This window comes from Kogia breviceps, chromosome 8 (assembly GCF_026419965.1).
Source record: "Kogia breviceps isolate mKogBre1 chromosome 8, mKogBre1 haplotype 1, whole genome shotgun sequence".
Taxonomy (NCBI): Eukaryota; Metazoa; Chordata; class Mammalia; order Artiodactyla; family Physeteridae; genus Kogia; species Kogia breviceps.
The window spans coordinates 52702974-52823857 of NC_081317.1; the positions used below are offsets into that span (position 1 = coordinate 52702974).

A 120884-nucleotide genomic window follows, 5' to 3' on the forward strand; every position below is an offset into this window, starting at 1 on the left:
TCAACTGGCAATTACTTCCGAGAGCCTAGTGATCAATAAAATTAATAATTCTAATAATTATAAAATAAACAATTTAATTATCCCCAGTGATTCATGTAGATTGCTCAATTATTTCTCACCATAAATTTATGAGATGCGTGATAGAGAAGACCCTTGAGAGTTATGGCCCCTACACCAGATAGTGATTGAATTACAAACATTTCAGGGAGTCCTCTGTGGAAAACACAGAGCTAATGGCTCTGTGGATTCAAGGTAACAAAAACCTATCTTATGCTACCAACTTACATGAATATGGGAAATGATTGGAGGAAGAAATTAAGACGACATTCACTAATGGGTAAAATGTGGGGAACAGAGCAGAGCATCACCAGTGCCATCAGCAGAGAAACCAGAAGTCCAGAAGTTCAGCACTTCACCTGGACCACAGTGAAACTAAGTGCATGCCCTCAACTCAGCAATGTGCCCAGAGCTTCAAAAGATGGGTTTTATTTACTGCCTGATTCACAGCACAGGCTCATTACTATGAGTCAATGAGCTTCTCCCATGTTTCCTTTCCTTCTAGAACATGTTCCTTCATGTCTATGTGGTTATGCTGCAGGGGACCACAAGGTCAGGACTATTATAAACATTGCCCTTTCTTTCCACCATTTTCTTACTGGAGACCTATAGTCCTCCACAGGCTGGGCCAGTACCCCCAGGAATACTGGTTCTTTTCAGGAGAATATGGGTGTGGAGATCCTAATTCCAAGAGAATTGTATTTTCTCAGCAACACCTCACTCACAAGGGAGAGATTACATCTAGTCACACCCTCTCCTCTAGAGTGACAGAGTCCCCTTCCTAACGTCCTGGACTCCCTCCCTGAGGACAGACTCACCACGTCCTGAGGACTTTACAGTCTCCTATCTGTGGAGGGCCTTATTTGGCAAATAATTTGTCTTCCAGAACCCTCACCCTTGCTCCTGGAGTGTTTGTGTGAAGGACCATAGTTCTCAATGGTGACCTTCTCTTTTCCTGACCTGTGTCCCCAGGTATCAGAAGTGCCAGCAGCTCTCAGATGCTGAGAGCAAAAGTGTGTTTTCTCTAAGGAGGTGGAGAAATTATCCAATTCTAATCATTTCACCCTGAGTAGACACATAATTGTTATTTTGCCAAGTATAACTTTTATTATTGAACGCTTTTACTTAAACTGTTGAACACTTGTTATACTCAAAGTTTCTGAGCTGGAGGAAGGAGATTCCTTGATGATGTTGTCTCTCATTAAAGCTTATTTCACAGAAACCAGTGACCTTTAGTTGTTCATTCAGTCAGTTGATGCCACTGGCCTTCTCCCTTCCTCTGTCTCTGTCTCCCTCTGAGAATGCAGGGCAGTAAGGCCCAGACTGTGTCAGGGAGAAATAGCCTTCTTTCCTTTACTTGTGTGTGATTCTTCATTTAAAGTTTTTATAAATTATATTGACTTAGTGACTTACTGGGCAAGATTTGTCTTGCTGCTCCTGCATTTATTCTAATTCATGATGAGTTAAGAAAAATAAAGGGAAGTAAAGAAATGCAGAGGGGCTGCAGTCTCTATCATTTTCAAACTTCAGATTTTTTGTTTTTCATTTCAACTCTCTTAGAAAGTAAAATTTGAGAGTTCTGTGGGCAAAAAGAAAACAAATGTAAGTCTGATTGTCACAAAAGTGAAAGAAGGAAAGTGATTTTCTGCTGACACATGACATATTCTAAGTTAGGAAACTTCACTGCAGCACAGCTGGAGATGAGGCTATGGCAGAGGGGAAGGATGAGGCCAATATGAATAGAAGAAAGTCAGGAACATCGCTGTTTCTGCCAGAAGCTCAAAGAAGACCAAGTCCTGGGTCTATTGACTGCCTTCAGTTTTACCAGACCAGACACCTGATTTTTCTTCCATTTAATCCACATGTGATCCGTTAGCAGGAGAGAAGGAAGAAGTCACACCCACCAGCTCACAAGACACTGGCAACCAGCACCCTAGTTGCTAAAACACTAACCCTCTCTGGCAGGATCATGGAGATCAGCCTTCTCTGAGCATCTATCAGGTGATAAATCCACTCAGGCAAAGAAAAGGATGTTCTGAGAAAACTAACATTAAAAGAAAGGGAATCAGATTCTAAGATTCTGATCTTAATCTGGATAATAGAATTGTGAGATTAAAATATAATAACTGAATTTTCTTACATGCTCATTATGGACTAGGCACTTTCAAACCTCTAGAAAATATTAACACAGCCCTTTCAGATACCCTGTTCAGAACATACTCACTTGTACAACAAGGGAAATACAAATCTGGATGGATGAACTATTCCAAATGTACCAAAGACCCAAGGGCATACCTTAAGGAGAGTCTTTACAATGGCTTGTCTGGAAGAGCCCATTAAAGAAAGTGAAGGATAGAAATGGATGTGGGATTTAGGGACCAACAAGATGCCATGGCATGAAGTCAGTAGAGGTAAGAGAGTGAGATGACAAAGGATCCTTTTTTTTCTTAATTTTTATTGGAGTATAGTTGATTTACAATGTTGTGTAGTTTCAGGTGTACAGCAAAGTGAATCAGTTGTACATATACATATATCCACCCTTTGTTAGGTTCTTTTCCCATATAGGCCATTACAGAGTACTGAGTAGAGTTCCCTGTGCTATACAGTAGGTTCTTATTAATTTTCTATTTTATATATAGTAGTGTGTATATGTCAATCCCAATCTCCCAATTTGTCCCCACCCTTACCCTAGTAACCATAAGTTTGTTTTCTACATCTGTAACTCTATATCTATTTTGTAGATAAGTTCATTTGTACCCTTTTTTTAGATTCCACATATAAACGATATCATATGATATTTTTCTTTCTCTGTTTGACTTTCTTCACTCAGTATGGCAATTTCTAGGTCCATCCATGTTGCTGCAAATGGCATTATTTCGTTCTTTTTTATGGCTAATATTCCATTGTATATATATACCACATCTTCTTTATCCATTCATCTGTCGAGGGACATTTAGGTTGCTTCCATGTCGTGACTGTTGTAAATAGTGCTGCAATGAACATTGGGGTGCATGTGTCTTTTCGAATTTTGGTTTTCTCTGGATATATGTCCAGCAGTGGGATCGCTGGATCATACAGTAGCTCTGTTTTTAGTTTTTTAGGAACCTCCATACTGTTCTCCATAGTGGCTGTACCAATTTACGTTCCCACCAACAGTATAGGAGGGTTCTCTTTCTCCACACCCTCTCCAGCATTTATTGTTTGTAGATTTTTTTCGATGGTGGCCATTGTAATTGGTATGAGATGATACCTCATTGTAGTTTTGATTTGCATTTCTCTAATAATTAGTGATTTTGAGTATCTTTTCATGTGCTTTTTAGCCATCTGTATGTCTTCTTTGGAGAAATGTCTATTTAGATCTTCCACCCATTTTTTGATTGGGTTGTTTTTTTGATATTGAGCTGCATGAGCTGTTTGTATATGTTGGAGATTAATCCCTTGCTTCGTTTGCAAATATTTTCTCTCATTCTGAGGGCTGTCTTTTCATTTTGTGTATGGCTTCCTTTGCTGTGTGAAAGATTTTAAGTTTAACGAGGTCCCATTTGTTTATTTTTGTTTTTATTTCCATTACTCTAGGAGGTGGATCAAAAAAGATCTTGCTGCGATTTATGTCAGAGAGTGTTCTGCCTATGTTTTCCCCTAAGAGTTTTATAGTATCTGGTCTTACATTTAGGTCTTTAATCCATTTTGAGTTTATTTTTGTGTATGGTGTTACAGAGTGTTCTAATTTCATTTGTTTACATGTAGCTGTCCAGTTTTCCGAGCACCACTTATTGAAGAGGCTGTCTTTTCTCCATTGTATATTCTTACCTCATTTGTCATAGAGTAGGTGACGAGGTCTGTGGGTTTATTGCTGGACTTTCTCTCCTGTTCCATTGATCTATATTTCTGTTGTTGTGCCAGTAACTGTTTTGATTACTGTAGCTTTGTAGACGAAGGATCCTTAATTCCACTTCAGATGCCAAAGGATTGCTGTCTGTTGTTTTGTAGGGCAACACAGGGTGTGGTCTGAGTTAACTGAATAGACTTTAAGTTCTGAGGAAAGGTAGACAAAATCACTACTGAATAGAAGGGAGTAGATTTTTTGCCAATTGAAAAAAAAGAAGTTTTATGAGTGACTTCATCAATGAAATACAGTAAAATATCTTCATTAACCCTAAACAACTACAGGTCCCTGGACCTATTCATTTTTGTCTTGAATTTTCTTGTGAGTTTAAGGAGGATGAAAAAGCACCTAAGAATCTCCAGCCATATGAGCTCTGACTTTTCTCCTTCAGGACCTCACTCTTCCCAGGAGACCACTTCAGGTCAGCCTCCTGTTCTCATTCTCAGTGAAGATACCTCCATCTCTCAGCTCCAGCCCAGACTGGACATCCTGTTGTCTACTGAGAGAGTCCAGTGAAGAACCTCTCCTCTCTATTGTTCCAACCACTGGTTAAAATGTGGGTACTGAAGAGGCCTTATATATGACCAAGATGGAAGAGCATATGTGATTCGTAGACAGAAACAGTGAAGGTTTCTAAAGGGCTCCTTAGCAGGGAGAGTTTGGCTTGAACTCCAAAGTCAGCCACACTGCCTTGTATATTGAATTTATTTAAATTGCTAGCCTCATCCAGTTAATTAATCCAATTAATTGTCTTTAAATTTCTCACCTTGGGCTTCCCTGGTGGCGCAGTGGTTGAGATTCCTCCTGCCAATGTAGGAAACACGGGTTCGTGCCCCGGTCTGGGAAGATCCCACATGCCGCGGAGCGGCTGGGCCCATGAGCCATGGCCGCTGAGCCTGCGCGTCCGGGGCCTGTGCTCCGCAACGGGAGAGGCCACAACAGTGAGAGGCCCGCGTACCACAACAACAACAACAAAAAAAATTTCTCACCTCATCCAATTAAAAAATCATTTAAAAAACTGTAGTATTGAAATGAACATTATTAAATAGGGATTAATTGATAAAATGACATTTTTAGCCATAATTTAGGGGTGATATTAGCTAATTTTTTTGGACGCTAATCCTCAGGAAGGTTTCAATACTCTGACTTTAATGTACCTACTCAGTGCAGTATGCACCAATTGGAAAGAACAGAAAGATGATCGATCCATCAATGTCCTCTTTCCCATATTCTAAATTAAATAAATGAATTTTCACAAAAGTCTGTTGCTTTTAGAAATTGAGATCTTCAGTATGCACATTATTGATATATGTCCTTCTGGGAAGACTCTACCCCACTTGTTGCTAAATATAATCAAATCCCTGCCTGTGTCCTTTCTATTAAGCATTATTTTATTTTGTTTATTTTTCAAGGAGGCTGCATCCTTATGGAATTTAAGATATTCTTAGGATTGCATTTGCCCAAGGAATAATTTTTCCTGCTCTTGGGTGACTTGCTGGGTCCTGGGGAGGCAACAGAAGTTTGCAACTGGCACCGGAGTAACACTTGTTCCTTCCAAGACTCTGCAGGCTGCTGTGGTATCAGTGTCACCTGTGCTGCGGGCACTGCTAGTGGGCAGACATTTGTGCGATAACTCTTGTGCTCTCAGCATCCAGTTCAAACTTCTCACTCTCTGAAAAGGAATGTTCTGGAGAAACACTTGCCTCAGTGCAGCTCATCTGAGTTGTTCCATGTCCTGAGGACCTGCTGCTATTCCAATGAATGCCTTAAACATCTCTTTTCTCCTTCCAAGTTCTCAAGATGCTGCTGACTTTCAATTCCATGTTTCATGTGGTTGGGTTTTTCGAGCAAATGAAAGTCCTGAGCCTGGTGAGCCCACTCCTAGTACAATCACCATGTGGAAGCGTCCAAATAGAGGCACAGATGAGCTCCCGGATTCTTTACCAACTCATCGGATGTGGACATGCGGGCAGTGCCAATAAAGAAGGTCACTCGCCGTCTGGCTCTACAAGGATTAGTTCATTAGCCACTGTAGTCACTGACCCCCAACACAATTTGAAAGGAATTCAGGGCAGAGATCAGGAATGAGGCACTCTGTGCTCTGGGATGAAACTGGCAGAACAGGCCTTCAGGTAGTTAGATATTTTCAGTAGCAAATTTTATGAATCCAAATTGTTGCATCTTCTCATACCTAGAAGTCCTAGAACAGCACTAAAATTGCTAACAGAGACATCTGCTCCTCCTGACTAGCAGCAATCTTTTACCGAGATACGTGTTCAATTGCACATACCCCTTTAGCCAAAATCATATGTATTTGCACCTCCCCCCTTACCTCTTTGGAGCAGTTCCACAGAGCTATCTGAGAGGCTATCTCCCAGGCTATAGTCCTCAGTAAGTACCCCCTACCCGCAAAAAAAAATGAACTCACAGCTCTCATGTTGTGTGTGTGTGTGTGTGTGTGTGTGTGTGTGTGTGTGTGTGTGTGTGTGTTTCTGTCCACAAAGGTTTCCCTGTATTTACTGTGTTTCTCTGGGAGGCTGGACGGTCTGGACCTGCAGTGCTTGGCAGGCAGAGAGGGTAGAGTCGTGGCCACCTTCACACCCTCACTCCTTGTGTGCTCACAGGATCCAGCTGCTTCAAGCTGGCGCTGCACTGAGATCTCCTGTCACAGCTCCAGGGGACCATGGATCCCTGAGCCCCTTCTCCAGTCATGCTGCCCAGGGACCTACCTGTGCTGGGCAGGTGTGTGATTAGCACCCCTACTCTTCCAGCTCGTCGATCCCCACCTCCTCATTCTTTCTTCCCCGCAGTTCTCCAGTACTTTCATATATAATCAGGATAGGGCTACAGAGGTCTTTCAAGGTAAGGTAAGAATATGGAGCCAGATCATACATTTTTTGCCCATGGAATATAAAAGACAGGAAGGAAACTTAAATGCATGTTACTAAGTGAATGAAGAACCAGTCTGAAAAGGCTACATAGCATATGATTCCAACTATATAACATTCTGGAAATGGAAAACTCTGAAGGTAGTGGACAGTTGCTTTCAGACTCTGTTGGAAGGGTTGGTGGGATGAATAGGTAGAGCACAGTGGATTTTTAGGGCAGTGACACTGTACTGGTGGATAATGTCACTGTACATCTGTCCAAACCCATAGACTATACAACACCAAGAGTGATCCTAAATATAAACTATGGACTCTGGATGAAAATGGTGGATAAATGTTTGTTCATCAGTTGTAACAAATGTTTTGCCTGGTGGGAGATGTTGACAGTGGGGAACGCTCTGACTATATATGTGTAGGGAGTCTTGGAAATCTCTATGCATTCAGCTTTCAATATGCTGTGAACCTAAAACTACTCTAAAATTTTTTAAAAATCTTTAAAATATACAAAAGCTAAGGAAACAGTCTTCTTCCAGTATAAGGCTCAGTTCTTCCAAAACAAAACCTTTTTCTTTTTTAACTCTGGAAAAAATCTCCTTCAAGGGGACAGAAGTCTGCATAGAATGGATGCTGGCTCTGCAGACTTGGTCTCTGTCTTTGTCCATCATGGCCAGTAGGCGGCACTCATATTTTATAAACATTTTAATAGTCACCAGAATAAAATGGATCATGCTTTCTACTTCCTTTTTGTAACAGCTATGTTATCATGGACATTATGTCGTTTCCAAAAGATACTCACAAGGAGGAAAAAAAAAAAAGGCCCGTCATATGAGAGTTTCTGACAAACCTAGAACTTTCACTTTTAAATGGTGTCTTTGTAGTCTTAAGGGGAAATGGACAGACAGAAACCATAATGAAAAAGGAAACAGCTGGATGAATGGACAGTACAGCTTAATGCAGAGTGAATGGGGAGCACGCTGGGGATTTCTATACTGAGGAGAAGGAAAGCATTGTGATATGGGAATGAAAGAATGGGATCCAGGAAAGCAGAGAGGAAAGGGGACGCGTGCCAGGTACCAGAATCGAAAAATAGATATATATTATATATGTAGTATATATTTATATACATATGTATCATATATATATGTACTATATTATTATGCATATAATTGCATACAATTGATAAGACACTTTTTCCCAATTCTGTTTTTTTTTTTTTTTTCTGTGGTACGCGGGCCTCTCACTGTCGTGGCCTCTCCCGTTGCGGAGCACAGGCTCCGGACGCGCAGGCTCAGCGGCCATGGCTCACGGGCCCAGTCGCTCCGCGGCATGTGGGATCTTCCCGGACCGGGGCACGAACCCGTGTCCCCTGCATCGGCAGGCGGATTCTCAACCACTGCGCCACCAGGGAAGCCCCCCAATTCTGTTTTTTAGGCTGTCAGTGTTTTGCAGTCAGTTATAGAGAGAGGGGTAGGAGAATTCATTATTCCCATTTAGATCTATACAAAAAAATAAGAAAACAGGCACTACCAGTTTAGCCTTCACTCAGTGGATGATACTCTGCTAAGTTCTATTAAATGTTCTAGTGTGTTTAATACAACAATTTCAGGAATATTTTCACCTTATCTTTGAGGAAACTGAGGCTCAGGGAAGTTAAGTGATTCTCCAGGATCACACATATGCCCTGGCAGAATCTAGATTCAATGCAGAATCCTATATCACATCATAAATAATTACTGAAGTTTCATCTTGTGCAATTCTCAAACCCTTTGTTCTCTTCTTCAGTGCTTTCTGAAGATCGTTCTTCCCTGGTTGACTCCTCAGTGCACTGACTACTCCATCTCTGTGCCCTTTCCAGGCTTTTCTTCTCTGTCTCAGTCATAAAAGTTGAAGGTTTCCAGAAGCTTTAGGTCATCTTCTCATTCTACCCGTCTACTCCTAAGGAAGGACATCTGTTACCATGTCCTGATTTCCAAATAGGCAACAAAAAATTGCAAATTAATATATCCAGGATATACATTGTAAATTCCAGATCCACATGTTCATCTATCAATGGGAAGTCTGCCTTTAGATGTTTCTTGGGCACTTTATAGACTACATCTGTTTTTCCCCTTCTTGACATCCCTCACTTCTGCTTCTGGTGAGAGAATCCCTTGTCCTCTACTTATCGTTGTAACATGAGACATAATTGAAATTCATTGATTATGATTACTATTTTTTCATCTCTTTCTTTTCCAAACTGAAAGCTCCAAAGGAAGAGGTTTTTTATTTTTTCAACTTTTGTATTCAACTTTGTATTCTTAGAACGATCACATAATCTGACATAGAAATATGAAGTTTTAAAATATAACTGACTGGAAAAAATGAATGAGTTAGGTGAATTCATCATGGTTTTTCAATATTGGTTGCATATTTAAGCTATTTCTTTTTTAAGAATAAACAAATCCAAGATGTCTTCTGGGGAAGAATTTCATCAACTAAAGAAGAAAGTAATTTGAGAAAAGATGAAGTTGAATATATTTTGTTACATTTGAATATATTATAAATGTGAACATGATATCATATGAACAAAACTATTTTAAATACCATACATAGTATGACTGAGATAAAGTAGATAACTACTACATGAATACATTAGACACCTTAGCATGTTAATCACTGTCACTTTAAATTTCTGTTCTGATAATTCCAAAATCTACTATATCTGAGTCTAGGTCTGATGCTTGCTCCTTCTCTTCAAACTGTGTTATTCACCTTTTAGTAAGACTTGTAAATTTCTATTGAAAGTTGGGCGTGATGTACTAGGTAAAAGTAACTGATGTAATCTGGCCTTTAGAATGAGGTTTTACTTTTTTCTTGCTAGGAGTTGGGATGTGTTTACTGTTTGCCATAGCTGTAGAACTCAGAAGCTAAAACTTCCTCTTTTGTAGATGATTTTTTTTCTCCCCTGTTGTCATGTGGTTTCCCTAGAGACTTCTTATATAAAATCATACACGTGCAGTTCTTTTCTGTTGTAATCCCCTGTTATACAGGAATCCTGTTGATGTGATGGTAGGTATGGGGAGGGGAAGTGTTCTCTAATCCTATGATTAGGTCTCAGTCTTTTAGTGAGCCTGTGCCCCTGGGCTGTGACCTTCAAAATTTCAGATGTTTCAAAAAGTGGATTCAGATCTTTCAAATGAGGAAAGTCTTTTTGTTAAAGTCAAACTTAATGTAAATAATGTTCTTTCTAAGAATGGCATTTTAATTCTGACCTGGTCTCTGGTTTTGCCTTCTTTGTTTTATATGTCAGCCACGCTGCCTTATCCTTCTGGATTGGTCTTCTTGAAAATCATTTCTTAGACCTACTCGATAAGTGACCACCATGGGAGAAAGGTCTACATCTTGTTCACTATTGTATCATTAGCACAGAGTACATAATAATTACAAAAGGTATAAATATTAACAAATAATATTCTCAGATCTTCCATCAGACCTCTCTTCAGAAGCTTCTGCTGACCTCCCCAAAGGACCTTATATTAAAGCAATTAATAGGCATCATTAGATTATTTAGTACATTTCTACTGCGCCTCTTGGTTCATTACTCTCCATCTCACAGTGAAGATGCCAAGCAGTGAAGATGTAGGGCATATGATACTAGGTAAAATTAGACTTCTTTGCTTTCCTGATTTGAGTCTTTATAATTGTATAAATTCTTTTTCATTTAGTATTATTCTGGGCAATGGTTGTCTTGCTGCTTCTGAATTATTTTATATTTCATCTTGAAACAGAAACTAAAATAGAGAAGTAAAAATGGAAACATAAAGGGGCCATACCATTATTTTCCATAATTTTTGTTACATATTTTTGATTTTCTTTCTCCATTCACCTTTCGTAGAAAGCTGTCATTGCATTGGATACACTGAGGCAAAAGGAAAACAAATGCAACTCTGACTATGATGAGAGTGAAAGAAGTAAAGTGACTCCCCAGGTGAAACAATGACAATGCGAGTTCTTCTCCTCTCTTATTACCCTCCACCTACTCCAGTGTGGTTTCTGCTGATTAATTCCACCAAATCAGCTCTCACTAAGGTCAGTGCCATCTGTTTCCCATGTAGTGGATGATTTCAATCTACAGAGCAGGTTAGTGACAGTCAACATCCTATTAATCAAACTGATGGTAAATCATTGTAAGTAAATATGTCATGATTTATAGTATATCAAATATTAAACATGTTGATGTGAATTATCAATACATCAAATCCATGGAATCTCTTCAGAGACAAAAATATTTCAAAAAAGGGAAAACCATGCCAAGAAAAAATAAGCCACTTACATTCTAGGTCCCACCCTATTTCTCTCCTCCACTTCCTAAGGAAAACCTCTCAAACCAATTTTCTATATAAACTGTCATTGCCTTCTCTTATTCACCCTTCCACCTTCTCCATGATGGTTTCTGCTGATTAATTCTACTAAACAGGCTCTCACTAAGGTCGCCAATGCCACATATTTTCCAATGTAAGGGACAACTTCCATCCATATTTTTTACAAATGCATTGAGTCTTCTAAGCTGTTTCAGTTTGTAAACATGGTCTTATCACCGTCCTCTCTCCTCTGTTATCATATGGCCACTCCACCTTTGCTTCCTTTGTGGTGTTCCCTCCCTTTTAAGGTTGGAAGTCATAGGACTCATTTTATTTCATTTTTAAAATTTATTTATTTATTTATTTAGGCTGCGTTGGGTCTTTGTTGCTGCATGCAGGGTTTTCTCTAGTTGCGGCGAGCAGGGGCTACTCTTTGTTGCGGTGCGCGGGCTTCTCATTGCGGTTGGCTTCTCATTGCAGAGCACGGGCTCTAGGCATGCAGGCTTCAGTAGTTGTGGCTCATGGTCTCTAGAGCGCAGGCTCAGTAGTTGTGGCGCATGGGCTTAGTTGCTCCGCAGCTTGTGGGATCTTCCCGGACCAGGGCTTGAACCCATGTCCCCTGCATTGGCAGACAGATTCTTAACTACTGTGCCACCAGGAAAGCCCCATAGGACTCATTTTAAGTCCTTTTCTCATTCTATACTCTCTTCTCATTTGACCACTTCTGCTCCCATGCCTTCCAATTCATGGAATTGCTTGTAAGTTGCAAACTCAAATATCCAACAGACATTTGTAGTTAGACGTCTACCAGCCAACTACAGAGAATATCTACAACTTTTGTGTTTATATCCTCACATGGACTGATGTACCTTCTACAGAGAGAATTCAATGTTTTACCTTCTCATTATAGCATTACATCTAACTGATATTAATTTCTAACATTAATTAGTATTAATTTAAAACATAATAAATATTATTTATCCATTAATATTACTGTCTTTAGGTTATTTTTCCCTACAAAAATCAAAGATACAAGAGAGCAGGAGCTGTATTTGTTGTGTTTACCTCTATATCTGGAGGAATACAACCTGGCTTGGGGGAAGTCAGTTTTACTTCTAACTTGAATATAATACTGATGGGTAAATGAATTGTACCATCAATTGTTTAATCAGATTGCACATTCAGCCTTGGTGTTTCTTTTTTAAAGACGAAACTAATACCAGAAGTTTTCTATAGAAAGAATTTAATGAACAAAGAAAATAATAAATTGACTAAATACAAAGACTGTATTTTTTCTCTGAAACTACAGTGTAAATGTGCACATAATATTATATGAACAAAAATAATTGTAATCTTTATAAATAGTTAAATAAATAAATATTTAAATAGATAAATAGATATATCAGCATGGGCATCTGTGAGGAACAAGTGCCTGTAGAGTAGAATATCATGTTGCTTAATATTCCTGAAAACATTTGACAATTAATTCAGGGCATGATGAGAGCAGAAATGAGAGTCGTTGACATGGCAGCACAGGTGGAAGTGTGGTCTCGTTAGTGAGAATCATTTCCATGTTGAACCAGGTGTGTGTCGTGTCACTCCTTCCTCCTGAGTCTTTCTTGCAAGTTTGTTGATGAAGAAAAGGATCTCATGACTTCTGCTCTGACAATCTCCCAGGCACAAGGGCTATATTTCTTCTCTTGCAGATAGACAGTGATTCTGTGGAAGTATTTCCTCACAGCCAGGATGGAGTCCTCCTTCAGCAGGGGAGTCCCTTCCAGCCCCGCCTCCTGCATCAGACAGGCTTGCAGGTCAGTGAGCTGCTGAAAAAGTGCAGTGCAGAACTTGTCCAGGAGGGTCTCATCCCAAGCGGCAGCCGAGCCCTCGGCGCTGAAGAGCTGGAAGGTCTGCTGGATCATCTCATGGACGACAGCGATGGCTTGAGCCTTCTGGAACTGGTTGCCACCAAATGCCTCCTGGGGGAATCCAAAGTCATTTCTGTCCTTGAGGCAGGAGAAGGGGGAGATTCTCCTCATTTGTTGCAGTAGCCTCAGGGCCCTCGTGTTAGCCAGGCTGTGGGTCTGAGGCAGGTCGCAGCCCAGAGAGCACGTGGAGTTGCAGCTGAGCAGCACCAGGGCCAAGAGTAAGGACACGGTTGGGGCCATCGGGGACCCTGCAGGTGCTGCCGGCGTGGCTGAGGTGGGGACTCTGAGAACCCTGCTCTCTAGGTTCTCTGAAGGCCTTCCTTCAGGCCTGGGTCTTAAATGGGAACACATTCGTCTCCATTTTCTGAATGTTAATTTCTACTTCTGTTTTTGCTTTTCACTTTGCTCTCCAAATGGGTTATGGCAAGATTTCTCAACCATTATTTTTTCCATTATTGCCTCCTCTTCCCCTTCCCACAGAGCCTTTTTAGATAGTTTTTTCCTAATTGCCCTCCCATGAAAGTTTGAAAACACATATGTACTGAATATCTTCTTATATACTCCATGAATATATGTATACATAGAAAAAGAAAGTGAAAATTTTACTGTTTTTATTTAATGCAGGGTTAAGAATGAAAAAAATTAAAGCTAAAAATTATATTTAAAAGTTATTGGGGCTTCCCTGGTGGCACAGTGGTTGGGAGTCCGACTGCCGATGCGGGGTCGTGGGTTCGTGCCCCGGTCCGGGAGGATCCCACGTGCCGCGGAGCGGCTGGGCCCGTGAGCCATGGCGCGTCCGGAGTCTGTGCTCCGCGGCGGGAGAGGCTACGGCAGTGAGAGGAAGTTATTGAGAACTAGGGACTTCCCTGGTGGTCCAGTGGTTAAGAATACATGCTTCCACTGCAGGGGGCATGGGTTTGATCCCTGGTCGGGGAACTAAGATCCCATATGCTACACAGTGTGGCCAAAAAGAAAAAATAAAAAGTTATTGACAACTAATTTAACTTTATAACAAAGTTTGCACAGTAACTATTTTTTTAGTCAAAAGATATATTTGAAGAAGCTTACTGATTTTCTAAATTAAGCTTTATATTATAAACATTTTCTCATGACATTAAAAATTACTCAGGGACTTCCCTGGTGGTACAGTGGTTAAGAATCTGCCTGCACGGGTTCGAGCCCCAGTCTGGGAAGATCCCACATGCCACAGAGCAGCTAAGCCTGTGTGCCACAACTACTGAGCCTGCGCTCCAGAGCCTACGAGCCACAACTACTGAACCCCGTGCACCTAGAACCCATGCTCCACAACGAGAGAAACCACTGCAGTGAGAAGCCCGGGCACCGCAACAAAGAGTAGCCCCCGCTCGCCGCAATTGGATAAAGCCCATGCACAGCAACAAAGACCCAATGCAGCCATACATAAATAAATAACTTTATTTTTTAAAAAAAGACAGATTTAGATAAAAGACAACTTAAAAAAAAAAAAAAAAAAAGAATCCGCCTGCCGATGCAGGGGACACGAGTTCGAGCCCTGGTCCAGGAAGATCCCACATGCTGCAGAACAACTAAGCCCGTGCACCACAACTACTGAGCCTGTGCTATAGAGCCTGTGAGCCACAACTACTGAGCCCGTGTGCCACAACTACTGAAGCCTGCGTGCCTAGAGCCCGTGCTCCACAACAAGAGAAGCCACTGCACCACAATGAAAAGTAGCCCCCGCTTGCCGCAACTAGAGAAAACCCGTGCACAGCAACGAAGACCCAACGCAACCAAAAATAAATAAATAAATAAAATTAAAAATATTACTCAAATAGAACATCTACAATGACTGTATAATGTTCTAGTCTATGAATGTAGCCTTGTTTAACATTTTACTTTTTTTAGATTAAGAATATTTCAAAATTTCACAATTACCAATCATGTTGGGAGAATGTCCTTGGGTATAAAATTGTACCCGATTTGACAAAGTATAATTACGAAATCAAAAGACATCATCTTGGGCTTCCCTGGTGGCGCAGTGGTTGAGAGTCTGCCTGCTAATGCAGGGGACACGGATTCGAGCCCTGGTCTGGGAGGATCCCACATGCCGCGGAGCAACTAGGCCCGTGAGCCATAACTACTGAGCCTGCGCATCTGGAGCCTGTGCTCCGCAACTAGAGAGGCCGCGATAGTGAGAGGCCCATGCACCGCGATGAAGAGTGGCCCCCGCTTGCCACAAATAGAGAAAGCCCTCACACAGAAACGAAGACCCAACACAGCAAAAATAAATTAATTAATTAATAAACTCCTACCCCCAACATCTTAAAAAAAAAAAAGAAAAAAGACATCACCTTTTTTAAAGTTCTTGAGACCTAAAACTAATTTGTTTTCCAGGGAGTTGGTGAAATTTATGCTAGGACTGTGGTAATGTCCACTTTATTGCTCACTTGCTAATTTTTTTTCCAGTTCGATAAAAAGCTCACTTGCTAATTTTTTTTCCAGTTCGATAAAAATCTGATACTGGTTTTATTTTGCATTTGTATAGGGTATTTGATATAGAGTGAAATTTACCTAAGTATGCAGAGTAACTTTTAATGTAATATATTTACTTATATAAATAGTAATGTATCAAACTATAATTTCAAGTAAAAATTTATATAAATATTTAGTAATAGTACCAATGTATGGATATATTTTAAATAAAATCATCAGAACTGATAAAACCACTGAAAATTTAAATTATTTACTTAGCATTTATTTTTAGGTAATTAACTATTAATTTTGATTCATATCATAAAATTTTTAACTTCACTAGCTGCTAGGTATTCATCTAGATATTGTCAACAGTTTTCTGTTTGGAACTAGGCATAATTAGTGATGTGCTAAATAACTTTAGTAGAATTAAATAATAAAATATAATCTATTCGTGCTTAATTCCCAAAGTCCAAATCACACCAAGGCTCAAACATAAGCAACATCTGCAAGACAGCCAATGGCAGCTCATAAGTAAGTAAAGGACACTTTTCACATTATGACTTTGAGATCAAGCAAATGTTGGCGAGAAAGTCCTGTAATGAACAGTTAAGTCACCATAGGTTGTAGCACTGATCCTGCATAACATTTGTTTATATTCCATGAACTCAGTGTCAATGTGAGTGTCACATCATATACAAGAAAAACTGAAGAGCAAAATGAATACAAAGGAATAAGACTTTGTTGGATAAGGTTGACCTTTGAACACCAAAGCCATTCTAATGGCTGAGATTTGTTCATACCCCAGAAAACTAATGTTTGCACTCATGGGAGCATCCCCAATGAGAATGCATAATTTAGGCAACATCAAAACTTGAATTGTCGCGATGTGGTTCGAGATTCTCCCTGGGATCGCAGTCATGGCCGCGTGCTTGTTCATCCTGGGAATGGCCACTGCACACATCCACAGGTTCACTAACGGAGGCAAGGAAAAAAGGGTTGCCTGTTGTTCATATCAGTGGAATTTGATGGAAAGAGATAGGTGCATCTCTGCAGTTAATCGTTACTATGTTTGGAGAACATTGATTAAGGAAGCATTTTCCTGATTGATGAAAAATAACTCAGTTATGCTTGTCTACCCCTGCTAGAAGGTTATGCAGTGTATTGTGTAGCATGCAGTGTATTTTGTAGTGTGTAATAAAAATTTTTTTAAAAAGTAAAAAAAAAAATTTGAATCATTCTCCATATTTTTGCATTAATGTTCAAATTTCCCTAAGGACCTCCAGAAGTTCCAATCCAAGTCTGTTCTTTTAAACGGAATGAATACATCTTTGTATTTGACTCATAACTGGATAAATATTGATTATTATCATGGAAAGAATTAACTTTCATCTCCCATCTTGAATTCTTTTATTTTGCCTAAGAAGTCATGTGGCCTCAGCCCTCCACATTCCTGCTCTTTACATGGTAGGTATGTGATAATCTTTGGCAAATTAGCTCATTAGTAACTGGACTCTATCCATTCCATGTATTATCCTTGGCAGCAAGCCCAGTGTAATCATACAAGTAATATTTTTTAATAGACTCATCTATGTATTTTATTTTATTTTAATTGAAGTATAGTTGATTCCAATGTTTGTTAGTTTTTCTGGTGTATAGCAAAGCGATTCATATATATATATATATATATATATATATATATATATATATATATTCTTTTTCAGATTCTTTTCCATTATAGTTTACTAGAAGATATTGAACATAATTTCCTGTGTTATACAGTAGGACCTTGTTGTTTTTCTATTTTATATATAGTAGTTTGTATCTGCTAATCTCAAACTCCATTTATCCATCTCCCCCCTTTCCCTTTGGTAACCATAAGTTTGTTTTCTATGTCTGTGAGTCAGTGTCTGTTTTGTAAATATCATTTGTATCATTTTTTGATTCCACATATAAGTGATATCATGTGATATTTGTCTTTGTCTTACTTCACTTAGTATGATAATCTCTAGGTCCATCCAAGTTGTTGCAAATGGCATTATTTCATTCTTTTATATGGCTGAGTAGTATTCCGTTGTATATTTATATACCACATCTTCTCTTTCCATTCATCTGTCGATGAACATTCAGGTTCATTCCATGTCTTGGCTATTGTGAATAGTTCTGCTATAAACATTGAAGTGCATGTATCTTTTCGAATTAGAGTTTTCTCCAGATATATGCCCAGGAGTGGGATTGCTGGATCATATGGTAACTCTAGTTTTCTTTTTTTTTTTTTTTTTTTTGTGGTACGCGGGCCTCTCACTGTTGTGGCCTCTCCCGTTGCGGGGCACAGGCTCCGGACGCGCAGGCTCAGCGGCCATGGCTCACGGGCCCAGCCGCTCCGCGGCATGTGGGATCTTCCCGGACCGGGGAACGAACCCGTATCCCCTGCATCGGCAGGCGGATTCTCAACCACTGCGCCACCAGGGAAGCCCTAGTTTTCTTTTTTTAAGGAACCTCCATCCTGTTTTCCATAGTGGCTGCACCAATTTACATTCCCACCAACAGTGTAGGAGGATTCCCTTTTCTCCAAATCCTCTCCAGCATTTATTGTTTGTAGACTTTTTGATGATGGCCATTGTGACCGGTGTGAGGTGATACTTTGTTGTAATTTTGATTTGCATTTCTCTAATAATCACCAATGTTGACATCTTTTCATGTGCTTATTGACCATCTGTATGTCTTCTTTGGAGAAATGTCTATTCAGGTCTTCAGCCCATTTTTTGATTGGGTTGTTTATTTCTATGTTATTGAACTGTATAAGTTGTTTATATATTTTGGGAATTAAGCCCTTGTCAGTTGCATAGCTAGCAAATATTTCCTGCCACTCCATAGCTTGTCTTTTCATTTTGTTAATGGTTTCCTTTGCTATGCAGAAGCTTATAAGTTTGATTAGGTCCCATTTGTTTATTTTTGCTTTTATTTCTATGCCTTGGGAAACTGACTTAAGAAAATATTGCTATGATTTATGTCAGAATATTTTGCCTATGTTTTCTTCTAGGAGTTTTATGGTGTCACGTCTTATATTTATAAGTCTTTAAGCCATTTTGAGTTTATGTTTGTGTATGGTGTGAGGAAGTGTTCTAACTTAATTTATTTAATTATGGCTGTCCAGTTTCCCCAAAACCACTTGCTGAAGAGACTGTCTTTTCTCCATTGTACATTCTTGCCCCTTTGTCGAAGATTCATTGACTGTAGGTGTGTGGGTTTATTTCTGGGCTCTGTATTCTGTTCCACTGATCCATATGTCTGGTTTTGTGCCAATAACATGCTGTTTTGATTTCTCTACCTTTGTAGCATTGTCTGAAGTCTGGAAGGGTTATACCTCCAGCTTTGTTCTTTCTCCTAAGGATTGCTTTGGCAATTCTGGGTTTTTTGTGGTTCCATGTAGATTTTAGGATTATTTGTTCTAGTTCTTTGAAAGATGTTATGGGTAATTTGATAGGGATCGCACTGAATCTGTAGATTGCTTTGTGTAGTATGGCCATTAATTCTTCCTATCCAGGCCCATAGGATAACTATCCATTCCTTTGAATCATCTTCAGTTTCCTTTATCAATGTTGTATAGTTCTTAGTTATAAGTCTTTCACTTCCTTGGTCAGGGTTATTCTTAAGTATTTTATTATTTTTTTGATGAGGTTTTAAAAGGGATTGTATTTTTACTTTTTCCTTTGATATTTCATCATTAGTGTAAAGAAATGCAACAGATTTCTGTATGTTAATCTTGTATTCTGTTACCTTGCTTAATTCGTTCATAAGTTCTAGTAGTTTTTGACTCAACAAGTAATTTTACTAAAGCACTTTCTGAGATTTTCTCCTCCTACTGGCAGACATTTATGAATGACCAATCTATTTTGCTTCCTCACAGCCATATTTACTGGGATTATAACAGACAATGGCTAACATTTCCAGTCTACTCTTGCTGATATCAATAATGCCTACTGAGTTTATTGCTAAAATCACTTGGATTCTCTTTCCTTTAAGGTGCACATGGCTGGGGATTCAAGTTGCAAGAGCAGCACAATTTTCAGCCTGTGCCCGGAACTATATTAAACACACAAGGATGGACTTGTCTCTAATTTGTCCACTAGTATGTCACAATAGAAAATAACTAGACTGGTGTCATATACAGAGCCAAGGATCTAAACTCAAACTCTCTCTTATCCTCATAGCTCACAGCAACCAGCCATTTCCTCATAGCTCACAGCAACCAGCCATTTACCACATTACTCTTTCATGGATCTTTACTAATGCAATAATTATTACCTTTATCCTAGATGTTTTGGAGACTCCTTACAAAAAATGATGAATATCATTTTCATCCTGTATTTTCATTCCATCTCATGAGACAGTGGGCTCCTTTTCAGTTTGATTTCCAATATTTGACATATAATAATTAAAGCATTATGGCAGGTTGTAAATCGAGAGTTTGGATTCGGAGTCCTTGGTCTACTCTTTTTGCCTGTTAACCTGCTCATTCTTTTTACTCAGTATGACTATATTCTTACTTCTAGATGCGTGTAACCTTTAAAGACCTTTAAATTCATATATTGATGTCCTGACCACCAAAGTGGTGATATCAGGTGGCGGACCCTTTGGGACATGATTATGCTGTGAAGATGGAGACCTCAAAAATGGAATTAGGGCTGTTATAAAACAGGTCAAGATAAATCCTTCCGTCTTCTGCCCTGTGCTGATACAAGGAGAACTCTGCAGTGTGAGACCTGAAGCAGCCTTTCACCAGAAATGGACCATGCTGACACCCAGATCTTGGATTTCCAGATTCTAGAACTGTGAGCAATACATTTCTGCTCTTTACAAACTACCCAGTCTATGCTCTTTTGTTGAGGAAGCCCAAATAGTAACGCCTGACCTGACCTATTGTGTCCTCAGAATACCTCCCAGAAGTCTGTAAAATACCTAAAGGGAGAGACACCATCTTACCCAACCCCGTTTCCTAGATGGCTAGTCCAGTCCCTGTCATTTCAGGAGCTCAGTCAATATTCATGTAACATCAATCCACAATGATGGTAATGATAGGAGAAAGAATTATACCAACATATATTAGATAGATATGATGTGAGAAGACAATAATCTAAAGATACTTTAAAGATTCTTCATGGTTATACAGGGCAAGTGATAATGGAATATTGTGTGTTTGTTTATTTTTTTTTTGGCTGCGTTGGGTCTTCATTGCTGCGCGTGGGCTTTCTCTAGTTGTAGCGAGCGGTAGCTACTCCTCACTGCAGTGCGCAGGCTTCTCATTGTGGTGGCTTCTCTTGTTGTGGAGCAGGGGCTCTAGATGCGTGGGCTTCAGTAGTTGTGGCACGTGGGCTCAGTAGTTGTGGCTCGTGAGCTCTAGAGCACAGGCTCAGTAGTTGTGGCGCATGGGCTTAGTTGCTCCATGGCATGTGGGATCTTCCCGGACCAGGGCTTGAACCTGTGTCCCCTGCATTGGCAGGCGGATTCTTAACCACTGCGCCACCAGGGAAGCCCGTGTGAGGTATTTTTTTAAAGATTGTTTGCAGGAATATTTTCTTCAAGTTTGCATTTCTAATATTTGGAAGATCTGGTGAGTGGAAGACTCACTCTCCACTCAGTGATTCTCAAGTACTTGCAAGGAACTGACTGATCATTTTTTTCTTGTCTCCCTCAGGAAATAAGGAAACAACTTGTAATGTGTCTACACTTGTGGATACTTTCCTCATAGGCTATGCCTTTAGGCATCAACTTGAATGTTTCTTTCAAATAGTCTATGATGCTGTGAATTCTGAGTCACATCCATATCATCTTCCCCAAGCTGAAACTGTGGAATAAGAATTTGTGTCAGATTGTTTTAAATGAAGTGTGTGCAAGCAAGAACATTAGTTGTTCCCTTCCACCCCACCCAGAACTTCACTAAGACAAATAGTGTAAAAATGAAAAGTGGTCTCATGCCCTGAACTTGTCTCCTCATCCATTAGTCGTCCAATAATTTCCCAACTTCTTTGCAATTAGATTACCATAAGGATAAATCCAGGCCATGTAATATGAGCAGAAGTGCTCTTACCCTGTATAGTGCTGGCCCTTGAAAACATCCATGTGGTCCACCAGACTTTTTCCCTTTACCACTGAGTGGAATAGATTCAAGTACTACAGACAAATTTGGAGTCACCTGTTGATGATGGAAAAATCCACACAACAGTGGGTACCCATGTCCTTGAATCACTCTTTGGAGCAGAGCCAACCAGAATATTCACCTGATCAGGAAGGCTTGTATTGTGCCCTTAAAAGAAGAAAAGATAAATTTCTATGATGATCAAATTCCTGACAGTTTGCTGTTTACCTTTTACAGCAGCCAGCATTAAGTTAACTGAAAAATACCTTTAACAACATACTATCCTAAAAACTTTTCCACAAAAAGAAAATAAACTTCATAGGTTGAAAATAGCAATACCCCCCAAAATCCTAAACAGATCTTTTATTATTTAAGAAAAGAGATTGTGTTCTTCTGTCTAAATATATTTTTGTAAAAGTATGATTTTCATTTCAGACATTTATCAGCTTGTGAGGAAATATGAGTCGTTATTGCTTTGGAACACTAAGCAAACACTAATCTGATTAGAGAGTGTCACAAATATAATTTTCACTTTATTTGTTGACATTTCTTTGAGGATTCTTACATGAAGGAAAGGAACTTTCGGTTTCCACTCTGACAATCTCCCAGGCACAGGGGCTGTATTTCTTTGCCTTCAGGTAGACATGGATTCCGTGGAAATACTCCCGGGCAGCAAGTCCCCAATCGCGACAATCCAGATTGTCTTTTTTCATCTGCTCCAGTCGGTGCAGCCTCAGATGAAGGCGAAAGAGAAGTTTATCGAGGAGGGTGTTGTTCCAGGCAGCACGGCTGTCCTCCGTGGTGAAGAGGTTGGAGTTCTGTTGGGGCATCAGTTGACAATAAACGGGTGCCTTGAGTCGTCTGGATTTGGGTGATATTCTCTCTTTTCCAAGGAAATTTGAAGTCGGTTCTGTCCTCTAGGCACGACTGAGAGGGGATCCTTTTCATCTGTCTTAAATGTATGAAGATTTCTTTGTTTCCAAGAGAGCAAGCAGGGATGGAGCAGAGCATCACTCCTGCCACTAGCAAATAGATCGGGGCCATTGAGAATTTCAGTGAGCCACAGGGCGGAGGGCGGGCCCCGCTAAACAATCAGCAAAAGGTTCCTTCCCTGGGTCCTGGGACAGCGCGCTTCTCTAGGCGGCCGCAAGAGAGCGCAGGATGTCTTTTTTATCGATTTTGTTAGGACAACGCAGATTTCTGAGAGTCTGCAGTTTTCAGCGGGTCTGGCAGCTCGAGAGAAAAGGCGTTGAAGCCTCAGAGACCAGCTTTAATAGTGCTGCTTTAATAGTGCGAGAAAAACTCATTTCGGAAGCCCAGAGGGCTGAGGAAGGAACATTGTCGCGGCCGCGCCAGCGACATTTTTGTCTGGTTGGAAGCTGGAACCTTGCATTTTCGGGGCTGCCCCTGAGTTTTGTGCTTTATTTTCGCACAGAAACTTGAGCGAGGCCATTTTGGAGAAAGAAGCCGTTTTCTGAGGGGTTTGAAGCTGGGAATCAGAGCGAGTTGGGGCCGATTTGACAGATTTGGGCTCGTTTGCGGCGCTGTGCTGTGACAGCCCAGAGAGAGGGGAACGCGGCGGCGGCGATGGGACGCCGGGACGGGGTGGGGACGCCCTGGGGGTGAGTCGGAGCGCGGCCACCACGGGGGCCGAGGACGCGGGAGCTGAGCGCCCTTGTAGATGCTCTGGGACTTCATGGTGTCTTTCAAGGATACAGCGTTAAAGTGGGGGAGGAAGTACTGAATAACTGAAAAGTGGGAATATTTAAAAACACAGCATTTTATTTTGAAAATTTTAAATTAAATTTATATTTAATTTAATTTAGATTATGTGTAACTTAAATATTTTTAAATTTTTTATATTTTGAAATATTTTTATGAAAATATTTTAAATATTAGATATAGGATATTAAAATATATATGAGTATCAAAACACAGCATTTTATTAAACTATTTAAACTATAGTTTATTTATACTAAAACAAGAATATAATTTTACTCTCTTAGGAAATGGAAGTAAACTCATTAATATATTCAAGATCACTTCTATACTTGACAATTTCTCGTGACTCTGTGACAGTCTTAAATAATTTTTATCTAACCTGGGTTTCTGAAACACCTCTCCCAGGACCCCATCTTGATTGCATTGTAGAAAGAAGAGGGCAGTGGTTAAGACTGTGCTTCTAATGCAAGGGGTGTGGGTTCGATCCCTGGTGGGGGAATTAAGATCCCGCATGGAGTGTGGTGCACCCAAAAAAGAAGAAAGAAAGAGAGAGAGAGAAAAAAAAAGAGAAAGAAAAAATGAAAGAAGGAAGGAAGGAAAGAAAGAAAGAGGGAGGAAGGAAGGAAGGAAGGAAGGAACAAAGAAGAATTAGTGTCCTGTACAAAGCGTTGAGGACATTTACCAGGTCTGATCTTTTCATTTTCTTTGGTAAGAATTTCATAGATTAAAGGAAAATTGCCCAGATTTCATTGGCAACTTGAAACCTTCCTTTGTAAGACACTCACAGTGGTGCAAATGCAGGGTCGTTTCTTGTCTTTATTTAAAATTTTGATGTTTTGTTCAGCAGGCATGTTTTGTGATTTCTATTTTTCAATATTGAATTAAAATATTATTTATCTTGACATCTTAGATTTGGTGCCTTCTTACATTCCATGCTTAAAGAAAGTCCTTTTCACTTAATCCTAAAGCTAACCTAGGAAATAGCTTTTGAAGTACTGTTGAGAAAGTACTTCCCTGGATGAAAGTATAAGAAAGTATAGGTGAAAGTCCTGTCACCCTCTCCCCCATCTACATTTTATAACCAATTTCCTGGTCTCTTTAACTTTTAAAACAATCTTTGTCTTAAAATAATATCACCAGAGGTGGTCTGAAACTAACTAAGGATGAGGTACTATTCATTTATACTATTCACAGAGCAGTCATTTTTTGTGTGTGTGAGACAATTTTCCTAGATGCTGGTTGTCTGCAAAATTATTCAAGGGCTGTTAAGATTTCTTTCCATAATGTACCAGGCACCGCTCTAAGACTGCTTCAGAGTCCTGTGGGCAATCCCTCTCCTAGAGTTTGCACTTGGGGGACTCAACATGCAGACCATATATATACATTTTAACCATTTTCCTTCTCTCTAAATCTTCTTTTTAAAAATCTGTGTCTCTTTATTTTTTAAGAAAAAAAAACCTTAGACTGCCTTCGTCTGATTTCCGATCTCCTCACCCCCTGCCCTTTGGTAACCACAAATCTGATTTCTTTTTCTATGAGTTTGTTTTAGAAGTATAATTTAATCTGTGTCTTAAAAATTAGCATCAGAGGTGGTCTGAAACTAACTCAGGATGAGGAAAGGGACTGCCTATCTCATTTACAGTATTCACAGAGCAGCTATGCTTTATCAGACAACTTTCCTAGATGCTGGTTCTCTGCAAAGAGTTTCAATTGCTGTAAGATTTCTCTCCATAATGTACCAGGTACTGCTCTAAGGGTGGAAACTTGGGCTGTGCTCCTTCACGGTCCTGCAGGCAATCCTTCTCCTAGAGTTTCCACTTGGGGCCTCAACATGCAGACCCCTGACACTGTTAAGGAACCTGCAGTCAGAGCTTCTCTTGGCTAGGCTGAGGGTGGACTATACATGTTACTATTTGTTGTATTAATACAAAAGCCTGCTATCATTCACTCTGTTCGGATTCTCAGCCTGTAACTTGCAAACTTTATTTTATTTGACCTATGCAATGTCCTGTGTGACCACTACTAAAGTTGACTCAATTTTTTAAAAGAGGAAGTGAAAGTCTGATGTCATGTAAATTCAGGAGCCCCAGAGTTTGTCAGAGTGGAGCTTTCTGCTGCTCCCAGGCCCTCCTCTTCAGCAGCTCTGAGCACTGTTCCTCAGCTGCACTGAGCACGCGGTGCTTCCCTCATCCTAATCCTGCCTCTGAAGTCTGTCCTCCCTGCTCCCTGGAGGGCACTCACCATCCCTGCCTTACTTTCCTGGAATTCATATTGCCAAGCGCATTGTCACATATATGTGCAGTCAGAACATTTCTGGTGACAGAATGAAGAGGACTGTATGAATTCACCCTTGTTGTTCAGTATTATGCCACTATTATCTGCAGACTATGTCAGAAAACGAGAGCTATAGTTCTGTAAATAATTGTGGAAGAATTCAAATCTTATGTATTAGACCCTTAAAAAAGAAATGCAGAGAGGTCTGGCTAGATATATTTTGGTGCAATTTAAGAAATGTCAAAATAGAGTACAGGGTCAAACCTCTAAGTTCTCTTATTAGACTTAAAAAACGGAGTTAGATTGAGCCTCAGGTCTTTATTTCAACCTGAGTTGACTCACTTAGATGACTACATCCCGTTGGATTGAGTCTTCTGTCATTTTCCATGAATATATTTAATTTCCAGTGTAATAATACAAAAAAAGCACTGAAGATGTGACATTCTCTGATGCCCAAAACAGAAGAGAATTTTTTTTTAAGTGAGGAAACAAAATTGAGATAAGTACAGAAAATGGCAATTCTGGCCTAATTAAGAATCTCATTTGCGGGAAGATTTTCAGCACAGCTGGATAAAGGCCGCCACAGCCAGACATCTGCAGCATCACCAAGCTCACCAGAGGCCTGCCAACCTCTTCGCTGATGACACCGAGGATGATGTTCTCCAGCCCTGTAAAATGTGATGGATGGAGCTGATCATCACCATTGCCATCCTCTGAGAGACCAGGAATCCGCAAATTCAGCGTTTCAGTGAAACAGCGCCGGGGCTACAGCTCAACAGCGCGCAAAGCTCCTTTCCCTTCGCTGCAGCGGCCAGGAACGGCGCTCGAACTCGCCGTAAGGGACCGACCGGCACCGCCCACCAGTGGGACCCGCCTCCGGGTCCAGTACCGCGGACTCGGGCGCTGCATACACTGGGAGAACCCGGCCGTTGCCGTGGGCAGGAGCCCAGGCCCGGGCGAGGCGCCGCCGGGGCCCAGGGAGCGAGTGGGGCCGCGAGAGCAGTGAGTAAACTTCCCCTGATGCTGCCCTCACTCTTTACGACACATTAATCCTGAATTGATTACTAATTAAATGTTACAGTGCTACTGTGAACATGATTACCAAGGACCTACCAGACAAATTACACAGACTTTCAGTCTTTATCAAAAATGATGATGACAGCAACTACAAATTCCGTAGCCTTTATAAGGGACTCACTTAATCTTTCCAACATAGTTGATGAGTGTTAATATTCTCATTTCCGAAGAGCCACCTGCTAAGGCTTTATGTGAACAAAACAATCTGATAAGTAAAAGGCAAATCCAGGTTTCAAAACCTAATATGTCAGATTCCAAACTCCACTTCCCTGTCCACACCATAGACACCTGTGCAAACTGCATGTGTTGAACCATCTCTTATTTTCTGGAAAGCCCTATACTTTTCTCGTAACATTGATATTCCTTTGTTGTCTCATACCTCGCTGTTACAAATTCTCTATATTTTCATTAATTTTTGTCCACCTACAAATTTCTGGATGAGTTGAACAAATTACAAAGTATCCTGATTATTTTACATAATAAGCAAAGTAAAATTATCAACTGGTAATTATTTCTGAGAACCTAAATATGATCAACAAAATTAATAATTCTAATAATTATAAAATAATATTTAATTGTCCAAGGATGATTCATATAGATTTTTCAATTAATTCTCACCATAAATTGATGAGCTGCGTGCTAGACAAGACCCTTGAGAGTTTTGGCCCCTGCACCAGATTGGATTACAAACATTTCAGGGAGTCCTCTGTAGACACCACCAAAGCTCTGGTGGATTCAGGCAACAAATACTTAATGCTACCAACTTACATGAATATGGGAAATGATTGGAAGAATATAAGACGATGTATACTAATGGGTAAAATGTGAGGGATGGAGCAGAGCATCCCCACGGCCATCAGCAGCGAAATCAGGAGTCCAGAAATTCAGCACTTCACCTGGACCACCGTGAAAGGAAGCTCAGGTCCTCCGCTAGGCAAAGCCCTCAAAGCTACCTTCGCTGCGCCCCAACGGCCGGGAGGGGGCGCCCGAACTCGCCCAACGGACCAACGGGCACCGCCCACCCAGCGGGACCCGCCTCGGGGTCCAGCTCCGCGAACTCGGGCGCAGCGCCCACGGGAAGAACCCGCGCGTCGCCGTCGGCGGGAGCCCGGGCCCAGGAAAGGCGCCGCCGGGGCCCAGGGAGCGCGTGGGGCCGCGAGAACAGAGAGGAAACTTCCTTTTCGGGCCTGACTACGGAGGGGAGCTTTGCCGCGGCTTCGCACAGAGCCTTTCATTTCTGCACCTGCCTCTGCATCCATCCTTCCCTTCCTGGTAGGAGTTTTTGCCAGACCGGTTGACGCTGGTGCCCATTTATGCAGGGATTGACGGCTGGAAATCAGAGCATGTCGTGGTATGTGTTCAGATTTCAGGGCTGTTTCTGTGAAGAAAGTCGAATTCGGGGAAAGGAGAAACGCATCTACAATATGGACACGAATTTTATTACGATGATTTTATTAAATTTTAATGGTTCATTTCTTATACAACATTATAGTAGTTTAAAAGTATTGAAAAGTGGGTGTATTAAAATTCAGATTATTGTAGCTGTAAACATTTTACTTATACCAAAACCACAATTTGTTAAAATGTACTGGGCTTTTAAAGCAAATTCAACAATAATTTTGTCAGAATTACTTCTTATCTCATTTTCAATTGAGAGAATTACCATCTTAATTTAATTTTAGCTTACTGAAACAGTTTTTGAGAAACAGCATATAAATTTCTGATTTATATTAATTCTTTTCTCCATCTCATCCCTAATGCATTTCCAAATTATAGGGGATATTCTTCCTGTCCCACAGTTTGAAAATATGATTCTGTGGCAGGCCAATATTTTGATATTTCTTCTTTGATTGACAACAATAACCACCTTGTTGGCACATTTTTATGGGGCTATCTTTTTCTCTTTTGACAGGATCAAAATTTTCATCAAGTGCTTCTGTATGTATTGAGACTGAAAAGTGACCAAAACTTTTCACTATAAAAGCTTCAGTATCACAGGTAAACACATCACACCCCTTTTTAGCAGTGTTGTGTGAAAGGTGTCCAGATATTTAGCAAGTAAGTACATTTAGGTATCTTTGGTGAGAAATGTATAGAATGCATGGAATTTGTCAAACTTTAACTTTGTGCTAGAAGCCCTCCTCCCTCCCCCACTTGTACAAGTCTTAGGCTTTTGTAATTGTGATGCCAGATTTTGTATTCATTTATAGTTTTTGTATGTTCATCAAGGGTTTTTTTATCATTAATTCTAATATTTTTAAAACATTGCAATAATATATTACTTTTCCATATTACTAAGTCACTTGGCACCCCTTCTCTATTTGTATCTGAGGCAAGTTTCTAGCTTGCCTAAATCTAATCCCTACACTGGAAAGAATTTTTTATATGAAGTGTTGTGATTTTCCTTGGGTGAAAATTATGTCTGAAAATCAGAGAACATCCCCTTCCCCAACCCTCACTTTATTGTTTTTTTTTAGAAGTTATCTTTGTCTTTATAACATTGTTTTACCTATACTTTTTTTTTTTTGTGGTATGCGGGCCTCACTGTTGTGGCCTCTCCCGTTGCGGAGCACAGGCTCCGGACGCGCAGGCTCAGCGGCCATGGCTCACGGGCCCAGCCGCTCCGCGGCATGTGGGATCTTCCCGGACTGGGGCATGAACCCGTGTCCCCTGCATCGGCAGGCGGATTCTCAACCACTGCGCCACCAGGGAAGCCCCCTCTTTTTTTTTTTTTTTTTTTTTTTTTTTGTTTACCTATACTTTAAACACTATCACCAGAGGTAGTCTGAAACTAAGTGAAAGAGAGTCGCAATTATTTATATCATTTATTTATACATTTCACAGAGTAGCTATGATCTGCCAAACAACTTGCTAAGATTCAGGTGCTCCAGAGAGAGCTTGAGGTGTTCTGTGTGATTTCTCCTCTGTGCTAGGCACAGCCTTAGCAACGTAGCCTGGGCTCTGCTCCTTCGCATTTCTGCAGACGACCCTTTGTCCAGGAGTTCCCATTTGGGAGGTGCTAACTTCTCTGATCCTTAAGTTTAAAAACACCTGAAAAAATTGTCAAGTAGTCAGTTAAACTATGTCACACCCCAAATACAAAATTAGATCAGTCTATGTGAACTGCCCTGGAAAGATTTCCATGATAAATATTATATAGAAATAAACTGTACAGTGATGTCTTTGGTATAATTATATAAAAGCATATCCAAAAAGAACATTGGTCCTGTAGAGAGTTTGAGATGCCAACCCCTCAACTTTAGTGGAAAGGGGCTACTTTGAGGTCTCGCTGAGGCAGTCTTGATATTTCTAAGGCACTGGGACTCTGGGGGGCTCTGGACAGTGTTATTTGCCAAGTCCATGTGGCAACTCTAACAAGGCCAGGCCTTAAATTTGTATAAAGTGCTTACCTGTTTATTCTGTTCTTCATGACTATGTTATTAAAATATATGAATATTCTCCAGTTAGTAGATGAGATTTGGGGATTAAATATGCAGCTTTCTGTATTAAATATCATAGTTGTTACTACCACTGTTATCTTCATGGAGCTGCAGCAGAGAAGGGAGGTCCTGACTCTAGCAGGCCCAGACCACAAGCAGCCCTTGGAAGACATTCTGAGGCCGAGGCTGTGCCTAGGGGATCTGAGGTTCCAAGCTTCTCCTGGCTGGAGCAGCCTCAGAGGTCCCCAGAGCTGAGCCCTGCCTGCTAACACTGATGGAGGAGCTGGCAGAAGAGTTCCTTTGGCAGGGGCACTGCAGGGTTCCCAACATGTCCAGAAAGCTGTGCCAGAACCTCATATGTGAGGCTAAATCTCCAGCTCTTGTCTTCCAGAAGCCACAGGGGCAGAGCAAGTTTCCTGAGGTGAAACCTGTGGTGGTTCCCAATAGACAGCCTGAGGGGAGCATCCCTCAGACTCCTGTCCCTTCTGGTGGCTCTGTCCTAGGACATGCTGTGGGTGCCCTCTCTCCAGCTAGCTCTCTCATTTCTCATTCATTTCCCAAATGGCTCTTGAGTACCAACTAAATCCTAAGCCCCTAAGGCTAGTTATAGAGCAGCAAATACCTGTTCTGGAAGAAAGCAGATAATTAAGCCAAAAGTCACAACATAGAATAAAATATATGCCTGGGGAAGTAAAGGCACCTTTCCCAGCTGTAAAAGTCAAAGAAGGATTACCCCCTGGGAAACTTTTTTCACTATAACAGGAAGGAAGGAGGAAGGGTGGTAAATATTTTTGAATTTGGTAACAAAAAGTTCTCTTCTAATGGCTTTTACATCCTCTGTGAAGTGGCATGCAGCATATCTGCTGAGGTTGGGGGACAGAAGTTTGTCAAAGTGGAGAATGTTTGAAATCGTTGCGTTAAGCATAAGAGAGTTGACAGTGGAACCAGTGATATAAGCTCCAAAAAACAGGGAGCTTTGTCACTTTTGTTCACTTATGTATCCTAAGTGCACATAGAAGGAACTTACCAAATATATAGGATGAATGAAAGTATGAATTCTATGCAATATTGGAGATGCCCATTAGTTGTAGACCATAGAACTACGGTAGCACAATATACTCGTTTGTGTGATTTTATCTAATGGGTCTCCACCACTTACCAGAGGTCAGGCGTGGAAGAGGCAGAGAGTTTGGACTTTAGCTGGACAGGAATGATGAAACAAGAATGACGTGAGGGTGTTTAGAATGTTGCTTAGCTGGTGAACCATGAAGACCACTCTGTTAGTTTGCTAGAACTGCCCTAACAAAATGCTGCAGATTGGGTGGCTTAAACAACAGAAATTTATTTTCTCATAGTTCTGGAGGCTAAAAGTCCAAGATCAAGGTGTAGGCAGATTTGGTTTCTCCTGAGGCCTCTCTTCTTGCCTTGCAGATGGCTGCCTTCTTGCTGTGTCCTCACATGACCTTTCTCCACGTGTGCCCATCCTGGTATCTCTTCCTTTTATAAGGACACCAGTGGGACTTCCCTGGTGATCCAGTGGTTAAGACTCCATGCTTCCACTGCAGGGGACATGGGTTCGATCCCTGGTCAGGGAACTAAGATTCCCTATGCCACGGCACGGCAAAAAATAAAAAAGACACCAGTCATACTGGATTAGGACCCCACCCTAAGGGCCTCATTTTAACTTAATCACCTCTTTAAAGACCTTACCTCCAAATACCATTACATTCTTAGGTACTGGGGGTCAGGACTTTCATATATGAATTTGTGCGGAGGACACAATTCACGATTCAGCCCATAACATCTGTGAGGAGAGAGAGAGAGAGAGAGAGAGAGAAAGAGAAAGAGAGAGAGAACAGAACAGAGGCTGTTGACAGAGAAGGAGAAACCATCAGGACCAATGAACTGTAATTCCTTGACTAATTGGCCAATGGAGGACAATTTGGAAACTGAAGGTGGAGGTCAGAGGGTGGAATGCTAGACTGTATTGCTTTATTACTTCAGAGTGCAGAGCAGCTCCTAATGAAAAGCGAAGATCTGTGAATCAGGTGTAACTTGTCATGTGACCCATGGCCAGTCATTGGCACTTCTAAGCCACTACCTCTCTGGATGAGTAGTCTTTGTCCATGGGAGCATAAGGAAGGTCACCATCTTTAGAGTCACCTCTAACTTTAGAGAAATAGACTTCTCTAGTCCTGGATTTTCTACTTGTATGGTTACTCATCCTATCTGAACTTCAAGTTAGGAGAATCACATTTTTTAAATGAGTGAGCAGTGTTATTAATTATATAATAAAAAGCAGATAGTAATTTTCTCCAGGCTTTACTTGCTCTGTAAGTGTGGACTTATCTGTAGGAGATAAAGGTTAATTCTCAGGGCCTGGATATGGGAGCCAAGGCAGCTGAAAGACTGGTGTGGCTACATTGACCCCAACCTCCTCTCCCCTCCAGGTGCAAATGGCACAACAGGTGGCTCAGTGGCTCCTTTCTCTATTTCATGAGGATTCCTCCTTTTGCGTGACTCCACTACTTTGTGGCTCTTCTTTTTCAGCCATCACTCCACTCTGACCTTTATTTATTTATTTTTAAAATTTATTTACTTTATTTATTTTTAGCTGTGTTGGGTCTTTGTTGCTGTGCGCAGGCTTTCTCTAGTTGTGGAGAGCTGGGGCTACTCTTCGTTGCGGTGCGCGGGCTTCTCATTGTGGTGGCTTCTCTTGTTGCAGAGCACGGGCTCTAGGCACGTGCGCCTCAGTAGTTGTGGCATGCGGGCTCAGTAGTTGTGGCTCGCGGGCTCTAGAGCACAGGCTCAGTAATTGTGGCACACGGGATTAGTTGCTCTGCGGCACGTGGGATCTTCCTGGACCAGGACTCGAACCCATATTCCCTGCGTTGGCAGGCAGATTCTTCACTGCGCCACGAGGGAAGCACCACAAGGGAAGCCCCATTCCGCCCTTTAATGGCGTTAACCAAAGCCATTTGGATGTGGAGGGATACGGAAAGTCTTTAGCATATTTGGCCACCTTGGCTTCAATGGGCTGAGTAGTGGTCCAAAGTGAGCCCAGAAAAACTACATCCTTGTCATAAATTGCAGAACCACCTGTGGTGCATGCGCTTTGTGTATCCTGAAGAAGATATCCCATGACTGTAACACGCATATAACTAACGACCACAGAGGACACCTCAACCCTGATAGGCCACCTGTTTGCATTGAGTACAAGATCCTGCACAATGTCAGAAAGAATGGCTGTAAGGAAGTCCAAAAAGGAGTTTGGCAGCCCTCAGAACATCCCTGAAGGCATCATTGTTTTTGTGCTCAAAGACAAGCTCTCCCCCTCCACTACTTGTCCCAAGGACACACATACACACACTCTTGCCAGGATGGCACCAAGTCCGTCTTACTTTGTCCGTGTTCTAGTCAGTCACCAGCAGGTGGCGCCCGAGTCAGGTAGTTGGAGAGTGAGGCAGGGAGTGGGAGTAGCTTGATGAGTGATTAGTGATAGACACTCCTGTTCCTTCCCACCCACTGGGTCATTCTTTCCCCCCTGTTAGTCTCCCTCCTTTCCACACATTCAATCCTGACCTTTTCCTCATTGTCTCCTCATTCTTCCGCAGGCCCTGTGTGGCCGCACTGTGAACATTCCCATCATTGAGGGCCATTTGACCCACTTGCCTTGCACTGATGTCATTGAATCAGGCAACATGCAGTCTCAGTGAGGCGTTAAATCCCTGTGCAGGGTGACCAGCCAGCAGGGAGAACTTATTTATTTTGAGTTCAATGTTTGTTTCAAAACAGTTGAATATCACAGCTATAGCAGATGTTGTAGCACCTACCATAGTATTAGGCCTTAGTATGTCCATCTCAGTATCCAAGCACAGCAACATCCCTGTCCTCCACCCAGTTCTGCATCCACTGTACAATGGATACTTTTCTAATACCTAAAAAAGCCACTTTTAAGAGGAAACTTATCCTGTTTCTGAAGCCCTTCAGAGCTGGACTGCATGGAGGGCAGAAGGTGGGGTGACCCAGCTCACGGATCCATTTTCAGGTTCCTAGCTTTGAATCCAGTTCCCCTCCAGCGGCTAGAGAGTGATGGGAGTGTTACTTGAACGTACATGGAGATTTCCTCCCCAAGCCTGGACACAGTGTATTCTCCTTCCCCCTCAGCTCTGCTGAGGCCTTTCACGGCTCTCCCTTCCCTTTAGCCGCCTCCTGTGGGGAGGGGCAAGAGCAGAGGACCCGTGTTGCTTTAGCAGCGCCACCAGACCCTGGGTCCACAGTGCCCCACAGAGAGTTGTGGTGACGACACACATCCGTGCCCTTGTACCACCCACTCAGGGCTTCCTACCGCCCCTCTGGGGTGGAGGTAGGAAAGAAAGGCAGGTAATCTGTGAACACTTTTCACAGGAGCACGGAGGTGAGTCAACACCCATGGCAGCCTTGCTGAGAGCTCCAATCCCTGCCAACACCACCTCCCAAAACACAGAGCCAGGGGTTCTGTGTCCCCTACTGGCATGTCCTCCTACATTCCATCCAGCGCAGGTCACATGGGGAGAGGAGAGGAGATGTGGTGTGATCAGCTGTATGTTTTTCTTAAGGTTGAGAAGGGAGTAAGAGCGCCCAGCACTGCAGCTTTCATCAGGAAGGGTGTAGGGTGTTTGGTGCAGATGGAAGCTATGGCCCACCATAGATTTATGGTCATAGATTTTTTTTTTTTTCCTCACACTTCTGAACTCAGGGGCTCACTGCTCCAAAATCTTGAGTTCTACTTTGGGGATTTGTGAAGTTTATTTTCTCTTACTATTCCTAGATGCTCAGTGGGGCATCTTTGGCCCCGTGAGGCATGTATAACCTGATTCACTCCATGCCATTACTACGTAATGCTCAGGGTAATGAGGAAGCAAAGGAGAGGACTGATGGGTCCAGATACTGTGCTGTGGTCTTTGTTACAATTTCTCACTTTTATAAGCATCGAATGATTGCTGAGTAGTTACTTGTTTTTCTAATAAGAGTATTATGGAAAAAGTAATGAATATTTAAAGTGGGCTATCTTCACAAATACAAACGAAGGAAACCAGGATGGTGATGTGTCAGCAACGCCATCATCAACTTCTTTCCCTAACCTTTGTCTCATTTTATAAGCCAAAGCCCACTCTCAACAAAAGCTGTAGGGACCCCTTCATTTCCCTAAATCCAAGCTCATAGGATATTCTGTTTCCCCCTAAACACAACAGAGACAGATGGCACCATTCTCCTTTAGGAAAAAAATAAGCATATATGGGGGAATAATAATTATCCTTGCTGATGAGAAATAGAGACCATCCTTACCAGAGGATGTGATATATGAGCTAATTGATGTTCTCTAAATGTAAGGAAACATCTTTGTGAGGGAAAATTTCCTCTAAGGAGATTTTTGAAGAGCTCTATTGGGCTAATTGGAAGTGTCACCCCCCCTCCCCCATAGACAAAGCCTAGGGCAGAGTTAAGGGCATCCAGGGACCTGGCATCCTGGCCCAGGCCAGGGGATACAGACTCCCTGGGAAGCATTCAAATGCAGATCAGTTAGAGGGCGTGAAGCATAGTACTCGCTTCCACATAGCACTTTGTGGATGGTTTCACTGTATTCTTTGAGTTTTATCCACTTTCTTGTAGCTCAGAAAGGTGTGAAGAGGCATGAGGGTCAAGAAGGGAGGGCACTTGCTCAAGGGCCACAACTGGTAAGGAGCAGAGTCAGATTTGAGCACAAGACAGATTGGGGACCATTATTTTCTTCTCCATTTCATAGATGGCAGGAGATACCTGAGGCGGGTGGGTTGTATAAGTTATTAGAGTCCCTTCCCTCCAGTGGGTCCTGCTCAACCCTTTGCAGGTGGTTGGCACTAAACCTGTATGAAGTCCTAGACTGGCCTTGACTCGACACTGAATATTTAGAGGCTACTTGAACCCTGAGACTCCTCAAGGGAACCTGAGATCTTACTGTACTCATGCTGGTGATAGATTAGCTACTTACCCAGGCAGATAATGTAATAGGATGAGAGGAGAATTAGGAGTGAGACATAGGGTGATCAGCGCGGAGGCTGTCTGAGAACCCAGGTTATAGAAGGGGTGACTTGCTGTTCCTGTGACCCAAACAAAACTCAACTTTCAACAAATATGTGGAATCCCAGAGACTGTCCACCCATGTTTTTAAGTGGAGTCTCCAGGATTATGGAGATATAGGTCCTCGGTATTTCACCTTCCACCCCGCTTGGAAAAAATGTTGAGCACACACCTCCAGTGTATTTATTTTATTGATAATATACCTAGGTACTACAGTTATAAAATACTGTGCATATTATACAATATACATTTGTAATAGAAATTTCTAAATGGATAATCTATGATAAAACATTTTAAAATTTTATCTTTTTATTATTAAAGGGACATCATGACGTCCTCAAAAAATACACACACACACTTCTTAGAAGATGTGACAATCTGCACTGATATGAACTGCAAGGTAATTATTCCAGGAATACTGTGATAGCTCCAGAATTCAAGTAGAAGTTAAACCATAAAGCCTGAGAAGAGGTAAGAACTGTATAAACTACAGCAACCTTAGAACATTCTCATTCATGTGACTCAGCTCCTGAGTCTCAGGTTCTGGCTTTCTTGAGTCAGATTCTTAAGATTAGCTTTCTGATTGGCTCACACTGGTTTTATTATTCATAGCTTTCAGGTCAGGATATCAGAGCTGGAGGGCAGTTCTTAGGGAAGGGCTGTGAAGACAGATAACATGTCCTCCTACATTCCATCCTTGGTTTCCCAGTATCTATATGTTTCCCATTCACAGGGAAGGTGCCCAATCCAGTTACCCCATCTGCTACTATAATGCCCTCAGGTAGAGACAATAAATATCACATCCATAAACTGCTTATAATAAACATCAGAGGGCCACTGTTTTCAGAGTATACTTTGTCCATCACAATCTTGTTAGACATTTTTGCAAATTATGGACCCAGCTGAAAGTTTGAGTGTGACCATACAAAAGAAGAAAGAGGAAGAGAGAAAACAACAAAGCAAACAAACAAAAAACCCCAAAACTTCTTTTTAAAAAAGACATTTATAATAGACATCTGATGCACCATTCACAGCTCCCTTTAAGAGCTGAGAACTTACTCCCTTTAGCTGCTGATAGAGCTTCATGCTGACAGCATGCAGGTCTTCTCTGGAAACTGCACTTGGCTAAAGTGACTCATTTAGCCCACAGTTATTTCCCACTCCTGGGTCAGCCTGCCTCCAATTACCTGTCAATGTGGGGATATAAAGGCCTGGCCCCTTCTCTACCTCCACAGGGTCATCCCAGAGTCAGAGCTCCCTTGGGATTGGCTAAAGCCCTGTTGTGACTGCACTGCAGCTCAACTTCTGCTCAAATTCTCTTTGCCACAATGACCGATCCACGCATTCTCCAGTAAACTCCTTTTGTGCTTATCTCTGTCTCAGAGTCTGCTTTCCCAGGTATCTGACTTACAATAGCATAATATATGAGATCTTCTATTTTAACCCCCCAGACATTAAAAATAATGAACCCTGCTCATAAGGCTCTGCTAAGAGATTAAGATATTTTTTAAATTTTTTAGCCTTTCCACTCTTCCCAGATGGACCATTTGGATCAGCTACTTCTTGGAGTAAAAAGTGAAGTATTTCTCTTTTTCTGATGAAAAGTTAGTTTATATCATTAGATAGTAAGGGCAAAATAACATAATGACCAGATAGATAGGGCAGAAGACCAGGTGGGGTTTCTCTCTCTCTCTTTTTTTTTTTTTTTTTGCGGAACACGGGCTTCTCACTGCTGCGGCCTCTCCCGTTGCAGAGCACAGGCTCCGGACGCACAGGCTCAGTGGCCGTGGCTCACGGGCCCAGCCGCTCCGCGGCATGTGGGATCTTCCCAGACCAGGGCACGAACCCGCGTCCCCTGCATTGGCAGGCGGACTCTCAACCACTGCGCCACCAGGGAAGCCCTGGGGTTTCTCTTCTTATTGATTGTTCTGGTCTACTTAGACAACCGTTTCTGAATACACCCTTTTTTTTGCCTTTGGTCCCAGTCAAGTTTGTGGGGCTGCTCGTGTCTTCAAGTGACGGATAATATAGGCACCACTGGCGCTACCTTAAGTGGCTACAAAATGGGACACATTTTAACTTATTAAAAACAGAATATCTTGAAAAGTATACAAAAGAAATACATGTATACGTTGTAAATGATTCAGTTTATGGTCTTATAAAGTGTAGCACTCTTTCCACTGGTCTAATCCAAGATCACTTGTCTTTTCATTGGGTAGCATGGAAGCTCACTGGACTAGTCTTTCTATGATGAACAGTTTAAATTTTTGTGGCAGTTTTCCTCATTTTTTTTGTATTGTGTACTTGAAACATTGCAGGTTGGCAGAAGACAGCCAGCATGTAGCAAGTGTATTTAAGGTTAAATATAACCAGTATGCAGGGAATCAGCAAAAAGGCAAAAACAGTTCATGAGTCTACCTTCAATACAAGAAGAATCCAGTTTCTTAGACATGTGGAAGTTTTTAGGCAGCAAAGATAAAGTTGTGTACCTCTTGGAAAGCATGTAGTGAAGTTTGGGTAGAACAAATGGCATGGATGATCGGTGCACTTGGGCCCTCACACCTGCTTGAAGGCTGCAGGATGTGACACTCAGCCCTTACCTTTCTTTGGGGGAGGAGGGGCCCTGCCATCACAGGAATTTCTATCTTTGGACTCTGTTGGTCCTTGAGTTCCTCCATGGGTGGACTGTCTTTTCTTTCCTTAATTCATGCATAAGCCTCAGTTTCTTCTCTAGTATCTGACCAGTATCTGACTTGTTCTTCTGAGTTTCACTACCCACTTTATCCATAAACACTGCTCTCATTTCTAGTAGGTTTAGGCTCTCAACAGAGGCTGACATCACTGTGGATTTGTGCTCTGGATCTTCCTGTACCTTCCCAGTTTTCTGTGGATGAAGCATCTGACACAAACATTTCATCTGGTTTTTAAAGTTATTCTTTCATGGAGCCTGTAGCACGAACTGGGGAGACTTGCTCGCAGAGATCTCTGCTAATTCCCTGTCCTGGGCAAGGTAACTAATCTGTTATGTGGAAGGACCCAAATTCCTGCATCCCCTCTTTAATAATCTCCTTCTAAGAGTCTCCTAGGGTATTCTCCGTCCTGAGTAGATTATAGATTCTTGTCCTGTTTGCAATCTTTCCCACTCTGAGGGACTAATTCTGCAAGCCTATGAGAAGAATTAGAGCAGGCCCCTCTCATGGTCATCTGGCCTTCCTTTGCCACAGGTGAAGGTGAAGGGAAAGAGCTATCCAGGCTGGGGACTGAATTTATTTTCCCTGATCTGCTTGAGGGTTTCTTCCAAGGAGCTTTGCAACCTTGGCCATGGAGTTAGTCTTTGAAACATGGGTGATGGAAGAGGGAAAGATGGACTTGTAGGTCAAGTGAGGAGGTGGTGTTGAAAGAAAAAGTGGGGAATAGGTTCGAGTATCTTTGCGTGCTCTGCGGGTTGAAAGTAAAAGGCAAGTGGTGAGGAAAAAATGATCCTTGAGTATTGTGGCATCCAGTGATAAAAAGGGATTTGGAGGCTGGCATGGAGCAGGACTGCGGCCTTTTACTACTGTGTCAGGGGTAGAAGGGGCTGTTGCAGTCCTTATGCAAAGTTACAATGAACGTATTTTTTCTAATGATAAAGTTAAAAGATCCGTTATAAAAAATGAATTTGGGAAACTGGGAATTTACTGTTAATAGAGAAATTTAGTGCACCCTCAAATATGAGATTGTACTCAGATATACTGTTGTGGTTTTTACCCTGAGATTTTCAGGGCCTACCCACCTCCCAGTGTCAGTATGTGGATCAGATCATTAATCAGGAGCCCTGGGTCTGCCCAGCAAGTTGGAGGAAGGAACCTCCTTTTGGCTCCTTTTTCTCTCACCATACTTGCTCCCAGATCAAAGGAGCCACTCCCTGCCTGAAGTTGAAGACTTGTTCTCTTTGTAACAAAGACTATGGCAAGAGGCTTATTCCAATATTAAGGTCAGTTCCTGCCAGGAAAGAACCTCTGATCAGCTCTGGAGGAAAATTCCCTAAAAGGAGCACATCTGCACAGACCAGAAGACTGCCAGACTTGATGTCTGGCCCTGTCACACTTGGCCAGCAGGGGCTTCTTTTCCTGGGAGGGCTTTGTAGCCCACCCAGTTACTGGACCCTGCTTCCTGCTTCCTTTGACTTATGTGGGCCCTCATGTTTCAAAAGTATTCAACATAAAAAAGGAAGACTTCTCTTATATGTGTTCCTACAAAATCTGAAAATATCATTCAACTTTTACTTTCTATTTGTGTCCATCTGGGAAAACTTAAACCAGAAATCACAACAGAACAGGAGGTAGCTGTGCAAGTAGGAGAGGGCAGTGCAAGGAAAGGGAGTTAAGGAGGAGGGCTCCCTGGAAATTTCAGCCCTGAAGGAGAAGTAAAGTACTGTGAACTGGAAGCCAAAGAATAGATCCAGGAAAGCAGGGAGAGGTGCCAGGCGCCAGAATCAGCAAAAGAATACAGTATATTTTTCCCATTCCAGCCTAGGAGATTCCCTTCAATTTCAGATATTGATTTAAGCCATTGTGATGACTGAATATAAATCAAACATGTCTTTGATATGATAATACCTATCTTTCACTCTTCTAGGTTTTCACCAATTCAGTTGACTTTGTCAGTCAGCTATCAAGAGTGAGATGGTACAGTTTCAAACCAGTTTATAGAAAAAGACACGTAATATTCTCATATAGGTTTATATGGAGAAAATGAAGAAAAGAGTTACCACTTATGGTTAACCCCGAGGAAGGAGCCATTCTAAAGAGCTTTTTATTTTTGGCTGCACTGCCTCGGCATGTGGGATCTTTGGATCCAACCTGCGCCCGCTATAGTGGAAGCTCAGTCTTAACCACCGGACCGCCATGGAAGTCCCTCTAAGAGCTTTAAAATGTATTTACATCAGCTCTACAAATATTTTTCATTCCATTTTCCATTTGAGAAAACCGAGACTCAGGGAAGTTGAGTTGCCTCCAAGAAGAATAAGGGTTCCATGCAGAACCTCACATAGTACATAGTGAGTTATGAGTGATTCTTTAAGCAATATGTTGGATTTCTGTGGGGTTATTTTAATCTAATTATTTTTACTTGCAGAATTATTCTTTTTCTTTTTCCCTGGGCTTCTCTTTTTGGTGGCTACATTTTTACTTTCTGATGATTTTAATCTATTTTTTGTTCGTTTTTGTGGAAGAGAAATTCTCCTATCCAGTTTCATTTTTCCATCTGATGATGGAAATTCCTCAGAATTTTATATCCACTGCAGTATGGTTATTATTTTTTTTAATTAATTAATTAATTAATTAATTTATTTATTTATGGTTGCGTTGGGTCTTCGTTGCCACGTGCGGGCTTTCTCTAGTTGCGGCGAGCAGGGCCTACTCTTCGTTGTGGTGCACGGGCTTCTCCTCGCGGTGGCTTCTTTTATTGCAGAGCATAGGTTCTAGGCACATGGGCTTCAGCAGCTGTGGTACATGGGCTCAGTAGTTGTGGCACATGGGCTCTAGAGCGCAGGCTCAGTAGTTGTGGCGCACGGACGGGCTTAGTTGGTCCATGGCATGCGAGATCTTCCCGGACCAGGGATCGAACCCGTGTCCCCTGCATTGGCAGGCAGATTCTTAAGTATGGTTATTTTTGAGTCCACAAAATTTCATGATTTTTATAAACCCAATGCTGACTTCTGTAGAACAGTTCAAAAGTTAATTAAGAAAGATCACCAAGCAAAACTATCAAAGTATAGAAGAGGAAAAATTCTTACATATATAGCTTTACCAGAAAATGAACTGTATTATAAAGCAGCAACAGTATAAATACAGTGACAGTAAGGAGTTAGGTGATCAGAGTAATAAAGAAAATAAATCCCAGGAGAGTTACCTGGTGGTCCAGTGGTTAGGACTCCAAGCTTTCACTCCTGTGGCCCGGGTTCAATCCCTGGTCAGGGAACTAAGATCCTGCAAGCCACATTGGTGCAGCAAAAAAAAAAAAAAAAAAAGTTTCAGTAAATGGTAACAGGATAAATGTCTGGCAACCTAGACGGAAATCAATTTAGATTCTCATCTCGTATTACAGATGAAAAAAAAAAATCCTAATGTACTATAAAAAATAAATGTGAAAGATTTAAAACATAAAAGGGAATTGATAATCCATAAGATCAATAGAGGAATGAAAATGGGAGAGGATTGGTTCTACATGTTCAACATTCTGGCATTAGGAGAAAATATAAAGAAAATGAGCTATTATTTGTAAACATAAAATTGACAAATAGTTGCATCATAGGACTATAGCTACCATCTGCATAAGTGGTTTATATGTACTTTTAAGACTTGAGGATGCATAAAAACAATTCACAAGGGCAGTAGGAAACTAGTTAATGTCATAAACCGAAACACAAATAAAAGAACTAAAAATAGCAAACAAAGCATATGAAAAGGCATTCCAGCCTACTAGTATTTAGGAATGATTTAACAATGATGCTTGACATTTTAGGCTGTTATGTAAGCAGTTTTTTGTTTTTTGTTTGTTTTTTTTTTTTTGGTGCTAGGCGGGCCTCTCATTGTTGTGGCCTCTCCCATTGCGGAGCACAAGCTCGGGACGAACAGGCTCAGCGGCCATGGCTCACGGGCCCAGCCGCTCCACGGCATGTGGGATCTTCCCAGACCGGGGCACGAACCTGTGTCCCCTGCATCGGCAGGCGGATTCTCAACCACTGCGCCACCAGGGAAGCCCTAAGCAGTTATTTTTTAAAAATATATTGATTTTTATGTGCTTTGTGCTACTACATACATTTCTTGAAATCTGTCCCCCAAAAATGTTTGTAAAAATTTTAAAAAATTATATCCAGTAATATAAACACACACTTTTATTCTCCAGGTGCTACCCTAGTTCTCTTCTTCCTTTCACAGATAAACTTCTCAAAAGAAGTTTCTATTCATTCTGTCTCCAAAACCTTTTCTCTTATTTAACCTTAGTCAGTATATTCCAATCCGGATTCTGTGGAATTAACTCTGCCAAACAAGCCCTCATTTTCCCTGAATATAAGATACCATATTTTAAATGTATTTCTTCCTTGAAACATCCTCTCATCACCACTGTCTCCTGGTTGTCCTGCTGTTGTGTTGCATACCATTCCAGTGTCCTTTTCAGGCTCCTTATTCTCTTCTCTTCATTAAAATATGAAGGTCCCTAAGGTTTAGTTTTTGGTCCTCCTATTCTCTATTTCTAAAAGACCTCATTCCTTCCTGGGCCTTCAGAGACCAGGATAACCCAGCTCCTAGGTTAACACTTCTAGCCATAGCACTCTGAAAGTTCTAGAACTATACATCCAGCATCAAGTCTTAGAATCTCTGCATCCTCCAGTTTCTGGTGACAGAAGCCGCTTTTCTTTCGCTTATGGTGTTAGTATATAATGTAGTTGAAATGAATTAATTGATTGGTTAATACTTTTATGTTTCCTTCTGGCAAAAAGGGAAGTTTCAAGAGGGCTGGCACTTCATTTTCTTTCTTCACTTTTTTAATCCTATGAAGGCAGTCATAGAACCTGTGATTTAGATACATAACTTTAATTAAATGAATGAATGAACTGCAGTTCCATCATTTAATTGAGGTTGCAAAATCAGTCTTGGTATTACTTTCTTAAAAATAAACAAATGCAAAACGATTTGAAAGTAAAACTTTAAATAACTTAAAAATATAAAGATGAACACTTGTGTAATTAGCACAAATACAAGCAAAAATACTGAAATATAATAAATATAGTAAAATAGATATTTAAGTACATAAGTACATTAATAAGGTTATTTGTGATGGTATGGTGCCCCCTATGAACTAGATGCTTTTACTTATAGTTGCTTAATACTACCAATAAATGTTTTGACAAATTTAATCCATTTATTTTTTGATGAAGGCAGAAAAAAAAAGTCTTTGAAATTACTAAACATGTGGGAGTACGATGAGTTGTATCTGTCCATAATTGTTTCTTTAAGAGCACACCTCTAGTTCCTTAGCTCTTAATTTTCTTGCAAGCTTGATAATAAAGAGAAGGATTTCATTTCTTGCTCTGGCAACTACCCAGGTGTAGCAGCTCTGTTCTTTCTTTTCCAGAGAAAAACCGTTTCCTTGGAAGTGCTTTTTCACAGCCATTATGGAGTCTTCACAGCTCAGGGGAGTCGTTCCATCCCCAACTACTGCACCAAGCCGGTCTCCAGGACTTGCCAATGCTGATGAAGTCCAGTGAAGAACTTCTCCAGGCCAGTCTCATTCCAACCAACCTCTTATGCTGAACAGTTTGAAGATTTGCTGAAGCATATGATGGAGGACAGCAGTGATTTGAGCCTTCTGGACCTTGCTGCCATCTACCAGAAACAAAAGAAGACCATTGGAACCAGCTAAATGTCTATCGGTAGGGGACTAATCAAATAATGTAGGACATACCCATTCAATGGGAGACAGTACAGCTATTTAAAAAGATAAAGCAGTTATCTATATATGAATGAGAAGATCTCCAAGTTAAAAAAGATAGGTGCAGGACAGTGAGTATAGTATGCTATCTTTTATATTAAAAAAGGGGGAGAGTGTAATAAAAGAATGTACCTATATTCTCATCAGTTGGCATATGCATAAAGAAACTGGAAGGATTTATAGACAGTAATAACTTCAAACTGGAAAATGTTGGAAGCAGTTGTGTCAAAGTATACACTTATTCATATGCTCAAATTCCAATTTACTAGTAATTTTTAAAAAGTAAGTTAGCAAAATATCCATAAAGGGAAAGATCAGCAGCAGGGAAAAACACACTCAAACGTTGCTGGTGACAGTATTTTGGAAAAAAAAAATTTGTCTTCAATCAGCATTCTGCCCTTAGGATTTATCCAAAAACAGGTAAAGCTTTGTGCTCAGATTCTATAAAACAGTGGAGAACAAGAAAGTATATATTCAGGAACAAATGATGGGCAAGGAAACTATAGTATGTGTAGTTATTAGACAATTGTGTATCCATTTAAAAATTTGTGAGTAGAAAACAAAAGCACAAAAAATTTACTGATGATGGAATTCCATTGCGTGGCAAAAATTCAGGCTAAATTACTTACATAGCATAGTCACAATTTGGTATTTTAAAAGAGGCAAATGACATGTTTTAAATGATTAAAATTTGAAACTATGAACCAAAGTTATAACTGAAGTGTCCATTAAATTGTGTGGGTTTTTTTTTTTTTTTTTGGCTGAGTGGCTCGTGGTATCTTGGTTCCCGAATCAGGGATTGAACCCGGGCCACAGCAGTGAAAGCGCCGAGTCCTAACCATTGCATCACCAGGGCATTCCCCTGTGGGATAAGAATTTTAGTTTTTTTTTTTTTTATTGAGGAAAAACTTTAAGCATTTTCCCCCATGCTGCCCTTCAATTTCTGCAAAAGCCGCATTTCATTGTCACTCAGAAGTAACAAAAGGAAGAAGCCAGGAAGTGTAAATCTCAAAGTATGCATTAAGGGGGACAGCTCAGCTGCCGTGAAAGGTTTAGGTCAAGCATAATACACATGCACCCACTCCAGCCCATTTAATGCCACAAACAAAGTACCCCAAGAGGCCCCGAGGGCCCATCCTGCACAGCCCCCGCCTTGCCCAAACCCCGCCCTTCCAGTCCCCCGCCCACTTCCTCCCATCCCCCACACGACCGCCCAATGGCGAGGTCAGGCGGCCGCGCAGCCGCAGTAGCTGCCACGGCCGCTCCTAGCCCGGGGGATCCTGGGAGCAGGCCTTTCAGGAAGGAGCGGTTCGGCGTCGGGGCCTCGGCCCGTGTTGCAGCCCCGTGTTCCAAGCCGTTGCTCCAGGACGGGCCCGTAGCCGCGGCGACGCTCTAAGGACATCGGAGGGCGCGACGGGCCGCTCGCTGAGGTGCCCTGCTTCGTCGCCGAGCGAGCCCGGGGCCGCAGGGCGTGGCGGCACCTCCCCCTTGGCCCGGAGCGGGACTGCGGGAGGAGCGGCAACGCAGGCCGGACGAGGTGAACCGGGTCACTAAACTGCCTTCAGGTGATGAATCATCTACGTAATAATCAGATTTGAGGTCCACAGCGCTCTGTGGTCTTGCTATAGAACAATTTTCAGAGAGTGACTGGTGTGTTCTGAGGTGTGCCACAGTGACTGTTTGCCCTTGATAAGGAAAGCAGGCTCTCTTGCTCTTGGGACATCCTCGTTTCCTTTAAAGCTTTCAGGTCATAACCTCTTTGGCCGGCATACATCTTTGTGCAAGAGGAAGGCTTTCTCATGAAAGTGTCTCTTGGTAACGGTGAAATGGGCGTCTCCGCCCATTTACAGCCTTGCAAGGCAGGAACCACACGGTTTTTTACCAGCAATACTCACAGTTCGGTGGTTTTGCAAGGCTTTGATCAGCTTAGAATAGAAGGATTGCTTTGTGACGTGACCCTGGTACCAGGTGATGGAGATGAAATCTTCCCTGTTCATAGAGCTATGATGGCGTCTGCTAGTGATTATTTCAAGGCTATGTTCACAGGTGGAATGAAAGAACAAGATTTAATGTGCATTAAGCTTCATGGGGTGAACAAAGTTGGTCTGAAGAAAATAATTGATTTTATTTATACTGCAAAACTTTCTCTTAATATGGACAATCTTCAGGACACACTTGAAGCTGCTAGCTTTTTACAAATTTTACCTGTTTTAGACTTCTGTAAAGTGTTTCTTATTTCAGGAGTATCTTTAGATAACTGTGTTGAAGTTGGACGAATTGCTAACACCTACAATCTTATAGAAGTAGATAAATATGTCAATAATTTCATCCTGAAGAATTTTCCGGCATTATTGAGTACTGGGGAGTTTTTAAAACTCCCTTTTGAAAGGCTTGCCTTTGTGCTTTCCAGCAATAGTCTTAAGCACTGTACTGAACTTGAGCTTTTCAAGGCTGCCTGTCGCTGGCTAAGGTTGGAAGACCCTCGGATGGATTATGCTGCAAAATTAATGAAGAATATTCGATTTCCACTGATGACACCACAGGATCTCATCAATTATGTGCAGACAGTAGATTTCATGAGAACAGACAATACCTGTGTGAATTTGCTTTTGGAAGCTAGCAATTACCAAATGATGCCATATATGCAGCCAGTGATGCAGTCAGATAGAACTGCCATTAGATCTGACTCAACCCACTTGGTTACATTAGGAGGAGTTTTGAGGCAGCAGCTGGTTGTCAGTAAAGAATTACGGATGTATGATGAAAGGGCGCAGGAGTGGAGATCTTTAGCTCCCATGGATGCTCCTCGTTACCAGCATGGCATTGCTGTCATTGGAAACTTTCTTTATGTAGTTGGTGGTCAAAGTAATTATGATACAAAAGGAAAAACTGCCGTTGATACAGTTTTCAGATTTGATCCTCGGTATAATAAATGGATGCAGGTTGCTTCATTAAATGAAAAGCGCACGTTTTTCCACTTGAGTGCTCTCAAAGGACATTTGTATGCCGTTGGTGGGCGAAGTGCAGCTGGTGAGCTGGCCACAGTAGAATGTTACAATCCAAGAATGAATGAGTGGAGCTATGTTGCAAAAATGAGTGAACCCCACTATGGCCATGCTGGAACAGTGTATGGAGGCTTAATGTATATTTCAGGAGGAATTACTCATGATACTTTCCAAAACGAGCTCATGTGTTTTGACCCTGATACAGACAAATGGACACAGAAGGCTCCAATGACTACAGTCAGAGGTCTGCATTGCATGTGTACAGTTGGAGACAAGCTCTATGTCATTGGTGGCAATCACTTCAGAGGAACAAGTGATTATGATGATGTTCTAAGCTGTGAATACTATTCACCAACCCTTGACCAGTGGACACCAATTGCTGCCATGTTAAGAGGTCAAAGTGATGTCGGAGTTGCCGTCTTTGAAAATAAAATCTATGTCGTAGGTGGATATTCTTGGAATAATCGTTGTATGGTAGAAATTGTCCAGAAATATGACCCAGAAAAGGATGAGTGGCATAAAGTTTTTGACCTTCCAGAGTCACTTGGTGGCATTCGAGCTTGTACTCTCACAGTTTTTCCACCTGAAGAAAACCCTGGATCACCTTCCAGAGAATCACCTCTTTCAGCACCTTCAGATCATTCTTAGGACCAAGGTGTAATACCTTTGCAGTGCATCATGGATGATCCCATACTTCCCCTTCAGTTTATCTTCTTACATTGATTGGTACAGTTATTAGATAAAAAGGTAATTGATGTTATTTGTATTGCTTGGCTTAGTATGTTTATCAGATGGTTAACAAATGCATTCTGAAAATGTATTCAACGTAGCCATTTTAACAAATGTTAAAAAAATAAGTAGAAAAATGTTAGATGTCTTTTTGTGGTGGTATGTAAGTCAAAGTGTAGGTGATTGTAGTAAATGTATAATTATGTTCATTATGCTTCAAAGTTGAAAGTTTTCATCTTTGACTACAAAACATCAAAGGGAGGCTGCCTGCTCTAACCTAAAATAATAAACAAAAAAGGTCTCCAAGCCTTATTAGCTGCCTCCCTTTTTTCATAAGAGTTTTTGACATAGCTGCCAACTCACCAGATTATGTGGGTACATTCAGAATATGTGACGATTCTTAGGCAGACCAGATAAATAATAAATTCAAAAATATTAACTCAAAAAATAGTATAACCCTAAGTCAGGATTTCATATCTTTCTGGGGAGAGGGAGAGAGAAAATACACACACACATACATACATATGTATATGCATTCATACACATATATAATTTTTAAATCAATTGGCACTTTAGCTATAGTGAAATTGTTTTTAAATTTAAATTCTTTTCTTCCACCTAGCAGCTATTTCTATTCAAATGGGAATTCAGTACTAGAGAGTAAATGTCTATGTAGTCTTACTGAATTGATGTAGATAAGAACTACAACATTAAATTGACAACCAAATTTGTAATTTGACTGAATTGTTACTACAGATGAAACTTGTCACTTTTTCTGCTTGTATATTGTTTTCTGTAGAGTTGCCTTTATACAGGTTATTTAGCAAAGTTCAAGTCTCAGAGAATTGCTTGTGCTCAGTAACTTTAGTCTCTGCTACATTCCACCTTTTTCTTCAGTAAAACTTACGAACAAGACAAAGAAAAACATTCTGAACAAAGTTCTAGGTTTTTAAGTTCAGTCTCCCAACTTAGTCATTCTAACACGACTGTTTGATTTGAGGTGGTTGCCCTGGTGCTGCTTCATCCCATGTGCATCCTGAGCTTTGTGTGATCTGCCTCAAGGCTGTAATCTGAGCAAGCAGAAGATGTACTGTTTGGCATCAGATCAGAAAAATGTCCTTTTGGCTATGTCTAAAGGACAGGACCAACTTCACATTCCCTAAGAAGCCAGCTGTAGAAAGCCTAGGACACTGCTGTCTTGCAGGCAGTACTAAAGTAGATCTTCAGCATCTTCAATACCAAGGGCATCCCTACTGGTTCAGAACCACATGGGGAGATCTTAATGGGACCTTATCCACAAATGGAATCATAGGAGTCCTCCAAAGTGAGTGATTCTGAAGAATCTGAAGATTTACTTCCCTGGAATAATTGTCTACCTGAAGAAAAAATTTACATATATACATTTACATACATGTTTATATTTATATCCCTATACTTGGGAGATTGTCATAGTGTAAATCAGGAACAACCTTCTCTTTGACAACCTCATAATAAAACTCAGGAACCAAGACAAAAGGAATTGGCTTCAAGGAATCTGAACCTCACTGCCCATACAGGTGTTGATTCATTTTAATGCTTTTATGATTTCTGCATTGGCAGAAATTTTCATACTTCCTATTTTTTTTAATGATTCAATTTTTTATTACTAAAAACACATTTGAGAACATTTAAGAAATAGAAAAAGTAGAAATTGCTAATAACTTTGTACATTGAATAAGCAAGAAATAGCATCCCAATTATTTCCTTAATTATTAATGAAGTTAAATATTTGTGTTTTTTGAGTAGCTGTGTTCCTCTTTAACTGAATGTTAATATCCTTTGCCCTTGTAATACCTATTGGAGTTGCTTCCTTTTTCATATCGAGTTATAGGATCTCTTTATATAATAAATAGAATTTAACTGGCATTTGCTTGCATTGACTTTTTTTCTCAATCTGTTAGAGGTTTACAAAGGCAGGGCCGTTTAGTTAATTTTTGAGATCAAATTTGTCCATCTTTTTGCATTTTGACCTTTTGGGTATAATTTTGCTATGGTTCCTTTATTTTTTACATCATTTTGATGTAGTACTTTTTTGGTGCTAATTCTGACATGCTGAGATGGTATTGCCCCATGTCTGCTCTGCATAAGTTTTCCTCTTTCCCTTGTTGAGAAAAGGTTTCTGCCTTCTATTACATTTGACCCTGTTGCTTTGTAATTAACTAAATATTGTTCAGCCAGGTAAGTTAACTGCTCCACCTTTAGCCCCTGCCTCCAGCCTCACACATCCCACCTCATTCTTTACTGTATAACTTTCTGCAGTTGACAGGACTCTTGATAATAATAAAACAGCTGACTGGTGCTATGCTAATTAAATCTGGAATTCCTTTCTTACAGATAAAGAAATTTTTGGTGACTAAAATGATTGGAAAGTTATATCTTTATTTTACAAGCTGATAGTTTTTTTTTTTTACAGAACATCTAGAAAAATAAAAGGATAAAAGCTTCAAGCATGTAAAGCATTCTGTTAACATTTTATTTCTTGTTTTAGTTTTTCTGATAGTTTCAAAAATAAGCTTTTGTTAAGTTTCCTGATTATAAAAATAATTCCTGTCTATTACAGTAAGTACAGGAAAATAAAAGTGAACAGACAGTAAGTACAGGAAAATAAAAGTGAACAGAGGGTGTAAATTATCAGTGATTCCACATGTCAAAAGTAACATGTTAATACGAGGTATATTATGACTTTATATATGTACAGACATTTGTCAAATACTTTGCAAATATGTCAGAACTTAAGCTAAAATCTGGATGATAAATGGAAGTAAGTTCAACTTCCAAAGGCACACACTGCTTTCATTATGGCTTTCTCCAAGTTTTCTAAAATCTGTATGAGAAAATAATATGTAAGGTGCTTTTTTCCTAATTATCAAATGCATGTGCATTAAGAAAAACATTCCATTTTTAAACCAGATAAAAATCCATATTTAATTTTTTTCCCACTTGCCAAGAGTAGTATTTCTGTAGATTACCTGCAAAGCAAACATATTTAATCATGTTCAAATTTTTCTGGTTTGTAATTAAAATTATCTTGTTCTGATTATAAAGACAAAATATACTCCTACAGAAAATTTCATTCAAAACTACAGAAGCATACTATCAGAAGTAAAACCAACGTTCTATCCGCAGCTCAACGATTGAAAGACCTTAGGGTAAGTTAACCTATCTAAGCTTCATTTTCTCATTTGTCTATGGGATCAGTGGTGGGCATTAATAATTGTATCTATATCAGAACTGGAAGGAGATAATATTATAAAGTGATTAGCATAAAACATACACAGAGAAGCATTTAGTAAGATATTTGTTACTAATTGTCATTGTATTGCATAATTTACTTTAGTTTTGTCTTAATGATTTTCACAACTTTTTATTTGAAAGTGTTAAATGTCTATACAGTATTTCACCCATGAATGTGCCTTCATATTTTTTTTCCATTTCCCTATGGTTATATATTTAAATATCTACCCCTAGTTTTTTATCATAAATTAAGCAAGATTTAATATTCTTTAATAAAATTTTGTTTATCTCTATTACCCTGTGATAAATTCTAAGTAAAATCTGAGTCAAATAGTGTAGGCTTTTTTAGGCTTTTGAAAAATATTTCCAGGAGTGTGTGACTATGCGTTTCCACCAGTATGTGTTTAGTGACTATTTCAAAGGCAATCTTGGCAGTTCCAGTTATCTTACTGTTTGGATTTATGTTTCTTTAATTATTGGAAACACTGAATTTTTTGTTTATTGAGCATGTGCATTTTTCATATATGAATCATTTGTTCCTGTCTATTATTTTAAGTATCCTATTAGCTACAAAGACTTTTTTCTTCAATTTATGTCATTTTTATGGGGGCTGGGCTATTTAATTTTTAAAAATTCAGATATAATGATATGTTTCAGGCATACAACATAATGATTTTATATATATATATATAAAATGAAATGATAACAAGTCTAGTTAACTTCCATTATCACACATAGTTAATATAATTTTTTTCTTGTGATGAGAACTTTTAAGATCTACTCTCTTAGCAACTTTCAAATATATAGTATTATTGATAGTCACCATGCTGAACGTTATATCCCCAGGACTTATTTGTACCTTCTGACCACCTTTACACATTCAGTTTAATAGTCAAATATGTCTGTCTTTTTTTGCATTTTGACTTTTGGTGATAATTTTGTTTTTTTACATAGTACTGATGTCACATTCCTTGTCTTTTATTGCTTTGTCAGTGCTTATTCTTAACGTGCTAAGGTAGCATTTACTGCTTGTCTCTTGTTCAAATAGCTTTTTTTCTGGTTGAAATGAAGATGAATTTTAAAAATAAATTTATGAAAATTCCTTTTATATTAAGACTATTAATACAGCAAGTATTTTCCCATCTTTCTTTGAGTGCATGTCTTAACATACAAGGTATTTTTTGTAATGTAGTGAAATTAGTTTTTCCTTTGTCATTTTTTTAATGCTGTCTTGCACAATTTCCCCCCATCATGTGAAGGTGTAATTACCCTGGTATTTTATGTTATTGTTATGGATATAGCTTTTTACTAGTTTTCTGTTTCCAAGTTATTATCCACTTGTTCCATCACAACTTTTTGAATAATCTTTACTTTCTCACTGAATTTTTATGCTTTGTAAAAATCATGTAATAAAAGTCTTATTTATAATATGTGCAAACTAGGGTCTTTTTCTTCAGTTATAATGATATTTTATTCAAGTTGTCCTTAGCATGTAGATTGCTGTTTTGAATGGGGTTTTGTTTTCACATATTTCAAACTCTATTGCAGTAGTAGGAAATACATGATTTTACCATGTTTTTGTTATTACTCTCATTGATTCTTAAGATTTTGGGGGGATTTTGGGGGATTCTCTTTACCTTAGAGAGTCATGTTATCTGCATAGTATAAAAACCTTGTTTCATATTATTTGTATCATAATTTAAAGCATTGGTTAATACTTCCAGCAGATTATAGTTGTAGCACGAGGCATTGTGCCTTGTAGGTGATTTTAATAGGGATAATTCTAGAATTAGAATTTAAAATTCCTTTGTTAAAGAGAGGTATTCTTTATTTTTTTTAATTAAAAAATTTTTTTTCATTGGGGTATAGTTGTTTTACAATGTTGTGTTAGTTTCCACCATACAGTAGAGTTCCTTGTGCTCTATATATAGCAGGTTCTTATTAGTTATCTATTTTATACATATTAGTGTATATATGTCAATCCCAATCTCCCAGTTCATCCCCTCCCACCCCCACCCCCTGCTTTCCCCTCTTGGTATCCATACGTTTGTTCTCTGTATCTGTCTCTATTTCTGCCTTGCAAACCAGTTCATCTGTACCATTTTTCTAGATTCCACATAAATGTGTTAATAATTTTTGGCTGTGTTGTGTCTTTGTTGCTGCATATGGGCTTCCTCTAGTTGCGGTGAGCAGAGGCTACGCTTCATTGAGGGCTCAGTAGTTGCAGCACGTGGGCTCTAGAGTGCAGGCTTGGTAGTTGTGGTGCACAGGCTTAGTTGCTCCGCGGCATGTGGGATCTTACCGGACCAGGGATCGAACCGATGTCCCCTGCATTGGCAGGCAGATTCTTAACCACTGTGCCACCAGGAAAGTCCCCATACTTTTAAAAATGAATTTCTTGGAATTTCTCCCCCGATTTTGATCTTATCTGTGTTGCTAGTATCCACTTTTAAGCATATATTTGAATGGCCGAGTGATGGTTGAGAAAAGAAGACTCAGATATTCACTAAAGATGATTGCATACACTACAGAACTGTTAAAGTTGTGGTCCTTAACCAAATGCACTAATAATAGATAGTTCCTCTATTTTCAACAGTCTCTGAACAACTACTTTCTAGGGGTTGATGTTATTCTGCCATCTACTGGTTGAAAGTCAAAATTCTTATTTAGATGGATTACAGAAAATGTAGGCTTTTTTAAAAAACAGTAATGACAGAAACCTGCAGAAGTTTTTATTGTGTATGTGAAAGTTCAAAGTCTTCAGGTGATACTCAAATAAATGAATACAAAATCCCTATGGTAACTCTTACTGTATAGAGAGGGTCAGATAATCAGAGAAAAAATATATATATATATATTTTTTCCTGTGGTTCCATTAAAGAAATTTTTTAAATTGAATTATAGTTGATGTGTAATATTATATAAGGTGTACAGTATAGTGATTCATAGTTTTACATGTTATACTCAATTTAGTTATTATAAAATATTGGCTATATTCCCTGTGTTGTACAAGATATCCTTGTAGCTTACTTTATACATAATAGTTTGTACCTCTTGATCTCCTATCCCTTGTATTGCCCCTTCTCCTTTCTCTCTCCCCACTGGTAACCATTAGTTTGTTTTCTATATCTGTGAGTCTGCTTGTGTTATATTCTCTAGTTTGTTGTGGTTTTTAGATTCCACATGTGATACAGTATTTGTCTTTGTCTGACTTATTTCACTTAGCATAATACCATCCAAGTCCATCCATGTTGCTACCAATGGCAAAATTTCATTCTTTTTTTTGGCTGAGAGGTATTCCATTGTATATAGATATCATATCTTTATCCATTTTCTTTCATGTATTGGCAATCGTAAATAATGCTGCTATGAACATTGGGGTGCATGTATCTTTACTTTTTTAATTAGTTTATTTATTTGGCTGCATCTTAGTTGTGGCATGTGGGATCTTCGTTGCGGCATGTGGGCTCTTTCATTGCAGCGTGTGGGATCTTTCATTGCAGCGCGCGGGCTCTTCATTGCGGTGCGCAGGCTCCAGAGCATGCGGGCTCAGTAGTTGTGGCGCGTGGGCTCAGTAGTTGCGGCGTGCAGGCTTAGTTGCTCTGTGGCATGTGGGATCTTAGTTCCCCAACCAGGGACCAAACCCATGTCCCCTGCATTGGAAGGTGGATTCTTAACTACTGGACCACCAGCGAAGTCCCACACGTATCTTTTTGAGTTGGTGTTTTTGTTTTTTCCGATATGTACTGCTGGGTCACATGGTAGTTCTATTTGTAGTTTTTTTGAGAAACTCCCGTATTGTTTTCTCCTGTGGCTGCACCAATCTACATTCCCACCAACAGTGTACAAGGGTTCCATTTTCTCCACATCCTCACCAGCATTTATTTGTGTTCTTTTTGATGATAGCCATTCTGACAGGGGTGAGGGGACATTTCATTGTGGCTTTGATTTGCATTTCCCTGATGATTAGCGATGTTGAACATCTTTTCATGTACCTCTTAGCCATCTGCATTTCCTCTTTGGGAAAATATCTGTTCAGTTCTTCCCATTTTTTAATCAGGCTGTTTATTTTTTTGATGTTAAGTTGTACGAGCTATTTATATATGTTAGATATTAACTCCTTATAGGTCATATCATTTGCAAATATCTTCTCCCAATCAGTAAATTATCTTTTCATTTTGCTGATGGTTTCCTTTGCTGTGCAAAATCTTCTCAATTAGGTCACATTTGTTTATTTTCGCTTTTATTTACTTTGTTTTAGGAAACAGATCAAAAAAATATTGCTACAATTTATGTCGAAGAGTGTTCTGCCTATGTTTTCCTCTATGCGTTCTATGGTATCCAATCTCACATTTAGGTCTTTAATCCACTTTGAGTTTATTTTTGTATATGGTGTTAGAGAATGTTCTAATTTCATTCTTTTACATGTAGCTCTCCAGTTTTCCCAGCACCACTTATTGAAGAGACTGTCTTTTCTCTATTGTATATTCTTGCCTCCTTTGTCATAGATTAACTGACCATAAATTACATCAGCTTATTGCTGGGCTCTCTATATTTTTCCATTGATCTATGTGTCTGTTTTTGTGCCGGTACATACTGCTTTGATTATTGTAGCTTTGTAATATACTCTGAAGTCAGGGAACATTATTCTTCTAGCTCTATTCGTCTTTCTCAAGATTGTTTTGGCTATTTGGGGTATTTTGTGTTTCCATACAAATTTTAAAATTATTTGTTCTAGGTCTGTGAAAAATGCTGTTGGTATTTTGATAGAGATTGCTTTGAATTGTAGATGCCTTTGGTAGTTTGGTCATTCTAACAATATTAATTCTTCCAGTCCAAGAACACAGTATATCTTTCCATCTGTGACGTCTTCAATTTCTTTCATCAGTGTCTTATAGTTTCTGAGTACAGGCCTTTTACCTCCTTAGGTAGGTTTATTCCTAGGTATTTTATTCGTTTTGGTATGATGGTAAATGGGATTGTTTCCTTAATTTAGTGTTCTGATAGTTCGTTGTTAGTATACAGAAATGCAAGAGATTTTTGTATATTAATTTTGTATCCTGCAGCTTTACCGAACTCACTGACTAGCTCTAGTAGTTTTCTGATGGCATCTTTAGGATTTTCTGTGAATACTATCATGTCATCTGCCAACAGTGACAGTTTTTCTTCTTTTCCAATTCAGATTCCTTTTATTTCTTTTTCTTTTCTGGACTTTTTTAGGACTTCCAAGACTATGTTGAATAAAAGTGGCAAGAGTGGGCATCCTTGTCTTGCTCCTGATCATAGAGGAAATGTGTTCAACTTCTCACTGAATATGTTAGCTGTGGGCTTGTCATATATGGCCTCTATTACCTTTTGTTCCCTTTATGTGGGCTTGTCATATATGGCCTCTATTACCTTTTGTTCCCTTTATGTCCACTTTCTAGAGTTTTATCATAAGTGGATGTTGAATTTTGTCAAAAGCTTTTTCTGTGTCTACTGAGATGATCATATGGTTTTTATTCTTCAGTTTTTTAATGTGCTGTATCACATTGATTGATTCGTGGATATTGAAAAGTCCTTGCATCCCTGGGATAAATCCTGCTTGATCATGGTGTATGATCCTCTTACTGTATTGTTGGATTGTTTGCTAATATTTTTTTGAGTATTTTTGCAACTATCTTCATCAGGGATACTGGCCTATAATTGTGTGTGTGTGGTATCTTTGGTTTTGGTTTCAGGGTGATGCTGGCCTCATAAAATGAATATGGAAGTTTTCTTTCCTCTGTAATTTTTGGGACTAATTTGAGAAGGATAGGTGTTAACCCTTCTTTAAATGTTTGGTACAGTTCACCTGTGAAGCCATCTGGTCCTGGACTTTTCTTTGTTGGGAGTTTTTTAAATTATTGATTCAGTTTCACTACTGGTAATTGGTCTGTTCATATTTTCTATTTCTTCCTGATTTGGTCTTGGGAGATTGTACCTTTCTAATATTTGTCCATTTCTTCTAGGTTGTCTATTTTATTGGCATATAGTTTATAGTAGTCTTTTAGTATCCTTTGTATTTCTGTGATCTGGGTTGTAACATCCCCTTTTTCATTTCTGAGTTTATTGATTTGGGCCCTCTCCCCTTTTTTCTTGATGAGCCTAGCTAAAATTTTTCTATTTTATTTATCTTTTCAAAGAACCAACTCAGTTTTATTGATCTTTGCTTTTTAGTCTGTATTTCTGCTCTGATCTTTCTTTTCTTCTACTAACTTTGGGTTTTCTTTGTTCTTTTCTCTAGGTCCTTTAGGTGTAAAGGAAGATTCTTTGAGATTTTTCTAGTTTCCTGAGGTAAGTTTGTATCACTATAAACTTCCCTCTTAGAACTGCTTTTGCTACATCTTGTAGATTTTTGGATTGCATTGTTTTCACTTTCAGTTGCCTTTAGGTATTTTTTGACTTCCTCTTTGATTTCTGCAGTGATCCACTGGTTGTTTAGCAGCATATTGTTTAGCCTCCACGTGTTTGTGTTTTTTTGCACAAAACACAACTTTGTAGTTGACATCTAGTCTCATAGTGTTGTGGTCAGAAAAGATGCTTGATATGATTTCAGTTTTAAATTTACTGAGGCTTGTTTTGTCGCCTAGCATGTGATCTATACTGGAGAATGTTCCATGTGCACTTGAAAAGAATGTGTATTCTGCTGCTTTCGAATGGAATGCTCTCTATATCAATTAAGCCCATCTGCTCTAATGTGTCACTTAAGACCAGTGTTTCCTTATTGATTTTCTGTCTGGATGATCTGTCCATTGATGTAAATGGGGTTTTAAAGTCCCCTACTTTTATTGTGTTACCATTGACTTCTTTTATGTCTGTTAATATCTGTCTTATATGTATATAAGTGCTCCTATGTTGGGTGCATATATATTTACAATTATATCTTATTCTTGGATTGATCCCTTGATCATTATGTAGTGTCCTTCTTTGTCCCTTGTGACAGTCTTTGTTTTAAAGTTTATTTTGTCTGATAAATATTGCTACTGCGGCTTTCTTTTTACTTCCATTTGTGTGGAATACCTTTATCCATCCTCTCACCTTCACTCTGTGTCTCTAAATCTGTAGTCTCTTGTAGGCAGTGTGTATATGTATGTGTGTGTATATATATACACACACACACACACACACACACACACACACACACACACACACACACATACACCTGCCTTATTCTTGTGTCCCTTCAGCCACTCTGTGTCTTCTGATTGGAGCATTTAGTCAACTTTCATTTAAGGTAATTATCAACATGATATCCTTATTACCATTTTGTTAATTGTTTAGGGATTGTTTTTGTAGGTCTTTTTCCCCTTTTCTTTTGTTCTCATGATTTGATTGCTATCTTTTTTTTTTTAACATCTTTATTGGAGTATAACTGTTTTACAATAGTGTGTTAGTTTTTCCTTTACAACAAAGTGAATCAGTTATACATATACATATGTTCCCATATCTCTTCCCTCTTGCGTCACCCTCCCTCCCACCTTCCCTATCCCACCCCTCTAGGTGTTCACAAAGCATAGAGGTGAACTCCCTGTGCTATGCGGCAGCTTCCCACTAGCTATCTAATTTACATTTGGTAGTGTGTATATGTCCCTGCCACTCTCTCACATCGTCACAGCTTACCCTTTCCCCTCCCCATATCCTCAAGTCTGTGCTCTAGTAGGTCTGTGTTTTATTCCTGTGCTACCACTAATCTCTTCATGACATTTTTTTTTTCTTAGATTCCATATATATGTGTTAGCATACGGTATTTGTTTTTCTCCTTCTGACTTACTTCACTCTGTATGACGGACTCCAGGTCTATCCACCAGACTCCAGGTCTATCTACCTCGTTACAAATAACTCAGTTTCATTTCTTTTTATGGCTGAGTAATATTCCATTGTGTATATGTGCCACATCTTCTCTATCCATTCATCTGTTGATGGACACTTAGGTTGCTTTCATGTCCTGGCTATTGTACATAGAGCTGCAATAAACATTTTGATACATGACTCTTTTTGAATTATGGTTTTCTCAGGGTATATGCCTAGTAGTGGGATTGCGGGGTCATATGGTAGTTCTATTTGTAGTTTTTTAAGGAACCTCCATACTGTTCTCCATAGTGGCTTATCAATTTACATTCCCACCAGCAGGGCAAGAGTGTTCCCTTTTCTCCACACCCTCTCCAGCATTTATTGTTTCTAGAGTTTTTGATGATGGCCAATCTGACCGGTGTGAGATGATATCTCATTGTAGTTTTGATTTGCATTTCTCTAATGATTAATGATGTTGAGCATTCTTTCATGTGTTTGTTGGCAATCTGTATATCTTCTTTGGAGAAATGTCTATTTAGATCTGCCCATTTTTGGATTGGGTTGCGTTTTTTTGTTATTGTGCTGCCTGAGTTGCTTATAAATTTTGGATATTAATCCTTTGTCAGTTGCTTCATTTTCAACTATTTTCTCCCATTCTGAGGGTTGTCTTTTGGTCTTGTTTATGGTATCCTTTGCTGTGCAAAAGCTTTTAAGTTTCATTAGGTCCCATTTGTTTATTTTTGTTTTTATTTCCATTTCTCTAGGAGATGGGTCAAAAAGGATCTTGCTGTGATTGATGTCATAGAGTGTTCTGCCTATGTTTTCCTCTAAGAGTTTGATAGTGTCTGGCCTTACATTTAGGTCTTTAACCCATTTTGAGTTTATTTTTGTGTATGGTGTTAGGGAGTGTTCTAATTTCATACTTCTACAGGTAGCTGTCCAGTTTTCCCAGCACCACTTATTGAAGAGGCTGTCTTTTCTCCAATGTATATTCTTGCCTCCTTTATCAAAGATAAGGTGACCATATGTGTGTGGGTTTATCTCTGGGCTTTCTATCCTGTTCCATTGATCTATATTTCTGTTTTTGTGCCAGTACCATACTGTCTTGATTACTGTGGCCTTGTAGTATAGTCTGAAGTCAGGGAGCCTGATTCCTCCAGCTCCATTTTTCGTTCTCAAGATTGCTTTGGCTATTCGGGGTCTTTTGTGTTTCCATACAAATTGTGAAATTTTTTTTTCTAGTTCTGTAAAAAATGCCAGTGGCAATTTGATAGGGATTGCATTGAATCTGTATATTGCTTTGGGTAATACAGTCATTTTCACTATGTTGATTCTTCCAATCCAAGAACATGGTATATTTCTCCACCTATTTGTATCATCTTTAATTTCTTTCATCAGTGTCTTATAGTTTTCTGCATACAAGTCTTTTGTCTCCTTAGGTAGGTTTATTCCTAGATATTTTATTCTTTTTGTTGCAGTGGTAAATGGGAGTGTTTAATTAATTTCACTATCAGATTTTTCATCATTAGTATATAAGAATGCCAGAGATTTCTGTGCATTAATTTTGTATCCTGCTACTTTACCAAATTCATTGATTAGCTCTAGTAGTTTTCTGGTAGCATCCTTAGTATTCTCTATGTATAGTATCATGTCATCTGCAAACAGTGACAGCTTTACTTCTTTTCCTATTTGGATTCCTTTTATTTCTTTTTTTTCTCTGATTGCTGTGGCTAGAACTTCCAAAACTAGGTTGAATAAGTGTGGTGAGAGTGGGCAACCTTGTCTTGTTCCTGATCTTCGTGGAAATGGTTTCAGTTTTTCACCATTGAGAACAATGCTGGATGTAGGTTTGTCATATATGGCCTTTATTATGTTGAGGAAAGTTCCCTCTGTGCCTACTTTCGGCAGGGTTTTTATCATAAATGGGTGTTGAATTTTATCAAAAGCTTTCTCTGCATCTATTGAGATGATCATATGGTTTTTCTCCTTCAGTTTGTTGATATGGTATATCACGTTGATTGATTTGCGTATATTGAAGAATCCTTGCATTCCTGGAATAAACCCCACTTGATCATGGTGTATGATCCTTTTAATGTGCAGTTGGATTCTGTTTGCTAGTATTTTGTTGAGGATTTTTGCATCTATGTTCATCAGTGATATTGGCCTGTAGTTTTCTTTCTTTGTGACGTCTTTGCCTGGTTTTGGTATCGGGGTGATGGTGGCCTCATAGAATGAGTTTGGGAGTGTTCCTCCCTCTGCTGTCTTTTGGAAAAGTTTGAGAAGGATAGGTGTTAGCTCTTCTCTGAATGTTTGATAGAATTCGCCTGTGACGCCATCTGGTCCTGGGCTTTTGCTTGTTGGAAGATTTTTAATCACAATTTCAATTTCAGTGCTTGTGATTGGTCTGTTCATATTTTCTATTTCTTCCTGGTTCAGTCTCGGCAGCTTGTGCATTTCTAAGAATTTGTCCATTTCTTCCAGGTTGTCCATTTTATTGGCATACAGTTGCTTGTAATCTCTAATAATCTTTTGTATTTCTGCAGTGTCAGTTGTTACATCTCCTTTTTCATTTCTAATTCTATTGATTTGAGTCTTCTCCCTTTTTTTCTTGATGAGTCTGGCTAATGGTTTATCAATTTTATCTTCTCAAAGAACCAGCTTTTACTTTTATTGATCTTTGCTATTGTTTCCTTCATTTCTTTTTCATTTATTTCTGATCTGATCTTTATGATTTCTTTCCTTCTAAATTTGGGATTTTTTGTTCTTCCTTCTCTAATTGCTTTAGGTCCAACTTAGGTTGTTTATTCGAGATGTTTCCTCTTTCTTAAGGTATGATTGTATTGTTATAAACTTCCCTCTTAGAACTGCTTTTGCTGTATTCCATAGGTTTTGGGTCATCATGTCTCCATTGTCATTTGTTTCTAAGTACTTTTTGATTTCCTCTTTGATTTCTTCAGTGATCACTTCGTTATTAAGTAGTGTATTGTTTAGCCTCCATGTGTTTGTATTTTTTACAGATCTTTTCCTGTAATTGATATCTAGTCTCATAGCGTTGTGGTCAGAAAAGATACTTGATACGATTTCAATTTTCTTAAATTTACCAAGGCTAGATTTGTGACCCAAGATATGATCTATCCTGGAGAATGTTCCATGAGCACTTGAGAAAAATGTGTATTCTGTTGTTTTGGGATGGAATGTCCTATAAATATCATTGAAGTCCATTTTGTTTAATGTATCATTTAAAGCTTGTGTTTCCTTATTTATTTTCATTTTGGATGATCTGTCCATTGGTGAAAGTGGGGTATTAAAGTCCCCTACTATGATTGTGTTACTGTCGATTTCCCCTTTTACGGCTGTTAGTATTTGCCTTATGTATTGCGGTGCTCCTATGTTGGGTGCATAAATATTTACAATTGTTGTATCTTCTTCATGGATCAATCCCTTGATTATTATGTAGTGTCCTTCTTTGTCTCTTGTAATAGTTTTTATTTTAAAGTCTATTTTGTCTGATATGAGAATTGCTACTCCAGCTTTCTTCTGATTTCCATTTGCATGGAATATCTTTTTCCATCCCCTCACTTTCAGTCTGTAAATGTCCCTAGGTCTGAAGTGGGTCTCTGGTAGACAGTATATGGGTCCTGTTTTTGTATCCATCCAGCCAGTCTGTGTCTTTTGGTGGGAGCATTTAATCCATTTACATTAAGGTAATTACTGATGTGTGTGTTCCTATTACCATTTACTTGTTTCGGATTGTTCTTGTAGATCCTTTCCTTCTCTTGTGTTTCTTGCTTAGAGAAGTTCCTTTAGCATTTGTTGTAAAGCTGGTTTGGTGGTGCTGAATTCTCTTAGCTTTTGCTTGTCTGTAAAGGTTTTAATTTCTCCATCAAATCTGAATGAGATCCTTGCTGGGTAGAGTAATCTTGGTTGTAGGTTTTTTTCCTTCATCACTTTAAATATGTCCTGCCACTCCCTCTGGCTTGTAGAGTTTCTGCTGAAAGATCAGCTGTTAACCTTATGGGGATTCCCTTGTGTGTTATTTGTTGTTTTTCCCTTGCTGCTTTTAATATGTTTTCTTTGTATTTAATTTTTGACAGTTTGATTATTATGTGTCTTGGTGTGTTTATCCTTGGGTTTATCCTGTATGGGACTCTCTGTGCCTCCTGGACTTGACTATTTCCTTTCCTATATTAGGGAAGTTTTCAACTATAATCTCTTCAAATGTTTTCTCAGTCCCTTTCTTTTTCTCTTCTTCTTCTGGGACCCCTGTAATTCAAATGGTGGTGCATTTAATGTTGTCCCAGAGGTCTCTGAGACTGTCCTCAGTTCTTTTCATTCTTTTTTCTTTCTTCTGCTCTGCAGTAGTTATTTCCACTATTTTATCTTCCAGGTCACTTATCCATCCTTCTGCCTCAGTTATTCTGCTATTGATCCCATCTAGAGTATTTTTCATTTCATTTATTGTGTTGCTCGTTACTTGCTTCCTCTTTATTTCTTCTAGGTCCTTGTTAACTGTTTCTTGCAATTTGTCTATTCTATTTCCAAGATTTTGAATCATCTTTACTATCATTATTCTGAATTCCTTTTCAGGTAGACTGGCTATTACCTCTTCATTTGTTAGGTCTGGTGTATTTTTAATCTTGCTCCTTCATCTCCTGTGTGTTTTTCTGTCTTCTCATTTTGTTTATCTTACTGTGTTTGGGGTCTCCTTTTTGCAGGCTGCAGGTTCGTAGTTCCCTCTGTTTTTGGTGGCTGTCCCCAGTGGCTGAGGTTGGTTCAGTGGGTTGAGCAGGTTTCCTGGTTGGGGGGACTAGTGCCTCTGTTCTGGTGAATGAGGCTGGATCTTGTCTTTCTGGTGGGCAGGTCCACGTCTGGTGGTGTGTATGGGGATGTTGGTAGCCTTATTATGATTTTAGGCAGCCTCTCTGCTAATGGATGGGGCTGTAGACCTGTCTTGCTCTTTGTTGGGCATAGGGTGTCCAGCACTGTTCGTTGCTCGTCCTTGAGTGAAGCTGGGTCTTGGTGTTGAGATGGAGATCTCTGGGAGATTTTCGCCGTTTGATAGTACGTGGAGCTGGGAGGTCTCTTGTGGACCAGTGTCCTGAGGTTGGTTCTCCCACCTCAGAGACACAGCCTTGACACCTGGCTGGAGTGCCAAGAGCCTTTAATCCACAGGGCTCTGATGGCTATCTTTAATGTTGTTTGGTTTTCCTTTGTGTGTGCATTATAGAGTTTTGGTTTTTGGTTCCCATGAAGTTTTTATATAGCAATCTGTATATCATACACACACACACACACACACAAACACACATGATTAAGTTGCTGGTCTCTTATTAATTTCAAATGCATTGTTCTTTCCTCCCCTCACAATTACTGGTTTTGATATGTTTTACATATAACTGTTTTGTGTATCCCCTAACTGCTTTTTGTGGATATAGATGATTTGATTATTTTTATCTTTTAACCTTCCTACTAGCTTTGTGCTTGGATGATTTCCTACCTTTAATGTGTGTTTGCCTTTACTGGTGAGCTTTTCATTTCATAATTTTGTTTCTAGTTGTGGCTTTTTTTTTTTTGCCTAGAAAAGTTCCTTTATCATTTGTAAAGCTGGTTTGGTGGTGCTGTACTCTTTTACCTTTTGCCTGTCCATGAAGCTTTTGATATTGCCACCAAATATGAAGGAGAGCCTTGCTAGATAGTATTCTTGGCTGGAGGTTTTTCCCTTTCATAATTTTAAATATATTGTGCCACTCCCTTCTGGCTTACAGTTTCTGCCGAAAAATCACTTGATAGTCTTATGGGGATTCCCTTGTATGTTTGTTGCTTTTCTCTTGCTGCTTTTAATAGTCTCTTTAATTTTTCTCATTTTAATTACAATGTGTCTTGGTGTGTTCCTCTTGGGGTTAATCCTCTATGGGACCCTGTGCTTCCTGGACTTGGGTGACTGTTTCCTTTCCCAGGTTAGGGAAGTTTTCAAGTATTATGTCTTCAAATATGTTCTCAGCTCCTTTCACCCTCTTTCTTCTCATTCTAGGACCCCTATAATGCAAATATTAGTGTCCTTATTGTAGTCCCAGAGGTATATGTAACTGTCCTTATTTCTTTTCATTCTTTCTGTTCAGCGGCAGTGATTTACATGACTCTGTCTTCCATCTCACTGATTCATTTCTGTCACTTAGTCTGCTGTTGATTGCTTCCTATATATTTTTCATTTCAGTAATTGTATTCTTCATATCTGTTTGGTTGTTCTGTATATTTTCTAACTCTGTTAAAAACTTCTAACTTCTCTCTCTGTGCCTCCATTCTTCTCCCAGGTTCTTTGATCATCTGTACCATCATTACCCTGAATTCTTCCTCAGGTAAGTTGTGTATCTCCACTTCATTCTTCCTTTGTCTGGAACATGTTACTCGGCAACCTCATTTTGTCTGTTTCCCGACCTTGGAGAAGTGGCCTTCTGTAGGAGATGTCTTATGCATCCCAGCAGTGCATTCCCATCTCATTTCCCATTCTATATGCTCTAGGCATTCCCCCATTGAGGATTGTGTGGGTCTTTCTGTTGTAGTGGGCTGACTATGTGGGAGGTCTGGTAGGCTTGGTTAGCCCCCAGTGTGGTTGGTTGCCAGGCCCTGCCTGGTGCAAAGGCTGCCAGCTGCTGGTTAGTGGGGCCTTGTCACTGGGCAGCTGACTGCAAGACCCCAGGGGGCCACAGGGCTAGTGCAGGGCTGGCTCACTGGTAGGCGGAGCCAAGGTCCAGAAGACTCTGGGGCTGTTGCTTGCCCATGCCCCAAGGTTAGTGCTGGACTACTGGCAGGCAGAGCCAGGTCCTGGAGTCTGGCTGCAGGGCCCAGGGATCCCACAGCTGGTCTCAGATCACCAGTGGGGGTTGGGGGAGGTGGTTCCTGACACAGTTGGGTACAGGGTCCACGGTGTCCCTAAGCTTGTTTTGGCCTGCTAGTGGGCAAGGCTGGGGACCAGCTTGTCCCAGGGCAGGGTGTAGCTAGCTGTGGATAGGCTGGGTCCACTGGCTGCAGGACTGGTTTTGAATCTGGTGTCTGCCTCGTAATGGGTAAGGCTGGTCTAGAGCTCCAGTGCTTGCCCACTGGTGGGTGGAGCCATGTCTAGAGGCCTCTGTGGTCTTAGGAGGTCCTTATACAGCCTGTCTGTGTTCCCACCCAGTAAGTTGCTTGGCCTGGGGTGTCCCAGCACTAGCATCTACAAGCTGTTGGGTGGGGTCAGGTCTTGGCACTAATGAGCTAGAGAGAGGATCCCACAACAGTGCTTGCCTGTACCGGTGTCCACGTGGTAGAGAGAGCTCCCAAGTATGGCTGCTGCCAGTGCCCATGTCCCCAGGGTGAGCTGCAGCCCCCCGCACCCTCCCGCCACCTCTCTCAGACTCTCCAGGACCAGCAGGTAGGTCTGGCCCAGGCTTCTGTCAATTCACTGCTTTATCCTGGGTCCCATTGCAGGGAGATTCTGTGCCCTTTAAAAGGGGAGTCAATGTTGTGAGTCCCAAAGGACTAGGGGAAATAAAGCCCCACTGACCTTCAAAGCCAAATGCTCTGGGGGCTCAACTTCTTGGTGCAGGACCCCCTGGCAGGGGAGCCCAACGTGGGGCTCAGAAGTTACTCCTAGGAGAGAACCTCTGCAATACAACTCTTCTCCAGTTTGTGGGTCTCCCATCCCGGGGGGTATGGGACATGGTTATATCTAAGTCTGCCCCTCCTACCTGTTCTCATCATGGTTCCTTTTTTATGTCTTCAGTTGTAGAAGATCTCTTCTGGTTGGTTCTGGACTTTTTCATTGATGGTTGTTCTGCAAGTACTTGTGATTTTGGTGTGCTCATGAGAGGAGGTAAGCTCAGGGTCTTTCTACTCCACCATCTTGGCCAAAGAGTATCTTTGATACAACACAAAAACACAGATTTAAATTGCTTTGACCTTTATCTTATTGATAAATTCATATAATTTGAGTTTTATAAAAAATCTGCAACATTTCACCTGGATTCTAAGCATTCACACCCACTACTATGTGGTGTTTTTAATTGACTGTAAACTGAAGAGCTTCAGCTTACAAAGTATCACACAGAGTACATCTTTTCAGTGGCAGGAAGAATTTAATGTGCAAATATCTGGGTATAAGTAAACTTGATGAACTTATAATAGTCTAAGAGCTTTTATATTGATTTGCCCATGCAGATGCTAGGGTCAGATCACTGCTCTACCCACAAAGCTTTCATCCATCCCAGATAACAACACATACATAAGCACACATGTGTGATACAGAGTGGATGTTGGACCAGCTGATCCAAATTCTATTTAGTACCATCCCTGGGCTCCAAGAAAGCCTATTTCTTGGCTAGGGAACTACCCATTTCCTCTATCTCCAAAACATTGTCTCAGAGCAGAATATTCTCATACTGAGTATTCTTTCTCCCAGGATGGATATGATTGAAAACAGGTGACCTCTTAATTGTGCCTCCAGAAGCCTGTCAAGAATGCACTTATGCCAATAGTTCTTTTCTAGATATAACCTTCCTTGTTCCTTCTGTTCTATTTAATACAGTATTAGAACAAGATGAATATAAAGCTGCTGATGGCAGTTAAGGTCTATTACCTGAGCTCAGATGTTTCATTGTGTATACAGCCCTTTCCCAATTTTAAGTTCATGCAGTATTCTAGCTCTTTACTGGTCCATCTTCTAGAAGACTCTGACTATAGAGGTAGAGGTTTATCATTCTTTGCCTCGTTTCACCTAAGAGCCCATCAGCAGTCTATTATGTATGAATGGAGGGCAAGTCTAATTTCTACTGACTGAACTTTTATCTTAGTTGGGAAGGATAGTTTATCACTTAGAAGCCAACACATTCCAGCCAGGAATTAGTGATCCATAAAAACAACTCATTTCTTCATACTAGGCAAAGTGTTTGGTTATTAATCCCTCCATCCTTCTCCAGATAACACAGATTTCACAAACCTTCTATGTATCCTATGTATACCGACACATTCAAAGGCATCACTTAAACCCAGAGAATGGGGAAAGAGGGTTTTCTAACTTTCCAGGCTGACTCACCATTAATGAGCTAACCTGTGCCCTCAACTTTTCCTACTTCATCCTGTAAGGGGAGTGGGTTATGGATTCCACTTACATTGTCCACTTAGTTTACTTCTCCAGTTTTCATATCTGCATTTCTCATTCACCCTTACCACTTACCTCATAGTGCACTTACCAGCCATGTGCAACAGGTTCCTGGCTATCATTTGGGAATACTTCTGTGTGCAGACCAAGCTCAAGGAGATGCCTCTACTTAGCCCCCAAACTCAGTGTCCAGAAACAGGTTTTTACATATCCTGCTGGGCGTGTGCAGCTGGTCAAAGCTCCCAGTGGACAACCTGCCTATGTGGAGTATCTATTGGGGCACAGTAGAGAAGGCCTTTCAAGATCTAGGTAGCGATCAGGATTATAACTTTGAGAATGACCTAAGTGGCAGGAGCCGCAAGGGGACTTCGTTCAGGACAATGGTAGAACTGGGGTCATCTCGTTACTGCTACTAACCAGTCTCAAACTACAGTCAAGTTACTAGCTGGATGTTTTGTTAAAAAATCATTAAAAATGATTATTCTCCTGTCTATAATCTCACTTCCCTGGTCCAGCAACATCAGTGATGTTGCTGGACCAATACCATTCTATTTGGAGAGATGTGCAGATGACTGCAGATGGTGGTATCAGGCACAAGAAGAATGCATAACCTGCCAATCCAGTGCTCCATCCCTGCATAGAAAGAGTGGTTAATTTTTCTCTAGTATCCTTTACTGTCTCACCATTCCACTGCTGGCTTTCAGAAGAGCATAGTCAAAAGAAAAGTCTCAGCACTACTACAATTTAACTCTTAATAGCCTTTGTCCATCCTGTAAGAATGACTTTACACCCCAGACCTTACCTCTACCACAGTCTCGACAGTTCTCTTCTCCTACCCATTGACCTATAAAAATGGCTTTTATTAATACCCAGAATATAATGCTAAGAAACACTGTTCTCTCACATCATAGACTATTATCTATTTCTGATACATCTCTAATCATCATCTTAAAGGATCTGAACCATGTGGTCACTTTGATACAACAGAGCAGCAACCTGATTCCCAAACCAGACGCAAAGCTTCATACAGTGGGTTTTCATATGCTGCATTCCTCATTTATCCTGGCATTATATTTTCCAAAGAAGAACAGGAATGGGATTCTCCTTAGTTCCCTTGCATTGGGGAACACAAGGTGATCTTCCTAACATTTCTAAAGAAATGTGGCCAACAACACAACCCTCTCAGCTTTAGAGTGACTGTAAGAAAGCAGCAAGGGGCTTCCCTGGTGGTGCAGTGGTTGAGAATCTGCCTGCCAATGCAGGGGACACAGGTTCGAGCCCTGGTCTGGGAAGATCCCACATGCCGCGGAGCAACTAGGCCTGTGAGCCACAACCACTGAGCCTGCGTGTCTGGAGCCTGTGCTCCACAACAAGAGAGGCCATGACAGTGAGAGGCCTGTGCACCGCGATGAAGAGTGGTCCCCACTCGCTGCAATTAGAAAAAGCCCTCACACAGAAACGAAGACCCAACACAGCCAAAAATAAATAAATAAATTAATTTTAAAAAGCAAGCAGCAAGGACTACCCAAGCTCCACTGTGTTCCTAGAACCTCTAGAAAAAACACTAGTTCACATGAGCTCAAACATTTTAATCCTGAGCTGATACCCTCTTCCCTGAGTTCCTTAGAATCAGGTAACCCAAGCGCAAACCGTGTACAAATCCCCTTACCCCTCCTTCCTACCGAGCCTCATCACGGTTCTTCATGGTGAGTACTCGCACTTGCTGCAAAAGTTAGGAAACATGACTTGGTTTAACTATAGAGCTGTTCCTGAGACGTCTAGCTGGGCTTCATTACAACTCCAGGAAAGAAAGTCATATGAGAGCATCCAGAGAGAACTAGCAGAGTCTTCCATCTGTGCTGTTAGTGGTCAGCGAGAAGAGAATTTGGTGCTAATTTTTTTGGAGGGTGAGTATGGAACATGCCCCCTTTTACTTTATGCATATAAGTAATGCTTTTAACTGTCCAAAAAATATCTGAAAGATTTGAGAAAATCTGTTTCCTTCAAATAATGTGACAAGAAAAAAGGTCCAGAGATTTAGGTCTGTCCATAATATTCTCATAGCTATAGTGCAGACATATTGTACATTAAAAACTCAGCAGTGTTGTGACCACCTAGAGGGGTGGGATAGGGAGGGCGGGAGGAAGACGCAAGAGGGAGGGGATAAGGGGACATATGTATATGTATAGCTGATTCACTTTGTTATACAGCAGAAACTAACACAACATTGTAAAGCAATTATACTCCAATAAAGATGTTAAAAAAAGATACTGCCATCAAAGCATAAAAAAAAGTAAATAAAAAAATAAAAAGCAATGTGAACACATCTTGTACCCAAGTCCCTTGAAATAAGATTATCAAAAAAGCACTGATTTTGAAGACTTCCTGGAAGATAAAAACACATTTCATAGTCTTCGCTCTAAGAGCAGAACACACAACTTAAAACCACACAGCAAGAGAAACAGTGAGACTCTGGCAGATTTTATCTTCCAAGGACAGCAACAATGCTGTCTCCCACCCCATGCGTGCCTTGAAAACTATGCCATTTCTCACCAACTTGAGGTTGATCTACTTCATCCCTCTTTAAATATGGGAAGGCTTGTATTGGGCTGCACCCCGAAGGGCTCCAAGCCCCGTGGCTGTCCAGCCTGAAGACCTAAGGAAGAGCCCAGAGGCAGCCGAAACATCAATGGCTTACTGGACAGGGAATCTTAAGAAAAAGGTCATGCAGCGACACCCGTGGACAGCAAGCAAGACGTGGCAGCAATCTTACTTATTTGAGGGAGGAAGCTACTATTATACAGGGAATTTTCATCAGATTGGCTCATCAGTTACCAAGGAAACCAGTAGCAGGGGCCCTTCCATCACAACCCCTCAGGTTAATGACCAACATCAGAGCAGATACTGATATTTCCCTTTTATGAGCTAGCAGGTGGAGCCGTTTTGGCCTAAGCATTAGAACAATCACTCGGCGGGCTAGGGGCGAGCACGCTAGTGGGCGTGGGGTGTGAGGGAAGTGGGGGCCGGTCTAGCACGGCGTGCACGAAGAGCAAGAGAACAGCTATCCTGAGTGTCCTGACCACACCCCCCAGCCCTACACACACTGCACGACCCTTAAAATCTCCATCCACCCCTCTTCCAAGACACCCCCAGGGTCAGGTCCTTAGCAGCGCACCGCAACCAGATACCACAAATGCAATATGCACAACAGCAGCTAAGAAGTGTCAAGAGTAAGCTAGGCCCTTGGCACACAGGGCAGGAAGAAGGCAAGAGTCTTCAGTTGCCCCCCTATGGCGGCATGAGCTAGGTGGATTTCCCATGGCATCTCGCTGCACACCCAGCCATCAGATTCATTTTGCAGCCTGGCCACCATGGTGGCCCAGTCCACAAGCTGATTCCCTGCCCTCAGGCTAGCGAGGAAGTCTAGCAGTACAATACAGGGAGGTCGTGACCAGTAAGCAAAATACAAGCCTTAACAGCATTCTGAGATAACACCACCCCTACCTATGGTTTCTGTCCTGGCCTGCAGTACCATACTGCCTGTCCACCCTCAGTCCCCACAGCCGGTGCCAAATACTGGAGCCTTTCAATTAGCAAGGCAGCAGCAGGGCTGTAAGGCAGGTGGAAACACCAGCACTTATCTTTACCAGACCATCCCTGAACTGCATGGCCAAGAAAGTGGGATTCCTTGGTCGCTCTCGATGTCTATGGTGAGAAAGGAAGACAAGAAAGAGTACAGCCATTTTGAAAAAAAGACCAGACAACGGTCTTGGGCAAAACAGGCCTTGCAAGCTAGAGAACAAAGGCCAAGGGGTCCTGAGTCCTGGGGGTGGGATCAGAGAGGGGGGCAACAGCCTCCCAGGAATAAAAGATTCTCTCTGTTACATTAACGAGTATATCTAGTTGCCACAAGGAAAGAAGCTCAACTGCAAATTTCAACCTTACCTGTTCCGGGGCTCTCTTGCAGAAACTCTTCATGCACTCCTTTCCCCTACCAGAAGCACTCCCTATTCCTGAGAGCCACCATGGAGCCTCCTGCTGCTGAATGAAGAAGTGTGATGATTACTGGAAATTGTCAGTGACCATGAGACAAACCCACCCTTTTGTTATAAAAGCAACTCGCCCCTTCCACTCAGGAAGCTGCTTTTTTTCCTCTGCACCCCCACCCCAGCCTTCTCCCTTGTGCACAAGCTCTCTCTTTTAATAAAAATCTTTGCTTGCCTAAGAGTCTTGTGGAAGTGGTATCATTTCTATGGTATTGCTGCCCAAGAATCTGGAAAGGGCCCGGTAACAATGGGAGTCCTGTTTCTCTCCCACAGCTGTTCTAGGTCCTGAAGAGTGGTCTTTTGTGTTGCTCTACGCATCATGGAGGCCTTCTGTAACAGATTCCACCTGTTGTAAGACACTGTAGACTGCATAGAACTGTTATTCCAATGCACTGCATCGTGGCTCTGCCCCCTTCCACAGCTGGGCCCAGAAGCGCCAGGTTATTAGTATTTTGCCATCGCCACAGGCCCAACCCACACCCTGCCGGGGAAGTGGCCACACCCAATTCACAAGCCTGTCCTCAGTTAATATCCCTAAAGCCTGTGGCTTTTAACTGTTTAGGGGTTTGGGGTTGGGGGTACGCTCCATTACCCAAACAGATAACTCCCAAAGTATCTGATTGGAAACCCAGGTCCTCACGTTTTGCCTTCACCAGCCAGTCCCAGGCAGTCAGATCGGCCACAGCACAGGGCTGCTATTTTTAAACTGGAAAGAGCCTCTGAGGTTAACAGGATATTATCAGTATAAGGATCGAGAAAGACATGCCTCATGGTAGACAGCTGCCACAGGTCCCATTTGCTAGTGGATGGCCACCTTGGGATTATCCCCCCACCCCTCCCCATTATCCATCATTATTTCCCTACATCTCAGCACTCACCGGAGTATCCTCGGCCTCTGGGCTTCTTGGCTGGCTCGCCAACTGCTGAGCTGCATCCTGCAGGCCTGCAAGCCTTATAGCTGCCCAATCTCCAGACCCAAGAAAGAGCCTAGAGACGGTAGCAGAGACATCAGTGGTTTACTGGACAGGGGTCTTATGTGTCTGTATTAAAAGGTCCTCAAAGAACACCCAGCCGTGAAAAGCAGTCGGCCGGCAGGATCTGATAACCATGTTTGCTACTCCTCGGGGACACAGGAGACTACCATTTCTAGGGAGAACTGACCTCAGGTTCGCTCATCAGTTACCAAGGACACCAGCAGCTGGGGCAGGTCTCTCACAACCCCTCAGGTTAATGACCATCACCACCACAGATATTTCCCTTTTATGAACTAGCAGGTCGAGCTGTTTTGGCCTAAGCTTTAGAACAATCACTTGGTGGGGCAGGGGGCAAGCATGTTGGTGTGGGCGAGGTGTGAGTGAAGCAGGGACTGGTCTAGCACGGGATGCACAAAGAGCAAGAGAACAGCCATCTTGAATTGACTAGCCATACAGAGTGTTCATTTTTTACAAAAAAATTTGCTGGAAATAATATTCTGTGACTTCCAAAGGTAGGTTAGGGTTTATCAAGCTTGGCAGTGCACACATTTGAGGCCAGATAATTCTTTGTTGTGGCTGTTGTCCTGTGGGTACGGTAGGGTATTTAGCACCATCCCAGGCCTCTATCCATTAGATGCCAGTATCAGCCCTCATCACCAGTTGTAACAACTGAAAATGTCTGCAGACATTGCCAAACATCCCCTCAGGGACAAAACTGCCCTCAATTAGGTCATAATAGCTCACTTACTGGGCCACTCTCACTTTTGAGCCCAAGGCCCCTTTTAAAAAGTTAACTACGCTGAGTCTACCACGCTCACAGAAAAACCAGACCACAAGGAGAGTCACTGTGAGGTGCTTCTGTACCAAGTACCAGCTGAGGTCCCAGCTGAGACTTATTAGCATCAGGCAAGTGAAAGTGCCTACCACATGCCAGGTCAATCCCAGCCACCCAGTGGAGTGTGCTCCTGAGGCCCTAGAGATGGTGAAACAGAGACAAGCCACTCCTTCTGTGCCCTGTGGGAATCCCTGGCTCACAGAATCTGTGAGATGAGATATTTATTATTTTGGGTGATAGATTTTGTTTCAAAGCTATAGTACTGCGGACATTATGTTTGTTTGTATTGTGAGTGGAGGTCTACAACAATAAACAAACAAGCCCTATTTATCAGATCAGATTGAGTATGAGTGTAAAATCCTTTAAGACTTCAGAAAGATCTAAGTGGTGTCTCAGAGTCTTTCAAACAAACAAAAGGCCTTCTGAGGATCCTAGGGAATGCATCACAGATTCTCTCCATTAAGTGACAGGGCTCTAAAACACCAACTTGCTGTCTCACTGGAGACGCATGAGTAGCCCAAAGTGAAAAAGGGTATATATCTGAAGAGATTTGTGGGTGTGCCTCTTATCCAATGGCATTCATTATAAATGGATATACAGCAAACCCAGTAAATGTTTACAGTAAGTGTATCAGTTTAGACTGAAAGTAATAGCATACACAATAAAGAGGGCTTCAGATCCCCAAACTTTTCCAGAAAGGAAGCAGGATGAGAATTCTACACGATGTAAAACATAAGCACTTCTTGTGGGAAAGCAAGGATAACTTAGAAGGCAGAGCCAAGAAGCCAGAAAGGAGAAAAATCAGCCTTGGAGAATAACTCCCAGAGACTTAGAACTGAGCCCTAATCTGAAAATTGACACCACCTGCCCTACTAGATAGCCGAGTTACAATAAGCCGGTGACCGCTATGTGCTTTCTGCTTTACCCCATTTTGAATGGGACTATTATAATATCTTATGCCTGCCTCACCATTGTATGTTGGGAGTAAAGGAACAAATAACCTCTCTATTTAGATTACAGGGCTTCACATTGAGAAGAATGGCACTCAAGGAGCAGTGCTGGAGGAATTGTGCCTGAGGAACTCCATCCACACCTTGATCTGATGGAGATGGTGAAACTCTGGACCTGGATTTTTGCCATAATAAGATTAGACTTTGGAAGGTTTTGAGAAGTGATGAATGTATTTTACATGTGAAAGGATGTGACGTTTTATGGACTGTAGCAGATTGTATTTTTAAAAGATGGCAGCAACAACATTTCCCTCATTTCACATATTTTTCTAGAATGTTGAAAATCCTCCAATAAGAGATATATTGTCTAATTCCTCTCTCCTTGAATCTGAATGGGTTTGTGACATCTACAATATGTAAAAATGATACTGTGATTTCTGAGGCTTGGTCATAAAAGGTAATGCTGCTTCTGCCTTGCTGACCGAGCCATCATATGAGAAGTGCTATCACTCTTGAGTATCACTCTTATTCACTGTGCCACCAGGGAAGTCCGAGCAGATTACATTTAAAAGAAATATCTTCCTTCTGACCTTTTCAAAGATAACAGAAAAATAAATAATATATAACTTAGAACTTCGAATCAAGTGGGGTCTTTTACTTCATTAACAAGTTGACAGGAAAACTCAGGGATTAAGGAAAAATATTTTGGCTCTTGAGATACAGAACTTCACAGACTCACTGGTCACGAAGTTCAGCAAGTGGTTATTTTCACTGCCCTCATTAAGACTGGTTATTGATTAAAGGAATTGTTGATGCAAATACTTAGACCAGTCCATGCTTAGGGTACCATTGGTTCAATGGCCTTCAAATTTTTTTTAAAAAAATAAAGAATAAGTGGGACTTCCCTGATGGTCCAGTGGGTAAGACTCCACACCCCCAATACAGGGGGCCTGGGTTCAATCCCTGGTCAGGGAACTAGATCCCGCATACCATGCCACAACTAAGAAGTCCGCATGCAACAACTAAAAGATCCCGCATGCCACGACGAAGATCCCACATGCCACAACTAAGACCCTGTGCAGCCAAAATAAATAAATAAATATATAAATATTTTTAAAAATAAAGAATAAAAATTGTTTTAAAAAACTATTTTGGACTGACCTCTAGAGGGGAAACAAGGTCTCAATTTCTTCCAAAATCACAAATTTGATTCTATTTGTTTGTGCTCCAAAGGAAAGAGATTCCAGGTGAGTAAGTAAAGACCAGTGAAGCCACTGAATACTGGTATCCATTAATATATCAGTGTTCAGGGACTTCCCTTGTGGTCCAGTGGGTAAGACTCTGCACTCCCAATGCAGGGGGCCTGGGTTTGATCCCTGATCGGGGAGCTAGATCCTGCATGCATGCCACAACTGAGAATCCACATGCCACTACTAAGAAGTCCACATGCCGCAACTAAAGGATCCCGCATGTCGCAGCAAAGACCCCGCACCACAACTAAGACCCAGCACAGCCAAAATAAATAAATAAATATATATATATATATATATCAGTGTTCAAACCTAGATACTGGTATCTCTGAGGGTACATGATTATTATCCAGGGGCATGCAAGCACATAGATTTTAAGAACACATTTTTTACATCCTCAGCATCGATAAACAACCTTGATGAAACTGATCAGCCAGAGAAGAGAGATGGAAGTTTGGCCCATCGCCATTCTCACATTTAGACTTTACATCACTTTGTAAAATAAAGTCCTTCTTACCCATTCCAATCCTCAGCCTGGCGCACTGCCTCAGGATGCAAAACCTCTGTGACACCAGAGGGACAATTCCAGAAGGCTTAGTTCTTCGGAATGATTCCTTTGATAGAAAAGCAGAGGGAACTTTAATAAGATGTTTATACTTTATCAGTTACATCCTCTCTCCTGTATCAACATCTTTCTTTTTATTGGCTAGTTTTGATCAACATTAAATGTGCTTAATTTTCATTTTATCCTAAACATGACTATTCCTCAGCCCTATGACCACTTGTTAGTATTATTTTGCTTCTGTCATTCTGTTCACTCCCAAACTTCTTCAGCGTTCTCTGGATTATCTGTCCCTATTTCTTCACATGCAGCTAATTTCTCCACTCACTATAACGTGGCTTCAGCTTCCCTTGTTCTCTTGAAACCGCTCAGCCAAGGTTTACAATAAACAACTTACTGAGGTCAGAGATCAGCCAGTCAGCTATGAGTGACATCTCAGAAGCATCTGACACTTCTGACCACACCCTCCATCTTAAGGTCTGACGCTCATCTGGTCTCTATGTCACCACCATCCTCTGCTTTTCTGCTCTTCCTCCTCTCCTTCCTTTGCTGACTACTCCCTCTCATCTTAGGGAATTGGTGTTCCTCAAAATTCTGTGCTAGTCCCACACTTCATCCTCTCTGCACATACACTCTCAACCTCCCAAATAGTTCCAAACGTCATCTCTATGATTGTGACCTCCAAATGCATCTTTCCCCAGAATCTTATCTCCAAACATTAGATCCATATTTCTACATGCTAGAATATCTAGAATATCTCCACTTAACACGTTCAAAATTGAATACATATTTTTCAAACTTTCTTGCCCTTCTACGTTCCTTGTGTGAATGGGCCCCAATCATTCTGCAGCCCAATATAGAGACATGGACATTATCATTGAGTTCTCAACTTCCTCAAAGCCCATAGCAAATAAATCATCACAGATTGTTCTTTTGACATCATACTCATGGCCACCCATCATCTGTACAACAGCCTTTCTACATGAAGGGATATGCCTACCTTATGAATCCTATTTCTTTCATTGCAGTTGTTTTAAAATATATTCACAAACTGTCTCATACTCTTTCCTGTCCCTTCCCTTGACTATGTGCTTGATGTAGTAACTTCCCTCTAATGAATACACAACACAGGTTGAAGTGATGGTGTGTAACTTATAAGACTATGTCATAGAACAATTTACTGCCTTCTCCACTTCTAGTTTTCATCACTCACTTTGGTAGAAGCCAGCTGTTATGAGGACACATCACAGAGCTTAGTGGAGGGGCTCAGGTGACTGTGATGAGGAACTGAGGCTTCCTGCCAGTGGTCATGTGAATGACCCATGTTAGAAGCAGATCCTCCAACCCAAGTCAAGCCTTCAGTTGACTGCAGGCCAGCTGACATCTTGACCGCCACCTCATGAGAGATCCTGAGCCCATGGAAAGCACTCTCAAATTCTTGATTCATAAACACTGTTAGGTAATAGACTAGTGGTTAACGCCACTAAATTTTTAGGTTATTATGCATGAATAGAACACTAATTTACTAATGTAGGAGACCCAATGCAAATTTCTAGCCTTCTTTGCAGACAGAATGCAGGCACTTGAATAAGACTTTGCCAATGTGAAGCACCTGTGTGACATTTTGATCCAGAAGTGAAAAATGAGAAGATATAGGCTCTGTGTGGCGATTCCATGTTTGCTGGTTGAAGTAGTGGTTTCCCATGGTGGCAAGTTCAAGTTTCCAGGAAAGAAATGGCATCAAAAAATGGCGTTTCCTTTCAGTTCTTACTGGAATATCGGCAAAAACATAAACAGAATTAACGAAACTATTTATGTATCTTTTGGATTTTAAGGGTGACTGAAGGTTTAAGGGCATCTTAAACCTTGCACCTCTTTAAAAGCAAAAGAGTGAAGTAAGCCAGAAAGAGAAAAACAAAGATCGTATATTAATGCATATATGTGGAATCTAGAAAAATGGTACAGGTGAACCTATTTGCAGGGCAGGAATAGAGACGTAGACATACAGAACAGATGTGTGGACATGGTGGAGGGGGAATGGAAGGGTGGGATAAATTGGGTGATTAGGATTGATGTATATACACTACAATGTGTAAAATAGCTAGCTAGTGGGAACCTGCGGTACAGCACAGGGAGCTCAGCTCAGTGCTCTGTGATGGCCTAGATGGGTAGGATGGGGGAGAGGGTGGGAGGTCCAAGAGGGAGGGGATATATGTAGACATACAGCTGATTCACTTCGTTGTACAGCAGAAACTAACACAACATTGTAAAACAATTATACTCCAATAAAAAAATAAATAAATAAAAGCAAAAGTAAGATTCAGTGGACTTCCCTGGTGGTCCAGCAGTTAAGACTGTGGTTCCACTGCAGTGGTCATGGGTTTGATCCCTGCTCAGAGAACTAAGATCCCACGTGCCGCGCGCGGCCAAAAAAAAAAAAAAGTAAGACTCAGCACTTAAAATATAGATTAAACTACCCTCACAAAGCAAAATAAAACAAAAGGCAAAGCTTGCCATATTATAATATAAATAGTAAAATTTGCAAATATAGCAATTATCATAAGATAATACTAATTATTACAAATTAAAATGAAATTTCTTTCTATTCAAAACTACAGTTTCTTATTATTGATAAAAATCTGCCAAAATGACTCAATATATTTTTTTAATGGAAGAAGACAAAAAAGTGTTTGAACTGAGTAAATATTTACAAGATTGAGGCCACTAATAAGTGCAGTCAGCCCTCCATATACATGGGTTCAACCACTACAGGTTGAAAATATTTGAAAAAAAAAATTCCAGAAAGTTCCAAAAAGCAAAGCTTGAATTTGCCATGTGCCAGCAACTATTTATAGCATTTACATTGTATTAGGTATTATAAGTGATCTAGAGGTGACTTAAAGTATATGGGAGATGTATGTAGGTTATATGCAAATACTATACCATCTTATATAAGGAACTTGAAGATCCATGGTATCCGTGGAGGTCCTGGAACCTCTCCCCCTCGGGTACTGAGGGAGGACTGTAGATGAGACATACTGTGGAAGCTTAAGTCTCCTTTTCAACTTCCTGAGTTTTCTGATGAGCTTATTAATACAAAGAAAGCATTTATTGATTTTCACGTCTTAACTTCCAGTATGACAATGTCCCAGGCACAGCTGTTGTGTACTTTCCTTCTCAGATCGACCCGAGTACTTTGTGTTTATTTTGGGGGTTTTTTTGGTCTTTTTTGTTTTTGTTTTGTTTGGCCACGTCCAGAGGCTTGTGGGATCAGGGACAGAATCCGAGTCACAGCAGTGAAGGCGCCCAGTCCAAACCACTGGACCACCAGGAAATTCCCTGATCCTGGTACTTTGGAAGGAGTTCTTCAAAGTCTAGCTGGAGTCCTCATTGCTCAGAAACCTTCCATTTCCATTTTCTGCACCAAACAGGTCTCAAAAAATTCTAGCTGCTGATCAGTCCAATGAGGATTATCATCCCTTTTTGCTGAAAAAGTTGAAGATCTGCTAGATTACCGCATAGAGAAAGAGGTGGCCTGAGTTATTTGGAACTGGCTGCTCCTGGAGGAACCTGAAAACCTTCTTGTCCTTCAGGCAGGAAAACAAGAAAGATTCTTCCATTAGGTGCAGAACTTGTGAGAATCTCCTGCTTTGGCCGGCCATGGTTTGGGGCTGGTCACAGCTCAGGGTGCAGACCGGGCTGGAGAACATCATCCTGGGTGTCACCAGTGAGGAGGGTGACAGGCCCCGGTGAGCCTGGTGATGCAGGTGTCTGGCTGTGGGAGCCTTGACCCAGCTGCTCTGAGTACCTGCCTGCAAATGAGATTCTTAAATAGGTCAGGATTGTCATTTCTCTACTTATCCCAGTGTTGTGTCCACATTTTTGCAATTCCTCTTCCATTTATGGGCAACAGATAATGTCTCAGCTTCAGTGCTTTTGCTTATTACACTGGAAATAAAACAAACTCATGGAAAATGACAGAGTATCAATCCAATAGGATGTATTCATCCAAATGAGACCCAAGGTTGAAATAAAAATCTGAGTCTCAATCTGTCTCTTTTTAAATTCTAATAAGCGTACTTAGAGATTTGATATTTTACTCTATATTCATGCTTTGTAATGCACCAAAATACAACTAGCCTCACCTCTCTCCATTTCCCCTTTAAGGGGCTAAGACATTAGATTTGAATTCTTCCACATGACTTTATAGGAGTCATAGCTCATGTTTCCAGACATAGTCTATGGATAAGAGTGGCATAAATGTTAACACCAAGGGCTAATTCATACCATTCTCTTCCTTCTGTCACCAAAAGTGTGCTCACCATATATATATGTATGTAACAATGCGCTTGGCAATGTGGATTCCAGAAAAGTAAGGCAGGGATGGTAAGTGCCCTCCAGGGAGCAGGGAGGACAGACTTCAGAGGCTGAATTAGGATGAGGGAAGCACTACGTGCTCAGTGCAGCTGAGGAACAGTGCTCAGAGCTGCTGAAGAGGAGGGCCTGGGAGCAGCAGAAAGCTCCACTCTGACAAACTCTGGGGCTCCTGAGTTTACATGACATCAGACTTTGATTTTCTCTTCTAAAAAACTGAGACAACTCAGGCTTCCCTGGTGGCGCAGTGGTTGAGAGTCCGCCTGCCGATGCAGGGGACACGGGTTCGTGCCCCGGTCCGGGAAGATCCCACATGCCGCGGACCGGCTGGGCCCGTGAGCCATGGCCGCTGAGCCTGCGTGTCTGGAACCTGTGCTCTGCAGCGGGAGAGGCCACAACAGTGACAGGCCCGCGTACCACAAAAAAAAAAAAAAAAAAAAAAAAAAGAGACAACTCAAGTAGTTGTCACACAGGGAACTGTAAAGATTAAATGAAGTTTGCAAATTATAGTCTGAGAATCTGAATTTAGTGAACATAGCTGCCTTTAGCATTAATGTGACATATAGTAACTTGTAGAGTCCATGATCAGCCCCGCCAAGAGAAGCTTTGACTGCTGCTTCCTTAACACTGTCAGGGGTTTGCGTGTTGAGGCCCCAAATGCAAACTGCAGGAGAGGGGTTGCCTTCTGGACTGCGAAGGAGCAAAGCCCAAGTTTCCAGGCTTAGAGCAGTGCCTGGTACATTAAGAAGAGAAATGCTACAGTACTTGAAATATTTGCAGAAAACCAGCATCGAGGAAAAATGGCTGCTCTGTGAATAGTATAAATGAGATAAACAGTCCCTTCCCTCGTCCTCAGTCTCAGACCACCTCTGGTGATATTATTTTTAGACAAAGGTGTTTTTAAATGTTATGGGCACCAGGAAATGGGTTATAAAATGTAGATGGGGCAGAGGGTGATGAGAAATGGGACATTACTATATTTTTAGCTATGGAAGATCACAACATTACTTCGAAAGCTATCTCCTGACTATTTGGGTAAAGAAAGGGAGGGCTTCCCTCAAGCATGGAATGTAAGAAGGCACCAAATCTAAGTGATCAAGATAAATAATATTTTAAGGCAATATATAAAAATGAAAATGCCACAACATACATACTAAAGAAAATATCAAAATTTTAAATAAAGACAAAAATGACCCTGCATTTGGATGATGCTGACAGTCTTACAGAGGAAAGCTTCACGCTGCCAGTGAAATTTGGGTAATTTCTGTTTAGTCTATAAAATTCTTACCAAAGAATATGAGAAGATCATACCTGGTAAATGTCCCCAACTGCTTGTACAGTTCACTAATAACGCTTCTTTCTACACTACAGTCAAGCTGGAGTCCTGAGAAAGGTGTTTCAGAAACTCAAGTTAAATAAAAATTATTTAAGACTGTCACAGAGTCACAATAAATTGTCAAACACTGCAGTTCTCTCAAACAAGTAAAGTAGTCTTGAAAATATTAATGGGTTTGCTTCCATTAAAGCTAAGAAAGTAAAATTATATTAAAGTCTTGTTTTAGTATAAATAAACTATAGTTTAACAAAATGCTGTTTTAATACCCATATATTTTAATATCCTACCTTCAATATTTAAATATTTTCAGAAAATATTTTAAAATATAAAAAATTCTAAAATATTTAATTTAAATCAAGCAATATCAATTTAATTTGAAAATATAAAAAATAGGGCTTCCCTGGTGGCGCAGTGGTTGAGAGTCCGCCTGCCGATGCAGGTGACGGGGGTTCGTGACCCGGTCCGGGAGGATCCCACATAACGCGGAGCAGCTGTGCCCGTGAGCCATGGCCGCTGGGCCTGCGCGTTCGGAGCCTGTGCTCCGCGGTGGGAGAGGCCACAGCGGTGAGAGGCCCGCGTACCGGAAAAAAAAAAGAAATAAAATGCTGTGGTTTTTTTAATGTTCCTACTTTTCAGTTATTCAGTACTTCCTCCCCCACTTTAACGCTGTACCCTTGAAAGACACCATGAAGTCCAAGAGCATCTACAAGGGCGCTCAGCTCCCGCGTCCTCGGCCCCCGTGGTAGCCGCGCTCCGACTCACCCCCATGGCGTCCCCACCCCGTCCGGGCGTCCCATCGCCGCCGCGTTCCCCTTTCTCTGAGCCGTCGCAACACAGCGCCAGAAACGAGCCCGAAACTGTAAACTCGGCCCCAACTCGCTTCCCAGCTTCAAACCCCTCAGAAAACGGCTTCTTTCCCAAAAATGGCCTCGCTCAAGTTTCTGTGCTAAAATAAAGCACAAAACTCAGGGGAAAGCCCCAAAATGCAAGGTTCCAGCTTCCAACCAGACAAAAATGTCGCTGGTGCGGCCGCGACAAGGCTCCCACTTGAGAACTCAGCATCGCGAAGACAAAAGTTTTTTTCGCACTATTAAATCAGTATAAAACTGCTCCGTGAGGATGCAACTCACTTTCTCTCGCGCTGCCCAAACCGCGGAAACTTCAAACTCTCAGAAGTCAGCGTTTCCCTGGCCGAACCGATCAAAAGACATCCGGCGCCCTCTCGACGCAGCCTAGATAAGCGCGCTGTCCCGGGTTCCAGGGAAGGAACCTTCCCGCTAATTGTTTAGTGGTGCCCGCGCGCCCCCTCGCGGCCACCTGGTGAATCACTGAAATTCTCAATGGCCCAGATCTATTTGCTAGCCGCAGGGGTGATACTCTGCTCCATCCCTGCTTGCCCTCATGGCTGGAACTTGCCTTGGATCCATAGCCTACAGAACAGGGAACTCTTCATATTTTTGAGACAGGTGAAGAAGATCCCGTTTCAGTCATGCCTAGAGGACAAAACCGACTTCAAATTTCCTTGGAAAAGAGCGAATATCACAGAAATCCTGACGACTCAAGGCACCGGCTACCACCATCTGATACTCCAGCAGATGGTAACTTCTTCAACACGAAGGAAAGCCAAGCTGCTTGGAACAACATCCTACTCCATAAACTACTCTCTAGCCTTGATCACACCTTGGAACTACTGCATAAGCAAGTGGAAAATGACAATCTGGATTGTCCATATTTGGGAATTGTTGTCCCGAAATATTTCCAAAAAATCCATCTCTATCTGAAGGAAAAGGAATATAGTCCCTGTGCCTGAGAGGTTATCAGAGGAGAAATTAAAGTGTTCCTTTCCCTCATGTAATAATTCTCCAATTACTGTCAACAAATAAAGAAGGTACACCTGTGACACTTCTAATCAAATGATTATTGTTTGTTTAGTCCTCTAAAGGTATGTCCACTCATATTTCTGCACATGCTGAAAAATATCTGAAGTATCACGAGTTTACAAAAATATATTTACAAAGAAGAACACAATCCATTTTCTTAAACAAGTAATTTTACAACGTGTTTCTAAAATCTGTTTAACTTCTTGGAGGGTATTTGGATTCCCAACTATGACGTTTATTTTTAAATGGAAAGGTTGTTAGCATAGTATGCTGTTCAAGACATCTGTCAGTTAATTTCATGCTAGCTGCTGTAACAGAGAAACAGAAAGATGTCAGTAATTGGGTCATAATAGAAATTTATCTTTCCATCCTTAAGAGAAAAACGCAGGCATTCCTAATCAGATGAATTTTCTAGTTGGCTTCCGCTAAACAGTGATGTAGGGACATGGATGCCCTCCATTGTGTGGCGTTGCTCTATTCAACGTGTGATTTCCGATTTGTGGTGTTTGAGTCTATTCCACTCAGTGATAAAGGAAAGAGTATGGGGATTACATGGGATGCTTTCAAGGGCCAAGACAGTATAGGGCAATATCACCTCTGCTCACATTTGTTGAGCTGAATTTATTATCATGGGACTCTAACTGCAAAAAATTTGGAAAATTATTGGGTGACTAATGGAAGAGGAGATAAGTTCAATGAATAAGACTACTTTTCATTTTTATACTATTGGTACTAATGACATTCTAAAGAAAAGAAACCAAAACAATGTTCTTGCTTACACTCACATTATAAAAAAAATTTGACTTGGGGTCTGATTCCACAATTTCAACTTAGGTATGATGACATGGATGTCACTCATTAGAGTTCACAGCGTGATTGACTCTTTGAAAGAAGCATTCAAGTTGATTCCCAAAGGCACAGACTAACAAGGAAAATATCCACAAGTGTAGACACAAGTTGTTTCCTTTTTGCCTGAGGGAGACAAGAAAAGTAGGGCCACGTAGCTCCTTGCAAGTCCTTGAGGATGACTGAACTAAAAGTGGAGAGTGGGTCTTCCATTTATGTCCAGGCCCGTGATTCTCATCCCTATCTTCTAAATACTGAAAATGCGAACTTGAAGAAGATAGTGCTGCAAAGTCTTTTAAAAAATACCTCACACAATATTCCATTGTAACTTCCCTTGTAGAACCACAAAGAATTATAAAGTATCTGTAGATTATTGTCCTCTCACATCATATCTATCAAATATATCTATCAAATATATGATTGAGTTCCTGAAATGATAGGGACTGGACTAGCTGTCTAGGAAACGGGGTTGGGTAAGATGGTGTCTCTCCCTTTAGGTATTTTACACACTCCTGGAAGGTATTCTGAGGATACAACAGGTCAGGACATGTCTTACTATTCGGGCATCTTCAACAAAATAGCATAGACTGGGTAGTTTATAAAGAGCAGAAATTACTCACAGTTCCAGAGTCTGGAAATCCAAGATCTGGGTGTCAGTGTAGTCCAGTTCTGCTGAAAACCTGCTTCCAGGTCACACACTGTCCACTTCTCCTTGGCAGAGACTGGGGGATTTATCTGAGACCTCTTTTAAAAACACACTAATTCCAATTGTGAGGCCTCCATCCTCATGACCTAATCACCTCCCATAGGACCCACCACCTAACACCATCACCTTGAGGATTAGGACTTTAATGAATCTTGTGGGGTACCAAACCTTAAGAACATAAAGCTCTTTAAAGGCTACACGCCTGTCATTTAGAAATAAGAATATATTCATGCTGAGTAAATAAAGATGAAAGGGCAGGTTAGCAGGGAAAAAGAGCAGAGCGAGGACTCAGAATCCAAACTCATGGTTTTGGACCTGAAGTCATGCTTTAATTATTACCAAATTTTGGTAATAATTTTGGAAATTTTGGAAATCAGACTGAAAGGAGCCCACTCTCCCATGGAACAGAACGAAGATACAGGATGCAACAACTCATTCATCATTCTTTGTGAAGAGTTTCCAAAGATTCTCAGGAGAAATGTAGTAATTGCCACATCAATGAAGATCCACTAAGGAGTAATATGTGTCTGGTTACTGTGAGCTGTGAGATTCAGGGAGAGTCTTGAGTTCACATAGGTGGCTCTGTATAAGACACCAGGCTAGTTCTTTTCTATTATAACCTAGTAGAGGGCAAATTAGAGATGAGGCCATCCTCAGGAGTTTAACACAATGCCAGGCAAAGGCTGAAAATTGTGCTGCAACTTGAATCCCCAGAGCCATATGCACCTTAAAGGAAACATAATCTTAGTGGTTTTAGCAATAAACTCAGTAGGCATGACTGATACCAGTAAGGGAAGAGTGGAAATATTAGCCATTTCGATTATAATCCCAGCAAATATGGCCCTGATGAAGCAATATAGCTTGGTCATTTGAAAATGCCTTCCAGTAGGAGGAGAAAATCTAAGAAATTGCTTTAGTTAAAATTACTTGTTGAGTGATTACACTGGGCCTGGTGCCGATGATACCACAGAGAATAAGACAGAGTCCAGTTACTACAGAGCTGATTTGCCAAAGATGGTTACATACCTATTGTTTGAAGATGGGAATGTAGAGGGCTGAAGCAACATAACTTCCACTGCAAAATAAAAAGTATGATAACTGCTTCCATGGGTGCAAACATTAGTTTTTAGGAGTATGACAAATTTTGCTATTACAATGCTGTGGCACTCCAAAGCTTAACCCTATACAACAAAATCTTATTCCTTAGTATTCATTTTTGTCTTTGGGTTTTCTTGTGTATCATACATACAAGAAGCGTTGGCACTGAGTTCACGGAGGATAAACAAACTGCATACACGATCAGTGCTCCACACTATGGTGACTTGAGGGCTCATTGGAGGACTTTCTCTCCATCATTTGCTTGATCTCAAAGTAATATTGTGAGAGGTGGCCTTTACTTACTTCTGAGCTCCCACTGGCTGTCTTATGGATGTTGCTTATGTTTGAGTCTCAGTATGATTTGAGCTATGGGAATTAAATACAAATAGAAAATTGTATTTGTATATTAAATACAAAAAAGGTTATATTTTATCATTTAATTCTACTGAAGTTGTTCAACACATCCATAATTATGGCAAGTGCTTAACAGAAAAAATGTTTACAATATCTAGATGAGTATCTAGCAGCAGTGAAATTAAAAATTATTTTCTGAAAAAAATTATGATATGAAGCAAAATTAAAAGCTAAGTACATAAAAATAAATATTAAGAAAATTTTTTTAAACATCTTTATTGGAGTATAACTGTTTTACAATAATGTGTTAGTTTTCCCTTTACAATAAAGTGAATCAGTTATACATATACATATGTTCCCATATCTCTTCCCTCTTGCGGCACCCTCCCTTCCACCCTCCCTATCCCACCCCTCTAGGTGGACACAAAGCACAGAGGTGAACTTCCTGTGCTATGCGGCAGCTTCCCACTAGCTATCTAATTTACATTTGGTAGTGTATATATGTCCCTGCCACTCTTTCACTTCCTCACAGCTTACCCTTCCCCCTCCCCATATCCTCAAGTCCATGCTCTAGTAGGTCTGTGTTTTATTCCCGTCCTACCACTAATCTCTTCATGACATTTTTTTTTTCTTAGAGTCCATATATATGTTTTAGCACACGGTATTTGTTTTTCTCCTTCTGACTTACTTCACTCTGTATGACAGACTCCAGGTCTATCCACCTCATTACAAATAACTCAGTTTCATTTCTTTTTATGGCTGAGTAATATTCCATTGTATATATGTGCCACATCTTCTTTATCCATTCATCTGTTGATGGACACTGAGGTTGCTTCCATGTCCTGGCTATCGTAAATAGAGCTGCAATGAACATTTTGGTACATGACTGGTTTTGAATTATGGTTTTCTCAGGGTATATGCGGAGTAGTGGGATTGCTGGGTCGTATGGTAGTTCTATTTTTAGTTTTTTAAGGAACCCCCATACCGTTCTCCATAGTGGCTGTATTAATTTACATTCCCACCAGCAGTGCAAGAGGGTTCCCTTTTCTCCACACCCTCTCCAGCATTTATTGTTTCTAGAGTTTTTGATGATGGCCAATCTGACTGCTGTGAGATGATATCTCATTGTAGTTTTGATTTGCATTTCTCTAATGATTAATGATGTTGAGCATTCTTTCATGTGTTTGTTGGCAATCTGTATATCTTCTTTGGAGAAATGTCTATTTAGTTCTTCTGCCCATTTTTGGATTGGATTGTTTGTTTTTTTGTTATTGAGCTGCATGAGTTGCTTATAAATTTTGGAGATTAATCCTTTGTCAGTTGCTTCATTTGCAACTATTTTAAAATAAACTATTAAAAATTTCAATGATTTTGAGCAGTTTTGAATGATTTTTAAGTATATCTATACCTTGGTAGTACTATAAAGTTTATAAATTTTATTTGAATATGTACTTTGCTACATTCCTGCTTATATAAGTAAATATAGTAATTAAAAGTCACTCTGAAAACTTAGTTGTAAAGTTAAATTAAAATTCAATAGCTTATCAATCAGTGTGATACACCACATCAACAAACTGAAGAATAAAAACCATATGATCATCTCAATAGATACAGAAAAATCTTTTTACAAAATTCAACACCCATTTATGAAGAAAACTCTCCAGAAAGTGGGCATAGAAGGAACCTGCCTCAACATAATAAAGACCATATACAACAAACCCACAGCAAACATCATTCTCAATGGTGAAAAACTGAAAGCATTTCCTCTAAGATCAGGAACACGACAAGGATGTCCACTCACAGCACTATTATTCAACAAAACCTTGGAAGTCCTAGCCACAGCAATCAGAGAAGAAAAAGAAATAAAAGGAATCCAAATTGGAAAAGAAGTAAAACTGTCACTGTTTGCAGATGACATGATACTATACAGAGAAAATCCTAAAGATGCTACTAGAAAACTACTAGAGCTCAGCAATGAATTTGGTAAAGTTGCAGAATACAAACTTAATACACAGAAATCTCTTGCATTCCTATACACTAACAATGAAAGATCAGAAAGAGAAATCAAGAAAACAATCCCATTTACCTTCAGATCAAAAACAATAAAACACCTAGGAATAAACCTACCTAAGGAGGCAGAAGATTTGTACTCAGAAAACTATAAGACACTGATGAAAGAAATCAAAGATGACACAAACATGACTTCCCTGGTGGTGCACTGCTTAAGAATCTGCCTACCAATGCAGGGGACATGGGTTCGAGCCCTGGTCTGGGAAGATCCCACATGCCGTGGAGCCACTAAGCCTATGCACCACAACTACTGAGCCCACATGCCACAACTACTGAAGCCCATGTGCCTAGAGCCCGTGCTGTGCAGTGAGAGAAGCCACCGCAATGAGAAGCCTGCACAATGCACTGAAGAGTAGCCCCTGCTTGCCACAACTACAGAAAGCCCGTGTGCAGCAACAAAGACCCAATGCAGCCAAAAATAAATAAATAAATAAAGATGACACAAACAAACAGATGGGGATATGTATTGATACCATGTTCTTGGTTTGGAAGAATCAATATTGTGATAATGACTATACTACCCAAAGCAATCTACAGATTCAATGCAATCCCTAACAAGTTACCAATGGCATTTATCACAGTTAGAACAAAAAATTTTACAATTTAAATGTAAACACAAAAGACCATGAAAAGCTAAGCAATACTGAGAAAGAAAAACAGAGCTGGAGGAATCAGGCTCCCTGACTTCAGACTGCACTACAAAGCTATAGCAATCAAAACCATATGGTACTGGCCCCAAAAAAGAAATACAGATCAATGGAACAGGACAGAAAGTCCAGAGTTAAACTCATGCACCTGTGGTCACCTAATCTATGACAAAGGAGGCAAGAATATACAATGGAGAAAAGATAGTCTCTTTAATAAGTGGTGCTGGGAAAACTGGACAGCTACATGTAAAAGAATGAAATTAGAACACTCCCTAACACCATACACAAAAATAAACTCAAAATGGATTAGAGACCTAAGTGTAAGACCGGACACTATAAAACTCTTAGAGGAAAATATAGGCAGACCACTCTATGATATAAATCACAGCAAGATCCTTTTTGACCCACCTCCTAGAGAAGTGGAAATAAAAACAGAAATAAACAAATGGGACCTAATTAAACTTAAAAGCTTTTACACAGCAAAGGAAATCATAAACGAAATGAAAAGACCACCCTCAGAATGGGAGAAAATATTTGCGAACGAGGCAACTGACAAGGGATTAATCTCCAAAATATACAAACAGCTCATGCAGCTCAATATCAAAAAAGCAAACAACCCAATCAAAAAATGGGTGGAAGGAACTTCCCTGGTGGTGCAGTGGCTAAGAATCTGCCTGCCAAGGCAGGGGATACGGGTTCAATCCCCCGTCTGGGAAGATCCCACATGTCGCGGAGCAACTAAGCCCGTGAGCCACAACTACTGAGCCTGCGTGCCACAACTAAGGAAGCCTGTGCGCCTAGATCCCATGCTCCACAACAAGAGAAACCACTGTAATGAGAAGCCCATGCACCGCAACGAAGAACAGCCCCCGCTCACTGCAACTAGAGAAAGCCAGCACACAGTAACAAGGACCCAACACAGCCAAAAAATAAATTAATTAATTAAATAAATTTATATTTTAAAAAAGCTTTAAAAAATTTGGCAGAATATCTAAATAGACATTTCTCCAAAGAAGATATGCAGATGGCCAAAGAGCACATGATGCTCAGCATCACTAATTATTAGAGAAATACAAATCAAAACTACAATGAAGTATCACTTCACACTGGTCAGAATGGCCATCATCAAAAAACCTACAATAAATTCTGGAGAGGGTGTGGAGAAAAGGGAACCCTCTTGCACTGTTGGTGGGAATGTAAATTGATACAGCCACTATGGAGAACAGTATGGAGGTTCCTTAAAAAACTAAAAATAGGGACTTCCCTGGTGACCCAGCAGTTAAGACTCTGCGCTCCCAATGCAGGTGGCCCGGGTTCAACCCCTGGTCAGGGAACTAGATCCTGCATGCCACAACTAAGAGCCTGCATGCCACAACAAAATGATCCTGCATGCTGCAACTAAGACCCGGCTCAGCCAAATAAATAAATAATTTTTTTAAAACCATAAAAATAGAACTACCGTATGACCTAGAAATCCCACTCCTGGGCATATACCCGAAGAAAACCATAATTCAAAAAGATACATGCACCCCAATGCTCACAGCAGCACTATTATAACAGCCAGGACCTGGAAGCAACCTAAACGTCCATCAACAGATGAATGGATAAAGAAGATGTGGTACATATATACAGTGGAATATTAGCCATAAAAAGGAACAAAACTGTGCCATTGGCAGAGATGTGGATGGACCTAGAGACTGTCATACAGAGTGAAGTAAGTCAGAAAGAAAAAAACAAATACCATATAATATCGCTCATATGTGGATCTAGAAAAATGGTACAGACGAACTTATTTGTAAAGCAGAAATAGAGACACAGATGCAGAGAACAAACTTATGGATACCAAGGGGGGAAAAGAGGGATAGGATGAATTGGGAGATTGGGATGGATATATATACACTACTATGTATAAAATAGATAACTAATGAGAACCTACTGTATAGCACAGGGAACTCTACTCAGTGATCTGTGGTGATCTAAATGGGAAGGATACCCAAAAAAGAGAGGATATATGCATACATATAACTGATTCACTTTGCTGTACAGCAGAAACTAACACAACATGGTAAAGCAACTATACTCCAATAAAAAGTACTAAAAAAATAGAGAAAAAAGGAAAGAAAAGATACATGCACCCCAATGTTCACTGCAGCACTATTTACAATAGTCAGGACATGGAAGCAACGTAAATGTCCATTGACAGAGGAATGGATAAAGAAGATGTAGTACATATATATAATGGAATATTATTTAGCTATAAAAAAGAACGAAATAATGCCATTTGAAGCAACATGGATGGACCCAGAAATGGTCAAACTGAGTGAAATAAGTCAGACAGAGAAAGACAAATATCATATGACATTGCTTATATGTGGAATCTAAAAAAAGGGTACAAATGAACTTATCTACAAAACAGGAATAGAGTGACAGATATAGAAAACAAACTTATGGTTACCAGGGGGTAAGTGGGGGGAGGGATGAACTGGGAGATTGGGATTGACATATACACACTACTATACACAAAACAGATAAATAATAAGGATCTACTTTGTAGCACAGGGAACTCTACTCAATACTGTATAATGACCTATATGGGAAAAGAATCTGAAAAAGAGTGGATATATGTATATGTATAACTGCTTCACTTCACTGTACACCTGAAACTAACACAACACTTTAAACCAACTCTACTCCAATAAAAAGTTTTTAAAAATTCAATAGCTTTGGGCTTCCCTGGTGGCTCAGTGGTTGAGAGTCCGCCTGCCGATGCAGGGGATGCGGGTTCGTGCCCCAGTCCGGGAAGATCCCACATGCCGCGGAGCAGCTGTGCCCGTGAGCGATGGCTGCTGAGCCTGTGCGTCCAGAGCCTGTGCTCCGCAATGGGAGAGGCCACAACATTGAGAGGCCCGCATACCACCAAAAAAAAAAAAAAAAAAAAAAAAAAAATTCAATAGCTTTAAAACTTTTTGTCATTCGCAACCCTGCAGTGAATACAAAAAGTAAGCTTTGCACTTTTTATATGTACAGAGTACAGATATCCATGGAGTATAAAAATAGATACACAGGACATATGTGTTATCAAAATTTCATGTTGCGGGGGCAATTAGGAAAAACTATCTAAGAAGGCTCTGTGGGCAGGGGCAGAGGAAATAGTGGAAAAAAATATTTGCGAAACACTGCCCTAACCCATTTGGAGAGTGCAAAATGAAAAGCAAAAACAGAAGTAGAAAGTAAGAAGAAACATTCAGAAAATGGAAATGAATATGTCCCTATTTAAGACCCAGGCCTGAAGGAAGGCCTTCAGAGAACCTAGAGAGCAGGGTTCTCAGAGTCCCCACCTCAGCCAGGCCGGCAGCACCTGCAGGGACCCCGATGGCCCCAACCGTGTCCTTACTCCTGGGCCTGGTCCTGCTCAGCTGCTACTCCACGTGCTCTCTGGGCTGCGACCTGCCTCAGACCCACAGCCTGGCTAACACGAGGGCCCTGAGGCTACTGCAACAAATGAGGAGAATCTCCCCCTTCTCCTGCCTCAAGGACAGAAATGACTTTGGATTCCCCCAGGAGGCATTTGGAGGCAACCAGTTCCAGAAGGCTCAAGCCATCGCTGTCGTCCATGAGATGATCCAGCAGACCTTCCAGCTCTTCAGCGCCGAGGGCTCGGCTGCCGCTTGGGATGAGACCCTCCTGGACAAGTTCTGCACTGCACTTTTTCAGCAGCTCACTGACCTGCAAGCCTGTCTGATGCAGGAGGCGGGGCTGGAAGGGACTCCCCTGCTGAAGGAGGACTCCGTCCTGGCTGTGAGGAAATACTTCCACAGAATCACTGTCTATCTGCAAGAGAAGAAATACAGCCCTTGTGCCTGGGAGATTGTCAGAGCAGAAGTCATGAGATCCTTCTCTTCATCAACAAACTTGCAAGAAAGACTCAGGAGGAAGGAATGACACACACCTGGTTCAACATGGAAATGATTCTCACTAACGAGACCACACTTCCACCTGTGCTGCCATGTCAAAGACTCATTTCTACTGTCATCATGCCCTGAATTGAATTAATTTGTCAAGTGTTTTCAGGAATATTAAGCAACATGATGTTCTACTCTACAGGCACTAGTCCCTCATAGATACCCATGCTGATCTATCTACTTACTTATCTACTTAAATATTTATTTACCTATTTTAATATTTATTTCACTATTTATAAAGATTTAAATTATTTTTATTTACATAATATTATGTGCATGTATACACTGTGGTTAAGAGAAAAAATATATACTTTGTGTTAACTCAGTTTATGAGTTTTCTTTGTTCATTAAATTCTTACTATAGAAAACTTCATTTGTTTATTCTTTAAAAAAGAAACACGAAGCCTGAATGTGCAAAATGATTAAAGAATTGTAGTTACAATTCCTTGACCATCATTACGATTCTCACATTAGAAATAAAAATAGACTACCTCTAGCCAGGTTCTGTGCTGCCCTCAGGACACAGATGTGAACATAACTAATCCAATCTTGCTTTTTATAACTTTGAATTTTTTTTAAGGAGAGTAACCTAAAAAGAATAATTAATTCATAATTCAATTAAATTTTATTACTTATTTTAAAAATAGTCCTGATCTGTATTAGAAATGAGTATCAGTTAGGTTTAATGCTACAATGAGAAGGGAGAAAAATGGAATTCCCCCAGTAAAAGGTGGATCAAGCCATGTGAGGATACAAAAATTAAAGTAGTAGATATTACCTATAGCTAACTAGTAGGCATTTCAGTGCAAATGTCCATTGGATACTGGAGATGGCAATTTACAAGCAATCCCATAAAGTGTAAAGCATGGAACTGAAGAAGTGATCAAATGGGAGGAGAGTATAGAATGAGAAAAGGACTTAAAATTGAGTCCTATGACCTTAACCTTAAAAGGGAGGGAACACCACAAAGGAAGCAGACATGGAATGGCCATATGTTGACAAGAGAGAATGGTGAGAAGACCGTGATTGAAAAGACTGAAATTGCTTAGAAGACTCGATTCATTCATGAAAACGTCGATGGAAAATGCTCCCTACATTGGGAAAAGAGATGGCATTGGCCACTTAGTGAGAGTTTGTTTGGTAGACTTAATCAGCAGAAGGTGGAAAGGATGAGTAAGAGAAGGTAATGACAATATACATAGAAAACAGGTTTGAGATATTTGCCATCTGAATTGGAGGAGAGAAAGGAGGTCCTACGCAAGGCTGGGACCTAGAGTAGAAGGTGGATCATTTTATTCTCTGCATGGTTTTCCCTTTCTGAAACATTTTTGCCTCAGAAGAGATTTCATGGATTTGATGTATTGTAACTCATAATCATGTTGAATATTTTATTTACTTTAAAACATGACATATTTAATTATTCACAAGGATAATTTATCATCATTTTGATTAACATTATATTGTCAGTAAGCTGCTCTGTAGATTGAAATCATCTACTACATGGGAAACAGATGGCACTGACCTTACTGAGAGCTGATTTGGTGGGATTAATCAGCAGAAACCATACTGGAGTAGGTGGAAGAGTGACAAGAGAAGAACTCCCATTGTCATTGTTTTACCTGGCGAGTCACTTTACTTCTTTCACTCTCATCATAGTCAGGTTTGTATCTGTTTTCATTGTACTTCAGTGCATCAAATGCAATGATGCTTTCCAAGAAAGTTGAATGCAGAAGGAAATCAGTGATGTATTGAACATTATGTTAAATCATGGTACGGGCCCTTTATGTTTCCATTTTTACTTTCCTATTAAGCTACTAACCTCAAGATGAAACAGAAAGTAATTCAGTAGTAGCAAGACAACGCTTGCCCATAAAAATATGAACTGAAAAAGAACGTATAACATTACAAAGACTCTGACACCAGGAAAGCAAAGAAGGCTAATTTTATCTAGCATCCTATGCCCTATATTTTCACTGCCCTACATCTTCATTGTGAGATGGAGAATGATGAACCAAGAGGCTCAGTAGAAATCTACTGAATCATCTAATGATGGTTATTAATTACTTCAATGTAAGGTTCTGATGCGAGGTCAACAGAAGCTTCTGATGGGAGGTCTGATGGAAAATCTAAGAATACTCTGTTAATATTTATTTGGAGTAATTGTTATGAACTCTGTGCTAATGATACAATAGTGAACAAGATGCACACCTGTCTCCTATGGTGGTTATTTGCCAAACAGGTCTAATAAATCTATTTTTAAGAAAACCAATCCTGGGCTTCCCTGGTGATGCAGTGGTTAAGAATCCACCTGCCAATGTAGGGCACACGGTTCAAGCCCTGGTCCGGGAAGATCCCACATGCTGCGGAGCAACTAAGCCCGTGTGCCACAACTACTGAGCCTGCGCTCTAGAGCCTGCGTGCCACAATTACTGAAGCCTGTGCACCTAGAGCTTGTTCTCCGCAACAAGAGAAGCCACCGCAATGAGAAAGCCCATGCACAGCAAAGAAGAGTAGCCCCCACTCGCCGCAACTAAAGAAAGCCCATGCGCAGCAACGAAGACCCAAGGCAGCCAAACATAAAGAAATAAATTAATTAATTAAAAAAAAAAAAAGAAGAAGACCAATCCTGAAGGATAATCCAGCTTGGCTGATATGGAAGATAAAGAGGGCAGAAACAAAGCCCAGGACTAGAAGTAAACACAGTCAACCTCTCAGCAAGATAAATGTAAATACTCATCTAATGGTCAATTTACCTCAGTTCCTTTTATCCTGTACATCATGTTCAACTTTTAAAGAAACTTACCATACTAAAAAGTGAAAAACAGTTTGAAATGATAGAGCAAATATCAGAAACAGACTCAGATACAGTAGAAATTTAGGAATTATCAAACCAGGAGTTCAAAATAACAGTGATTAAAGTGCAAAAGGCTCTAATGTATTCACCTACTTTATTCTTCTACTTTATCTCAAACTATGTACAGTACTTAAAACAGTTTTGCTTGTATAATATCATGTTCAACTTTATAATATATTCAAATATAATAAAATATGCTTACCTTTAACTTTTTTCAAATTATTTTCTTGTTTAATTTATGAAACTCTCCCCCAGATGACAGCTTGGATTTGTTTATTCTTATAAAAAGAAATAGCTTAAATTCTCAAAGCATACTGAAAAATGGATGATGAATTCTTTTTTTGCTGTGTTGGGTCTTCGTTGGTATGCACGGGCTTTCTCTAGTTACGGCGAGCAGGGGCTACTCTTCGTTGCGGTGCACGGGCTTCTCCTTGCAGTGGCTTCTCTTGTTGCGGAGCACGGGCTCTCCGCATGCAGGCTTCAGTAGTTGTGGCTCGCAGGCTCAGTATTTGTGCCTTGCAGGCTCTAGAACTCAGGTTCAGTAGCTGTGGCACACGGGCTTAGTTGCTCCACGGCATGTGGGATCTTCCTGGACCAGGGATCAAACCCGTGTCCCCTGCATTGGCAGGCAGATTCTTAACCACTGTGCCACCAGGAAAGTCCTGTATGATGAATTCTACTCATCATTTGTTTCAATAGGTTATATTTTACAACTTCATATTTTTATATCAGATATATAATAGTTCCGTGAATAAAGAGGTGAAAAAAGCAAATGCCAAACCTCTCTTTTAGGAGAGTTCTGTTTGGAAAAGAGATATAAAAACAGTAATCATGCTAAAATTATTTCAATTAAGTTTCCTGTTACAATGAGAGATAAAGGAAATGGGATTCTCTCACTAGCATCTGGAATGAGGCTTTTCAAGAAGGGGAAAGGCAGATGTATTCTATAAAGTGCTCTACAAACATCTAAAGACAGATTTCCCATTGGTGGATGCATATGCAGATCTGGAATCTACAACAATGTACATCATGGAGATATTAATTTGTGTTTGTTGCATATCTGAAAATCAAGATATGGTAAGGATGTCATTACTTATGAGTAGGATGCAGAATGAGAAGAGGACCTAAAGCTTATCAGGACCTTCAACTTTTAAGACTGAGAAAGAGAAGGAGAGGCTGCCAAGGACACAGAGATGGAGTAGCCAGTGCAGTTAGGAGTCAGCCAGGGAACAACGATCTTCAGGAAGCACTGAAGAAGGAAACCAAGGGTTTGAGAATTAAACAGGATGAAATTTAAATAATTATTGATATGTGAGATAGGATTATGCATTGAATGTAGATTGTGCCACGACATATGTGTGATCCTGGAGAATCACTTAACTTCCCTGAGCCTCAGTTTCCTCAAATATAAAGTAAATGAAAATATTCCTAGAGTTGCTGTGGTACTAGACAAACTGGAACGTTAAAGAGCCTTTAGCAGAATATCATCCAGTGAGTGAAGGCTAAACAGGTAGTGCCTATCTTATTTTTTCATATAGATCTAAATGGGAATAATGAATTCTCCTCTCCCTCTCTGTCACTGACTGCAAAACACTGACAGCCTAAAAAACAGAATTGGGAAAACCTGTTTCATCAATTGTATGTAATTTTATGCATAGCAATACAATAATATGTATCTATGCCACATACTTATGAATATATAGTATTAGGTATATGATATATATAAAATTCCATATATCTACCTGCTGATTCTGATACATGGCATAACTCTCCTTCATCTCTGCTTTCCTGGATCCCATTTTTTCATTTTTCAAATACGATAATCATTTACTTCCTCTCAGTGTAGAAATCCAGTGTACTCTCCCCATTCACTCTGCATTAAGCTGTACTGCCCATTCATACAGCTGTTTCCTTCTCCATTAGGGTTTCTGGCTGTCAGTTTCCCCTTAAGACTACAAAGCCACCAATGGAAAGCAGAAGCTGAGTGAAAGTTCTAGGTTTGTCAGAAACTCTCATATGACTCCACCCTCTCCGCCTGCCAAGCACTGCAGGTCCAGACTGTCCAGGCTCCCAGAGAAACACAGTAAATAGATGGCACCCTGCCCAACACTGAACAATGGTAAAGAATTCAGGAGCTCACCTGTGCCTCTATTTGCACACTTCCACGTGCTGACTGCACTAGGAGGAACTCACCTGGTTCAGGACTCTTATTTTCTCAAAAAGGCCAAAGCGCAGGAAACATGGAGTTGAAAGGCAGCAGCAGCTTGAGAACTTGGAAGGAGAACAGAGATATTTAAAGCGTTCACTGGAACAGCGGCAGGTCCTCAGGACATGGAAGAACACAGATGAGCTGCACTGAGGCAAGTGTTTCTCCAGAACATTCCTTTTCAGAGAAGAAAAGATTGAGGTGCATGTGATAGCACAGAGTTCTCCCAGAAGGACGTGGCCACTAGCAGTGTCCCCAGCACTGATACCACAGCAGCCTGCAGAGTCTTGGAAGGGACGAGGGTTACCTCAGTGCCAGCTGCAAACTTGTTTTGTCCTTAGGACCCAGCAACTTATCACAGAGCAGGGAAGGATATTCCTGGGGACAATGCAATCCAAGGAATTTCTTACATTCCATCATGATGTCTTTGCCCCTTTGAAAGACAAACAAAATAAAACATGCTTGAATAGAAGGGACACAGGCAGGGATTTCAATATATTTAGCAACAACTGGGGTAGAGCCTTTCCAGCAGGGCAGGTATCAGTAACATGCACACTGGAAGGTCACAATATCTAAAAGCAACAAAGAGCTAAGTGGAAATCACTTATTTAATTTAGGCAATTTGGAAAGAGGACACTGATGGATCAATCATCCTTCTGTTCTTTGCAGTTGGTGCATACAGCACTGAGTAGTAGGTACTTCTGAAGTCAGAAGGACATTTAAAGTACATTTAGAGGTTTGGAAACCTTCCTAAGGATTAGGGTCCTAAAACAAGCAGAAACCATTCCTATATTACTGCTAAAAATATCATTTTATTAACAAATGATTTTTTAGATAATATTTTTATTTCAATTCTTCAGTATGATCTTATGATGTTTTAATGGGCTGAGGCTAGAAATTTAAATAAAGACAACTATACAAGGCGATGAGGGTGACTCTGGAGTTCAAGCCAGACTCTCCCTGCTAAGGAGCCCATTAAAAACCTTCACTGCTTCTAAGAAGCACGTATGCTCTTCCGTCTTGGTCATACCCATATCTTAACCAATAGTTGGAACAATAAAGAGTAGAGATTCTTCCCTGGACTCTATCAGTAAACAAAAGGATGTCCAGCCTGGACTGTAGGTGAGAAATGGAGGTGTCTTCATTGAGAATGAGAACAGCAGGCTGACCTGAGGAGATCTCCTGGGAAATCAGTGAGGTCCTTGTTGACTGGAAACAAACCACAACATGAGAGCTGAGAGTTCATTTTTTGGGGAGGACTTACTGAGGACCATAACCTGGAGGACAGCCTTCCAGTCAGCTCTGACAAACTGCCCCAAGGACGTAAGGCGGACGTCAGTATATACTGGTGATTTTGGTGAGGGAGGTACATGCAATCAAGGACACATCTTGGTAGAAGTGTGCTGCTAGTCATGAGGAACAGATGTCTCTGTTCATGATTTTAGGGCTATTTACATACGGAGAACATGCGAGAAATTGCATTTATTAAATTTTCTTGGGAAATTATTTAATGACCTACTGGACTGTTCTGTCAGTTTTCCCAGAGCACAGCGTGCCTCGTTCCTCACCTCCACCTTGAACTCCTAACAGGGCATGCTGGGGTCAGGGACTACAGTGACTAGTGACTTCATTCTTGTAGAACCGGGTGGCAAGTGACTTTTTAGTTGTTATCCTGAAGAAGAAACGTCAGAGCTCATATGGCTAGAAATCGTTAGGTGCTTTTACTTTGTTCTTAAACTCACAAGAAAACTCGAGTTAAAAATACATAGATTCCAGAAGTCTGCTGTTGTTGGATTAATAAAGTTATTTACTATATTTCGTTGAAGAAATCATTCATAAAATCTTAGACTCGTTCCTTCAATTGCCAGAAAAATCCACTCCTTTCTGTTTAATAAGGATTTTGCCTATTTTTGCTTAGAACTTAAAGTCAGCTCAGTTGACAGACCACACCCTGTGTAGCCCTCCAAAACAAGAGATGGCAATCCTCTGGCATCTGAAGTGGAGTTAAGGGTGCTTTGTCATCTCACTCTCCTCCCTCTGCTGATTTAGTTGGTTCCTAAATGTGTTCTTCTCCATCCTTCACTTTCTTTAATGGGCTCTTTCAGACAAATCACAGAAAAGCCCCTCACTGAGGTTTGCCCTTGTATCTATGGTACGTTTGGAATAGTTCATCCGTCCAGATTGATATTTGTCTCCAGCTGTATAAGTGAGTGTGATTGAAATAGGGTTACTGAGAGGACCAAGTTAATAGAACTTAGAAAGTGGCTAGTTCCTTATAAGCAAGCAATAAAATTCAGTTGTTACATTTTTTTCAACATATTCCCTACATCTGTCAGCAAAGACTCTGTCTCTCTTTATTTTTCTTAATATTTATTTATTTTGGCTGCACCGGGTCTTAGTTGCAACATGTGGGATCTTTGTTGAGGCATGCAGGATCTTTAGTTGTGGTATGTGGACTTAGTTGTGGCATGCATGTGGGATCTACTTCCCCGATCAGGGATTGAACTCGGGCCCCCTGCATTGGAAGCTCGGAGTCTTACCCACTGGACCATCAGGGAAGTCCCCAGTTGCTACTTTTTAATATGACGATGACTATTATCCAGATTAAGATCAGTATCATTTGGCATCATCTAATTCCCTTCCTTTTAATTCTAGTGTTCTCAAAGCACTCTTCTTATTGCCTGAGTGGATTCATCAACTAGACAGATGCTCAGCAAGGTTGATCTCCACGATCGTGCCACAGAGGGTTAATGTTCTAGCCATTGGGTTCTGGTTGCCAGTCGCTTTTGAGCTGATCGGTGTGACTTCTTCCCTCTTTCTTCAAAAATAATCACATATCGATGAAATGAAAGAAAAATCAGGTGCCTGGTCTTGCAAAGCTGAAGGCAGTCAGTTAACCCAGGACTTGGTCTTCTCTGAGTTTCTGGCAGAAGCAGTCATTTTACAGCTTTTCTGTTATTCATATTGGCTTTTATCCTTCCCCAACTATGCTGTATTAAATTTTGCTAACTTAGAATATGTCATTGTGCCTGTGGAAAATCACTTCCCTTCTTTCACATTTGTGACTTTCACCTTACATTAGTTTTCTTTTCACCCACAAAATAATTGCGGAATTTTACTTTATAAGAAAGTAGCAATGAGAAACAAAAAATTTAAACCATTGAAAATGATAGAGACCGCAGCCCCTCTGCCTTTTTTACTTCCCTGTATTGCTCTTACCTCACCATGAATTAGAACTAATTAGGAGCAGCAAGACAAATTTTGCCCAATAAGTCACTAAGTGAATATAATTTATTAAAAACTTTAAAACTTTAAATGTAGAATCGCACACAAGTAGAGGAAACAAGGCTATTTCTCCCTGACATAATAGCCTGGGCCTCATTGCCCTGCATTCTCAAAGGGAGACAGAGACAGAGGAAGAGAGAAGCCCAGTGGCATCAACTGACTGAATGAACAACTGAACCTCACTGGTTTCTGTGACATAAGCTTTAATGAGAGACAACACCATCACGGAATTCTTTGCCCCCAGCTCAGAAACTTTGAGTGTAACAACTGTTCACTAGTTTTAGTAAAAGAGTTGAATAATAAAATTTGTATTTGGTAAAATAAAAATTATTTGTTTACTCAGGGTGAAATGATTAGAATTGGGTAATTCCTCCACCTCCTTAGAGAAAACACACTTTTGCTCTCAGCATCTGAGGGCTGCTGACACTTCTGATATGGGTCAGGAGAAGAGGAGGTCACCACTGAGGATTAGGGTCCTTCACACAAACACTCCAGGGGCAAGGGTGAGGGTCCTGGAAGATGAATTATTTTCCAAACAATAAACAAGCCCCTCCACAGAAAGGAGATTTTAAAGTCCTCAGGATGTGGTGAGACTGCCCTCAGGGTGGGCAGGGGTTAGGTTAGGAAGGGGACTCTGTCACTCTAGAGGAGAGGGTGTGACTAGATGTGATCTCTCCCTTGTGAGTGAGGTGTTGCTGGGAAAATACAATTCTCTTGGAATTAGGACCTCCACACCCATATTCTCTGAAAAGAACCAGTATTCCTGGTGGGAGTATTGGCCCAGCCTGTGGAGGACTAGGTCTCCAGTAAGAAAATGGTGGAAACAAAGGGTACTAGTACTGACCTTGTGGTCCCCTGAAGCATAACCACATGGACCTGTATGAATATGAAGGAAGAGAAACATTAAAAAGCTCATTCACTTATAATCATCAGCCTCTGCTGTGAAACCCCTCTTTGGCTTCAAAGAGCTTAATTGCCAGAGGTGGTCTAATAAATCCCTAAAAAAGTACAGAAACCATAGGGCTGAGGAAGCCTGCCTTTCTATACAAAGTAAGGCAGTAAAAATGGACTAAGGTCATGGCTAAAAATTTGTTCCTGGAACAGAGAAAAGCAATATTTATGCATGAGGGGAGAGAGAGAGACAGAGAGAGACAGAGAGAGAGAGAGAGAGAGAGAGAGAGGGAGAGAGAATGTACTTACATACCTGTAGCATTTCTGACTTTAACCCAAAGACATTTCTCATTTGATTAATAAATATCCATTTGGATGGGCACATCAGAAGTTATTGGGAAAAGTGCAAAATTAATAGTTTAGATTGATAACATCTTCTTAGACCACACTGAGAATACATAAATGAAATCCAAAAAAGGAAGTAAAAGTGACAGAAACGTTTAGAAGATGAAAATTACTGTGTTCCCTATTTAATGGCCTTGCTTAGAAAGGATGTCATCACAGAACCTACCTGCAAGGTTCCTCCAGATGCCCATCTCAGCCAGGCCAGCAGCAGCCTCATTTGCCCCATGGCCTTCGTGCTCTCTCTACTGACCACCCTGGTGGTGTTCAGCTACGGCCCTGGTGGATCTCTGGGCTGCGACCTGTCTCAGAACCACGTGCGGATTAGCAGGAAGAACTTCATGGTTCTGGGCCAGATGAGGAGAATCTCCCCTCGCTTCTGTCTGAAGGACAGAAAAGACTTCGGTTTCCCCCACGACATGGTGGATGGCAGCCAGCTCCCGAAGGCCCAGGCCACCTCTGTCCTCCACGAGACGCTCCAGCAGACCTTCTGCCTCTTCCACACAGAGCGCTCCTCTGCCGCCTGGGACACCTCCCTCCTGGACAATCTCCACACTGGACTCCATCGGCAGCTGGAGGACCTGGACGCCTGCTTGGTGCGGGTGATGGGAGATGAAGAATCTGCCCTGGGAGTGACGGGCCCTACACTGGCTGTGAAGAGGTACTTCCAGGGAATCCATATCTACCTGGAAGAGAAGAAATACAGTGACTGTGCCTGGGAAATTGTCAGAGTGGAAATCATGAGAGCCTTGTCTTCATCAACCAACTTGCAAGAAAGGATAAGAATTATGGATGGAGACCTGGGGTCACCTTGAAACGATTCTCATTGACTAAGATGCCCTATCACCCTTGCACATACGTGTTTGGTCATCTCAGACAGCTATTATTTTAACTTTAATCACAGAATTTATTGTATTAATTCAGCTGATACTTTGTCAGTAATAATACACAAGTATATGTTAAAATTATTAAGCCCTAAGGGAATCAGTCCTTAAGAGATGACTGCCCTGATGTTATTTATTTATTGTTTACTTACTTCTATTTATATATTTATTCTTGTATCTTATTTATATTTTAATGTAAAACATATTTTTATGTGTATACTATATTAAAATTTAGAAAATATATTCACCTATTTTACTAAATTTGCGTTTTATTTTTTCAATTCTTATGAAAGAAAACTTGAGTTTTTTTTTTTTATTCTGAAAACCTAAATCCTTATTTTTTCTATATGAATCTATCTCCGAATAGTATTTGTCCATTTTGTCCTTTGAAACAGTCCTACCACTTTCAGGAAATGCTTGTCAAAAGGTGGAATTCCATGGAATTGAGGGAAGTCCTGGAAATGAAGGAGAATGGTTAGTCCTGATGTCATAGTTGTAACTGATTTATACCACCAGGAAAGAGTGGTCGGTGCAAATACCTGTGGAAAGGAGTCATCTCCTCGAGGGAAGCTGGGGACATATGGTGTTGACTGGCCGATCCTGGCACCTTCCTCCCACTTTCTCCCCGGTCCTGCTTTACTGAACCATTCATCCCTTTCCCTTATACATACCTTCAGTCCCTCCAACTTACTGACCAGCCACACAGCTGCTCTGGTTCTGTGCAGGTTTCCAGCTTCAAGGTTTCTGTTAGAGTGAAAGCCACAGGAAGACAAGCACAAGTGAAAGGAGAGTTCTAGGATTTTCAAAACCTCTGTGAGAAGGAGCCAGGGTTCATGGCATTGGATCCCAGCTCTGCTATTAATAGCACTGTGACCTTGACAAATTACACAAACACTAAGCTCCCTAGTTTCCTCATCTTTAATATGGGGACAATAGTAGTATTTTTTCATAGGATTATTCTCAGGATTCAATGAGTAAATATACATAAAAGGCACACAAGTGTGTCTGTCAGAAATAAGCAGGACTGTTAGAGTCACAGAGTGGCTACCCTCAGGGAGGAGAAGGAGAGCTGCACTGAGGTAGCAACTGGAAGGCAACATAAGAAACGTGCTAGGTCCTGGGCAAAATCTATTACTTTTAACTTGGGTGCTAGTTTCACAGTGTATTCAATGTGTGAAATTTCCTTGTGCTATATGCTGAAGATACTTGCATTTTCTGTGTATTATACTTCTAAAAGATTTCCTGGGAATTAGTAAAACTTTGTGGAGAAAGAACGATCAGTAGAAGATACTTAGATCTACCTTAAAAGTGAGTAAAATGGAAACAACAGAGATCTCATATCAATGCAGACAGTCACATATATTTTTCATTAATACTGTTTGTTGCTTTTTTAGTATGAGAAAGATTAAAAAAATAGCTTCTGAACTGGTTTTGGTTTTTGGTCTTTCAGCAGCAATGCAGAGACAGTAAGAAAAAAGGAGTTATGAAATGTAAAGTTTTGCTCTCCAATCATGGGCTCTCCCAGGTTTAATCTTAGTCTCTTTTCCATAAAGTCCCAGGTCCATAATTGCTGGCAATGTCACATCCTAGAGCCGGTCCTTCCCAGAATTTAGTGCTTTCAGAGGAGAGACTTCTACAAGTGTCACGCAGGTGTCTTATACCCAAGTAAGAGTCTTTCTCTGAAGAAGGTGCCATCACTCAATTTTATTGGTCAAAATACATACACGTTGCAAATACATACCGCCAATTCTCCACGATAAAATGGCTATGTTGATCCATATTCAAGAGCATATAAGTTTATATGTGCTCCCACACATTATCCAAAACACAATGTTATCATTCTTTTTAGTTTTTGCCAAGCTGATAGGTGACAGCATCTAGTAGCAACCATTAGTTGTCCTTTTCCTAATTGATGGTCGCTGTTATCAGTCACAGTCTAGTCAGGAAAACAGAAAAATTTCCTCCAGCCTTCTAGTCCATCTCTTGCAACTTGTATGGAAGAACTTTAGAAGAAAAAAATCTGCTGGCAAAGGAGAAATGTAGTCAAAAGAACTGGAGCCCCAGCATCACACAGCAGAGTTGAGAAGAACTGCTATGGAGCTGAGGCTTTAGCTTCAAGACCAGCACACTAAGATAGGTGACAGCGTCCACTAGAAATTCAAGTTTACTCTGTGAATTTCCTTTTAAAAAAAAATTTATTTATTTATTTATTTTTGGCTGCATTGGGTCTTCGTTGCTGTATGCGGGCCTTCTCTAGTTGTGGCGAGCGGGGGCTACTCTTCGTTGCAGTGCGCAGGCTTCTCCTTGCAGTGGCTTCTCTTGTTGCAGAGCACGGGCTCTGGTGTGCGGGCTTCAGTAGTTGTGGCACATGGGCTCGGTAGTTGTGGCTCGTCGGCTCTAGAGCTCAGGTTCAGTAGTTGTGGTGCATGGGCTTAGTTGCTCCGTGGCATGTGGGATCTTCCTGGACCAGGGCTTGAACCCGTGTCCCCTGTATTGGCAGGCGGATTCTTAACCACTGCGCCACCAGGGAAGTCCCCATGAATTTCCGATCCATACACAATGCACCTACTGCTCTTGCACTGTCACTTTTTCACCTTTTTAAAGAAATTCATTATTCATTTTTTTATACAAACTTTGTGTTATAAAAGTAGAAGACACATAGTCTGTCATGCCCTCAACTGGATCCCAGAAGCCACACTCACATTGTGCTCTCCCATCTCACTGGCTGCCCATTCTGAGTTTTATTTGTGACACAAAAGTTGGTGCCTTTCCTGTGTTCTGTGCCCAGAATTCTTTCCAGTTTAAACTCATGAAATAAGTCCTGATCTAATCTAGTTTCAGGGATTGAAAAACAATCATGATACTCATATCTTCCAAAGATAAATTCTGGAATCACATACTTAACTGCCTATTTGACAGCTGGTATCTAGTAATCATCTCACATTTATGTTATTCAAAATTAACTCTCCTTAAAAAAAATAAATAAAAACAATAACAAGAACCCATCCTTTCTTATTGTTCTCTAATCAGTTAATAGCAACTCTGTATTTCCAGGTTTCAGGTTAAAGTACATGACATCATTCTCCGCTCCTCTCTCACAACCAGTCTGAGTGCAATCAAAGTTTTACACCACTGAGGTTTTTCATCCAAGAACTTGGTAGAGCTCTGCATTCTGAACACAAGACTTCTTCAATCTACTGAATTATATTAATAGCTATGCTGTAATCATCCTTGAATTATTAGATAAATTCTACTTATATGATTTATTATCATGCCTCCTAATTATTTTACTGATATTTTATTTGTTATGCATCCATAGTTGTTTTTTTAATCTGAATTTCTTTTCTTATTGAGCCCATTTAAAATCCTTGAATCAGGAGTTTATTTTTCTTGAAAAAGAAGGTGGCTGACTTTTCACTTTATCCCATGATGTGTTAAAAATATTTTAACACATTTATAGGTGTTTTCTGACAAAAATATTTTAACACATTTATTGGTGTTTTCTGACATACTTGCTATTCTACCAGTTTTTAAGATACTTCCCTGAAGAATTTGCCTGTTAATTCTAAAAGCTAAAGGCTGAAAGTGACCCTAAGAAAGAGTGGGAAGGCCCTTAATTATTGTGAAAACGCTTTCCTCCATGCACCTTTTCAGGTTATTTACCTCTGTAAATATTACCTTTAAATCCAGCCTACATTCCTCTGTCTCCCTTGACTATTAAGATAATTTACATGGATGCCACTCATATTTTATAAATCAAATGTCAATATGTAGATATAAGCTAGAACCTTGATATTTGACTATTTGCAACGTGTCAAAGCATCTCATCTAATCCCAGCACATCATTTATTTACCACCATGGACTGAGGTTTGGCTGAGATTTGAACATGGGGTTACAAACCCTACTGTAATGAGCCAGAGTTAATTAATTAGAATTGACTCCCCAGGGGCTTCCTTGGTGGCGCAGTGATTGAGAGTCTGCCTGCCGATGCAGGGGACGCGGGTTCGTGCCCCGGTCCGGGAAGATCCCACATGCCGCCGAGCAGCTGGGCCCGTGAGCCATGGCCACTGAGTCTGCGCGTCCGGAGCCTGTGCTCCGCAACGGGAGAAGCCACAACAGTGAGAAAAGAATTGACTCCCCAAAATCCTACCATGTTTCTATGTTTCATATAAGATATTTCAGCTTTTATTACTCTAATAATTTCCTATGCTCCTGTACTTTTCAAGATCAAGGTCTTGCCCTTTACTTTCAACCCCTCTCCCCACCCATCCCTGTGCACACACTCACCCAAGGCCTTGTAACTGAGAGTGACTTAAATGCTTGTGATTGACTCCCCAGAACAGGAGCACTTCTACACTTCTTATTCTCACCCAGTATCCTGCACACTGTTAGGGATATTATTGGTCGTCAGGGTTGTTAATAAAAGTGATAAATGTAATAAGCTTAAGATAGTTGTGCCAGTAAAACTGTTTGAAAACTACAGTTTTCTTCCATTTTCTCTTGTGGGTTACTCTTGTGTTCTCAGGTGACCAGTAAATTTGTTAGCCAGGCATCTCCTTAGTCTTCCTTCAACCTCCTGCATGATTTAGAGCAACTGTTTCCTTTTTCCTATTGTACAGTTTTTCTCAGCTTTAAAATAGGGATAATGGGACTACTATACTCCATTGAACGTACCATCTTATGTTATATGCTCTATTTAATGACAATACAACTCATAACTGTTATCATAACTGAGTACATTATATAATCAGAGACATATACACATAGTTATGTTAGTTGTTACTATGACAGATGTACACAGGTGTAAAAACCATTATTTCGTACTCACCCAAAAGATGATTATGCCACATTTGTACCTTGCTCAGCTCATATCTTGGTTATGCAAAAATTCTACCTCTGTGAATTAAAATAGGATTATCTTTTTTAGCATTGTACAAAGCATACACACAAATTTTTAAATTCTACTAGCAAATGAAATATCCTCATGGCTGTACCAAACACTCGATTAAAAATACCTATGGATCTCTAGTGGGCATCAAAACAAAATGCAATCAGTGCATTGGCACAGAAGTTATGTATTAAGTAGAAAATGTTATATTAAGTTTAAATCTACACTATGCTGAAATTAAAAGCATCTTGATACAGATTACAAAGCTTTATGCAACGTATCCATGTGAGATGACATTCTGAAGAAGTTAATAAAGAAAATCCGTGACTATAATAAAGCTGAATGTTTAATAGAAGACTCTTGCTAAAACAAATGAGAGGGGACTTCCCTGGTGGTGCAGTGGTTAAGAATCTGCCTGCCAATGCAGGAGACATGGGTTTGACCCTTGGTCCGGGAAGATCCCACATGCCACGGAACAACTAAGTCCGTGCATGCACCACAACTACCGAAACCTGTAAGCTCTAGAGGCTGCGTGCCTCAATACTTAGCCCACGCGCCACAACTACTGAAGCCTGCTAGATTTAGGGCCCGTGTGTGGCAACTATTGAGCCCGCATGCTGCAATTACTGAAGCCTGTGCGCCTAGCCCGTGTTCTGTCAACAAAAGAAACCACCGCAATGAGAAGCCCGCTTGCTGCACCTAGAGAAAGCCTGTGCACAGGAAGAAGACCCAATGCAGCCAAAAAACAAAAGAGAAACAAACAAAAAACAAAAGAGAAACAAACAAAAAACCCCAAGTAAAACAAATGAGAGGACCAAAAGATTTTGTAACTTTAGATTAATTATTAAAGACAGTTACTGGGTCATAAGAGATTGCCAAATACGGCCTTCTCTCAATTGAAATGAGATAAGCAAAGAAGTAATTCTGAAAATATTACTGATGATTTTGCTTCCATTGAAGCCAGGAACTTATAATAAAGTCTTCTTTTGGCATAAGTAAAATATTTAGACAGTGTGAGTTTAATACTTTTAAATTTAAAAATATTTTTTCAACAACATAAACATTGGACGAGAAATTAACCATTTACATTAAAGGTTAATTAATTTCACATTTTCCCTTTCCCACGGGGCTCCTTTAAGTCAGCCTTGTCCCCAAGTCTTCCCACTGGAGGAGGGTCCCAATATCTAGTAGCTTTCCTTCTAGATGGTAGATGCGTTTCCCCTTTCCCCGATTTCCTTTCTCCCTAGAAAAGTGTCTTAATCTGAACACATACCACGACATGCTCTGATTTCGAGCCGTCAATACCTGCATAAATGGGCACTGGCGTCAACCTGTCTGGCTCAAAGCTCCTACCAGGAAGGGAAGGATGGACGCAGGGGCAGGTGCAGAAAATTAGACTGTTTGAAGCCGCGGCAAAGCTCACCTCCGCAGTCAGGCCCGAAAAGGAAGTTTCCTCTCTGTTCTCGCGGCCCCACGCGCTCCCTGGGCCCCGGCGGCGCCTTTCCTGGGCCCGGGCTCCCGCCGACGGCGACGCGCGGGCTCCTCCCGTGGGCGTTGCGCCCGAGTTTGTGCAGGTGGACCCGGAAGCCGGTCTCGCTGGGTGGGCGGTGCCCGTCGGTCAGTTGGGGCGAGTTCGGGCGCCCCCTCCCGGCCGTTGGGGCGCAGCGAAGGTAGCTTTGAGGGCTTTGCCTAGCGGAGGACCTGAGCTTCCTTTCACGGTGGTCCAGGTGAAGTGCTGAATTTCTGGACTCCTCATCTCGCTGCTGATGGCCGTGGGGATGCTCTGCTCCATCCCTCACATTTTACCCATTAGTATACATCGTCTTATATTCTTCCAATCATTTCCCATATTCATGTAAGTTGTCAGCGTTAAGTATTTGTTGCCTGAATCCACCAGAGCTTTGGTGGTGTCTACAGAGGACTCCCTGAAATGTTTGTAATCCAATCTGGTGCAGGGGTCAAAACTCTCAAAGGTCTTGACTAGCACGCTGCTCATCAATTTATGGTGAGAATTAACTGAACAATCTATATGAATCATCCTTGGACAATTAAATATGATTTTAAAAAAATTTTTATTACAGTTGATTTACAATGTAGTGTTAGTTTCAGGTGTAGAGCAAAGTGATTCAGTTATACATGTACATATATTCATTCTTTTTCAGATTCTTATATGGGTTATTACAGAATATTGAGTAGAGTTCCCTGTGCTAAATATGATTATTTTAAAATAATTAGAATTATTAATTTTATTGATCTAATTTAAGGCTATCAGAAATAATTACCAGTTGATAATTTCATTTTGCTTATTATGTAAAATAATCAGGATACTTTGTAATTTGGTCAACGCATCTACACATTTGTAGGTGGACGATAAACTTATGAAAATATAGAGAATTTGTAACAGCGAAGTATGAGACGACAAAGGAATATCAATATGTTATGAGAAAAGTATAGGGCTTTCCAGAAAATAAGCTATGGTTCAATACATGCCATTTGCACAGATGTCTAAGGTGTGGATAGGGAGGTGGAATTTGGAATATGACCTACTAGGTTGTGAAACCTGGACTTACCATTTACTTATTAGATTGTTTAATACACATGAACTCTTAGCAGGTGACCCTTGGAAACGAGAATATTAGAATATTAACAACTCAGTTTCAACTATGTTGGGAAGATTAAGTAAGTCCTTTATAAGGGCTAAGGAATTTGTAGTTGCTGTCATCATCATTTTTGATAAAGACTGAAAGTCTGTGGAATTTGTCTGGCAGGTCCTTGGTAATCATGTTCACAGTAGCATTGTAACATTTAATTAATAATCAGTACAGGTTTAATGTGCCATGAAAAGTAAGGGCAGCATCAAGGAAGGCGTTCTTTATCCTCAAATAAATGTCAAGATGAAATACATTCTAATGAATCCTTGCCATAAACACAATACCTTCAGATCTTCTTATCACCGCTTTACAGACTGAATGTGTGATGTGTGTGTGTATCCAAAATTCACATATGGAAACCCTACCCCTCAATGTGATGCTATTACAAGGTGGGATATTTAGGAGGTTATTAGGAGTAGATGAGGTTATGAGGGTGAACCCTCATGAATGGGATTAATGCCTTCATGAGACTCACAAGACAGTTTGCTTCCTCTCTTTGCTCTCCACCATGTGAGGATACAAAGAGAAGCTGGCAGTGTGCAACCTACAAGAGGGCTCTCACCAGAACTCAACCTTGCTGGCATGCTGATCTCAGACTTCCAGGCAACAGACTTTGACAAATATAACTCTGCCATTTATAAGCCACCCAGTCTCTGGTACCTTTTTAGAGCAGCCTGAACTAAGATGCACCGCATCAGTCATTTAGCTCATATAATACACTAGTTAGATTGTGTCTAAATAGTTCAAGTTCAAATCATACCTGACAGGGAGTATTGATGAGAGAAAGGAAACATCAAGAAGTAAAATGAGGCCAAAAGAAAGAATACGTTTTGTCTGGTTCCTCCCAAGAGATAATCCCAAATAAATATCTAAAATAATTTTTATTGTAATTCATTATTTGAAAAAAGTTTGGATTTTTTAAAACCATTTAACCAATTGTTCCCTAACCATGGCTTGGTCTAAATATTTGCATCAACCATTCCTTTAATTAGTAACCAGTCAGAAAGGGGGCAGTGAAATTAGCCAATTTGCTTAACTTCACGTACCAGTGAAAGTCAGTGAACTTCAGTATCTTGAGAATCAAAATATTTTTCTTTAATTCCTGAGTTTTCCTGTCAACTTGTTAATGAAGAAGAGAACCTACTTGGTTCCAGGTTCTGAATTGGTTTTCTTTTATTTTCTTATTATCTTTAAATATGCCAGGAAAAAGATTTTTTAAAAATTTAATCTGCTCAGGGACAAATATTAAGGCAGGAAGTCATTTTGCCTGGCTTCTTAGTAAACTGATATATAATTGAATCCAAAAGTGGATGTGTAATATCTATCAGACAGGGGCTAATAAGGAAAGAAAGGATTTACTGGTGAATCCAAATTCAGTAAATGTTTAAACATTTTTTGATTTTATACTTTGTAATATACTGGTTTGAAGATCTGTAGTACAATATATTTCTATACAAGCCTAAAATTATTATAAATATTTAGACATATACAAGATTTAATCAATATATGATTGTCATAAGTATCAAACAAAATGTTTCTCTGAGTTTCCTAATTCATGGTGTTAATAATAAATCCTAGCTACCAATTATCCAAACGTTCTTATTGACATGACAAGGAAAATTTTGTTTTTCCTGTATCAAACAGCTGTATTTTAAAAAATTATTCAGAAGATAATATTTTTTTTAAAGTGTTCAAATTTATTTAAATATTTCATTAAGCAGATTTTTAACACCATCAGCATTGACACACATGCTTGGCATAGAATTGACTGGCCTGAGAAGAGAGATGGACATTTAGCCTATCTCCATTTTCACATTTAGAACACATATCACTTTATAAAAGAATACCTCTTACTCATCCCAAGCCTCACCATGGTTCACTGAACCAGGGTACAAAATCTCTGTGACAGCAAACAGAGGGAGAATTCCAAAGGTTTAGCTTTTGGGAGAGATTCCCTTGATGCAAAGTAGAGAAGGCCTTAGTACAATAAGATGCTTATGCTTTATCAGTTACCTCCTCTCTCTGCTGTATCAACATTTTCCTTTTTACTGGCTAGTTTTGATCAATATTAATATGCTTAATTTTCATCTTCTTCATCCTAAATATGCCCATTAGCCTTACAACCACCTGTAGCTTATTATCTTGCTTCTGTCATTCTGTTCACACCCAAAATCTTGAGCATTCTCTGCAATATCCGTCCCTAACTTCACAGGCACCTCATTTCTCCAGTTGTTATAATTTGGCTTCAGCCTCCCTGTTCTCCTGCTCAGCCAAGATTTATAATAAGCTACATGTTACTGAGATCAGAGATCACTGTCAGGCAGCCTCAGCTGACATTTCAGAAGCATCGGACACTTGTTACCACATCCTCCATCTTAAGGTGTGACACTCATCTGGTCTCTATGTCACCACCATCCTCTGCTTTTCTGCTCTTCCTCCTCTCCTTCCTTTGTTGACTACTCCCTCTCATCTTAGGGAATTGGTGTTCCTCAAAATTCGATGCTAGTCCCACACTTCATCCTCTCTGCACATACACTCTCAACCTCCCAAATAGTTCCAAATGTCATCTCTATGATTGTGACCTCCATATGCATGTCTTTACCCACGATCACACCTCCAAACACTTGTTCCTCTCCAAGCACTTATATGTACCAGCTACCCTAGAATATTTCCACATAATATGTCCAAAATTGACCATTAGTCAATTACCTGGCTAACTCCTACAGACCCTTGAGATGCCAGCTCATCAACTGCTTCTTCTGGAAGCTTTCCTTGACCCATGCAATCCCACATGCTCCCAGTATCCTATAGTCTCCCTGTCACCGTATTAGCATTCCTTTAACTGAATCTCCACTGCTGTAACCTATCATAGTGCCTTATGCGTCTCCTTCACAGCCCTGAAAAGGGTTCCTACCTAATTTCTTACTGTTTAATGCCTGTCTTCTCTGACAGAATACTCCACTAAGAAAGTAATATCTTTCTTTTATTGACCAATATATTCACAAACACAAGAAAATTACTGGGAGCAGAGATACTTCAAAATATTTTCAAAATCAATGAAATGAACAAAACTATTTACATTCCTTTTGGATTTTAAGGCAGATTAAAGGTTTAAGGACACTTCCTATCTCTGTAAGAGTATGAGAAGACCTAACATTTAAAACACACCATTTGCAGTAAAGATGATCTTATTTGCAAAGCAGAAGTAGAGACACAGATGTAGAGAAAAATGTATGGATACCAAGTGGGGAGGGGAAGTAGGAGGAATTGGGAGACTGGGATTGACATATACACACAATTGATACTATGTATAAAAGAGATAACTAATAAGAACCTACTGTATAACACAGGGAACTCTACTGGATGCTCTGTGGTAACCTAAAATGGGAAGGAAATCCAAAAAACAGGGACTATATGTATAGTTGATTCACTTTGCTGTACAGTAGAAACTAACACAACATTGTAAAGCAACTATACTCCAATAAAAATTAATTTAAAAAACTGAAAAATAAAACACACCATTTGAATACTACTCAGCCATAAAAAACTATGAAATAATGCCATTTGCAGCAACATGGATGGAAATAGAGATTATCATACTCAGTGAAGTAAGTCAGAAAGAGAAAGACAAACACCATAATGGTATCACTTATATGTAGAATCTAAAATATGACACAAATGAACTTACCTACAAAACAGAAACAGACTCAAAGACATAGAGAGACTCATGGTTGCCGAGGGGGAGGATTGGATTGGGAGTTTGGTATTAGTGGATGCAAACTATTATATAGAGAATGGATAAACAACAGGTCCCACTGTATAGCACAGGGAACTATATTCCATATCCTGCGATAAACCATAATGGAAAAGAATAAGAAAAAGTATGTGTATATATATGTATAACTGAATCAGGTTGCTGTTCAGTAGAAATTAACACAACACTGTAAATCAACTATACGTCAATAAAATAAATTTAAAAGTAAAATAAAATACACCATTTGCACCCAAAAGCAAAGCAGAACAAGACACAAAGGACCACATAATAATATGAAGAATAAATTTTGTAAGTAAAACAACAATCATAGAGAAATAAATTCTAATTATTACAAATAAAAACTCAAAACTATACTTTCCTCTTACTATTGTAAAACAATCTGCTGAGATGACTCAATGCAGTTAACAACTGAAGCAAAGAAAAAGTTCTGAACTCAGTGAATACTGACACGCTTGAGGCCACCTATAAGTAGATAAGATTCCATTGTGGAAGACTGGGTCCAAATCTCCTTTCCCACTCCTGGGTTCTCTCTGAGGCTGAACATACAGGGAAAGCACACACTGATTTTCACAACTTCCAGTCTGATAGTGTCCCGGTCACAGCAGCTGTGGACCTTCTTTTCAGATCGAGCCTGGTCCTTTGGAAGGAGTACTTCAAAATCTGGCTGGAGTCCTCATTTCCCAGCAGGGTCTTTTCCTCTCCATCTCCTGCACCAAACTGGTCTCTAGATCTTCCCACTGGCGATCAACCCTAGTAGGAATTTCAGCTCCTTGGGCTGAAGAGACTGAAGATCTGCTGGATCATTTCATGGAGAATGAGGTGGCCTGAGCATTTTGGAACCAACTGTCATCCAGCTTGTCCTGAGGGAACCTGAAAACATTCTTGTCCTTCAGGCAGGAAAACAAGAAAGATTCTTCCCCTTAGGTGCAGAACTATGAGGGTCTCCTGCTTTGGCCGGCCATGGTTTGGGGCTGGTCACAGCTAAGGGTGCAGACAGGGCTGGAGAACATCATCCTGGGTGTCACCAGTGAGGAGGGTGGCAGGCCCCGGTGAGCCTGGTGATGCAGGTGTCTGGCTGTGGGAGCCTTGACCCAGCTGCTCTGAGTACCTGCCTGCAAATGAGATTCTTAAATAGGTCAGGATTGTCATTTCTCTACTTATCCCAGTGTTGTGTCCATGTTTTTGCAATTCCTCTTCCATTTATGGGCAACAGATAATGTCTCAGCTTCAGTGCTTTTGCTTATTACACTGGAAATAAAACACACTCATGGAAAATGACAGAGTATCAATCCAATAGGATGTATTCATCCAAATGAGACCCAAGGTTGAAATAAAAATCTGAGTCTCAATCTATCTCTTTTTGAATTCTAATAAGAGAACTTCGAGATTTGATATTTTACTCTATATTCATGCTTTGTAATGCACCAAAATACAACTAGCCTCGCCTCTCTCCATTTCCCCTTTAAGGGGTTAAGACATTGGATTTGAATTCCTCTACATGATTTACAGGAGTCATAGCTCATGTTTCCAGACATAGTCTACGGATAAGAGTGGCATAAATGTTAACACCAAGGGCTAATTCATACCATTCTCTTCCTTCTGTCACCAAAAGTGTGCTCACCACTTATATATGTGACAATGCGCTTGGCAATGTGGATTCCAGAAAAGTAAGGCAGGGATGGTGAGTGCCCTCCAGGGAGCAGGGAGGACAGACTTCAGAGGCTGAATTAGGATGAGGGAAGCACTACGTGCTCAGTGCAGCTGAGGAACAGTGCTCAGAGTTGCTGAAGAGGAGGGCCTGGGAGCAGCAGAAAGCTCCACTCTGACAAACTCTGGGGCTCCTGAATTTACAAGACATCAGACTTTCACTTCCTCTTCTAAAAAAATTGAGACAACTCAAGTAGTTGTCACACAGGGAACTGTAAAGGTTAAATGAAGTTTGCAAATTATAGTCTGAGAATCTGAATTTAGTGAACATAGCTGCCTTTAGCATTAATGTGACATATAGTAACTTGTAGAGTCCATGATCAGCCCCACCAAAAGAGGCTTTGACTGACGCTCCCTTAACACTGTCAGGGATCTACGTATTGAGGCCCCCAAATGCAAACTCTGGGAGTGGGGTTGCCTGCAGGACCGTGAAGGAGCAAAGCCCAAGTTTCCAGGCCTAGAGCAGTGCCTGATACATTAAGGAGAGAAATCCTACAGTACTTGAAACATTTGCAGAAAACCTGCATCGAGGAAAAATGGCTGCTCTGTGAATAGTATAAATGAGATAAACAGTCCCTTCCCTCATCCTCAGTTAGTCTCAGACCACCTCTGGTGATATTATTTTCAGACAAAGATGTTTTTAAAAGCTATAGAGGGACTTCCCGGTGGCGCAGTGGTTAAGAAACTGCCTGCCAACTCAGGGGACACGGGTTTAATACCTGGTTCGGAAAGATCCCATATGCCGTGGAGCAACTAAGCCCATGCGCCACAACTACTGAGCCCGCGCGCCTAGAGCCCGTGCTCCGCAACGAGAGGCCACCGCAATGAGAAGCTCACACACCACACGGAAGAGTAGCTCCCTCACCACAACTAGAGAAAGCCTGCACACAGCAGTGAAGACCCAACGCAGCCAAAAATAAATAAATAAACGAAATAAAAAAATAAAAGTTATAGAGACCAGGATATAGGTTATAAAATGTAGATGGGGCAGAGGGTGACGAGAAACGGGACATTCCTGTATTTTTAGCTCTGGAAGATCACAACATTACTTTGAAAGCTATTTCCTAGTTATTTGGGTAAAGAAAGGGAGGGCTTCCCTCAAGCATTGAATGTTAAGAAGGCACCAAATCTAAGTGATCAAGATAAATAATATTTTAAGGCAATATATAAAAATGAAAACGCCACAACATACATGCTGAAGAAAATACCAAAATTTTAAATAAAGACAGAAGTGACCCTGAATTTGGATGACGCTGACAGTCTTACAGAGGAAGACTTCACGTTGCCAGTGAAATTTGGGCAATTTCTGTTTAGTCTATAAAATTCTTACCAAAGAAAATGAGAAGATCAGACCTGGTCAATGTCCTCAACTGCTTGTACAGGACACTGATAACTCTTCTTTCTACACTACAGTCAAGCTGGGGTCCTGAGAAAGGTGTTTCAGAAACTCGAGTTAAATAAAAATTATTTGAGACTGTCACAGAGTCACGAGAAATTGTCAAACACTGCAATTCTCTCAAACAGGTAAAGAAGTAGTCTTGAAAATATTAATGGGTTTGCTTCCATTAAAGCTAGGAAAGTAAAATTATATTAAAGTCTTGTTTTAGTAGGAAGAAACTATAGTTTAAATAGTTTAATAAAATGCTGTGTTTTAACAACCATATATTTTAAAACCCTAACTTCAATATTTAAAATATTTTCAGAAAATAATTTAAAATTCTAAAATATTTAATTTAAATAAAACATAAATTTAAAAATATAAAAAATAAAATACTGTGAGTTTTAAAATATTCCCACTTTTCAGTTATTCAGTACTTCCTCCCCCCACGTTAACGCTGTATCCTTGAAAGACACCATGCAGTCACAGAGCATCTACAGGGGCGCTCAGCTCCCACGTCCTCAGCCCCGGTGGTGGCCGCGCTCGGACTCACCCCCAGGGCGTCCCCAACGCCGTCCTGTCGTCCCATCGCCGCCGCGTTCCCGTCTCTCTGAGTCGTCGCAGCACAGCGCCAGAAACGAGCCCGAAACTGTAAAATCGGCCCCAACTCGCTTCCCAGCTTCAAACCCCTCAGAAAACGGCTTCTTTCCCAAAAATGGCCTCGCTCAAGTTTCTGTGCGAAAATAAAGCACAAAACTCAGGGGAAGCCCAGAAAATGCAAGGTTCCGGGCTTGCTACCAGACAAAAATGTCGCTGGCGAGGCCGCATTAAGGTTCCCTCTGCAGCACTCAACACCGCGAAAATGAAGGGGTTTTTTCGCACTATTACATCAGTATAAAATTGCTCCGTGAGCACCCGACCCCCTCCCTCTCGTGCTGCCCAAACCGCGGAACCTGCGAACTCCCCGACGTGGGCGTTTCCCTAACACATCCGATCAAAAGACATCCTGCGCCCTCTTGCGACCGCGTAGAGAAGCGTGCTGTTCGGGGTTCCAGGGAAGGTTCTAATGGTATTTTATTGTTTAATTCTACTAAAGTTGTTCAACACATCCATAATTATGGCAAGTGATAAACAGAAAAAAATGTTGATAATATCTGGATGAATATCTAGCAGCCAGTGAAATTAAAAATTATTTTCTGATATGAAGCAAAATTTAAATTACCGAATAATAAATATTAAGAAAATAACTTAAGAATTTCAATGATTTTGAGCACTTTTAAATGAATTTAAAGTATATCTATACTTTGGTATTATTATAAAGTATTTATATAAATTTTATATGGATAT

General features: G+C 40.5%; 3 protein-coding genes, 2 long non-coding RNA genes and 3 pseudogenes across 9 annotated transcripts; 4 read left to right on the forward strand and 4 right to left on the reverse strand.

Annotated features, from left to right (window-relative positions):
• Positions 1-12766: 12766 nt before the first annotated feature.
• On the reverse strand, positions 12767-13351 carry LOC131760811 (interferon alpha-1-like). Its single transcript, XM_067041416.1, has one exon. The coding sequence runs from the start codon at positions 13334-13336 to the stop codon at positions 12767-12769; it is 570 nt and encodes a 189-aa protein (XP_066897517.1). The 5' UTR covers positions 13337-13351.
• Positions 13352-22219: 8868 nt separating this feature from the next.
• LOC131760812 (interferon alpha-13-like) lies at positions 22220-22730 on the reverse strand (annotated as a pseudogene).
• Positions 22731-45763: 23033 nt separating this feature from the next.
• On the forward strand, positions 45764-75816 carry KLHL9 (kelch like family member 9). 5 transcript variants are annotated; one of them, XM_067041420.1, is made up of 7 exons: positions 45764-48525; positions 51592-51695; positions 58046-58095; positions 65904-65948; positions 67352-67441; positions 70487-70632; positions 72693-72959. In XM_067041420.1, exon 1 carries the CDS (start codon positions 46573-46575, stop codon positions 48424-48426), a length of 1854 nt encoding a protein of 617 aa, XP_066897521.1. In that variant the 5' UTR covers positions 45764-46572; the 3' UTR covers positions 48427-48525; positions 51592-51695; positions 58046-58095; positions 65904-65948; positions 67352-67441; positions 70487-70632; positions 72693-72959. The 5 variants fall into 5 exon arrangements, with proteins under 5 accessions (XP_066897521.1, XP_066897522.1, XP_066897518.1 ...); XM_067041417.1 differs by having other exon boundaries at positions 45765-48525; positions 70530-70632; positions 72693-72958; XM_067041421.1 differs by lacking the exon at positions 58046-58095.
• LOC131761608 (uncharacterized) lies at positions 53637-83133 on the reverse strand. Its single transcript, XR_010841959.1, has 8 exons — positions 83028-83133; positions 80286-81290; positions 78955-79112; positions 77298-77394; positions 73650-73758; positions 72947-73101; positions 67317-72763; positions 53637-54108 (listed from the first exon to the last, which is right to left on the reverse strand). It is a non-coding gene; the product is annotated as an uncharacterized lncRNA (long non-coding RNA).
• Positions 83134-84392: 1259 nt separating this feature from the next.
• Positions 84393-84907, forward strand: LOC131761602 (interferon alpha-21-like; annotated as a pseudogene).
• Positions 84908-93857: 8950 nt separating this feature from the next.
• Positions 93858-94595, forward strand: LOC131761599 (interferon alpha-1-like; annotated as a pseudogene).
• A 9789-nt stretch (positions 94596-104384) lies between these two features.
• On the forward strand, positions 104385-105068 carry LOC131761598 (interferon omega-1-like). The gene has a single exon (XM_059072512.2). The coding sequence runs from the start codon at positions 104385-104387 to the stop codon at positions 105066-105068; it is 684 nt and encodes a 227-aa protein (XP_058928495.1).
• A 1552-nt stretch (positions 105069-106620) lies between these two features.
• Positions 106621-112106, reverse strand: LOC136794761 (uncharacterized). Its single transcript, XR_010841960.1, has 3 exons — positions 111450-112106; positions 109967-110034; positions 106621-107157 (listed from the first exon to the last, which is right to left on the reverse strand). It is a non-coding gene; the product is annotated as an uncharacterized lncRNA (long non-coding RNA).
• Positions 112107-120884: the final 8778 nt, after the last annotated feature.

What these genes read in the sequence shown, in the direction of transcription:
- LOC131761598 (XM_059072512.2), top strand. Translation starts at nt 104,385, where the DNA reads ATGGCCTTGCTTAGAAAGGATGTCATCACAGAACCTACCTGCAAGGTT.
- LOC131760811 (XM_067041416.1), bottom strand. Translation starts at nt 13,336, where the DNA reads ATGGCCCCAACCGTGTCCTTACTCTTGGCCCTGGTGCTGCTCAGCTGC.
- KLHL9 (XM_067041420.1), top strand. Translation starts at nt 46,573, where the DNA reads ATGAAAGTGTCTCTTGGTAACGGTGAAATGGGCGTCTCCGCCCATTTA.